The following is a 104931-nucleotide window of genomic DNA, read 5'->3' on the forward strand; positions in this document are numbered from 1 at the left end:
TCCTTTAACATAAAAGGTTTGATATCGATCGCTAAAAGCTAATGACCAATCAAGATTATTGTTGTATCCACACTTTGTTCAAAACACTGACATGGAACCAATTAGAGTTCTTCCATATTTACAATTTATCACAAACCTTTTTGTTATGGGGACTAGGAATGTATTTGAGCAAGAGACACAGTTATGCAAGAGATACAAAAAGGAAGGAACATATTCATACTTTAATTATTACCACCATTGCTCACTCCAGTATGGACCAATCCCACTCCAGAGCAATGTAACTTATGGCAGCCATAGCTGGGGGGGTTACCACTGGGCTATCTGCCAATCAGCAGTGAGCTAGGTGTGCGTGTATGTACATTTCTTTTGCTACGCATTCTGGAAGCCCCCCCCCCCCTCCCCCCGTCATGGCCGCCATAAAAAGACAAAACACTCAATCTGAATTTCTCTATACAGCCACAAACTACCCCTCCCCCATAAAAATGCACCTTATAGCTACATGCGGAAGAGCCTTGGTGTAGTACGTGGTTCTGACTCTCACCTCGTAAACAGAGGGTCGTGTGTCCGAATCCCACAGCGGTGTAGCATCCTTTGGCAATTAAAGGCATTAATCCACTCTTTGCCACTCTTGACCCAGGTACTAAATGGGTACCCGGTAGGATGCGAAAGATAATGTATGTTGATTTTGCCAGCGCCATAATGAGGCTGCGATGAATGCAAGGAATGCTCCCCAGCTAGTGGAAATTGTGCACTTTTTGTGCAGGATTGAAATGAATCCAATGACCGGGGTAATAATATGCTGTAAAGGGCTTTTAGCCACTCTGGGAAAAGTGCTATGTAAAAATTTGCTATTACATGCCCCCTACCCCCCACCCCTCCTCATATCAAATCATGCAAGGAGATGAGATGATAAATGCAGCACTTTTATAAAACATGAATGCAAGGAATGCTCCCCAGGGAGTGGAAATTGTGCACTTTTTGTGCAGGATTGAAATGAATCCAATGACCGGGGTAATAATATGCTGTAAAGGGCTTTTAGCCACTCTGGGAAAAGCGCTATGTAAAAATTTGCTATTACATGCCCCCTACCCCCCACCCCTCCTCATATCAAATCATGCAAGGAGATGAGATGATAAATGCAGCCCTTTTATAAAACACGATGGTATCCCCTGCACTACCTTTATCATGCAAGCCCTGCTGTGAAAGTAGATAAAGATAGAATGGTCTGATGTCTTTCGTCCTACTTTTTTTACTCATTGTTTTAAAAATCCATCTGGTAACACCTACTGAATTTTCCCGAGGCAAGATGGCTATGAAATATGCGAAACCCGCAAGCGATGATAATGAACACCGAGTGATAACTGGAAACATGAAAATCAATTCATTGCTAGTAGCTACCAGTATGAAGTTGACTTTTTTTAAATGTCGTTAATAATTTCATACAAAATATTTCGGAGGCAAACAGTGACAAACCTGAAAACAAAGAGACTGGGGGAGAGACACCAAGAGACACTTTAAGAGGGGGACTTGACAGCCACTCTTGGAAACGTAAAGCCTAGCACTGCACCATCAGCTTTGAAGACGTACGATGCCGAAAATCTTAATAAATCTCATCAAGAGGGGCAAATATTTTTGAAAAGCAAAAGTAGGTTCTTTGGGAATTCCCATCAGGGGCACTCTCGCGGCCCTGCCTGCCTCCCCCACCCCTTCTGGAACGCTAGTGGAGATAAGTGCTACAGTATATATCAAACTTGTTACAGAAACTAAAATCAAAAGGGACATAAAAAGAATCCAATTTTTTCCTAGAGTTTATCATGCCATTTTAATTCCCTCCAAAACAAAATTATGCAACCCATCTACCTGTTAATAGATGAATAGCATTGGGAGCAATATTATACACCAGCCATTCCACTGTGGTGTTACTTCAACAACTACGGGTGTTATTACAACACCATTGGTTGTTACTGTAAGACTCTTTGGTGTCAAGTTCAACCTCTAGGGTGTAATTTTAACACCTCAGTGTGTCGTCGTCGAGGGACACCAACTGTTATCACAACATCTTTAGATGTTACATTTACTCTTTGGTGTTGTGTTCAATCTCTAAGGTGTAATTTTTACACCTCAGTGTGTGGTTGTCTCGGGACACCAAAACCTTTACATGTTAATTTTACACTCTTTGGTGTTGTGTTCAATATCTAGGGTGTAATTTTTAACACCAAAGTGTAGGAAGAAATATATTCAACTTTCACAGAAACCTATCACCATCAGTCTTCCTAAAAGCATTCAAATCAATATTTGATTGAGATTTCTTCTTAACAATTTTAAATTTCTGGACATTTTTTTTAAATTATTAAACAATTCACAAATAACATTTAAAGGTATTATTTAACTTTGTGAGCAGCCGATTAAAAAAATTCTCAAACCAAGATGAAACATGTGTCAAAGCACATGTATTAGAACTAAAAAACCTTGAAAACAACCATTATTGAGAATGAAAAGCTAAAAATACAAGGCAAAACCAAATTTTGTAATAAGGCATCTTAAAGACACTAAAATAGAACACATAAGTGTACGGGATGAAATTAAGATGGTGTTTCCGGTCACTTTATATTTCACTTTTTGAAGCACTAAATAATGATTTCCGGACGCAATTGTTTTTCTGGGCTTCATTTTTGTAACACATCACACACACAGGTGACAAGTGTGACCTTCTAGCTCAGATTTTTTAAAAGTCAAATTAATGTTAGCCTATCACTTTAGAGAGGAGTTTCCTCATATAAAGGAGTTCTGACTTCTCTGAGTTTCATCCTTCCACTATCTTACCACTACCCCTTTAACTTACACTTTAACAAAAATCCTCTCCAAAAGTTCATACCAGGCAAGTGTCAAAGGCAGACAAGAGTCACAACTACTCTGCATCGAATTTCCTTCTCAGCGCTTAGAAATCGGCATGAAAGTGATCGCGTACGGGGAGTTTTGCCAAGGAAACCGATACCGAAATCAATCACGCTAATAAACGAATGGCCGGTAAATACCACAGCTATAAATAGGCCAAATTGGCAACTTCTGCCCAGATCGAAGATGGTAGACCACGGTGGGGGTTCCGATGCATTCGAGTTAGGATGAAAAGTACATTCTTTTTACATCTACTTTAGAAGCATCTCAATTTGGCCTTTTACTAATAGGGAGGGCCAGAGAGAAGAGAGAGGGGAGCAGAGTCCGAGGAGAGAGATATACGTTACATATAAAGACAAATATAATAGAGAGGGAGAGGAATACGTAGAGACATACACTGTAGACATAGACAGACATATAGGGACATAGAGAGAGACGTACATGTAGAAGGATAGAACGACAGACAAAGGGATATAGATAATAGGAGACAAAAAGACAAACGAGAGAGACAGAGAGAGAGACATACATGATGAAGGATAGAACAAAAGACAAAGGGATATAGAGAGACAAAAAGACAAATAAGAGAGACAAACATGTAGAAGAATAAAGGAGAGAGAGAGACATGAAGGGATATAGAGAGACAGACAAACAGAAGAGATAGAAAGAGACAGAGAAAAACAAAGACAGATAGAGAGAGACAGAAACAGAGTCACCAAGAGACGTATTTAGGGATAATAGAGAGGCAGGGATAGACAGAGAGAGAGGGAGAGAGACGGAAAGAAATACAGAGAGACATACACACAGGGAAATGGAAACACAGGGTCCAAAGAGTATTAAGTGAAACAGGCTAGAAATGATAAATGAAAGGGCATTTTGTCCGGTCCACTTTGATATCGGAATTGAGTACATCTTGGCATTTCTACTGCAAAGACAAACAAAGTTATACTGAAAGCATGCACTTGCCCTTTCTTGAGTGTACTTTCTACACATTCAATGTACAGGTACAGAAGCCAAAAGTAAAGGACATTTTTTTTTTCATTTGTTGATCCAGATGTTATCTATGCTAACCATTAAAATAAGTTTTATTGATTTTATGTAAATTTTTACCGATCCCATCATTTCTGATAATTCTGATTGATTTTTTTTTATTCCTGATTGATGCTTAAATGGTGTAAGCAAAGTAATACCACTCCACTATGGATGAAATCAACAAAGGTTCTAGTTTAAACCTTAGCTGTTTTTTTTCTTCAAATTTACATGTATGTGTGTGTCAGGGGGGGGGGAGGTAATCAGTTTTAAAAGGTGTTTCAATAATTTGCTGATTCTAGTGATTTTCTGTACATGGGTATTATGAAAACTATTTTCCACTGCATTTCCCTATATAATACTTCATGTAGAAATCCTTAAAAAAATAAAAAAATAAAATCATCATTGTAATCAAATGTTGATTGTAAATCACAATGGCCATTGTCTTTCCATTTCATGGCTAAACCGGCATTCTTGTTTTTCATGGATCCATATGAATCTCTGAATCAAACAAACAAACTAGCAAATAAACAAACAAACAGAATAAACAATTTATTAAACAAAGGTACAGAGCTACCTTTGTTTGAGTCTCACGCATATGCGTGAGACTCAAGCATTTTGGACTCTTGTTCATCCCCTCAAATCTCTGTCTCACGCAACTATCGCAGCCTATCCCCATATACATTGTACACAATGTCTGTGATCTCACTCTGATTCAGAGAAAATCTCACGCATAGCTGGTCTTTGAACTTGGCATCTCTGAAGGTATAAATTTCTGATCACAAGCTATTGTCTGCATCTGTGTATTTTAATGACTGCATCTAACATCCCTTTCTCACCCATTTGAATTGTCCTTAATTTCCTTCTCTAAAACCAACAAGGTGTTCCTAACATGTACTTCTTGATTTTGAGAAATATTTTTTTCCCGAAAATAATTGCAAACCAATTGCATGATTAAGTAATTAATTTTTCGTATTCATCAGTTCAAAAGATTTTAATGAGCAAAAACTTGATGATGATGTTGCTGATTATTTGTATTATTATTATTACTATTTTTATCACTAATATTATCATTAATATTATCATTAGTAGTAGTAGTAGTAGTAGTAGTAGTAGTAGAAGTAGTAGCAGTAGTAGTAGTAGTACTAGTAGTAGTTGTAGAAGCAGCAGTAGTAGTATTATCACTGTTATCATTATTGTTAATAAATAAAAACCACACAAATCATAAAGACTATACGTTACCTCATCATTTCTCATATCAACCAATTCATCGAAATTTATATTTCATTTCAATCAATAATTACGTGCTTCGGTTTTACTGAACACCATCCTAATCGAACAATAGGTACATGTATACACATGTAAATACAAAAAGTGGCCTTCCCAAAGTTCACACTTCAAAAATGATAACATATGGCAATGAGAAACTCAGCAAGGTAAATTGCTCATTATGACTAATATCACTGTAATATTATGCTAACTGCAAAATGGAATTAATCAAACATATCATTTTTTCAATCCACTTAAGATAAATTTCCCATACATGTAGTCAACAGTCCTATAATGAAACACCCAAATAAGAATCAACATTTGTTTTTAACAGATTGTTACTAAATGTATTACATGTGTGATTTATGTTTTAGCCCATTAGATAGGACCTTAAGCCATAAGTCGTCTGGTAGCCTACTAACAAGCATTCATGCTTTATTAGCAGTCTTGTAAAATAACCATGACGACCACAATTACTTTTAACAATAGAAACCAATTTTAAAACTGCAGAGAATCCAAAAATTAGTCCTTACAAAAAATGACTTGTTCTTAATTCATCAGTACTGACATTTCCATAATAACAAATATGATACCATCAACAACTTGTGTAACAATATATTATTAACAAGTGTTTGCCAATGAAATATTTCAAAACTTTATTAACATGTCAGTATAAAATTCCATCTGCCAAAACTAATTTTGGTGATCAATAATATCATCTAATACAGGACGGGGACTCAGATGATGGCTAAAGATAAATATTTCATTTTAATAACATCTTCATCGAACCCATGCAGCTTCAAATTTGTCGCGTAGCTTGCTAATCAGGCATAACTATAATGGGCCCTGCATACACAGAATATGTTGTTCTAATATTACGAAGATTGGTTTGGAGTTGTTTGTTCAATGTTTTACGCAGGGAAATAGAAAAGGGTGCAGGAATAATACATGACCTTTGGGGGGAAACATAAGAAGCGTAATCAGATTATTGTCGTAGCGGCTGAGATGCGATACTGTCAATGGGCATACATGAGGATTATTTTGATTGCAATATATCCGTAATTCAACATCCCATCTCTTTATCTTTCTCTTCCCATCTCCATCTTTTTTTTCTTACATTCTGTCTCTCCTTGTGTGTTTGGTCCTCCCAATTTCTCTTTCAAAGTCTTCTTGGTTTCCATGATCCTGAACTTTGTCTCTCTCTCTCTATCTATCTATCTTTCTCTCTTTCTCTATCTATCTATCTATCTATCTATCTAGCTTTCTATCTATCTATCTATCTATCTATCTCTCTCTATCCAGCTATTTATTCCAGCAACGCAACCCGTTTGTTCCTATTTTATTGCTTGCTCCCTTATCCTCCCACACCCGTCCAACCTTCGATGATTTCTCTTTGGTCTATCTCCAGCCATAATTCCTTTCAATCCTTCTTTCATTTCACCTTTCCTCTCAACAACCATATTTTAAACTTCTTATAACCAAATATCTTATCCATATTTCTCTTACCAAATTCTATCTCCAATTTACCTTCTTCTCTTCCTCTTGCAATGTCTGGTCGTTCCTTTTTTCTTTATTTCATTCCTCTTTCTCACATCATCTGTTTGAATAGAGTTCTTTCTTTCATCAACCTCTCTCTATTTTGTTCTCTTTTTGTTTCCTTCTTTCCCCTACCAACTCTCAATCCTGTCTCTCACCCCTCTCTCTCCCCCCACTCAATCTCTCCTTAAATATTTTTTTTACCAATGTCGGGTCATTCCTTTTTTTTTTAATTCCATACATCTTTCTCACATCATCTGTTTGAATAGAGTTCTTTCTTTCATCAGCCTCTATCTATTTTGTTCTCTTTTTGTTTCCTTCTTCCCCTAACCCCTCTCAATTCTCTATCTCACCCCCCCCCCCCCCCGCTCTCCTCTCAAGCTCTCTTTTAATTTTTTTTTACCAATGTCTGGTCATTCCTTTTTTAAAAATTCCATTCATCTTTCTCACATCATCTGTTTGAATAGAGTTCTTTCTTTAATCAACCTCTCTCTATTTTGTTTTTGTCTCTTCTCGTTTCCTTTTTCCCCTACCCCCTCTCAATCCTCTCCCCCCTCTCTCTCCCTTTCCCCTCTCAATCTCTCTTTAAACATCTTTTTACCCTCCCCTCAATTGAAATGTTTTCCACATCATCGTTTCCATGAGATCACTTTAGTATACATCCTTATCTCAATTAATTCAAATTACTTCCACAACTTGATGGAAAGGTCACAATTACACCGTTAATAAATAGGATACTGCACTAATAAACATAACATACCATCGCCCCTGCACACAAATGACGTCAAATCTTGGACAAAAGCATAAATGCATCGATAATCAATTCCGTAGATTTAATTCCATCATGGCACACATTTCTCGTTAAATCAAACGAATGAATTTCCTGAAATATCATAATACAATTCCAAAATAACATGCTTTTTGCTTTGCATCCATTGAGTACAATTTTCATGTAAACATATCTGCATTCTGACGTACAAGGTTCTTCAAAAGTCTACAAGAAAATTTCATGGATACGTGTTCAATATCTCATTCACTTTCAAAGTGATTGTTTTTTTTTAATTTTTATTTTTTTTGGGGGAGGTGTTTATTTTCAATCTTTGATTTCATGGTGTTGGATATTATTAACGAATATATTCAAATACATTTTTGGTTTGTTTAAAAAAAATACCATAATTACATTTTGTGGTTTCATTTTGATTTCACATTTTCACTCTTCCTACATGACCTATTAAGGGCCTCTAGATTAACATAAACAACTCTTCTGAGCATTTATCCGACACCTTTTCCATCAAAATTGCAGAATTCACTATCTAAAAAAAAAAATCAACCACCTATCAACCATTTAAAAGGTTTCATATTCCATAAACAACAACGAGGAAAAAGGATTTGTGCTCAAAATGCCCCCAAATACATATTTACATATCGTTTCAATCAGGGTTTGGAATCAGCGGCAAAAGGGCGTTTAATTCTAAGAGAAAGGTTAAGAATAATGCCCTTCTGGCGCCAAACTGATGGAAGCATTTGATGAGTTACTTGCCAACTTGGAGCACTTTGAATGATAAGAGCCGGAAGTCTTGACTCCGACAATGACGTTCAAACTTCAGGGCATATTTTTTTTGCTACAGTGTCAAGTTGAGAGTCATACAGAAGTATGTGTAATTCCCTATGGACATGTTGGCAATACAGGTGCATATATGTATGACCTATTCAATGTTAATTTGAAGAACGATGTTTCATGTCGGAGTATATCCAAGAGAATATTGAAGTATATGCAGGCTCTCCTGTTCTTTTTCAAATGTGACTTTCAAGTTCGGAATCAAACTTACGACTTGAATGATCGAATCCTTTACTTCTATTTTGTATTTCACAACTGGTTTTATCCATGTTGTAAAAAGTACATGTAATAAACTCTGGAGGGAAAAAAATTACACAGAATTACTTGAAATGCTCAAAACAACCCTGGGAAATCCCTGTTCACTGCAATGTAAGAGCTTACCCAATGTTCCAGAGAATAGGCCATGGGTTGTAAAAGAAGCCCCCGCAAATAAGATTTTTGTTTTGCCTGTAACTTTGTGTGAATGTTATACAAATTATTATATTATAAAAGAGCGTGGAGCGATGTTGGAGTAGGAAAAAAGAATATACAATGATAGATAAAATATCTTACAGCACAAAACAGGGGTATATGAAAATAGATTTACTTTGTTCCTGTACATGTAGTACAGTATATTTGTGGAGCGTTGTGGCCCAGTGGATTAGTCTTCGAATCCCAGCCATGGCGTCATTTCCTTCGGCAAGAAATTTATCCACATTGTGCTGCATTCAACCCAGGTGAGGTAAGTGGGTACCCGGTAGGATTAATTCCTTGAATGCTTGAGCGCCTAGGCAGCCCAGCTAAAGCCAAGGTAATAATAGCAGGGCCCGCTGGGAGAACAGTTTTCGAAACTGAAGTGGCTACCCTGGGTAAATATACCACTATTATTATTATTATACATACCTGTACTATGTACATGTATTTATTCATGCAGGTTCTTACATTTAATCAACCAATCCAATATTGCTTATTAAGCAATATTGGATTGGTTGATTAAATGTAAGAACCTGCATGAAGCCAGAGTTTGTTTCCGAACCTGAACCCAGTTAAACTCTTTCATAGATGATCTTTGGGTGAACACTATCTATACAGGAATGCAGGTTTCACTATCTCTTTGTTCTTTGTAGAACACCATTGAAACGTAGTTTACAACCTTGTGTGAACGACCTACGCAGGTTTCACATCCCATTCCTTGATGAAGAACATCTTTAAAAAACATGATATACAAGCTTGTGTGAACGCTCTGCTTATCTATGCAGGTTTCACCATCTCATTCTCAGCGTGGGTTCAGGTTCGGAAACAAACTCTGGCGAGGATTGTGTATCACAAATCCCATTTGATCCTGGCCTGCGCCGAGATTTGCATACAGTGGGTGACTGTGAAGAGAACAGCACCTCGGGCGGATAAAGTTTCAATTTATACAGTGCAACATTTCACATACGCAAAATGTCAAGGATCAGTTCCCAAAATGGTTGGTTCGTACAGGATAATGTGGCCGATTCTGAGGGTTTGGAAAGGGTGCTGTCGGAGAGAGATGTTGGAAATGGAATATTTGGAAGCCCACAGGAGCAGAGAGGAGGAAAACGGGGAGCCTGGCAGTAGAATTTAAAACTTCCTTGTCTATAAAAAGAAACAATTGAATTAATGGCTTTTTTTGTCCAGATATTAACATGTAGTTCATCTTCATACAGTGATCATACGCAGAGGGCATTTTGTTTTTTTTGCTTCACCAATTGGGAACCCCTACCTATGAAGCAAAAAAAAAAAATTGTCAGGAAAAAACGGTGACTAAGGGGGTGTTGCCAGAAAATATTTGCAATCAATTGCAAATATTCTGTTGCAATTTTACAACTGATAGATCAACGTTTGCTGTAGCAAATCAGATTAACCTTCTTGTTTCAAGGAGCAAATTAGTGCAATCAATCACTAATTTGCAATTAATTGCAAGCCATAAGAATAGGGACCAAAAATAAAGTTTGCAATTGATCGCAAGTTTCTTGCAACACCCCAAAAGTCCCCTCCACACCTTTGAAAAATCCTGCGTATGCACCTAAATGTGGTCCTCTTGATTTCTCGTCTGTAAGCCATAGACTACCATCTTTACCTTTTAGTTGTTGATTATTTCAGTCTGGTGCCCACTTTCACTCAGTAAAGGTGCTCCACTCACCTGTATGTAAGTATCGTATCGGTAGGAGGCCCTCAAGAGGTTATACATACACTGCATTACATCGCAGCTTCACCATGTGCTCATGTACATAGGGCGGTGGTTAGACTTAACACATAAAGAAGGAACATTATTTCTCAAACACACCTTCATAAGAGTAATACAGAGTGATAAGAAAACATCACTGTACCAAATGCTCATGTACATAGGAATATCAAAAGACAACTTATCTAATATAAGAAAGGAACACTATTTCTAAAACACACCTTCATAAGAGTAATGCAGAGTGATAAGAAAACATCACTGTACCAAATGCTCATGTACATAGGAATATCAAAAGACAACTTATCTAATATAAGAAAGGAACACTATTTCTAAAACACACCTTCATAAGAGTAATGTACAGTGATAAGAGAACCCCACTGCAACACATGCTCATATACATAGGGATATCAAAAGACAACACATAAGAAATAAACACTATTGCTCACACACACACCTACATGTACATAAGAGTAATGTACAGAGCTAACATTTAAAGACTATAACATATGAGTAATCTGCAAACTTGTGCGCACACACACACACACACACACAATTCCAGTGTATAAGACATGAACTATTGATACACACACCCAAAACACATGGCAAAATCAAAGGAAATATAACTTGTAATAGCTTGTACTCAAATCATACACAGCCACATTAGAATGGCAATATATTAATACCACACATACATGTACACCCTTAACAAGAAATATTAAATGTTAAATCAGGATAAATAAGGAAAATACACTGTATATGTGATTAAGATTATGTTTTTTCCTGTGATATGAAAGAATAATCAAGTTTGTGTTCACATGTCCCTGTGCAACATTGTCAAAATTATAGTCTATTTGCATTTCACGCTATCAGCGTTAGATGTGAACACACCACCAAAGGCTATAGTGTAAATCCTCTGTGGAAAAAATCCAATGTGAAACAATATATCCACACTGCATTCACACATCAAATCACCAGTAGGCCTATTTACATGCAATGCCACGATCTCACAAACAAAAATCCTCATAAAACACTCCCCCGTGGAAATAATACTAACTCAAATGTCCTTCTTGCTGGCAATAAACACGGATCATCCATGAGCACAAATACACTGCCTTCCTACAAAAGGGGCCTTATTGCTATTTTCATCCAGTAAGGACCTTCTTCCGATAAGCACACAGAATAAAGAATTACCTTATTCATGAATTAAGCTTATTTGTTATTACATATTCCCAAGGGAACAACAAATCATTGTTTGCCGAGGACATGTGTTCAACTAATTAACTTCACACCTTGTTTGTATACTTGTAATACATGGACATGCTAATAAAAACTCTCAATTTACCCAGACATTGTCAGCTCACAATCAATATCTTAATTACTCTCACTTCCAATTACATAACATTCCATTAGGTGCGGGAAAGACTCTTTCGCGTGCGGGGATAATTGGAGGTTATTCATTATAGAAGAAATAAAAATTGAAGTTCATCCAATCAGAAATGTCTGATTTTTATAAAGAGTATTATGTGCATTGGACATACATAAACAAATCTTATATGAAAATTAAATGAAATTCTAAGAAAATGAAATTTAAGCATACAATATTTTACAGTAAAGAGAAACTGACACATGTGAGCATTTTTGTGTTTGATTGTGTAGATAAACTTAACTTTGCCTTACAAATAATCTAAGAATCAACTTAAAAAAGTATCTTAATTCTTCCACAGAAGAATATATTGCTATTTGAAATAAAATTTCTGTCCATCAAAGAAAATGAAATGAAGTTCTACCATCAATTCAATCAATCATCAATGCTGGATTTAATGTGTTTTTTGTACTTATTTTGAATACTTACTGTATATTTTTCTGCTATGTACACACTGGACATGTACTTTCATGTAGTATTCATTTCTGTTGTAAAAAGTAAGACTGATGTATTTTCGCACTGAAATGTATTTATGAGTTTAATGAAAGTATTAATTATACATGTAGATATAAGAAATATCATTATTGAAATTTAAAGCAAATAAATAAATTACTGAATATTTAGTGTATACAGGTTTTGTATAAAGGTACATATATGTAGAAATATGAGATTTGAAAACCAAACAATTTGTAAAATAGGCTTAAAACAGACAGCTTTTCAACATGCATTAATCGGAGTAAAATTGGATGAATGACAAGAATGTTAGAGCGAAACAATAATAATAGAACCAAAAGAGAAAGTGGATGTTTAACAGTGAGCTGTGATTGGCAAATAAGTAATTGCTAGTGATGTAAGAGAATAGCCCCCCCCCCAAAAAAAAGAAGAAAAATATTGCTTCTCTTCTTGCCGAAGATATTGCTTTTCCTCTGAACAAATATCAAATTTTCCTTTCCTCATCTGCGTAGTTTGGACTCCTATAGCCTTATGGTGGCCATATGGTGGCTTTATGCCAGGAAAAAAAATACTGAATATCGAATAACAAGATAATGTAAAGTCCTCAGTAATGGTTTAGAAAATATATGTTTGATCTACCTATCTGGCTGAAATTATAAACTGGGAAGCCTTCGGTAGAAAGGAAATAAAGTCAACTCTTTCATGGTTGCAACAAGGTATTATTCCCTTTACTTGAACAAATTACTGATGCATTTGTTTGCACAGTAATATCAGATTTGCCTGCAAGGTATATTTGATATTACTGGTGTAATTGCAAATGTTGATTTTCATTGCATGAAATTCGATGAGAAATTGAGGTATTTTCCCCCAGTTTTACTGCAATAGATCAGACTGTTCAATACCAACAGATGCTCTGGATATGTCCATTTGTTTGTACATGTATTTCTTTGTTTGTAATTCTTTCTTTGTGAAAGACCCCAATTTTCCCTTTTCTAAAATGCCATTTCTGTGTTCTTCAGCATTTTAAACCTCATATTCCATGTTTTGCAGTGACAAAACATATGATAAAGCAAATGCAAATAGTGCAAATCTTAGAATAAAAATAGGTTACGTTATAATACATGCTAAACACAAAGAATGGGTATGATGGGCACAGATTTTGTGCTTAAATGTTCATGCATATTTTTGCCTTTAATATTGAGTATTGCATTGATTTTCACTGTATTTTTGCACATTTAACTTGCATAGTTTGCATAAATTAGTGATGTGTTGCGATGTGTTGTTTTTGCCAATAAATACCACTTTACTACTACTACTAACTGCATTTTTTGCCTGAAAATTGTGTTTTCTGTGAAATCCTGTGTTCTTCTTTAATCATGTGAGGGTTTTTTTTCCAGTTTTCCATATCACAAAAAACTTGGGAATCTGGTCCAGGGAAAAAAAATTACATGGGGGTTTTGGGCAATTTCCCCCCTAAATTAATGCTAAAAAAAGCCCTGGGTAATCTATCTTCATTGCATTGTTACAGCTTATTTAATGTTAAAGATTTAGGCAGTAAGATGTGAAAAGCGTATACATTCGTAATTCAGAAGCTTCGTTATTCCGAAGGTTTGGATATTCTGAAGGTTCGTTAATCCGAAAACGAAATGAGGTTTCTTGTTCATTTCGTTTTCGGACAAACGAACCTTCGGAATTACAAACCTCATTTCGTTTTCTGATAAACGAACCTTCGGAATTACAACTCTCATTTCCTTTCCGGATTAACAAACCTTAAGAATTACACCACAAATGTTCGGATTAACGAACCCTTTTTCGTTTTCGGATTAACGAACATCGAGGTATAGGCAATTTACGTGTTTCGGAATTACGAACCTTCGGAATAAAGAACCTTCGGAATTACGAAGTGTAACAGTTAAAAGTAACCCCCCCAAAAAAAAATATTTTTTTTTGCCTGGTCAAGTCTGTTCTATCACCCATACATGTACATTAGTTGTTATACAAGTATATATAATTCTAAGGGTGTCTATCTCTGTTGTGTCTATGTACTGCATTTGTCTGATTGTGTTTGTCTTTCATTATGATGGTGTCAAATTTCATCTACCCGATTGGAATGAGCTTTTACTTCTAAGCCTCTATCATTTCCAAAGCCTCTTTTCTTTTTAATCCCTTCTCAGCCGCGACCGAAATGAAATTAATAACCGGTTTGAGGTGTAATTAACTTGGGCGTTGGGGACTTCTAATGCCCCAGTGGCGTCCTAAGATCAGTGTTTGGTTCTTTATGACGTCTTTGTGTGGACTGGGAAATAGTGATGTGAAAAGGCCACTATATAAAAAGGGAAGAGGGAGAGACAGGTATAAAGAGAGAGACAGAGAGACAGACAGACAGACACGAGAAGATGGAGCACTTGAGAGGAAAGAAAGAGAAAAGAACTAATATGCAGATGGAAGGAGTGAGTCTGGACGAATATCACCACAATGTTCATTTCCTTTTATATGCCAATTGCTGCACCTGAAAATGTGTAAATAATGCTGAATGATTTTATTCAAACCTTGATAACATCTGACAGCCAAAATACTGGCTCAAGAAAGACAGTTTCTTCAATAAATTTGGAGCATGTACATGTAAAGACACAATGCTGCTTTTATGTGCTCAAAGCTATGGTATTTCACTTTGAACAGTGAGCTAAATGCTGGTGATAGTGAATAAAACAGATTTGGATATCATCATCATCATAGAGCATCCCTCAAATTGGGCATAAATTAAGTTTCCCGTCACCATCTCTACGAGAGTCGTCAATATTTGGTGAACGAAAAATATTCATCCCCTTTTTTGTAACTAAGGCCTCTCATGACTCACGCGATTGCCTCATACATTCATGCAATTTTTAATCAAGCTGGATTCTTGCATGAACGCAGGGCCATCGTATTATACAGTAGTGTAAAAGAGCAAATTACCATTCCATTTCAATGTATAGAAGGTTATCATTTGAAATAATTTCTTAACATATTATTCTTTCATTTTAGTCAAGCAATACAACTGTACATGTTTTTCCAAGGGGAAAATGCAAGATGCATTACAAAATAATACATAGGTAAAGAAGCTTTATGATGATATATGTATGCATGTTTATGAATTCAATATTTGGTAAATCTTTAGCAATGTATCAACTCATGTAACATTTTACTGGAGTGATACATTTAGCATTGCATCAACTCATGTAATATTTTTCATGAGTGATACATTGCTAAAGAAGTAAATATAATTGTCTATTATCTTTACATGCAGACATTCACTTTATACATGTATCTTCCCTTCATTTAACTTTTTTCATCATATGTGTGTATATATATATATATATATATATATATATGTATATATATATATGTATATATATCTCTCTCTTCCTTATCCCTCTATCTCTTGTGTTCTCTCTATCTCTTTCTCTATATCTCCCTCTTTCTCTGTTTCTTCCTGTCTACACTCCTTGCAGATATACAAACTAAAAATTATACCAATGGTAATCACAGCACAGCACCAATAGAGATCAATAAAGAATGGAGCAGAATTATTTTTGTTAAAGGGTAAAAAAGGCAATGAAGAAAAAAAAACATGGCGAGCAGATAAACAAATCATGACCAGCAGCTCCTAACAGGTGGCATGATAAGTATGAAAAGAATGGGTTTGGAGCCATTCCTGCATTTGAACATCAACAGTAGATATAAACATACAATTTTTTTGTTATCTACAAGTAAACTTTCCCTTCAAATAAGGCAAATTCATGTAGCTATGCATATATATCCCCATTCAAAATGGAGACATTCCTATCTGCATCAAAAGTAGATATGAATATACTGATTTCTTGTTTTTTCTAAACTATCCCCCCAAATAAAGCATACACCCTTTCTGAATGGAGACATTCCAAAAGCATCAAAAGATGATATGAATATACTGATTTCTTGTCAATCTAAACTGTCCCCCCACATAACGCAGATTTATGTACATGTACATGTAGCTAAGCGCAAGCCCTTGCAGACATTATGAAGATAATCACCGATTGTGATGAATAGCACTATCAATCACCAGAGGTTATAGGTCACACAACTGAATGCTATTTCTAATATACCTTTGCTGCCATGGACTGCCATCTACCACTTCATACTAGAACTACAAACTAGTACAAGTAACCAACCAAAATGTCACCCTCCCCAAAAAACATACTACCTAAAATGTATTTCCAATGGGGAATTTCTAATAATTTGATGTGATGTATAAGAGTGCACATAATAATAAATATTACACACTAACTCAAGGTTATAAACAAGTGATTCATCAAATTTGATCATCAAGTTTGCTCATCAATTTAACGGGAAATGAAAAAAAATACAAATGACTATGACACTGAGTAAGCAATGCAATGCCCAAGAGCGAATCCATTATGAATTACACTGAAATGCAAAACGGCTATGAGGAATGATGGAGAGTCGTGGTGAAATGATGACACATTGTGACTCGAGAACTGGTCTACTGAATGTGTTCGTCGAAGGAGAAGGTGATGAGGGGGACGATGGGGGAAGAGAGGGTGTTTGGAGATGGAGGCCGCGTTGGGATGGACGTCGTTCATTCTTGTTTCCGGGAGATGGCAAGTGAATGCTTGAGGAGTGATGTGATGTGACGGGGTGGCTGGGATGTTGTGTGTCGTTTGCGATGATGAAGGTGGAGCGATTTGAAGGGTCGGTTCAGCTTTGATCAAGGAGTGAGGATGGGGATGGTGATGATGACAGTGGTGGTGGTGTTTGAGATGATGATAGTGATGATGGTGATGGTGGTGATGATGATGGTGGTGGTGGTGGTTGTGATGATGATGAAGGTGATGATAGTGATTTTGATGGTATTGATGATGTAACTGATGATGGTGATGATCGTTAAGATGATTTTGGTAATGGTGATGACGGTGATGATGAAGATGGTGATGATGATGATGATGGTGATTGTAATCGTGATGGTGATGATCGTGAAGATGACGATTATGGTGATAGTGAAGATAATGGTGATGATGATAATGATGGTGATGATGATGGTGACGATGATAATGATGGTGATGATGATGGTGAAGATGATGACGATGATGGTGATGATAAAGATGACTGTTTTGTGATGATGATGACAATGATGATGATGATGGTGATGATGATGACAATCAATGTTTTGTGATGATGGTGATGATGATGATGGTGGTGATGACGACGACTGTTTTGTGATGATGGTGATGATGATTCTTATGGAGGTGGTGATAATGTGATTAAATTATGATGATGGTGGTGGTGGTGATAATGACAATGGGGACAAAAATGAAGATGAAGAATATAGTGATGATGATAGTGACAACATTTGGTGATGATGGTGGTGATGGTAATCGTGCTGCTGCTGCTGATGATAAAAATGATGATGATGTTGGTAGTGATGACAATAATTGTGTTGGTGGTTCTGCTGAATATGGTGATGGTGGTGTTAAGATGGTGATGGCCCGGGATGGATGGGGAGTCATATGAAAAACTTAATATTGATATCATCATCAACAACCTTGTATGTCTAGAACATAAAGGGTAGAAAAGAATGTTTCCCTCTTTCAGTGCACTATAGATACCACTCTCCCATCAAGCATAAAACTACTTTTTTTTGTCTAAACCTCATTTTATCAAATCCAAACATTAACACGAAATTTGAAAAGGTTGTTTCTAGTTTTATTTCTTAAAATGTTATCGTACTGGCTTCAATTCAGATTGGAGACAAACGTAGCAGCATGACTCATGTGCCATTTGATCTTTAGTTGCGAGGCGGCCGAGTCTACCTCCACCTGCAAAATAAGTTGCTACGGTAACTGGTGTTGCATCTGTATGGACTGTTTAGCGAGAGTGAGAGCATACATAATGGGCAATTGCTGCTCAGAAAATGTCACAAGTGTACTGTGCACATACATGTAGACATGCAACTCTCTCTCTCTCTCTCTGTGACTAATTGTCTGTCTGTCTCTTTCCAAATACGACTGCCTCTGATGATCTCATCCAATTCTAAGTTCCACGATATAAATGTTATAAATTTATGTTAAACTACTCTTCTATAGTATGCTGGGCTTTATAACATTTCTTCCATATTCTTGGCAATCAATATAATTTATAATTCCTTAAAATTCATATTTTTTGTATTTTCATATTCTACCCATTTCACGAATCAATGATTTTTTTGGACAACTTTTGCAGCATGATGAGAATAATTTTTAATTGATGAATGAGATGACAACTGGCACTATAGAAGTGTGGTCTAAGACTAAGTTAATCCATGTTTAAATAAACCATGTGTATCAGAACATCACCTATGGTGTTTGATATAATTTTGAAGAAAAGTATCCTTCATGAAACCTGCTGTATTTTCATTAAAAACAAAACTACCAAATTCTGCAAAAAAGGAACAATTGGCATCTCTATGGAGTGTAAACAAAGAGAAAAGCCTACATTAATAGCCTCAGGCGATTACATATGAGGTTTAATATCTTGCATGAATGTTGCATGGCACGTGTACATCACAATTTCCTCATATTCAGTGCACATGGCAGGCCATTCTGCCTAACTACTGCTAACGCACAGTCATCCGTGATAAACTGCTTTAAGGCCAACGGGTCGCATAACATAGGACGTCTCGGGCGACGGGAAACGCAGTACGACGGGAGCGTCGCCATCTTCCATCAAACGGCATGAATTTATCATGAGTTTGACGTTAGTCTTCACGAGCAGGAAGTGTGAAGTTGTTTGTTTGTTTGCGCAAGACTGATGCAGGCCATATTTAGAAAATCATCTCTTTGAGTCTGGTTCTCTGAGACTAAGCCCTGTCCGCCTCCATCGCTGTACGCATATCACAAAAGCCCGAAGGGAACTCACTTTATTGCGCATGAAAGATTGGTTGAGCGTCTATGGTTCTCTATTGGAGACCTGTCACGAAGGCTCAAGTATTTCCTTATCACCTCCCAGTGTCTCTCTTTGCTTCTTAAAGGACAAGTCCACCCCAACAAAAACTTGATTTGAATAAAAAGACTAAAATGCAACAAGCATAACACTGAAAATTTCATCAAAATCGGATGTAAAGTAAGAAAGTTATGGCATTTTAAAGTTTCGCTTCATTTCACAAAACAGTTATATGCACATCTCAGTCGGTATGCAAATGAGGAACTGATGACATCACTCACTCACTATTTCTTTTGTATTTTATTATATGAAATCTGAAATATTTTTATTTCCTCATCATTGTCATGTGAAATGAAGTTTTATTCCTCCCTGAATACGTGGAATTCCATTATTTTAACATTTTGTGCTTCAGGCAAGGAGGTCCTCATCGTCAAATTCGTAAAAATTGAAATATTGTATAATTCAAACAATAAAAAACAAAAGAAATAGTGAGTGAGTGACATCATCGACTCTCTCATTTGGATGTAACTGGCTCGTTCATATAACTATTTTGTTAAAAATAAGCGAAACTTTGAAATGTCATAACTTTCTTATTTTACATCCGATTTTGATGAAATTTTCAGCATTGTGCTTGTCTGATTTTTCTCTATTGATTCAAATCAACATTTTTCTGAGGTGGACTTGACCTTTAACAATCTTTCTCAGCTCAATCCTATATTTTCACCACCCCCCTTCTCTCTCCCTTTCCATATATTTTCATTTTCCTTGCAATCAATTTCCTATCACTTTCTTACCTTAGGAAAGCTCCCCATAACCACCCCCAAACTTGCCAAACTTCTATCTTATTATCATGTTTGATCTTTATACATGTATTTCTTTCTCTAAATTTCTCACTCTCCTATGAATGTGCCACCCAGATGTTCATAATCATCTCATCATGTCTACATCTTTTAGGGAAAAAGGATGAGATGACAAGATCTCGGATCTTGTCATGTCTACATCCCGTGGGAGAGATGATCAGATGACAAGATCTCATGTCTTGTCATGTCTACATCCCGTGTGACAGATGATCAGATGACAAGATCTTGGATCTCGTCATGTCGACATCTTATTTATACATGACATGATCACATGGCAAGAACTCAAATCTTGTCATGTGTACATCCAGTTGGAGAGATGATCAGATGGCAAGATCTCTTATCCAAGATCTTGGCATCTGATCATCACTTCTAAAAGATGTAGACATGACGAGATCAAATTTCTTGCCATCTGACCATCCCTTCTATAAGATCTTGCTTTCTGGTCATCTCTCACATGGGATGTAGGCTGCGTTTATGCGACCTCGACCCAGAATCATGATTTGAATCACCATTTGAATCATGATTCAAAACAGCAGCATGAATCACGATCCGACAGAATCAGCGTTTATACGACCATCTTTCTAATGCTGTTTCTCCCTGAATTCGGGCCGATCCAGTGCGCATCACAGTGCGCAGTTTGACCCAGGAAGTATAGGTCAACATTTTCGCACGTGTTTCTAACTTCACGTCGGCTGCTAGATTTTTGCTGCCGCCGGAGCTAACACGCGATCGTTTGTGCAAGTGCAACGCTTACTCGGCTTCCGAAAAAAAGTAAATCTTTTACTTCCAGAATTCCGTGTATTGTACCTCGTATTGTTTTTGATCGGGAACCAGAAGGGGTCATCATCCTCCCTCCCACCTCCCGATCGATTTTTCTTGTCTATGATGGTCCTGTACTGGGCACAGGACCATACCATCTGTTAATTTTGTCCCGACAGGCGGTGCCACATCTTCGTACAAATCCCTCCCTCGCAAGCGCCGCTGAAAGGGATCGTCTTATTTCTGTGAATCCCGGTAAGGGATGCTTGTGCTTCAGGCTGAGCCCAAAGCACAAGCAGAGCCCTGAGTTCATCGTCAGTCCAATTTGTGCCTTTGGAACTTGAAGAAATGATGGATGAAAACAATGAAATATACAAATAACGCTACAGTACAACCCCGGGGGTACAATACACAGAATGATAATTCCTAAATGCTGGCAATACACGAAAATTAACCTGCACGAAACACAGCGCGCGCCTTTGAGTCGAACCCGGAAGAAGCACGACACAATGACGTCATAGAATCATGATTCAAATCACGATATCGTTTATACGACCTTTTTCGTTCGTGATTCTACAGAAACGTCTTTCCAAACGCCCCTTTTTTTCGTGTTTCATGTTTGTGATTCTAATCATGATTATATTCAATTTCGACTAAACGCAATCGTGATTCTGCAGAATCGTGATTTGAATCATGATTCTAATCATGATTCTAGGGTAAAAAAGTGTCGAATAAACGCACCCGTAGACATGACGAGATCCAAGATCTTTTCATCTCATCATCTCTTCTTGGGATCAAATTCATCTCTCTTTTTGTATTTCTCTCTTCTCTCTCACCCGCTCTCTTTCCATCATTCCTTCCTTCCTACATTTTGATCTTTCTGTCCTTCTTTCCTTCCTTCCTTCTTTCTTTCTTTGTTTCTTTCTCTCTTCCTTCCTTCCTTTCTCTCTCTCTCTCTTACTCTCTCCATATCAACTACCTTGCGGCGGCACACCTCTCACAGTCAATCCCTCCCACCTTGCAGGCCCCTTCTCTAAAGAACTCCAGCTCCAGACTGCATATAAAACAAACACGTAATTGCCCGGTAGCCATCCTTCTGTAAGAATTTCTAATCTGGGGATTTACACTTGGTGAATTATTGCAATAGTTCACTATCTCCCCATTCAATTCAAAGAAACTTAGCCTGAAACACAGCAGAAGAAATGTCAATTTTTTTTCTTCATCCAATCGAAATGGTGTGTAAAACCCCTTTCATAAACCCAATTATGCGGCTAATAGCAGCATAATTTGGTTGTGAAATCGGAGGAGGACCAGAGGTATCCGCATTATTTTGATGCTGCAATTATCCGCATAATAGCGGCATCGAGACCAGATTTTGACTTCATGAACGCATTTTGAAAGTAATGTGGATAATTGTCATGGTGCGGTCACAAGGTCACTCTTTTCCAACGCAACCCTATCGGAGGGGCGTGTGCAGTTGCCATGACGACATATCCGCTTTTTCAGGACGGGCACTCGTAAAAATAGTGCGGATTATTTTTGGAGTTTGTGAACGCAATTTTTATTGAATTATCCGCATTACTCTTAGGAGGGTAATTCAAGGATGGGTTTATGAAAAGTGTATTAGTTTACCAACAGCTTTCGGAAACAACCCTGCATTAATCAATTAGCTCTAGTTCCAACAAGCAATATGTACTGCAAAATAGTAATCGACTTAAAATTCATTCCCCCAGATTTACCCAAGATATGTACCACTACTTTCATTATAGTCTATTAAAACTATAAATAGTGAATAATACCAATATAGTTTTGTAAAACTCCCCTAGTTCAGGGAACAAATACAATAAAATAAATAAAATAAATAATAAAAAGCAAATAAATAAACATATATTTCAAATTATGCTGCTGATCAAAGTACAGATAGTAATAAATGAATTCACAATATTCACAGATATTAATATATATGACTAATATGAGGAATTACCCCTCACTATACTTGAGGTTGAGTATGCACAGTAAAAACAGTAAAATTATTATTACCGTTTACTGGTAATACTAAGTTTTCAAAACCTTTAACAACCCTTTAACAACCATGCATGAACAAAGTTGAATTTTAGTTGAATTTTATTATCTGCCATAAATCAAGCACATACTGTACTTAGCACTACTTTTAACTTCACATAGGAAAAAGCATTGTTTAAATCTTAAACAGCATTTTTACTGCACATCCACAATGTATGAAAGTACATAAAATGTAATTAAGGCAATTTAGCAAAAAATATTAAATTGAATAGAAATAAATGATACAATGTTCATGTATGTGTTTAATCAGACATGCCACTAAGGGTTAAATTGTTTTCTGTTGTTCAAAGTTCCTTCTGATTGAGGTCTTTTGAGGAATCCATGAGTGTTTTATGGTCCGCTACCTTGCTCTTTCTGTCTGCTTTCACCGCATCTTTTATTCTATTATGTTCAATTCAAATTCTATAATTATTTTCTCCCTCCACAAAGACAAATTTTCATAATTGGATGAAGGAAATGGAGTGCCTATTATCCGCTAATTACTTATCCCGAGAAAGAAATTGCTTGTGGTCATTTCTATAATTGAGGTGATGCGTCGGAACCATTTCATCATATGATGGAAGAATGCATACATGCCTTGACTACATGAAATTACAGAAAGTCTTTACTAGTGCAATTACTTTGTGTCTGACCACGAATTTCATCTCATCTGTTTATTTTATTCATAGGATTTAAAAAAAAATTTTATTGAAAAACATTAAAGGTCAAGTCCACGACATCCAAAAGTTGAGTTGAATGAATGGAGAAATGAAAATTTCACCCAAATCGGATGTGAGATACGAAACTGAGAGTTGTGTCACATTCAAGTTTTGCTGACTTTCATCAAAACAGTGATAGGCTCCTCCTACCTGAACGTGATATGCAAATGAGGAAGCCTATTCTATGAAGTAACATGCTCACTATATCTTTCTTGTTTCATAATTTGATGTATCAAATATTTCCATACTTCCATTATTGCACCGATAATATACATGTAAAACTTGGTTTGATTCCACATAGAACCAGATATCAATATTGATTTAAACTGAAAAGCTTCTTTATCTATAATTTACTTCACATGGGTCGAGAGCAGATTCAGCAGAACATTGTGGATGAATTTCTTGCTGAAAGAAATTATGAACAAGAGGACTTGAAATAGTGATACAAATAGAATCTAAAACCAAATGATAACAGAGGAAAACTCTGAGAAGTAAACAAACTGTCCAAGGCTTAGGACAAGTAAAAGGAGTTACATTAACTTTCATTTTATTCATTTTTGTTATTCTTTGCCTACAGTATATTCTTTTCCTTTAATGTAAGTGAGCCTGTAACCCAATCCTGCCAATCTTGCTTTATTCAATTAGTCAAACTTTGCATTATTTTGATTGATGTGATGGAGAAATTCGCCCAAGGTCCTCTTATAAAACCCAAAAGTCAACAAACTATTTGTATACATGACTTCACAGTCTGCTGGTTCCATTCGTCAAGACGATAACTTGCCAACTGGTCTAAACCCAGTTCGTCTATATTCACCAATCGGTCTAATTGCAAATGAGTCCATTTACTACATTTTTTCTACTTTCCAGTTTTAGACATTAGGCAGAGCTGTCAACCTTAACGAGATCATTTCCGTTTTTTGAACGTTGAAAATCGGTATTTTGGTGAGGAAATGAGTATTTCAAAGAAATACCGTCTAGGACAATGTTCAAATAAAACTGAAACTTTAGAAATTAGTATTTTGCATGAAACCATCTGTATTTTTCTTATTTCAGTACTAATGAACTGAAAATCAGTACTTCTTTACAGATCTTGGCCTGTAACACAAAGCTTAGCAATTATCGTAGAACATGTTTCTAAGATTGATTGCATTGACTACAATGTACAATCAATTGTAAAAATAAAGCATACGATTAATCACTATTAAGCTTTGTGTTATGGGACCCTTTTTAGGCCTTTATCTACATCTACATGTTTTGTCCATTTAATATCAATGGCTGTATCAAAGAGAAATTCCAGTAGTTGCAGTAAACACTGATTTCATGAGAAAGTTTGTAAAACAAGGCTTAATTGTCAGTATATCATCGAGGATCTAGATCTGGTACAGTTACATTAACTGAACTTTGTGAAATCTTGAAATCTACGCTGAAAAATGTTCACACCGAAGATCTCCAACACAGATAAGTGCACGTGGGACAGTGTATAATTATTGCTCTGAATGTCGGGCCCGACACTTGACCTGAATCCTGTGCTTACGTGTATTTGCTGATTTCTCAGCAATTACACAATTTCTTCCAGAATCCTTTGGCACATGCGTTTTATTTATACAAACAGACACTTTGGTGGTCATTTCATTGGATTCTGTACGAACTCATTTTGATATCGTTACCAAAACTAGCATTTACCTTTAACTGTTCATGAACTAAGTTTTCATTTGACGAGGTAAAAAATGATAATAATAATAAGTAGAAAATATGAGACCAACTGGGCCTAAGAATACATGCAAATGACAATTGGACTAAAAGTGGGCATTTGACCAAGTTTATTGACCAAACAACAATTAGCCCAATTTGATAGCAGACTCTTTCACTTAAGTTGTTATTGACTATCTGTTAGAGTCTAGACTTCTTGAATATATAGCCAAGCTGCACACCATTCGTGTACACACAAAATGTACAGGAATAGCTCAAATCTCAATAACTGTCGTATTTATGTGAACAGACATTTTGGTACACATGAGTACATTTCAAACTGCCCCAAGGGAGTGATCATCAAAGGAAAAACAAATAATCCTTTTTGCTTGTCATTGTGCAACCGGTAACGTGACAATCATACTGTCTGGGGTTGTTAAAAATCTCTTTTACATTTCGCAATTTCATCTGACGAAATGAAATGTAACTGCTTGTGGCCATTTCATCATCACATACATGTAGGAATACTGAATATACGGTGTGTTGGCTCAGTTGGTAGAGCGTCCGTCTCACAACCAGGAGGTCAGGACTCGGGAGTTCAAACCCCGGCCGCGTCAGACCAAAAGACGTTAATAGATGGGAGTTGTTGCTACCCTGTTTGGCGTTCAACATTTAAGGGATGGAGCCTCGTCGATCTGGCGCTGCACAGTGGCTGCCGGGCCCACGATCAATTGGGCAAAATGAATTTTGGACTATTTGTATTTCTTCGGACAATGAATAAATTTAGAATCGATGAAGAAACACAAGAAGTTAAGTCTTTCTTAAGCCATTTTGTACACAAAGAAATGTGCTTTCCTGGTCCTGAAAATAATAAACAATAGAGTCTCAAAAGTGGCACCATGATCACGGTTTATTATTTTAGTATCATATGGTTCAAGTCACCGCAATTTACATTATCTTACAATTTTTTTTACACTGTCCTACATTGTGCTCGTACATGTACCATGAGCCACAATTTCATGCCTCAAAGTCTACACCTGTACACTGATGACTGATGAAAAGTCTCAAGAATTTTCATTGTATTTCTAGCAGGAAATCACAAAATCAAGAAGTACTTTAAAAGCCTCTAAAATAGGCTCAAACGTATGCACAAGTTTGATTTAAACCACTGTCATCTCTACAACCATTGATTCTTCAATTACAACATATGATGTAATTGCTTGCAACGGGTGCTTGGGTACCAAATGATGCAGGGGTATATGGGGGAACAATCTCTCAAAAGTTTTTCTTTCTTTCTTGTTTCCAAAGAACCATCTTTATTCTGCTTCATTGGTTCTTGATGGTCTGATAATGAGAGGCCATTTTAAAGGCTAATATAAATGATTGATGGGAGAATTAAGCCAGACTTTAACAGACTGTACATATGTACATGTACTATGTAGACACACAGGCCCGTCTCGATTTGTGGTTTTAACTACATGGATAGCCAGTTGTAAGTTAAGTCGATATTCCATTCTAACTCTTTAAAAACCCATCTCTCAAACTATTGAAAAATTAAAATTTGACAAATTTATAGTTAGTTTCATATTAAAAAAGGGAATATTATAACAAAATGAAAGATTATTTCATAATTGAGTGAAAGAACCATAAAGTTACTATATCCAAGTACTTTCATTTTCATGCAAGGTAATTTGCATTTTAATCCCAACATTAAATTTCCCCTTGACAACTCTTTAAAAAATTGAGAGTAGAAATTCATTTATGCCATCACTTTCATGTATTAAGAATTAAATTACTGTTTATGTGTAATTAGTATATTATCCATCAAGCCCATGAAACAAACCTGAATTGGATGGATGTCACGGAGCCCTGGGCAAATATGATTGCTTCTCCTCCTCATTTGCATATATGATTAATTGAAGAATAGATCGATAGTATGCATACGACCGCCACCTGCTCCTTTCATATACAAGCCTGGTGTGTACATGTATATGAGTGCAGTGCAAATACAAAATATATATCTGCATCAGACTTGGAGATACCATATTGCACTTTTCACATAATACACACAAACAGGAATGCACATGTATGATTTTTCACATTGTATATTAAAACCTCTATGGAAAAGTTTTACAGACTTGACAGAGAGCAGTGTAACATATAGGGCCTTACATTGATGGCTGTTCTGTATGTGGATATATAGAGCTCTCTTTACATGAAGCAAAGGGGCTCATTTTCATGTATGAAAAATGATATAAAGTAAAGTGATACATATTTTTCTCACCAATAACTTTTGATAAACCTTTACTGAAAATAGAATCCCCAAATACATAGGAAGTGCAGCAAAACAAAAGCCTGGAAAATTATTCATCATCTACAAATTATATCCAGACTGACTCCCTGGCCCAACATAAATAGAATTATCATTTTTCATTTAATAGTACCAACAACCTTTTTAAAAATGATATATGTAGAACTAAAAAGCATCTTTCATCATCTGAACCTTTCTAGAAGTAGGGACAATCAAGGAAAAATAAGAAAGATACAAAAAGGGGGAAAGGGGAACCTTCCCCAATTCTGCAGCCAAGGCCCTCTGGAAACAAGCACTCAGGATAATGTGAATATTATGCATGTTCAGAGTGTGTCTGTCAAGATCTGTGGCTATAACCGTGGACCTACTAGTAATCTTACGCCAAGATGCAGCACAGCGGAAAAAAATAAATTGGCTTAAAAGCAAAATGCAACATGGAAAAGACATATCATGAATAAAAAGGCCATTATCGCACACTTTGAGGGATGATGAAATTGCTCAGTGAGTTGAGGTTGATGCAAGTAAAAGTCTAGTAAACCCTCCCTACCCCTCCCCCCCCATTGTTATTTTTTAAAGGGGAATGAAACCTTTGGAACAAATAGGCTTGTGTAGAATAAGAAAAATCAAAGAATAAGAATAAAGAAAGTTTGAGAAAAATCAGACAATAAATGTGAAAGTTATGATTATTTAAATATTGCAATCACTAATGCTATGGAGATCCTCCCATTGGCAATGCGACAAGGATGTGTGATGTCACTGATGAACAACTTTCCTTTTGGAGGACTATAAAATACCCTCAAAATGTCTCTTTGCTTTTTCTTACAATGATACAAACTCTTTATCCATGATGTATTCTAAAAAAATATGTATTACATGCCCTCATGTAGAAAGAACACATGATCTCTGGATAGATGTGATAAAAGAGGCAATTCAAGTGAAATATATACTAAAGTAATGGGGAGAGTTGTTCATCAGTGACATCACACATCCTTGTCACATTGCCAATGGGAGGATCTCCATAGCATTAGTGATTGCAATATTTAAATACTCATAACTTTCTCATTTATTGTCCGATTTTTCTCAAACTTTTGTTGATCTGTTTCTTTGATTTTTCTGTTTACACACAAGCTATCTTGTTCCAATGGTTTCATTCTCCTTTAAGGACAAAAGCTGAAAAGTAAAAAAAAAAAGCAAACTAGAAACAGAAATGAACCATTTCAAAGTTTTTTTTTTATACTTGGGCCATTACTGAGCATTTGGTCCATATTTTCTTCTTTTTTTTTTTTTGGGGGGGGGGTGCATGATCTATTTAAGGACCACATTTTATCACAATAGTTCATTAATCTGGCATTAATCACACCTTTTCCCTTACTGTACACATACCTGTACAAGTACCATCGAATGCCACATCTCATATTTGTGTTGGTACAAATTCTTTATTAAGTAAAAGATTGCAAATCGAAAAAAAAATATTACTTCTAAGCATCAAATACAAACTTCAGAATTTTTTTTGTGTACTTCCCTTTTTAGTTTTATTTTACCTGGCATGTTTTTAATATGATTACTTCTTTTTCTCCTATTACCATTTCAATTTTTCCTCAAGTTATTCATCTATCATATTTCATTGCAATTTCTTCCTGGTTTTATCTTTCAGATAACCATTTTTGTGTCTGAATCAGAGTCTGACTGCATAAAAAAAAAACTTCAAAATATGGAATAGATATCCCGAAGGTTTCTGCTTATTATCGGTACAAACCGACTTATGTAACTACTTGTTCTCTCACATTTCATGCGCTTTTATTCAATTAACACAATGGCTGAGTTCATACCCGAGTATGAGTCATGCAAACCAACTTAATATCATCAGTCATGCAAACATGTTAAATCCCCGCTTTCAAAGTCCGTTAAAAAGTGAAAGTACACCCGAGGCGTGCCCAGGAAGCCTGTGAAAGGCTTGGCGAGACTAAAAGGGAAAGGGATTTTATACCACAGCGCCATATTGGAGATTGATGATTATTGTTGGGAGCCATTCTCCGTACAGGTGGGATGGAATGAGTAAAAGTGGTGCTTACAGCCATGGACTTTCAAATTAAATAGTCCCAGGAAAAGTGATGACTTTGATGTGCAGTTAGTTGAGAATGTCTTATATTTTCGGAAAATTGTCTGGGACTCTTTTATTTGAAAGCTTGTGGTAACGAGCAATGCTCAGAATGATCCTCTCTCAGCAAAACTATCATGTTAAGTACATGTACACATTGAGGACCATATCAGTGCAAATCATGTTATTTCAAATGCTGAATTTTTCCTTTGGTTTTGCATGTAATTTGATTTTCTAGAGATAGATTTTGTTGTATTACAATATACAAAAATTATGAAACATAATATTCTTACTTTTTTCAAATTTTTTTTTGTTTGGGGGGGCTCTAACATTTCAAGAAGCACTTTCAGTGAGAAGTCAATCGGCCCCATTTGAGACAGAAATGTTTTCAAATCTGGAATATCTCATTAACCTTTCAGAAATGGCAACCGCGGAGACCATTTGAGAATTATCCCAGACAATTTGTCAGACAAATCTCGCAAAGGCCTCACATGAAAGGCTTCCCTGGCAACAAACGACTTAGCTTAAATCACATTTAATCCCATCCCACAATATAGAAGAAAGAGACTTGAAGCAAAATTTTCTTTAATGATAGAAATGTAACCATGGCAACAAAGTATACATTATAATGTAAAACAATGCATAAACCTTTGAAAAAATGATTTCAGTATAAAACACTTCTGTTTGTCAAAATGTGTGCAAAGTTGAATAATTATCATCTACATGTATGTAGATATCATCCAAAATATATGAATTTCTTTGCTTTTTTTACTTGGAAAAGTTTTCTGTCTGTCAGAGGCCCTTTTGTCCATACCAATTTACATCAAACTATTTATAAAAAAAGCAATGATGATCATCTTTTCTTGTATTTTTTGTAAGAATACAAATGAGTCAAGGAGCTTTTGTACTAAAAAGAAGATTTAAAATGATGACCACTAAAAGCCTTGGGAGTTGAGCTTTTTCGGTTGAATGTCTCTCACGTCAGTTGGTCTAGATTTAACAATTTAATACATTTTAATCTTTGGAATCAAGGGGAGAATACAAAAGAAAATGCAGAAAAGATTAAATGCTACTGTTGTGGTCAGCATGTTTAGCCTTCAGGATAAGAGGACTTCAGAATACAAATCAGGTTTTATAGAAGGTGGAATTGGGTTCTTAACAAAAGTACTAATTTTCAATTATCCTCAAGTAATCACTTGAAACGTTTTCAGTAGGGTTAATGACCAAACCTGAAATGTAAATGTATGCCAATTACATTTGTATTATTCATCGTGATGTTTGCTTTCTTTATTCTTGCAATATTTAAAGAGAATAACTGTTTACATAATTTGCTTTTCATAGGAACGCTTGCAAAGTGATCTTCCAAACTGGTTTCCTGAACCGATTTCCAGTAAACTAGTTTTAGAAAGTATTTATGAGAACGGTGTCCATCTTGTCAGTGTGCAGGTTACCACATTCAGGATATTGGTGCATGCGTGCAAGCATAGGCGGCGGAAGCGGGGGATGGGGGGAACGGGTCCAAAAAAAAATTGGAGGTGGGGGGGACGGTCCCCCCCTAAATTTTTAGTTGATAACCTTTTTTTTTGGCTTGTCAAATTGTTTCCTGTGTCCCCTCCTAAATTCTGGTGGACCCTCCTTAAAATATCTACTGTCCCCCCCTCCATCACAAAATTTCAGGTAGACCCCTCCTAATTTTTTTGGCTTCCGCCGCCAATGCGTGCAAGCATCGGATCTCTCGTCAAGTGCCATTTTCCACTTAATTGGAAGATGTCCTATGAAATGGAATGCATCCGACCAGAGAATGTGTGGATATTGGAGATTTTAAAACGGCAGACGGAAGGAAGGATGGAAGGAGAGAGGCGATGAAGGGACGGGTGGAATAAAGGAAGTGGGAGGGGATATTTAGGAAGAGTGAGAGAAGAGGAAGGGCCCGGAGAGAGAGACAGGAGATTCCTTTACCGTGCACCTGATCACAACAATCCTGATATCTCCTGATTGGGAATTTTGCCCAGACCACGGCCCAGTTTTACAAAGAGTCATGATTGATCAAATCAATCACAAATAAGAAAAGCAAGCAATGCCTACATCAGTTTCAAAGTGTTTTCTAAGGATAGACTTGCAATTATTTGATTTCTGAAGTCATATGCGAGCAGCATTCCTACATAGCGAATGGTACAAAATCAATGTAATGTCATTTTCTCAGAAAATTGATTTTACTATCCTTTTTGTATATCAATAGACAAATCATTTTATACCCGATCATGAAAAGTAAACAAAAATAAGTCATCAGAAACCATTCAAAAAATGAAATTCATGCATTTTATATTGCATAAACATATGGGGCAGCTACTCATTTATGACGTCACAAATCCTTAACTTAAAATTCTAATAATTTTCTTAATCTTTTACAGATTTTGCTCAAACCTTCACCAATATTTTTTACTATTTTTTCTGCTATTTTAACAAAAAAACTTTTCTTCAGGGTGAACTTCCCCTTTAAAAATGTGGATAAATTCAAACATAACAGTCCTGAGAATGACACGGGCAAATCTATCATTAACTTTCCCGAAATCATAAAGAAATGAATGTCTTCCTGTATAACGGATTCCATGCACATGTATGTTGAGAGGTAACATGGACCCAAACAAACGGATAATATCATCATTTTTGCAAGTCTGGAGGAAATTAATTATCCTAACGATCCAGAGTTTGATGTCATCTATACATCATCTTCAATTACTCTGAACAGCTGCTATTATGAGAAAAATGTATTTTTATCAGAACTTATTAATAATGAGGATTATCATAGAATGTACAATGTACACACCCATATTAATTTCCTATTAGAATAAAAATTTTCCACAAACTATTTTCTACAATTTTCTTCCTTTAGACATACATGTATTGTTAAAGACTTTCCAATTCATGCATTTTTTTCAACATTTGTTTATTTTATAGTATCATAATTATTTCATAACTTACTTATTGATCCATTTATTCCTTCATTCATTCATTTATTCATTAAATTCATTTCTCATTCACTCATTCATTGATATATTATGAATTTATTTGTTCTTTGGTGTGTCTATTCAATTAATAAAAAAAATTCTCGATTTATCTGAATTACTTCATTTATTCACCATTACTTTCTCTACAATTTTCTTCAAAAGAGATTTATCTTGTTTGTTTTTAAATCACCCATATGACAAAGCTTCACTTACACTCTGGTTAACCTACAAAATTAGATATATATTTTCATTGAAACAGGATAAAGTTTTAGAAATATCTAGTCCTTTCTTTTGAGTAGTTGAGTTAATAAACTTCATGTGCATGTATGCCGTGCATGTACCTAAGTAAAAACATCTTAATTTATTCATAATTCAAAAGTTCTATAATTTTTTTCATTATAATCGTTAGCATTTGACCTAAATATACCTGTAGGCCTTGCACATTCAAACTACTCCCCTTCCCCATGTTTGTGTACATTTTAATTGAATTTGTTTTGTTGTGTCGTCGATATCTTGCGTGATATGGAGTGCTGATAAATAGTGGTCATACCCTGAAGGAATATGGGATGGTGAATAGATTCCATTCAAAGAAGAATTAAGGCATTCCTACGCTCGCTCCAAACATCAATCAAAAACTCAAATTTCGTGGATCGGTTCGATACTGCCTGGTCCAATATTGGCTGTGACATTGGCGCTGGTCTACATCATCCAGACCTTGTTGGCTCTCCACATGCTTAATACATGTATCTCACATGTTTTTGTCTATGAATGTTTCATTAATTCCCTAATTCTATGATCTATAAATTGTAGAAAAGAATGATTGCCATAATTTTCTTTTAATTCAGAGGCAGTTTTGGGAGCATAACTTTCGTTCACACTGAAATTCACATGCACAGGCATTGCACTTCATACATGTACATGTACGTCAATGGCAATATGGCATATTTCTAAGTTGTAACTGAATAAAAAATCTGTCAATACAGTAAAGTATAATGAACTAGTATTGAAATACATGTACTGTACTGTAATAATAATAATAATAGCTGCATATTTACCCAGGGTAACCACTTCAGTTCCGAAAACTGTTCTCCCAGCGGGACCTGCTATCATTACACCGGCTTTAGCACGACTACTTTGATCAGCGCTCGAGCATTCAAGGAATTTCTTCCTAGCGGGTACCCATTCACCTCACCTGGGTCGAGTGCAGCACAATGTGGATAAATTTCTTGCTGAAGGAAATTACGCCATGGCTGGGATTCGAACCCACAACCCTCTGTTTCAAAGTCCGAAGACTAATCCACTGGGCCACAACGCTCCACTAATATGCATCCCTTTAGCATTATGATTACGACATCGGTGCCATATTGCAAAACATGAAACTGCAGGTCCCATCCTAAATCTATTGAAAAAAACAAAAACATTGCCATCTACAATTTACAAGATTTTTTAAAAAAGGTTTGATCATTTAAGACTAGACCTAAAAACCTGGGATGTAATAACACCGCGCAACAGCCTTACCGTGTAAATGAACTTGTATCGCTAAAGTTCAGGGTGGCATACTACAATAGAGAACACACAAAGGATTCTATCAAACCAAGGGGTAATAATATTGTCCGAAAGGTCCGTAAACACCTGCCCCATTACAAGAAAGTGCACAATATGCGCCAAAACAGGGGTAATTCTCGGCAGCTTTTTATCGTGGGTGTCGAACGTGACAGCCCAATAGAGATCACAGCCTCCGGAAGAGATCTGTGGGAGAAAAGGAATTCCATCTTCGTTTTCGCATTGCAACGAAACAGAGTTAATACTGCATTGTAGTTCTGTTTACATCAAGTTAAACATTGAAACACCTAGTCCAGATGAATGTTTTATTTAAACTGTAAAGCCGTTCATACATTCAATGTTATGTTCTTTATGAGCAAGTTTTTTTATGTAAAAAATTCCTATAAAAACTGTAAAATTCATTAATTTAATATCCATGATCTTTTAGATTTTTTTTAGATTTTGTGTTACTTGGTAGTAGGGTCCATGGTCTAAATAATTTTTAATGCTTTGAAGATTGAACTCAACTTGTAACGAGGAAGACTGGGCAAGCATTACTTGGTAGTAAACTCAAATATACACACACAGCTCTTGGAAATTATGGACCCACATGGAACTGTAATACCTTGGTCACATTTGCTCTACGGCGGCCGTACAGCAAGTCGAAAACAGTCGTTTTATTCATTTTGATTCAAACCACCTATGCAGCTGGTACAAAAAATGTAAAAACGGCTGTTTTCGCAGTAGAACAAATGTGACCAAGGTATAACTCTTGCGTGATACAATGCACTAAACCAATAGCCCCCTTCCCTCCCTCACCGCCCCAATATTTCCCCAAAGTTCTCTCAAATGATTTAGTATTTCATAGCTAAAATTAAATATAAATTTCTTCATGAATTTGGACCAAATATTTGCCTAATCTGAATGGACTTTAAGAAGGAAAGAACCGGTGCAATTGGTTCTATTTGGAAGGTCGCACAATGTACATTGCAGAGTTCACTTTGCGGTGGTACATCAATGCTTGTTTACTACATTGCTGGAGCGACTGGGGGCTATTCTTTGAGAAAGACAGGAGTTTGGGGGTACAATACAAACCCATCCCATTTAGCTAGGATTTAAGTAGGTAAATTGGTTTTAGAAAAAGGTGGACTGGGTTATTTTTCCCACAGCCTTGATGTCTGTGTAGTAGTATAGAAGCAATCTTGACTCTTTACAAAAGTTCGTCTGAAGGTTCAACCATGGACCTATTCAACAAAGATTGCAAGCATATTCTTGCAAATCGGCTATTACAAACAAATACTTATTATCAGCATTTATGATGATTGCTATCGAAGAAAACATTCTTCAAATTGAACCGTTGGAAATAAAAATCATTTTAATGTAGAATGCCTCGTTGAATGTGTATTTTTCCCGATTTTTTTAAATTTGTCATTTCTTCTTTTTTTTGGGGGGGAGGGCTACTTTTCATGACAGATTGCCTGAATCTGTGCCATTGGTTTAAGCTTTAACATTGCAGTGAATAATGAATATCGGGGATCTTTTTTTTAGGGCTCATTTGAGCAATTCAGTGGCAAAAATCGCCTTGAGACCTTGTGATTTTTTCCCCTGATTGTTGTTCACTATGTCATCGATTTTGGGCAATGCCTCACAAAGACACAAGCAGTTTGATTTTTCAAGAGGTCAAGCAATATTACGATTTTTGTTCATATTTTATATGGTATAATAAATTGAAATTGGAAAATTGGATCAGTTTGTTTGGAAATAACATGGGCAAAAAATGATAGAATAGATGAGATGGTAGCCCCAAATCATTCAAGTATTGGGACAAAATATATAGGTGGTTTCAAACCGCCTCGATCATAAGAATCCCCATTGAATTACGAGAACTTTTTTAGGCTAAAAAATACCCATTAATCATTCTTGCATTCACACTGCCCTGAAACATACCTTTCAGTTCCTGAAGTTATGAGCATGCGCAGTAGGGTCTGATATGCAAGTGAGGTGCGAGATTCAAAATCACTGGCTTAGCAGCCACCCAACACGCTGGGCCAAAAGTTCATGTAAAGTGCTTTCACATTGCAAAAATCCCTGCGAAAGTTCTTGTAATGTCACCAAGTACCTACTATTTAGCGGGTATTTTCTTTCGGGGAAATTACACGTAGTTTGCTTTCACATCACCAAAATACCTGGAACTGCCGAACTTCGAGGCGGTCTGAAACCACCTATACTGAACACTACATCTCACCTGGGTTGAGTGCAGTATGATTTGGATTAATCATAGTATATTACCCAAATATGCTTCAAAATGAAAGTGACTAAGTCATTGATTAGATAACGGCTTAACTGCCAGCAATGTTTATTACAAGTTAATGATATGAGAGGATTTCCCCCGCTGACAAACAAGCATTGTTTGTCTGTTTCTGAGAGCATGAAGTCCCTTGCCAATCAATCTTTTTGTCCTTTGAAAGAAAAAAAAAAGAAAAGCTGTGATCTTCGGCCGGATTTAGTCTACACCACAAATATAATCTAAATGTATAACTGCCAATAGAGATAAAATGCACATTTGGATGATTTGTAAGCAGTGAACATGGATACTGTACATAACTTATTGACTAATCCGCTGACTGCTGGTACACTTATAAATTACACACTGCAAAAAGCAAAAAAAAAAAAAATTAAACTTTAAGCAACTCTGTACCATCCCATCACTCTAACATTCACTGTTTACAAAAAGAAGTTATTTCTAAAAGTTTACACACTTCTTTTAAAACTTGAAATAATAGCTGTTAGAGAAAGACAGGCTGAAACAGCTTTGCTTAAAATGTTTATAAACAGTGTTTCAACAGTGCATGGATCCAGACTAGCTCTGCTAAGTAACCAGTCAAACTCTGCATTCAATTTGAATTCTATTTCTAGATAGATATTTTCAATCTCAAAGGATTTTAATTTTTAATTAAACATCCTTACAGTCATACAGATTCAGTCTACATGTAAATCAAGAGCTCACATGTGCACTTTCACAGCCGATCTGCATAAATTTCAAATCCATGTACATGTATATTTAATGAATAAATTCATTTATTTATTTATTCATTTTATGTTGCCTTGTACATCAAGGACAGATATCCTGGTGTTAATGTTGTTACTATTTTCCTTTTTTATCAATAAAAGGTGATTCATATAAAAGGCAAACTATAAAATATGATTTAATCAAGAATCATTTCGGCCATCAGAACTTTAATGGTATGTGTAGGCCTACTAACAAGGCCAACTCATACAGGTCTATCATAATGTAGGCTATGTTGGAATGCTTATTTCACTTCTCCCAGACATCATTAGTATGTGAGGTACATGATTTATTTATAAACATACAACACTCACTGCTTTACAAGTTTAAAAGTAAATGCTGCATTGTATAAATTTACTCAATGATCACACAAGTGACACAATTCAAAGTCTACCCTATTGCAAACAAACACTTAATAGTTTGAGAGGTTCAACATTAAACTATCAACTTGACTGTGTAAATAAACAGAAATCAACTTAAGGCATGACAGAATGTGTTTCTTTGAGCAAGCACTATGAATTTATGATGATGTGAGATATTAAATGAACATACATGTATGGTGGTGACAATTTAGGCCCTATACCAAAAAGCTGAAGTGGATGGGCTCAATGTTAGCTTATGTATGTAAGGCTACAAAACTTGATATAGTGACTAGTGAAATAAAGGCCTGAAAAATATGAAAAACGATCATTCTCTACATGTAACTAAGAACTAAGGAGTCACCTGAATACAGGCAACAGCCCACTGAATTTAATCCTTTATTCCAAAATGGGGGGAAAATTCAGGATTGCAATATGAATAACTAAAATAAATCTTCCTTATTCCATGGTGCTGTCTCATCACACGCTTCTATACAATCTTCTACACACGATCACCCATCAATCTTCCACAGTGAAACGCCAAAAAATTTCACACTGCCAGGTTATAAGCCTAACGCAAACATACGCAGCTGCAGCAATTATACAAACAAATCCATCTTCTAAAAGGGAATCACACAATTGCCACACCAGCACACAATGTGCATCTTCTTCATGTTTATCTTTATTGTGTCAATGCTAAGATGTCAAGTGATACTGCTAGAAGTGCCCGTTTTGTTACAGATTTTGTTTTAGCGGAGAGTTACTTCAGGGTGTTGTAAGGTTTATTTGCTCTTACATGTAGGCCTAAGGAAAGCTTACAAAATCATGTACAGGTCTACCCTCATCAGAATTTTTTCTTTTATAAGGGATGGTCCAAGCTGAAAGTATTTCAATATAGCTTGATAAATGGAGTAGAATTCACTGAGCAAAATGCCGAAAATTTCATCAAAATTCGGATAACAAATAACAATGTTATTGAATTTTAAGGTTTAGCAATATTTTGTGAAAATAGTCATCATGAATAATAGGTGGGCCAATGATGTCACATCTTCAGTTTGTTCTTTTGTATTTTATTATATGAAATTAGGTTTATTCAATTTTAGTTTCCTCCAAGAACTACAAAAATTGGATTGACCACTGATTTTTAGTGAAAAAGATATTTATTGCTGCAACTTAATTCATTATAAGGGAGACATATTATTCACACAAGTATGAAATAATGAAAAAAAATAATGAAATTTTCTGCATTTTGCTCAGTGAATATAAAGATATAAATATTTTATAAAATAAATTAAGAACTAAGAAGTTTACCAACCGATTGTCCTATGCTTGAATAGGCAACCATGAATCTACTAGATACAACTAGCCAACCAATCATTACACATTAATGGATACCAAAGACACAAAAGCTCTGTCTGGGGATCATCCAAGGATTAAGGATTAACTGGATAGGAGGGAGACAAGACCCCAAAGAAGTTCAAAGAAGAGAGGGTCTTTATTGTTTTGGAAGATTGATCATCTTAAGATCCTTTATCCTAATCAGGTTCTAAAGACCTATTCAGATTGACTTTTAAAGCTAGTATTGACCCCCCCCTCCCACCCCTCCCTCCATGTCCTCCCATGTAGACGAGTATCAAATCAGTGTGGATTGTTTACAGGGCAGCTTGGTTTATTTGCCCTGGTAGACCATATTTATCATGATTTACAGGTACATGTATATTCTATGTTGTTCTATTTTGTTCTGTGGTAAATGGGTGCCCTTGGTATGGGTTGAGGAGTTTAATTACTACATGTACATGTATCTTCAATGTGCTAGATAATGAAAAGTGTGAACATTCAAAAGAGCACTAAGTCTAAAGCACAAAGTACAAATTATACATTCAATTCAATTCAATTCAAGGTTTATTAAAAACATGAGTTGCAGCCAAATGGCTGAATTGGTCATGTATACAAAGTAAAAACAAAAGACTCATTACCATTTATGGTAGCGATTGTAAGGCCTACTGTTTACAAAATGCTTCTTTTTATCATTCACACATTGCATTCTCCGCAAGTCAACTTTTCTCCTTGGTTTCAATTCGATCAATTGCTTACCTTTGAATTCATAAAATCAATTGGAAAATAAAGTCTACATCTAACTCAAATGTCACCCTCATATCAATTATATTTCAATTTCATGTTTTGAGAATCATGTATCTCAATCTAATCTCCCTCTCAAGAATGATATATATGAAGGGTTTGTATCATCAAATTAGAATGGACTGTGGCATGTCTATCCCACCAAACTCTTCCCTTCATTTAAGAAATAAAAAAAAACACCCCACCTCTATTTTCCCCAAGCATTTAATAATCAATAGTGCCATTCCAATGACCCTAAAATTGAATATAATTCCTGCGACAAAATGTTGTCCCTGATTATCGATCTTGCTTTTTTCACCGCAAGACCCATGTTTATGGTCTAAGAAAGGGGCCGAGACAATCGCAATCAATCAAGATTTTTGTAAATGCCCTGGCAGTCGAAGCGTTTAAAGTTTTATTGATTAGTTAGATTATCACCGGGTTGTGGTGAGGATGACAGGCGCGGGGTGAGAGACGGAGAGTCTAGAAGTATCATGGGTCCAACAGAAAAATTATTTTGTAATGTATGTATTTTGGCGAGGGGGGGGAGGGCTAATTGCTCTGACTACCTGAATCTGCAATATTCAATAAGCTTTAATATTGCAGCGAATGGGGGTTAGCAGGGGCTCTATTTTTCATTTTCCACAGCTCTTTTGAGCATTTCGGGGACCAAATCGTCGGAACCCTATTTATTTTCAAAACATAGTATCAAGATTCGTGTTTAAACCTGGGTTTCACTGTAGACGAGCATTAAATAAATTCACTGCACAATGATGCAGTCTCCAAATTTTATATCACTATCAGCATGGGGAATTACTAAGGATTATCCAACCAGTCGAACCCGATGGACCCTAACGGTGTATTCATATTTTTCATAAGTGTACTGGGATTAGCCCGGTACCATCGCACAGCAGTGTACAATAGGGCATGCAGAGCACCTGCACAGATGTATACAGTCTGATCAATTACTCTAATCACTCAACTTGCCGTCGATGATTTATGTGAGTGAGATCTATAGGCGAACACAGACGAATGGGGGCTAGGGCCGATTTTGCCCCCAATATATACTCAAAAGAGCCATAGAAACTGAAAACACAAGCCCTGGGAAGTCGCCATTTGCTCAAGTTATATAGGCCTCCATCTAATATTGCACATTCAGGTGGTAGGTTATTTGTGAAAAGCAGCCCCCCCCCAAAAAAAAAAAAAAATATTGTTAGTCTGATCATTTATAATTGGTTTATACTTTCTGATCCAAAACATTTTGTGACCCATGGCCACAGGAATGTTTTCTTGAATTTCTCCACCCCTCCCCCCTTCTCTTCCGTAAAATGTATCCAACTTGACCCCATCCCTGTTCTTCTTCTCCTCTTGCCCCCTCTCCTTTTCTCTCTTAATTTTTGTCACTCTCTGAAAGTTGATCTTTATTGTTAATATCCCATAAACCACTTTCACTCTCTCCACAAGGGATCATAAATTAACCAGTCCACAACAGATCTGACCCTTTTAATATCTTGGTATCACTACATATCCGGGGGGGGGGGCACTTACATTGACGAGTGGATACCATGCGCGACCAAAAAACACGTAAAAAGGATGTCTTTTTCAAGATAGGGCATGTTACGTACGTAAATTGATAAGGTGTCAAAAACACAAAAATAATGAAAAAGGGGTATCTATTTCGCTAGGAAAGCTAGGGTCAAATTTGTTAGGATGATAAAACAAAATTAAAATGTTTTATAAAGGATGTCCTTTTTGCCCCAACACTACGTAATTTGAGTCTGATTTTCGCGAGGTGTGGAAGGTGGGGCCGTACTAAAACCAAATGAAGTGTAAAGGTAAAACTGACGACCGCTGGACGGACCCGTGACACAGCAATAAAATATTGCTGTACTTGTTTAGGGGTTCATATCAGGGAATACTTATCAAGAGTATCGTTTTGTTTCCAATACTTGTTAAGGGTAGGGTTTCACACACAAATACTTGTTAAGCCTTAAGGGGTGCATTTTCAGAATATGGAAAATACCTGTTTAGGGTGCTTTTCAAGACACCACGGTCGCGCATGGTATCCACTCGTGAATGGAAGTGCCCCCCCCCCCCGGCTACACTTCTAAAATATGAATTCATTTCCTCACATATTTGAGTTTGACCAGTTTGAATAGTACGACAATACGCCAGATGGTGGCCTGTACTTATAGAGAAGAAGAAGACCAAGTCTTTAAATTTACTTTTTTTTATTGAAGTATAAAATCATGATTGATAAATATCATGTATATTTTATCATTTAATATGTTCAGCTTTCTTGTGTTTGAACACAATTCAATTCAATTTGAATTTGATCAACATGGATGGAGATTGGATTCTTGCAGTCATTTGCAGACATGCCTACTGGTATTGCATATTTGAAGAGTCAGAATAAAGACAATTAAATTATGCCACACAATTCGCATCTCATTATCATTATCATCTCAAATGATGATGCACACCGAATCATGTACACAGGCTCCGGCGAAGGAACATACACACCACCCCACATGTATATTGCACGCATATAATCATCCACTACCAGAATGCGTCTGGCCGCCGCATCCTTTCTTAGATCGAAGGAGGCAGTCCGATACGACCCGCAGCATCTCACGAATTTTTTATCCAAATCGAAGAAATCGAATGAAAATCTCACTGAACCTACCTCCACATAACCAGCCGATGCCACAGAAAGTATTGCGAGTAGTAAAACCAAGTAGAAAGCGACATTCGACGCCATTTTGATGAAATTTTCCATCGAAATTCCAACGCCCTCCTCACAGGTTTCTACGTTGATTCCAATTTATTTATTCCAAGTCCGTTCAGCGCGTGTGTACGTGTTGTACTAGCTTCACCGACTGTATGGGGCGAAGTCCTCGCAAGCGATTCTCAAATACGGCCAGCGAGTGTGTATTCTTGTGTGCATAATATACGTTCCCCCTCTTCTTCCCTCTCTCTGCTCCGTTCCCTTGTGGATGCACAGATAAATGCGATCCGCGATGGTTTATGACGTCAAATCTTTAATTACAACACGCCGTTATGAATGGTCAGCTTTTTCAGACAGGTGACAATTTGGTCCTCTCTTATCAAGGAGCTTCTTGCTCTTTTGAATGCGCTTTGGTGGAAGAAGAGCGGCTTTTTAAAATGATCTCCCAAGCCCGCTACCTGAATTACGCGAATGTATTACATTTCATAAAAATACGCGGTTGAGTTGATATTTAGGGGAAGTCCGTTTTTTTTCCTCGCTTTGTTTGTAAACAAACCACAAACTTGGGCCCCGAAAAGTCTCAAATCTCCTGATTATCATATCGCTCCTGAATTTCAGGTCGCCGATATTTTCAATACTTTCCTTTTTCAACAAAAACTTGCAATCCCTTTTACTTTTATTTTTTCCAAATATTTTGTTAAAGGCTTGGCATTTAAGAAAAAAAAATGAATATGTATGCCTATTTCTGGCCATTTTCAATGTAGAGTAGGCCCATTGCGGGGTAGATAACTACCCCCAAGAAAAGAGAAAAGTTATGTATTTAATAAATTATTAAAATGTGAATATTCAAACATGTCAACCAATTAATATTTCGTTAATCAGTATTTATTGCCTTTTACCTTACCGCTCTCTGTTTAGTTTTAAGCACGTCAGAGTGCAATCAAGTCAATTTTTCATATTATTATGAACAAATATTGATTCAACTAAAACTTCCTACATTAGCATATCGCTCACGGTGCGCAAGGAGATATGATCGAAACATACAAGTTATTTTACAGGAATGACCAAGAGGTAGTGCCAGATTTGGGTCAGGTGCATATATATGGGCCTAAAAGAGGTCATGATAAAAAAATTGTACATTCCGAGGTCAGTAACCGAGAAACGACAGAAATTTGTTTACATATAGAATGAGGAAACCTCATGGAATAGTCGTAGTAATGAACTAGTAAATGCACCCATTGTCCACAGCTTCGAAAATCGATTGGATAAGTATTGGAGATGTGAACCTGTGAATTAGCTCAAGTTTGATGCTAACCCACCAGGACATGATCTGGCCAACCTAAAAAGGAGACAGAATTTTGAGCTGAATATAGTCATAGACTGCGTTTAGAAGCATCCATAATAAAGGATGGATGGATGTGGTGATTTTTTACGTGATTGCTAAGAAAGCATGAATGCTTGTAAGCAAGCAACCAGAGGACCGACGGCTTAAAGTCCCCTCCGAAGGACCTGGTACTGAGGATTAATGCCTTACCAAAGGGCACTAGCGCACCTAGTGGGAATCGAACCCGGGTCACCAGAATACGAATCCCCCGCTCTACCGACTGAGCTATCGCGCCTCCATAGGGATGGATAATAAAAAAACCAGTGTATTATTATCTTGCTAATTAATAGGAATTATATTTCATTTTGTGTGCTGGTTTTTCGTTCGCATTAATATTCTTCGTTTTACTTGGTTTCCTACCGGTTTCCTATAGGGCCTATACTGTTATTTGCCCACCCCCTCTCTCCCTCCTTCAACCTCCCTCCCACCTTTCTCTCTCAAGTCAGACGGCAGGCCATTCTGTTTTTTGTGTATGCCTAAAGTGAAACCATTTTGGGATGAATTAATTTCTGGTGTTAATAATAAAAAAAAGAAATCATCAATATTGCACCTTTCAATTAAAAAAAATAGTTTGGTATACATATGATTGTGATGATTTCTCCTGTTAAAATATTTTATATAATTCATGTCTGTTAATTTCAAAATAAACCATTGAGTGTCGATGGTTTCAAGGCGGCTTTGTTAAAGTGTAACATGGACTTAGAATATTATCTTGCCATGGAAAAAGACAAACTCGCTCTCTATTTCCAAAAGGGAAATCTGATTTGATGAGTATCTAATTTTAATAATGTCTTCACTCCCGGTTTCTTTATGTATATATATATTTCTAAATCTTATTTTCCCTTTTTCATGATTTTGGAATTTTTTATCTGTAATTATTTTGTAAATGTTGACGCTGAATTATATAAATAAATATTGAAAGATAAAAAAAAAGTCGTTTTATGACCACCGTGTAGACAGATGACTGCTCCACTGTCACAGAGCTATTTCCCTGACACGGGCTTGAATGCATATTTTCATAATTCATTTTCAAAAGAATACAACAAACAAAATACAAGCAAGGATTGAATTTTATTTATTTTTCATCTTTTTCATGTATCTGCGTTTTCAATTTCATTATGATGCGAGAAACAATGATGGTCCACCCACTGATCTGTAGATTTCATATACATGGACATCTCCGCACATTCTGAGGACTTATTGCAGTCATTTTCGTATAGCGCCCTCTCTGGGAATCTACTGCACAACTTCCTCGAATCAAAGCGTTCGCTACTTTCGATTGATTGCTTTCGTTATGATTTTCCTACTGATTTTGATTTTCATTGTATTGTGTTATGATATGATGTAGCTTACTTCTGTTTCCTCTCGTGACCAGCTATTAACTTCAGTTCAATATTTACAAAGACAGATCAATTTACCAATTGACTTACAACATAAATTTAAATCAATTTTGTAGGCCTACAATACCGGAATAACAGAAAAAAGGGAAAGGAAAGGGGACTTAATAAAAATATTAAAGACCACCTTGTAAAAAATATTTCATAAATGAAAAAAATAAATTAATATATAAACTGAAATGAATACATATATAAAATTATTCATCTCCTTTCGAACTTCCTTTCAGCTACGCCCCTGCTAGTCACACGAACGGAGCCAACTCCTAACCGAGTAATGGTATGTCATAGGTAATAACATAACAGCTTTGATCGTTCCGATTTCGATTTTGCCGGTGTGACTGTTGCATAGCTTCGTCCGAAAGAAGCAATGAATCGCTTTGTTTTGTTGTGTCATATTGTATTTTCTTTTAATTTTTAAGGCATTTTTAGAATTATATTTATATTTTTCCTGCATATTTTTTAAAAATTAAGTCTCTTTTCCTTTTTCCTCGCTTTTTTTTCCATTTCCCCTGGTCTGCAGGCAAAGACCCTGATTGAAATTTTGATCAAAAGAGGGTCTTCACACAAGACTAGGATATAAAAATAAATCTTGCAGTGTCAATTCCTGAGCGAAAGGGCATTATGTACACAAGCCGTTGTAGGCTGTGCGTTCAGACAACTCAATTCGAGTGAAGGGTTTGCACAGCGGAATAATTCGTTTTGTTCAGGTTAGTTTTATTGGTTTTAAAAATTGTTTTTAATTTTCTACAGTAACCAATTTACATATTTTGTCTTTCATTTATTCGCATTTCTTGTCAATTTCTTATCTACCCAGTTTGATTCTTCTTTCCATTTGTTTTCACTTTATTTTTGTGCACTGTTACGGACCCCCTTCTTTGCTTACTTTAATGTGTTATTGTATTAGGCATTTTAACTCTCTGACAGCGAAAGAAGTTATTGATCAATACCATACTAACGAAAAGAGTTTATACAGAACTTTACCTGAAAATATCGTGTCTTTCAGAAACCAAGGCACATGGATAATTCGCGACTCCCTCAATCGGAAAGGTAGACACATAAAATAAAAGCAGTCATTTCCCTCACCAGAAACCTACCAAACCAGAAAGCAATTAAACGCCAGAAATATGTAATGAGCAGTAAACTAAGGCTATATATTCAAGAGGCCTGGGACCCAGTCATTAAAAGTAAGTACCAACTATGATTATACATATTATGATGGATAAAGGGGCGGATGGGGGGGGGGGGAACCATGTAATCCTCCCCTCTTGTGCCCCCACTAATGGATTCACCTACCGTAGCCAATATTGTGACCTTGTCAAGAAGAAATACATTTCTTTGGAAGATTTGAGTGTTAGACATTGTGTTCATTTCGGGAAGATGCGATCCACACTGTTAAATGTCCAGATTATAACCATATAAAGGGAATATGTCACTACAGTGTTTGCGTTCACAGGATGGTCACACTTTGCGTGGAGTCTATGGAGATGTGGACACCATCATGGTGTTAAGTGTTCACATCGTGTGGATTCTGTGAAGATGTATTTCACACTGTGGACACCTGTACAATGTCAGTGTTCAGAGTGTGTTCACATAGTGTGATCTTAGTGTTAGTATTAAAGTGTTTTCACACATAGTGTGGACTCCATGAAGATGTGATCCACACTGTGGACACTTCTATACACAGTGTTAGTGTTAAAAGTGTGTTCACAGTCATACACGGTGTGGACTCGGTGAAAATGTGATTCACACTGTGATCACCTGTACAATGTCAGTGTTCAGAGTGTGTTCACATAGTGGGATCTTCGTGTAAAGTGTGTTCACACATAGTGTAGACTTTGTGAAGGTGTAATCCACACTGTGGTCTCTTCTATACTCAGTGTTAGTGTTAAAAGTGTGTTCACAGTCACACATAGTGTGGACTCGGTGAAAATGTGATTCACACTGTGGTCAACTGTACAATGTCAGTGTTCAGAGTGTGTTCACATAGTGGGATCTTCGTGTAAAGTGTGTTCACACATAGTGTGGACTTTGTGAAGATGTAATCCACACTGTGGACACTTCTATACTCAGTGTTAGTGTTAAAAGTGTGTTCAAAGTCTCAAACTGTGGTCACCTGTACAATGTCAGTGCTCAGAATGTGTTCACATAGTAGGATCTTAGTGTTAGTATTAAAGTGTTTTCACACATATTGAGGACTCTGTGAAGATGAAATCCACACTGTGGACACTTCTATACTCAGTGTTAGTGTTAAAAGTGTGTTCACAGTCACACATAGTGAGGACTCGGTGAAAATGTGATTCACACTGTGATCACCTGTACAATGTCAGTGTTCAGAGTGTGTTCACATAGTGGGATCTTCGTGTAAAGTGTGTTCACACATAGTGTAGACTTTGTGAAGGTGTAATCCACACTGTTGTCTTCTATACTCAGTGTTAGTGTTAAAAGTGTGCTCACAGTCACACACAGTGTGGACTCCGTGAAAATGTTATTCACACTGTGGACACCTCAACGGTGTTAGGATGTTCACATATACTGTTATACTGTGTTAGGATGTTCACAGTGTGTTCATATACTGTGGACTCTTTGAAGATGTAATTTACACTGTGGACACCTCTACAGTTTTAGAATTCACAGTGCGTTCACTTATAGTAAACTCACTAAACAATGGTTAATTTCAGCACATATTAAAGCCTGTGTATAGCTTTGGTAAAGGGTCAATAATGTGATTGATAATCGAATATCATCTAATATGACAGTCTTACTGAAGCGTAGAGACCGTTAGATATTTTTCCAACTGCACTTCTCTGAGAAAATTTCAAATATTCAAATCTTGGATATATAGCACCCTCTCTCGACGATGCTTGTTTTAAATTTAAAAAATGGCATTCAAGCACTTATCTTATGAATTTAGTGATTAGATATCCAAAAGTTACAGACAAAGAACATATCTTGAAAGTTTCAGCCCATTCCATGATTTGGAATAGGATTTAATTGAAAGACAAAAACACACAGATATTTTAATTTGATCGGGTGACCCGATCAAGTTAAATTTCCATGTAAAATCGCAAAATTTATCCTGTAAAACACATTTTCATTTCATATCCTCCACATCATAACGGTTATAGGGCATATTCATTCATATTAGCTAGCAATGAATTGGAATAGTGATAGGTGCATTTTGGTGGATTTACCAAAACTATACACAAGCTTTAAGAGCGTGAAGACTATTTCACATTGTGAGTACACATTGTTCCACACTGTGAATACATTGTGTTATTTCCAATTGGGCTCATCTCTTTGAATTGACGTGCGATTTTCGGGTTGATTGATATATATATATATATATATATGATCATTTACTTCCAGAAGCATATTGAGTAATCATATTATTTCATTCAAAACCTGGAGAACGGGGAAGAATCTGTAAGCTTTTAATATCGCTCTTTTAATTTTTCCCTTTTTTTTCAAATATACATTTAACTCGATTTTTGTTCAGTTCGTCATCTTGATGAACGTGTGTGTGAGGGTGTGTGTGTGTGAGGGTAAGTGTTTTTTTTTTTTTTTTTTTGGGGGGGGGATATTCCAGTTTAACTGTCAACCCATGCCACCTAAAACGGAAACTGAAAGATCGCCCTCTGGAGTTAATGCCATGTTCTATTTTCCAGTCGACTTTAAAATGCAGATATTTCAAGCTCGCTCACCATAGGCTAATCGTGTTGATGTGATGATCTCAGGCTATGAGCTGGTTTATAAAGCATGACAAGGTCTTTCAAGGTCTAGATATTTTGAGGTCATACCATTTCAAGCTTTCCAAGTGAGAAGGCCATATCATTAATTTCAGCACGCGCTTCGCGCTCACGTAATTGATCTAGTCCTTAGGCTAAGTACCATGTTATTTGTGAAAATAATGCTAATATGTACTTGAAACTTCATATGGACTACTCCCCCTTCAAACTAAAGTTTTTATAAATCCAAAATGTGTTGAAATATTGATCTATACAATTCGGGTTCCGTAAATATAGCATTACAAGGGAATGGTATGTTAAACAATGATACAATTATGTAAATAAATAATTTACATCAATAAAAATTTTCAATAAAATGGTGTGCGTATTTTTTAATGTTCACGCTCTTGCATCAAAATTTAACACCGCATTTTCCAAATATGCCCTCCTGGAAGTCTGTTTTACGTAAGCCACCGTGGGCCCATTTCATTAGATAACATTGGCATGATATTGTAAACATTCAGTTTAAATTTCAAAATAAAAATTGTAGCCCGAAAGGGGAATATTGACCTTTTAAGCATTGGCTGAAGGGAGACAAACTAAACAAATAAATAAAATTTTACTAACATATTTTGGTTGACTGTGATCAAATCCAATTGCGAACTTTCTCATTAATCGATTGATTCAAAATCGCACAAAATTTAAATCGTTACACGACCTAAGTTGGTTAGAGTTCACCCAACTGCTGTGTTTTCCTGAGTGAATTCGTGGCTAGTAAACTAAACAAACTTGTACACATTTTTTTAGACAGCACTGTCGTTGTATAAAGTAGATCACTACCAACATACACGTGTATAAAAAAATGACTTAACTAAGCAAACACATAATAATATACACATTTTTAGAATGCACTGTCAGATAACGTAGATCACTGGCAACATTATGTGTATTAAAACAACAACAACAACAACAAAAAACACGTAAAAATTGTTGTTTATATAGTCATGGTCCATCTATTTACTTGTATCTTTAGAGCCTTAGACTAATCAGATTTTAAGTGAATTTTATCAAAGCTAAGGAGAATTTTAGTTCATATTCTTTTTACAATCCTTTCTAATCTAAACATACACATTCTGATAATGGTACTAGTACACTGTTAAAAAGACAAACAATAATGATAAGAGGTGATTACATTACCCGTTACAACGATATGAAATTATATCGACGATGATATGAACTTATATTTCCGAACCATTTCATAGAACAAAGAATGCACAGGTCCAGGCTCTCAACGCCAGTACCGACGCGTCACGACTGTGCATACTCCGGTATTCACAATGTAGACTTTAATGTGGTCAGATAGGGCCTTGACACTCAAGTGTGCTGCACATGCATCGTTTGTAGAATTATAATTCTACACCCTCAAAAGGGCTGCAAAATATCCACTCTATGTATATTCATTTTAATCCTATTTATCACCCAATTATGCTAAGCCATCAACATCAACTACAGAATATTTTCATAATCTTCATCAATGGCCACCGTTGGTCGATTCCGGGATTCTGAACCTTCTTCATCTGAACCGTTTGCCTTCGCTGGAAAGTTGAGTCCAGTATAAAGAGAAATACCACCACGAGTTCCATCAAGAGATTCGTAATTAGAACCAACACCCTGCCTTGTTGGATCTTCCTCACCAACAACTGTCGGATGATTCCTAGATCCCGAACCGTCTTCTTCTGAACCGGCTACCTTCGCTGGAAAGTTGAGTCCAGTATAAAGAGAAATACCACCACGAGGTCCATCAAGAGATTCGTAATTAGAACCAACACCCTGCCCTGTCGGATCTTCCTCATCAGTACCTTTTGACGTTCCACCTTTATGACCTTGAACTTGCATTCTGTTCCGGTTTTGCTTCAGTCGTAGGCAGAGAACAATGATGGCGACCACGGAGAGGAACAGAAAGATCTCCGACGCGGCAACAACCCCAATCAGTATGAACACAGGAGCCATATTGAGTACACCTGCGGTTGAGTTCAGAACTAGGTGAATATCATAAGTGAAAAACGAAATGAATTTGAAAAAGAAAATTAATTTGAGTTGGAGAATATTATTCAACCAAATAAAATTTGTTCTGCCTTTTACTGTATCTTGGGAAAATTGGCAAGCATAATGAGAGCTTTACTAGATACCGCAACATAGTTCAATGAAATTTAATTTGAATGACTGGAACGCTCATATAAATTTTTTTTTAAAACTTTCATTAAATTTGTATAACTTTGAACGAAGGGGACACTGGGAAATAATTATGAAGTAAATATCAGGACACCGGGTTGCAATTAGACTAGAACATTTGGTTTTGAATTTTTTTTTAATCAATCATGAAAAAAAACGTACTCAGAATAAAATTGGAGAGAAGAAATATTTTGTTGAACTTTCTATAACTGTGAAAGGTATGTCACCATAGTTGAAACGTACTTTTTGTCATAAAGGAGGTGACTAAGGGCCTTTTCACACGTGAATCTTGAATCATCATTGTGATGATGATTGCGATTGTAATCGAGACTGTGATTAGTGTTCGTGATTCTAATCATGTTCTAGTTTGGTTTCACACGTGCTAAATATTCGTAATTAGCCGTATTTTTCACTGGAATCATCATTTAAATTACGATTTTTTTACCGCATGAAAGGGCGGTAAAGCACGAATCTAGTCCAACTTAAAAGAATCATAAAACGATTTGTGCTCCGATAGCCCCCAACAAATCCATTGTAAGGAAGGAGGGTAATTAAGAGTAATTTTTAATTGTCTATTACAGTAGTCTTATATCAGTCTTGACTGTTTTACTATTTGCACATTTCATAGAAATAGTAACATTTTAATTTTTGTTAAAGCAGAACAATGCGTTTAAAAATCTTACTTGTACCCTTTTCTTATCGAAAAGGTTGAGTTTGTGATATTGAGCACTTGAATGGAGTATCGACATACATGCATTTATTTTTCATTTTCATAAACTTAAAAGACAAGTCGACCCCAACAAAAAAGTTGATTCAAATAACAAGTGGAATGCCTCTGGCCGTCTCACCTGCATCACGCGGTTCAATATAGCAGCAGTGCTGACTTTGAATACTACTCTAGTTACTCGCACAAGATGTTCAGTGATACATGGTTACTCTTATGTCCAAGTTTAATGAACTAGACCACTTTTTATGAACTAGACCAATAAACTTACAGAGATATGATGGTTATTCAACAAAAAACCCCAACATGGCCAAAGTTCATTGACCTTACATGACCTTTGACCTTGATCATGTGACCTGAAACTCGCACAGGATGTTCAGTGATACTTGATTACTCTTATGTACAAGTTTCATGAATCAGATCCATAAACATTCAAAGTTATGATGGTAATTCAACAGATACACCTAATTCGGCCAAAGTTCATTGACCTTTGACCTTGGTCATGTGACCTGAAATGAGCACAGGATGTTCAGTGATACTTGATTACTCTAATGTCCAAGTTCAATGAACTAGACCAATAAACTTCAAAGTTATGATGGTATTTCAACAGATACCCCCGATTCGGCCAAAGTTCATTGACCCTAAATGACCTTTGACCTTAATCATGAGACCTGAAACTTGCACAAAATGTTCAGTGATGCTTGATTACTATTATGTCCAAGTTTCATGAATCAGATCCATAAACTTTCAAAGTTATGATGGGAATTCAACAGATATCCCCAATTCGGCCAAAGTTCATTGACCCTAAATGACCTTTGACCTTGGTCATGTGACGTGAAACTCATGCAGGATGTTTAGTGATACTTGATTAACCTTATGTCCAAGTTTCATGAACTAGGTCCATATATTTTCTAAGTTATGATGACATTTCAAAAACTTAACCTCAGGTTAAGATTTCGATGTTGATTCCTCCAACATGGTCTAAGTTCATTGACCCTAAATGACCTTTGACCTTGGTCATGTGACATGAAACTCTAATAGGATGTTCAGTAATACTTGATTGACCTTATGGCCAAGTTTTATTAACTAGGTCCATATACTTTCTAAGTTATGACGTCATTTCAAAAACTTAACCTCAGGTTAAGATTTGATGTTGACGCCGCCGCCGCCGCCGTCGCCGTCGGAAAAGCGGCGCCTATAGTCTCACTTTGCTTCGCAGGTGAGACAAAAACAGAAAAATCCATTTCATATTTTATATATGAAATATGAAACATTCTCATTTTCTCCTCATTGCCAAGTGAAACAGTGATTAATTCCTCCCTGAACTTGTGGAATTAGAATGTATAATTCAAACAATAAAAAACAAAATAAATAGTGAGTGAGGGACATCATCGACTGTCTCATTTCCATGTCACTAAATTGTGCCTATGACCGTTTTGTGAAAAATAAGCAAACTTTAAATGTCATAACTTTCTTATTTTACATCCGATTTTGATGAAATTTTTTAGCATTATGCTAGTTTGATTTTTCTTGACTTATTCAAATCAACGTTTTTCTGGGGTGGACTTGACCTTTAAAGGATGCAATATTGCTACTATGCTGTCATTGCTCAAAAAGAGAATAACAGTTACCTCTGACAAAGAGGAAACAAAACTCAAGGGGTGATAAATCGTGAATCCGATGTTGTAATGGGAGAAAAAATTGGGACACAGTGTGTCCACAGTGTGGAGCACAAAGTGATATCTCATTCGCCTCGTTCAGTTTGAGCATTCATAAATTACATCCGCACGGCAGAACACACTGTGATTACTCACACTTTAGAGGTGTCCACAGTGTAAATCACATCTTATAAAGACTTAACACTATGGGTACACACACTTTAAACACAGAGCACTGAACAGTTGTGTACAGTGTGAAACACATCTTCACAGAGTCCACATTATGTGTGAACAAATCGTGAACACTAACACGGTAGAGGTGTCCACAGTGTGAATAACAGCTTCAAAGAGTCAACACTATGTGTACACATTGTAAGCACTAACAATGTAGAGTTGTGTACAGTGTGAAACACATCTTCACAGAGTCCACACTATGTGTGAACAAATTGTGAACACTAACACTGTAGAGGTGTCCACAGTGTGAATATCAGCTTCAAAGAGTCAACACTATGTGTACACATTGTAAGCACTAACAATGTAGAGTTGTGTACAGTGTGAAACACATCTTCACAGAGTCCACACTATGTGTGAACAAACTTTGAACACGAACACTATAGATGCGTCCGCAGTGTGAATATCACCTTCACAGAGTCCACACTAAGAATACGAACTGCAAACACTAACACTGTAGAGGTTTCCACATTGTGAATATCATCTTCACAGAGTCCACACTATTTGTACATACTGTAAACACTAAAGAACTGTGTACAGTGAAACACATCTACACATAGTCCACACGATGTGTGTGCAAAGTGCAAACACTAACACTGTAGAGGTGTCCACAGTGTGAATATCAGTTTCAAGAGTCAACACTATGTGTACACACTGTAAGCACTAACAATGTAGAGTTGTGTATAATGTGAAACACATCTTCACAGACTCCACACTATGTGTAAAAAAACTGTGAACACTAACACCCTAGAGGTGTCCACAATGTAAATCACATCTTTACAGAGTCCGCACTAAGAGTAGTGTGAAAAGCATCTTCACAGAATCCACACTATGTGTGAAAAAACTGTGAACACTAACACTGTAGAGGTGTCCACAATGTAAATCACATCTTCACAGAGTTTAATATATGTGTACACACAGGCCCGTATTGTGAAGTCTCGTTTAACTTAGACAACGGTCTAACTCTGTGCTGAAATTATGCGGAACCAAAAAATAAAAAATTCTGTTTCCAAAGTGTGAATATTCTTATGCTTTCATAATGAAGAAAAATACTTTAAAATACTTAATTTACCATTCTCAGACAATTATGAACGATTTGGGTGTCAAATGAGTCAATAATTTGGATGTTTAAGTTAGAGATTTGTGCCCCACTTGGCTCTCCGTAGTTAAACAACAACTTTAAACCAGGGTATAATTTAAACCCGAGTTCAGAATACGGGCCACAGTGATAAGTCACTCTGGAGAGTTGTGCACAGTTTCAATATCATCTTCACAGAGTCCACACTAAGTGGACACTCACACTGTAGATGTGTCCACAGAGTGAATCACATCTTCAGAGTAAACACTATTTTTTTACACCCTGTAAACACTAACACTATAGATGCGTCCGCAGTGTGAATATCACCGTCACAGAGTCCACACTATGTGTGTACACTGTGAACCCTAACACGTAAAAGGTGTCCACAGTGTGAATCACATCTTCTGAGTCCACACTATGTGTGAACACACTGTAAACACTAGCACTATAGATGCGTCCACAGTGTGAATATCACCTTCACAGAGTCCACACTATGTGTACACACTGCGAACACTAACACTTTAAAGGGGTCCACACTATGTGTACACACTGCGAACATTAACACTTTAGAGGTGTCCACATTGTAAATCACATCTCCAGAGTCCACACTATGTGTATACACACTGTAAACACTAACACTATAGATGCGTCTGCAGTGTGAATATCACCTTCACAGAGTCCACACTATGTGTATACATTGTGAACACTAACACTTAAGAAGTGTCCACAGTGTAAATCACATCTTCAGAGTCCACACTACGTGTGAACACACTGTAAACACTAACACTATAGAGGTGTCCACAGTGTGAAACGCATCTTCACAAAGTTCACACTATGTACTGTAAACACACTGCAGATGTGTCCACAGTCAGAATCACATCGTCAGAGTCCACATTATCTGAACACTTTGAACACTCCATTCTCGAGGTGTCCATATTGCTACATCATCTTCTGACTGCCACATTTGAGCATGCGTGAACCGCGTCATCACATTGTCAGTCCACAGTGTGAACACACTGTGTTCTTTCGAGTAACCGAGATAAACAAGAGTGTTCGGGAGGGGGGAAAGGGGTGTGAGAACAGAGTCAGTGAATTGAATAGCTTATTTTAGAGAGAGATGCAGAAAGCGTTAATAAATGAATTGAAAGGAAAGTTCTCCCTGACAAAATGTCGATTGTAAGAATAAAAAAACACTATATAAAAAAGATTGGCGAATAAAGGTTAAAAAAATCATCACGAACCACTGAAAATTGAATTTTATGCATTTTATATTACAAAGCATATGGGAAACTACTCGTATATGACGTCAAAAATAAAAAAAATTATAATAACTTAATTTATCTTCGATGGATTTTACTCAAAACCTTAACCAGTGTATTATCTTTCCTGCTATTTTTACATCAAACTTTTCATCAGGATAAAATTCCCCTTTGCTATAAACCTAATCCCTCAGAGCAAACACTCACAGTACAACAGCTTTCTTGTGTAAGGGAAGCAACCAACTATCTGCATCACAAATGAAATAATATTTTCATTTTAAACACCCTTTCCTGTTTGGCTCACTTTCCATCTATATAAAACATATTTTTTGCTATCCTTCCTGTAAGCCTATATATTTATGCTTAAGCACTGGCTATCCTCTTTTGTTTCCATGTTCCAAACATTCCCCTGATTATTGTTAATGTTTCTTCATCTTGGCCGACACATGTGAACGATTTTGTCTTTAAAACGATGTTTTATCTGTCAAATATAAAGTATAATTTAAAGTTGTGTCATTTCTTTTGTTAGACTGCACGCTACTGAAAATTGAGAAAGTTGTGAGATTATGCTATGACCAGCCGCGCCCCGAAGTATTTTGAAGGGAGTGGGGGTGAGCAATGTTTCATGAAGATGACGTAAGTTCTCAAAGTAAAAAAGGCGTAGGCCTTTTATGCATATATAGGAAAATCACTTTAAATTTCATTCTCTTATTTCTGATTTTTAAAAAATACTTTTCCTGGGTTCCGTAACACAAAGATCAGCGATCAATCGCTAAATGAACTGACCAATCAATATCAATTTTACACACGCATGACGCGTAAAATACTGACCAGGGACCAATCAGTGCGGTTCTTTCATATTTGCAATTCATCGCAAACCTGTGTGTTACGGATCCCTGTTCTTTATTCTTCAATTTACATCGCGCTTGAAGGGGGGGGGGAGTGGCGCCATAGTTCCCCCTATCGCTCTTTGGTGTTCCTTTTGCTTATGCCAAGATAAATAGTCGTTGACACTGTCATGAAACTAGGAATCATTAATCAAATACTAAATAAACTGATAATAATCATGAATATATTCTAAAGATTTAAGCGTGAGGCGAAACTGAGTCTTTATGATATCGTCTTTGAAGCTGCTACAGTATTTATGATTAAATAAGCATGTAACCGCCACCCTTCTCCCAAGAGAGCATGAAACTAGTTCTGCTAAATAGACCATTTCCAAAAGTACAAATAATTAATGATCCCTACAAATAATTCACAATACTTAACATTTTCTTTAAAATCAAATTATATGAAACCATTTTTTTTGTGCTGTTGTACTGATTATTCCAATACAGTTGTATAAGTGTTATTTCCTTACAACATTATTCATCAAAAGTGGCACGGAGTTAATTGATTGTGAACAAAGCATCGTAATTTTTTTAATCACGTATATAGGAGACAGTATAATTTATTTAGTTTTTATAGGCAATTAAGCTATATATTAAGAATATATGGTATAGGCACAGGACCTAAACAATTGTAGACTGACTTGTAAATTCTACGGGCGGCTGGATGCAGGCATGGATAAGCCGATTGAATCATGGTGGGGGAAAAGAGAGTCATGCAATCTGTTCGCCTACTATTTGACTTAAAATAGAAAATGACGATAACAACGATGAATTTACATGCATGAATGACATTAACGGCGTTGGTGATGATGATGATGATGATAGCAATGGTGTGACAACGGTGGTGTTTAACGAAATGGACATGGTAAAAACAATGATGTTAATGATATGACGATGATTAAGCTTCTGCAACTGCAGCAGATATTATTGAAATAACATAAATGTTGTTAATAATGATGATGATGTTTCTAATGATACGAGGGTGGTGATGGAAATGATGACGATAATGGCGAGAGTGGTGCTGTTGTTGATGATGACATTGACGACAACGAAAATAAGACTAAATGATAAGCAGATCGAAAAAATACAGATAATTATGTATACTCGAATTCACTGCTCAATCACCTGTTGGCAATATACCTTCATTCGTATTCTCTGTAACAATGTATTTGTATTATAGCATATACATTATAAGTAACTACATTCTTTATTTTCTTGGTAACCAATTAATTCATATGCCAAAATGAAAAAAAAAAACAGTATAACATTAGACTGAAGTTAGATAGTCAGTTTGATAGATAGATATATAGATAGAAAGAAAGAAAGATAGATAAATTTTATTTTCCCATGGTTAAAAACCAAAACAGGTCCAGAGGTCCAGATTCCGATTTGTATCGGGGGCACGACAAGAATAGATACAGTATACAAAGTAAAAGCTGCACATCTGAACATGTTCCATTCTGAGAATTCTTCAGGCTACCTTACCTGTACACATGGGCGGAAATCCCAGGGGGGACGTGTCCCCCTACTCAAAATAGTAGGGGGAAACAATATCAAATGTCCTCCCTACAACTCAGACTGGGAATAAAACATGTGTTTTGGGACGAGATGACTTTTTTTTTGCTTGTCAAATATATTTTCGTCGAAATGACCTTGTCCCCCCCTACCTTTTTGGAGAGATTCCCGCCCCTGCCTGTACATGCATATTATGTTCATGTCACAGGGTATTGTACAGGCAATAAGACATTGCAAGATTTGAGCAAGCTCCTTGCGTTGAGTGAGTATACTTACTAATTGGACGTGATGACACACTGCACAATCCTCGACCACTGCTAACTAACCCAAAGTCTGATACATTTTCTATGGACGTATTTGTGTACCGAAAATTGATCCCAAGTTCCAGGCAATTGCTCAAAGAGCAGTTGTCCCTTTGGTCCTGTGTCTTGACGACAGAAAAGCAGAGATCACTGGGGATAGGATCGTTGAGTTGTAGCATACGTGATATCTTCAACTTCGAATTTTCTTGAGAAAATGTCATGATGACGCCTGTAAGGAAGATTCAACGAATAAATGCGATAGGATCTTATCTAATCGATTTGTTTAAAAGGATAAATGATATAGTATCCATTAAAGCAGAAACGAACTAGCATCGTCTTAAAAGCGCAATCTCAAGTCCTCAACTACTCAAATCTGGCCAGGTTCCTAACCCACAATGCAATATTCCTAGCAGTGTAGTCTTGTAATACAGTCCCATTTGAATTATAACATTCTAATTCATTACTCAATACATCACTTTATACGGAATTCTTATGTTCTCGAGTAATTTCCGCTTAAAACATTTTTAATTAAATTATAACATTCTAATTCATTACTCAATACATCACTTTATACGGAATTCTTATGTTCTCGAGTAATTTCCGCTTAAAACATTTTTAATTAAATTATAACATTCTAATTCATTACTCAATACATCACTTTATACGGAATTCTTATTCAAATCAAATTATATAAAATTCTAATCTATTACTCAATACATTTATACGGAAGTAATTGTGTTATCAAGTACTTTCCGCATAAAACATTTTAATATCATAATTATAGATTTTTTTGGTCATATTATGACTAAAAATATAGGCAAATTTTCATCTCTATATAAGTCTTAAAAGAAGCTATCTCAAAAAGGTATATTTCAAGAACAGCAATTTATAACACACAATCAATGAGAGACCACACACAATGTTGCTCACTTCGCCCCCCTCCTTTAAAAGGAAATGAAGGAAAACGATGCTGTTCTGTGCCCCCCAAAAAAACCTCAATGAATGTTTGGAGACGAAGTACATAGTGACGAGAGGTTTCATACAAAATAACCGAAACATTCGAAATGATCAAGATGATATGGCCTACATACCCTAAATGAATGAATAATAATAAATGATAAAATAAAAATAAGTAATAAATAAACAAGGAAGTAAATAAATTAGTAAACAAATAAATAAATAGATGAAGGAGAAACGAAATAGAACTTATTTTGTACGTGATGACATTTAGGAGAGAAAAAAGGCACAGACAGTTACAGAAAGAGTAAGGGGGAGAGAGGGGGGGGGGGAAGACAGACAGGTAGAACGAGAGAGATAAAGGTGAGAGGGAGGGGAGGGGAGAGAGAGGGGTGGGGAGAAAAAAAGGGGCGGGTTAAGTGGGTGGGAGTTATTGAAGCATCCCTCCCATCATCATTCTCATTTCCCCCAGGGTTATTATAGAAGACAAGAAAACCGGACTACACACCCATTCAACGCACATGATTCACGAGATTATATTAATTGCTCTTAAATGTCAAAAAGGGTGATGGATATACATGTATGTATTTACACACACAAAACAGATGTAGAGAGACACGAACTGCTTTCGAGAAAACCACAATTTGCAATGCACGTATTATATCTTGCGAACACTTTAACTTTATGTTTATCATAATTGCTAATGAATACTGACGTAATCTGTAGGTTTCCTTCACGAGGAAATCCCTTGACCAGGACCCCGCCTTACAAATAGTTGCGATTGATCCAATCAACCATAACTATATGGACAGCCAACCACGCCAAAGTCCAAAATGCATGTTTGTTCAATTTTTTATCTAGATATTTTCGTTCACAAGGAAATCCCTTGACCAGGACCCCGCCTTACAAATAGTTGCGATTGATCCAATCAACCATAACTATATGGACAGCCAACCACGCCAAATTCTAATATGCATGTTTGTTCAAATTTTTATCTAGATATTTTCGTTCACAAGGAAATCCCTTGACCAGGACCCCGCCTTACAAATAGTTGCGATTGATCCAATCAACCATAACTATATGGACAGCCAACTACGCCAAAGTCTAAAATGCATGTTTGTTCAAATTTTTATCTAGATATGATGCATAATCATCGTTGTCTTGACCATCCGGTGTGCCCTTCTTTGTTTCTCGTTGTTTGCAGTGGACATTGTGCAAATTTCCTGTAGGGAAAATTATGACATTGATGGATTTCCGTATATAGGCCTATAGTTGATCGAGGTCGATAGGATCAATCGCAACTAATTGTATTAAAGACCAGGCCCTGAACTACAAATTATCAGAAGTGTTATTGAGATTCAAGGCAATTAAAATATGGAAACTTGGATAGTGAACCATGGTCGTGAACGGACGTGTCTGATTTGAGCTCCGTGATCCAAGGACTTTGTGTGTTTGAACGGCCGATATTCTTACTTTCTCCTCATTGGGTTATATCTTCTCACTCTCATATTGGATATTATTCTACATTCCATCTTTATCATCGTTGATGATAATTTTCTCCTTTTGGACTATTTGTAAATTGTACTGAGAGTACATAGCCATGACAAAGAGTAAACGGAACGCCGCTGATGACCTTGCTAAGGATATAAGGGAGGAAGTTCAGAGAGTACTTCAGTGAGGCCAACAGTGAACTCCTCGACCCCCTTGTAAGTAAGATCAAGGCTACTATTATTGATGAATTGACTACATTGATTACCCAAAAGGTTGGTGACAACCTGAGGGAAAATTTGAATTTTGAAATGGCGTCGAGGGATGACAAGATCAACAGTCTAGAAAAGGAGATAGAAATGATCAAGGAGCAACAGGATGACGCCGAGCAGTACTCGAGAAGGAACTGTCTTGTGTTTCATGGTTTGAAGGAGAGTGAGGATGAAAACACAAATGAGATTGTGAAAAAAGTATGCGAGGAGAAACTGAAAATAAACATTCAAGATGGCGACTTTGATAGGTCCCACCGATTGGGCGCCAAAAGGGAGAGGTCACGTGGGATCATCGCGCGCTTCACTAGCTACGACGTTCGTAACCGAATCTACCAAGCTAGGAGGATCTTGAGAGGTCTCGAAGGAGACCCCATCTTCATACAGGAGAGCCTGACTAAGTCGAGATCTACTCTGTTTTGGGAAATCAAGTCCAAATACAAAAATAAATATAAAAGTATATGGACTCAAGATGGCCGCATTCGCGTCATAACAAACGATGGTCATCGACACACGCTGACAAAGGAAGCCCACGTTCGAAGATTATAATCTACTGCAGCATCTACAATAGTGGAAGCATCTGCAATTGTATAGTACCTCTTCAGGGATTAGGATCCAGTGAACTATATATTGTTCTCTTTATAAGTATTCGCGGTCAAACTACATTATTTTATAGAAGTCCTGGCCTGATCTCGGAATTACCTTGTTTTTCATTGAACTTTTCTTTTTAACTATTAAGCTTGTCCGACGTACAATGCAGCATTATCCTTTCACACCCAGGATTAGGTGATTGCACGTAAACAAACAATGACTGATTTCAGCTACTAATCTGATCTTGTCTACAGAACACTGACTGTAACGTATTTAGTATACCTTTTGAGTTTGCCTATAATGAAGTGATGAAGTGGCGTTGTTCTCTGAACTGTTGAGGACCATTTTGTAATATTCTAAGCGTAGCCGTTTTTTTACCACACAGACCTTTGGGTCACTGTTTCGGTTAATTCTTTGGTACTTTGGAACATATTTTTTATGTATATTGCAATTATTTATTAATTCATTTACTTTTTCTAATATCATAGTTGTATCATATATATATCTTTTTTTGTTACTGTTATTGCATATACTTGTTGGGGTAATGGTACAATTTCCTTGTGTTCTTTGTAACAAAAACGTAAATTCAAATCATAAAGCACTTAAATGCACTACGTGTTGTAAATGGGTACATATATCTTGCGCACGGATTCCAGTGAAGGTGTATAATGATACTTCAATGGTCTTTTTCAACTGGGAGTGTACAAAATGTATTTTCAAGCATCTTCCATGTTTTATAGGAGAAAGCGTTGAAGTATATACTGAAACTGATAATAATACACATCTTCGTGAAAAGAAAGATAACATCTGTTTGAAATATGATCAGCTGTCTGATAAAGGAATTAAGTTTGTTCATTTGAATGTAGCCAGCCTTCTGAAAAATTACGATGAAATTAAACATATTTTGAATGTAAATGACATACACGTTTTTGCTTTAAACGAAACTAGATTGGATTGCTCCATTTTAGATAGTGAAGTTGAAATACCTCATTACTCTATCATTCGTGCGGACCGTGATAGGAATGGAGGCGGGATGGCAGTTTATATGCACGAATCTTTGCATGTTGAGTTGATTAATCATAATTCTCTTTCTGGGTTAGAGGCAATATGTTTACGGATCCACTTAAGAAACACTAAACCGTTATTATTCTTTAATTGGTACAGGCCACCTAATAGTAGAATTGAGGTATTTCATCAATATGAACAATTTTTAGAATTTGCTTGTAGTTTTGATTGTGACATTATTGTTATGGGTGATATTAACTGTGATATTACGAAAAAAACATTTTATGGAAACACCAAGATCTTTGACCAAATTAATACTGTATATTCGCTAAAATTTATAAATGACTCTTCATGTACCAGAGTGACAGATTCATCTTCTACGCTTGTTGACCACATGTTAACTAATAACATGGATAAAGTGAAAGCTCACGGTGTGTTATGTAATGGGATGAGTGATCATTACATCAGTTATTTTATATGGAAATCCAAACAAAAGTTCACATCTTGTGACACTTATATAAGGTATAGAAAATCCAAAAATGTTGATTTAGAGTCTTTTAGAAATGACCTTCGTAATCAAAATTGGAGGATTATAAAAGATTTTGATGATATCAATGACGCTGTCAATAAGTGGGAAATAATGCTATTAGAAGTTGTTAATAAACATATGCCCTTAAAATCTAAGCGCATTCGTAAAAAATCTTCTCCTTGGATGAATAATGAGATCTTGTCTTTAATGAAAGAAAGAGATAAAGCTAAAAGAAAGGCCAAATCTAAAAACGATAATGATTTATGGAAATTGTATAAAACTCTGAAAAATAAGGTCACTTTTGTCATCCGGAAATCTAAACGTAGATATTATTGTGACAAATTATCAAATGTGACAAATAGAAATGACTCTTGGAAAATGTTAAAATCTGTTATGGGCAAAAACAACTCATCTAATAGCACTTTTCCAAAAGTAATGTCAGAGGAAGTGGCTAATGGTTTTAACAATCACTTTGCTAATGTGGCGTTAGAAATTGCTGGTGAGTCAACTGTACACCACGATCATGTAGCGTCCACTCTCCATGAAAACTTTCGATTATCGCCTGTCTCTGAAAGCGATGTCTTGAAAGAGGTTCATAATTTGAAGAATACAAAGTCTGTTGGTCTAGATGGTATTTCAGTATATATAATCAAAGAATCAATTTCAGTTTTGGTTGAACCTGTTACTTTCTTGATAAATAAATCTTTATATGATGGTGTTGTACCTGAGAAATGGAAAGTAGCCAAAATTGTTCCTATTCACAAGAAAGGTGATAAGTTTGAATTTAACAACTATAGACCGATATCGATTCTACCCTGTGTGTCTAAATTAATGGAAAAAATTGTGCAGAAGCAATTGCTTCGTTATATTCAAAGTCATTCTTTACTTTCTGCCTTTCAATCTGGATTCCGTCCGAAACACTCAACCATTACTGCTCTCGCTAAGGTAACGGATGACTGGTTTCATTGTATGGACAATGGGCAGTATACAGGGGCTATTTTTATAGACCTTCAAAAGGCTTTTGACCTGGTCGATCATGCAATTCTCTTATCCAAACTTAAAAATATTGGTATATCTGGAACTGAATTCCATTGGTTCAAAAGTTATTTGACTAATAGAAGAATTCGTACATCCATTAATGGAATTTTATCAGAAGAAAGGGTCATTTTTAAGGGAGTACCCCAGGGATCTCTCCTTGGACCCTTACTGTTCATTTTATTTATCGACGATATAATTTCTGTATTTTTAAAGAGTCCACCGTACACCTTTATGCTGACGACACAGTCATACATTTCTCACATAAAGATGTTAGAGTTATTGAACGCGTCCTTAATAAGGAACTTGAAAGTTTATCTGCATGGATGAAGATGAATAATTTGAAAATAAACTATGATAAAACTGTAAGCATGTTGATTGGAACGCCTAAAATGCTTAAAAGGTCACAACATTTACAACTAAAAATTGACTGTCATTTACTGACTCAAGTGAAAAATTTTAAGTATCTAGGTGTCTTTGTGGATGAAAACATGAAGTGGGACGATCACGTAAATTATTTATGTAAAAAACTGGGGAGAATGATTAGTTATATTGCACGGCTAAAGCATTTTGTAAATTTGTCAGAATTAAAGTTAATATATAACTCAATAATTTTACCTCATTTTGATTATGGTGACATTATCTATCAATCTGCTAACAAATCTCTTCTTGACCAACTTCAAAAAATTCAAAATAGAGCTGGAAGAATAATTTTGAAAATTGACCCCTATTCTCACACTTCAACCTCTCAAATTCATTCTATTCTGGGTTGGGACACTATTCAAAAGAGACAGTATACTCACTTGATATTATTCATGTATAAGATTAGTAACAACATGTCAACTGAATATATGAAAAGAATGTTTCGTACAAAAGCTACTCCTTACCCTCTTAGAAATGAAAATAACATATGTTTACCCAGACCTAGAACCAATAGTTGTAAAAGATCTTTCTCTTACCGAGCTGCCTCTGAATTCAACAGAATCCCTTTGTACGTGCGTAATGTCACCACTTTTAATTCTTTTAAAAATACATTTTTGAAATATATCTGTGCTAAATGAAACTAAATCACTGATTTGTACCGGGGGGGGGGGGGGGGGTAAGTGTAGGTTATATGTTTTTTTCCTTTTTTTAATGAGTTCACTTTTATGTCTGAAGGTCAACTTCCTTTTCATTATGGTAATCATAATATTGCAAGTAAACTGGCTCCATGGAAGACCAGCAGCAATGCATTATTGCAGCTGAAAATGGATTACCAGCCGTATAATTAACTTTATTGCCTTACCTTTTATTCTTGTATTTTAACATTGACCTCATCATCTCATGTTATATGTATATGTACTTTGTATTTGCTATTTTATATACGGAAATAAAACAAACAAACAAACAAGGTCAAGTCATTAGTAAAGTCAGGATAGTGCGAGAAGTGAAAATATCGTTAGCATCGTTAGTGGCTGAAAAACAAGGAAATAACTTACCATAATATTCCGGCACGGGTGCTAAAAGTGTGGAAGAAAAAATAGACTGATCATTCAAAGATCAATGGATCTTGATGAGTAACTCATAGTATATCATCAAAATTTGCCTTTTAAAGAAACCTTTGATTTGACGTAAATGACAATAAAATGAATTGAATTCTGTGAAAAACACCCACCAGTTTTAACATCGTGCTATATATATATATATATATATATATATATATATATATAATTTGTGTGGGATAAATAAATATATAATATTATATAGCATTTATGAGGCGCCGATTTATCTAGTTGCCTATTCAATGGCGCACTACTGTGCTTTCCACTAAAAACGAAACCGAGATTTATCGATGATTTATCATAACTTAATCACAAATACAATAGACAAATGACCTACCATTATAAAGCTCAGAATCTCCTCTTTCATCTGAAATTACTTAGATTATTTCTAATTATCTCTCAGATGAAAAAGGAGATACTAAGCTTTACATAGGTAGGTCATATGTCTATTATATTTATGATCAAATTATGATAAATCGTCGCTTAAGCTCGGTTTCGTTTTTTTGGGACGCGCTGTATATTAAATAGATAGATAAATAGATAGAAATGTAGGTAGAGGGACTTCATTCCTTTGAGTTGATTTTATTTTCTTATATAAAAATAATACACAGAAAATTACAACATAATAATAAATGATTAAATAATATTGGATGGATCGCCCTACTCAGCTGAGCCATTACAGCACAACTGTTCTGCCGACGGATCCAGACAGAGAAACAAACAAAAGGGATGAATGTGTTTGTGTGTCAGGGGGTACGTGTGGAAGTGATTGAGAGAGAGTGAGAGAGACCGAGAGAGTGATATCTAGATGATACATCTAGATGGTGATGGGAGACTCGAAAAGGAGAAAAATAGATGAGGAATAATTGAAGAAAGGAAATCTGCTAAGTGAGAGGATACAGCAAGTATGATCTTACTTTTTCATGCAATAAGGGTGAATGTCGTGGCGTGGGGTATCGACGCCAGTGTTATACGAGTTACATTATTATTCATGTGGAATTTTTATCTTGTGAAAATACTTTCGTAATGCAATGCAGAGTTTAGTTATCAAACTACGTAGCATGGAGATATGTACACTTATGTTTTTAATTTTTTTAAATACGAGTAAACCATTTATTAAATCGAGTAATTACTTACGGGCAGTGGAAGCTAGCTTAGACGCCACCACTCCTACACCTGTCAATTTCAGAGTCAGATTATACCACTGGAACGGTTCCAAGCCTGTTAGGTCATAGCTGGTCCCGTTTACTCTAATCGGCTCATTGCAGAACCGACAGTTCAAAGGATCCGTTGTCTTCAAGATATCAGAGGACGCATAGCTGCAGTTGCAGTATTCAAGAGTAACGTTGTCAACGTCCCAAGAAAGGGTGAGACTGGACGACGTCACGTTTTCAACCCTGATTTCGTCAGATGGACTGAGGTCGCCTGAAGAATATACAAGAAAAAAAATAATGACATTAACTGGATTTTTAATGGATCAATGTGATATCCAAGAATTAGAAATATATGCTACACACAATACACACTATCAAACCACTACTAATGAGCCTACACTAGTTACCGGTACGGCAGAGAATATATAGCATTCAAAATCTTACTAATTCGAAGCACTTCCTGGTCAAACTCTACATCACAGAATTGTCAAGTTACAGTAATCATGATCGCAATTTGCGCATTTCAATAGATTCTCTCTTTTTACAGATCCCATTCTTCGGAACAACAAAAAATAATGCTCGGTGATCGAGCATTTGCTTGTGTTAGCCCGCAAACTATGGAATAGTTTACCCCTGGAAGTCAATAAAGCGCCATCAGTAAACAGCTTCATATCAAAATTCAAAACACATCTTTCTTTTTTAATACAAGTATTCTAAGAGTCTTATATATAAAGCGCAGTTACAATAAATACTTTAGGGATTAGTTTCTGCGTTCTATAAATCAATACACCACCATCACCATCATCATCATCATTATTATTATTAGGATGGTTATTAGTATTATGTTAACAGCCACTCCAAAAACGAACAATAAGTCGCTAGGGAACATCCTCTGTAAATATACAAAATTGGTTTATCTGAAAGAGTTATAATTCTTCTAACATACTTTTTAATTTTCAAAATCTGAATGTCACAAGTTGAATAAAAAAAATTTACAAGATTTATTTGACGGCATTTCTCACGGACTGCTTGAAAAAGTTTCACTGAGATTGCACAGTGTGAACATTTTATGCTTGAGACACTGAGCCCCAAAGTTCAAAGTTTGTTTTCTCTTTATATTTTGAAACCGTCGCTAATTTTTTTTCTGCATTCATACAAGTATTTGTGAGGGCTGTTGTTGGTCACCTTTTACAAGTTTTCTATCAATTTAAAGCCTATCGTGTATTTTTCAAGCTCACTGAAAATCTCAAACTTAATTTGGGCGACTTATTTTAGGGTTTTAAAGTCGCTGGTCCCATATTATACTCAAATGAAGAAAAAAAATCATTTAATTGAATTTTCGAAATTTTTACTCAAAACAGTCACACCAGCGAAACATCGCCAATGTCTGGCTATGCTAGGAAAGATAACGTAATAAGTTTTACCGGTCGGGAGTCAGCTTTCACCAGTATAGATAGATAAGATAGATGAAATTTATTTTCACATGGTAAATACCCTAACAGATACATAGTTACATTGCATTGGGGCCGTGCCATAAATGAAATATACAAAGTAAAAAGCACCCAATCTAAATTCATGAATAACATATAAAATATAATAATCACAATTCCTACAAGGTAATGAATACAAATGGGTGAATTTATACAAAAATAATTACACATTATAAGTTAAAAATCATACAAAAGTATGAAGCCATAATACAAATAATACAACATCATTTTATGGGAAGATATTGCTCAAATGCATAATTATAAATTGAATCATTTGAATAACTGAAAAAAATCCCTCTATAACGACACTGCACAGGAACACACTCACCCATAAACACATACCCATATACATCCTCACATACCCTCCTCAACACCCGCCATCATTAAGTCAGACCCCCTATCAGGGGCGGATCGAGGATTTTCCGGGAGGGGGCACATAATTTTGTCAACATTATATTTGATAAGCGAAAAAAAGGGTTTACACATTTAAACAAAGGTAATCTCGTCCACATCAAATTTGACAAGCAAAAAAAAAAAAGGAAAAGAAAGATGAAAAAGCGGCCCTCACTTGTGTATGGACGATATATTCCCATTAAAGTACATGATGTGACTTTCAGGGGGGGGGGGGGGGCTCTCGAGCAAGAACGGCATGTGCACATTAAAGTTTTAATTACGGCTCTTAAGGGGGGGGGGGGGCGGGCCGGATAAGCCCCATCCTGGATTCGCCACCGCCCCCTATGCAATACCGCACACAGGCATGTTAGATAGAAAATACAATGCAGAAAAGAAAATGCAAACTAAGGCGAAAGACTCCCCCTCACAAACCCGCCCCTTTTTCCCTTATATTAGCTAAAGCCCTTCTGAAACAATATGTATATTGTTGCAGTTAATTTGGGAGTGAGAGCCAGCATGAAGCCCCCCCCACCTCCGCCGAACATAAAAGATATCAGATTCGTTTTTTGCTTGTGGAATATTTAGAGTTACTGTGACTGGAACAGTAGCAAAATTGATCACTTACCTTCGATATTCAATGTTACAGAAACATTTCGGGATTTCCAAACATTTGGCACAGAAGGAGACAATCTACATGTCAGGTTCTCTCCATGATTGTTCGTCGTTGGCGTGAATAAAAGAGAACTGGTTGCGTTGAAGAGACTTGATATGTTATCAGGGTTGGAGTGAATAGACGCGTTCATTGTGATGTTCTCTTCACCAGGTTCAATGAACCATTCAATGATAGGTGCAGGGTAGACGTGGTAGACTGTGCAGTTCAGCTGGCTAGTCTTCCCAACAGTCAAAGTATCAGGGGTTGAGATCATTGGTAGTCCTTCTGGACCTATAATGCAAACAATATTATACAAAGGTAAGTAGGAAATAAGTATTTGAAACAAAAGTATAGCACATGACGCAAAATATAGCATCAAACAAGTTTTTATTTGATTTTTTTTACATTTTGACTCATGCCATTCTACTTTTCTATATTGCAAGGGCGAAGATAGTTTCTTAATTTTACAACTACACCCCCACTATTTGTGGTCTTTTATGAAAAAAAATACATGACCATTCAAAGTCGTATATAATGACGCATGTATCCTTGAATTTCGTAATTTCATATCGATTTACTTTAAAAGAACCTGGGTATATAGGAAACAATATACCGGTCGACTAGTTTCCAACTCGAATCTCATCTAGCGCTGGCAACTACATTGAATGTTTCAATGTGTGTGTGTGTATGTATATGTGAAGAAAAATTGTAAACTCAATCGTGTCCCCCGCCTTTGAGGAGAGATTTCCGCCCATGACTATAAAACTAATAAGTTTGATAACTTAAGTTCCTTTTTGAGTGTATTACCTAAGTTCTTATTCTTTTATTTTGGTTTTGGAAACTTTTAACATTGCTTGACTTATTCAAGTTTCATTTTCAAATTAATTTTTTTTACTTTAACCAATTAACTTAATTTACACCTTAAAGGGTTGATCGACACATTATCAAATTCTAATTTTCTTCTTAAAATATGTCAAATATACATGATTTCGGATAACGAACTCTTATAAAAGGACAACAAACACGTGATGATAAAAAATGATTACATTATTTGGAATTAAGATAAGCTACTTGCCATGTACGCAAAATGTTACGTTTGTCTGATTTCCAGTGGAGGTCTTAGTTTCACAAACGAGGGCTACCCAGTTCTTGTAACCACGATAACTAAAAGAAGATCGCGACGGTTGTTTGGTGGAGGGGCAAATGATACCTCTCGGGTGCTCTTGGAGGACAACCGTTGCATTCTCTCCATCCACATCGCAGTATCTTGGATCCTCATCGGCATCAACTAAATGTATATAAGATGGTACATAAACTTCAAACTGATAGGCCCTTTATGAAGCAAAAACTGTGGTTTTCATTGATGTAGATATTGAATATAATACCAAGTGAAAACGTAGCAACCAAATGTCACACTAAAAATAAAATGTTAAATCAATAATCGAAAGGTTCGAGGAGCACCGAGACTACCTTTTCTAGATGTCGACCTAACACTTATTAAAAAGTTGCTGGATTCAGCTTTATGCAAGGGTGGCTATAGCATTTTGAAAGGTTGTCACTTCCAAACCTTCAATTGTTGAATTAACATTCTATTTTTTAGTAGCGGTGTGCTACACAGGAGTCAAATAAGGGTGATGTTTCAAATTCCTAGGACACCAGCTTATTTGATGCAGTGTCATCTCATTTTGATGCCATTTTTATTGAAATCGGCAAAATATGAGAAGGTGCCGCAAAAATATCTAAACTGTGTGGGCGTGGACCTAAATATAGGCCAAATATGGGCGTTTCTGAGTGCATTTTAGTAATCACTTGAGTGCTCAGTACCCGTTTTTGGTGATTTTTGTGTTGATATAGGTAATCCAATGAAACTATTAAAATCAATGGAATAGTTGATCTTAAGGGGAAATCTTTACATTTCTTATCAATCCAAGTCATTTATTTGGCGTATGCCATGAGTACAGACGACTTAAAATTCATTTGCACTTTTTTGTATTTTGCTCGATAGCAATTGAAATATAACTTGTAATACAACACTACAAAGCTACAATTCTTCTGATATTTTAAAATATATATATTAAAATGTTGATTTGAATCTAAAGAGAAAAATCTATAAGAAAGTTATGACATTGTAAAGTTTCTCTTATTTTTCACAAAATAGTCACATGCAAACGAGAGAACCAACTCGACTGAACCATATAATGTTAAACAATGGAAATTCCACATGTTCAGTGAGAAATAAAACTTTGTTTCACATGACAATAGGGAGAAAATTAAAATATTTCATATTTCTTATAATAAAATACAAAAGAAATGTGAGTGATGTCATCAGTTCCCTTATTTGCATACCGACCGGGATGTGCACAAGTATTACTAGTATGTGAAATTAAGCAAAACTTTAAAATGTCATAACTTTCTAATTATACATCCGATTTTGATGAAATTTTCAGTATTATGCTCGTTGGATTTTTCTCTTTTTAATTCAAATCAAATTCTTGATGGAGTGGACTTGTCCTTTAAGACACGTTTACTTCAAATGATTAATTTGTTTATTAAGAACACCATGAACTCCTTTTGGTAAAGAATAAGTCCTATAGTTTGAACAAGAATAATGTGACAGATTACTAACCTGTTCTCATTATGACCAAAATCACAACAAACTCGATGATGAATGGGATCACAGAGGCCATTATGATGATCTAATTGTTTCAAATCACAAGCAGAAAATGATTGAAATTAGTTTGCTTTGTCGGGCGTGATGGTCCAAACGCCGTATCAAAGTCGATCCCTTAAATTGACCGTGGTGTACGTAATCAAGTCAATCAACCCATCACGACAGTCTAGCAGCCTCGACCAACACCAAAGTCAATGGGTAAATACATCGATGAGACTGAATGAACTGATCGAATGACAAAATGCAATATTTTTTGCCAAAAGATATATCATGAAACATCGCAGTTATTATTTTACGACTGTGATAGTTGCGCTATATTGGCTGACAGGTACTTTCGGTTCGTTTGACTTATGAAGTTAGGCCACGCCCACAAAAATATTTGAGTGTTTATTTCTGAAAGGCGCTGACTTCCCATCTATTACTTCCGACCTAAAAGAATTATTGCAGTGATTTTATTTTATTTTTTTTTTACATTTTCAGCAGAAGTCTTACAATGAGTGATGTACATGTATAAAACGCATTGTTATTTCATGAAAGCTCTCAGAAAAAAAGTTTTGAGTTTAATTTGGGAATTTAAGCTCCAAGCCTTTTAGCGTACAGTAAATCTTAAGTCATACCCACCAGCATTGATATATTAGAAAAAAAGGGATATATCTTAAAATTCGATTGAATAAAATTATGACTATTCAATTTTTACTGAAAAAAAAAACAAATGCGGGAATTGTGTACATATCTGTTCATTCTTGATAAAATGTTGCACGAATCCAGAAAAATACATATTTTTACCTCATGTAGGCATAAACTGCGTGGTCAAAATGCTGCATCCTGCATGTGTAAGGCCAGGGTTAATTCGAAATCTCCCGAATAGATTCGGACCGATTCTGCCAAAATATGGCCCGACTCGGATGGATTCGGAACCTATTCGTCTCTGATTCGGGGGGCTCCCCGAATAGAGACGAATGGGTCTGGATTATAGGTCCCGATTCTGCGTGGAATCGCCCAGAATTGACCTCAAAATCGAACAGCTACCCAATGAATATTTCTTTTTTTTTAAATCGCCACATTCAGTATATCACTCGGAAAAATCAATTTATACATGTTTCTATGAGACGGATTTGTTCATCACGAAGCATTTGAAAATGTGATTTAAAAAAAAAATCATATCACATACATATACGACTGCTTTCACCAGGCGCGTACGCAGGATTTTTGAAAGGGGGGGGGGGGGGGGGGGTTTCGAGCTGATTTTTTTTTAAATCTCCCGCCCAGTCTCTAAAAAGTGATGAGCGGGGGGGGGGGGGGGGTGATGATTTATTTTTTTTTCAGCGCTGCAAATAAGACAATTGGGACCTTTCGCAATCATCACGGACGCTAGTATTAGGGTCCCCTAACACAAAAGTTAACGCTTAATCATACACTTGATTTTTAAGATTGATTGTGCATTACAGTCAATAGAATCAAACGTAGAAAACTGCTCTACGATCAATGCTAAGCTTTGTGTAACAGGGGGGTTACAGGCCCTACAAATCTGCTTTTCGTGTGCAAAATCCCTTTCCGCGACACCCGTACCGCATACATGCATGTATATTACGACTGATGGCTGGAGATATTCAAAATGCAGAACCTAAAATAGATTTATGACATGGAGAAGAAAGTGGTTTTTCAAACAAATCGAGAACATAGAGTGAGGAAAAACTTACTGAATGAAGGCTTAAATATAGATCATTACAGTCCATCGAATCGATATTACATTTAATGTGGATTATTGGTGGATCACTGGCAATTGATTTCATGGATAAGATCAACCTCTCCAGCCGAACATTTCGCATGCGTTGATATGTACACATCATATGCGATACCTTTGAACTCGTTTCCTTTTGTTTCTTTTGTTTCTTTGTTTCTTTTGTTTACTCCTTATACACAAACGATATGCCTCTCGCACACGATGTGAGGGGCATTAATGTTTTACATTCCCAGAAATGGGGATTAGATTCAAATTCCGGGGGGACCACTTCCATTGATGAGTGGATACCAGGCACGACCATGGGGTTTCGAAAAGTACCCTAAACATGCTAAACAAGGGAAGCAATTCTTTTCCAGATTATGAAAATGCATCTCTTAACAAGTATTTGGCTTGTGAAACCCTACAAGTATTGAATATATATCCCTTATTTCAGCATTTTAAACATCGTTTTGACACCCTTATAACGTTACATAGGCCTATATACGTAACGTACCTGCCCACTCTGTCCCCTTTTACGGGTGGTCGCTACTGGTATCCACTAATCAATGGAAGTGGGCCCCCCGGGCGGCCTCTCGAGCTCTAGGAGGAGTCAAATGTGGCTTTGGAAAGTCGTCCTCAATCGGATAAATCGCTGTTACCATAGTAGCAACCAGAATTTTGCACACGAAACGCATATTGAATGTTTCCGTCGCAGATGCGAAACGAAAAAAAATCTCATGTCACACAATTTGCATTGCAGGACTGAGTTTTACGACCATGATGACGGGCCCAAAAAGTCCCTTCCAAAGTCAACGACCGTTGTAAATAGCGTCCGCGTCCTCAAACGAAAGGTCGGGAATAACATTTAAGTGGGGATGGGGTATGTAACAGTGCGGTCATGACCCGCGAGCGAGCAGAAATGTTCTCGTTTTTGCGTTGAAAACATAACCTTTTTGTCAATAGTTTGTTGGTATCATGAGTCGATGCTACATGTCCTTCGGATCGTAGCACTCATGATATGGCCTTGATCAGAACACTAGAAACTTGAGAAATGTCATGAATAATTACGAGCGAGCGGAGCGAGCGAGCCGAAATGTTTGCGTTTTTCCGTCAAAACATACAATTCTTCTCAATAGCTTGTTGGTAATGATTACATATTAGTTGATACATGTCCTTCTGCTCGTAAGTCTCATGATATGGCCTTGATCAAGAGACTAGAAACTTAAGAAATTTCATAAATGATTACGAGCGAGCGGAGTGAGCGAGCCGAAATTTTCGCGTTTTCCCGTCAAAACATACATTTCTTGTCAATAGTTTGTTAGTAAATCAAGTATTAGTCGATGCTACATGTCCTTCTATTCGTAACACTCATAATACGGCCTTGAACAGGAGACTAGATACTTACGGAATTTCATAAATTAGTACGAGCGAGCGGAGCGAGCTAACCGACATTTTAGCGTTTTCCGTCATTTTGGTTTTCATATTGGTAAAACATATTTTGTAAGAAAACGTATGTCTTTGTCTTGGTTCACTTGTATTCATAAGTATACATCATGATAATCATGTATGGCCTTGTTAATGTCGGCGACATGCAGAAATAAAAGATATAATAAAATGGAGCGAGCGAAGCGAGCGGAAATTTTTTCTGTGTTTTTCGTCGGAAACATGAGATTCTGTTCATTATTGCTGTCATATACATTATTGGGTAGGGGAACTGTCCGTAACCAGACCAAGGAGTTATCAGGCGCTTGCCCGATAACTCCTTGACCAGACCGACCTCTGGGGAGACAAGCAAAAAAAAAAAAAAAAAAAAAAAAAAAAAAAAAAAGAGGGGGGTGTGAACCCCCTAACCCCCCCTTGCGTACGCGCCTGGCTTTCACATGACTTCACAAAATCAAGATTAAAAAAGATCATAAAACTCCCTTTATTTCATGGATTTTTTTCTTCAAATCTTCAGCAATATTTCTCCAATTTTGATATTAAAAAAAAAAGAAGAAAAATAATCAACATCAAGGTGCACCTCTCCTTTAAACTCAAAGTCTGAACGGGTCGTGTGGTCCAGTGGTAAGAGCATTGGACTCATAATCGCAAGGTTGTGAGTTTTAACCCTCACTCTGCCATTGTCTCCACTTTGATAAAAATGCCCGAGAGTAATATCTGCCGTCTGTAAGGTCAGCCATTATGACTAATTAACCTAGACGCAAAAATGTTTCCTTGGTATATATACCAGCTTGGCGTTTACCAGCAAAAATGCTGTCCTGCCGAGTTCCTACGGGAGTTACCATAAACAGAAACAATTAAGCTTGAAGATAAATTGAGATATATACAAGATAGACGATGCACATATTTCAGCAGATGTGTAATAATTAACTTAATTTTATCAGCCTGCTTTTAACAAAAATATGGTGCAATATCGTTGATCATCATCTCATTTTCATCAAAAGCGGAATTACTGCCTTTTTTTAAATATCTTAAGATATTCATTTTATGTAATGAAATTATGATTTTTTTTCTTGACTCAAGAAAAACAATTACATAATATGTATCACAAAACGTAAAAAAATCATTAATACAATATCATTTTATTCACAATGCAAAATATAGATATTCATAAATATTTTGAATACAAAACATGCACATATTATTAATGAGCAAGGCCCTTTTTTTTTTGGGGGGGGGAATAATTTACAAGTATCAAAAAATAAATCGCAGCAAGGACTATATTTTTTTTGCTCACATATTTGTTGCACCCACAAAATCAATATTTTGCTTACAGTGCAAAAAATATACTATTTCATAAATATATTGAAACACAGACACATCTAGGCCCTGTTACATAAACATACAATCAATTCTACAATTTAGTGTAACTGTCAGTCTATAACAAACCATGTACACAAAGTATATTCAATTGTAAATATTAATTGTATCTCCTTATGTTAAACACCCCATAAGACATGAATATTCTTTAATATATATGGAATGATTCAATCTTAGAATATAATTTTTTTTATGAACTATATTATATTTGAAATGAAGTTGCTTGTATCACACAAAATAGAATAATGAAAAAACAAAACAAGAGTTAAAAAGCCAACACCCACAATAATATGAAATTAACAAAAACAATCGATATAACGATATTCTATATTGCTAATGCAGAGTTGAAGAATATGACAATATGAATCTGTCAAACAGTTTTGGTTTTTATAGGTGCATACATTCAATACACACATAGCCATTGAGATTATAAAGGCCTCTTCATGAATATATCAGCCATGTCCTTAAAACACTAAGAACATTTCCAAAGTAGCTTTCTCTACATCCTCCATCTTCTTAAGACAAAAATATGCGGATTTGTGATGAGAAGTCGCTCGAAGATTCCCGCGGGAAAGACAGATCTCGGACTACGGTCACGGTGCCCACACAAAATAAACATAACAACAAACATCGTATATCAAAGCTTTTGGTGCACAATATCAAGTAAATAATTACATGCATGTTACAAAATATATCACAAACACTTTGTCTTACAAAATCTGCTTCTAAGTTTGAGACAATACAATATGCAGAGGTCTACTGGCATTGAATTGCATTATATGCTCGAATTTAATATCTTACAACTTAAGCTAACCTTTGTGATTCTTTGAGGGTGTATCTCAGCGAGGAACATTTGCTTGCAACTGTAGAGATATTTTAAATCACAAATTTTTCGATGAATTTTGGAAATGCTCACAAATACTTTGCTGCGACATCAAAAGCTATTTGAAAACTGTTTTGAAATGGACAATAATGTATACTCGAACGTCACACACAATTTTTTCTCTGTGGTTTGATTTCTATATATAGGAGCCGTGTGCTCGCAAGCATTGGCAAATCAAGAAAGAACTTCAGTGATATCATATCACAGTCACTTGCGAAGGCCTATGGCTGTTTCGCAAACATTAGCAAAGTGTCTGAAAAACAAAAAGATTTGCAAAGAAATTTTTTTTTCTCAAAATTTCAGTGTGACAGCAAAAACTTTTGGCCACAAAATAAAACTGAAAACAGAAAAAAACATTGCAAAATCAGTTTATCGGCAGTTGGTGAGATACCCCCTGTAAAATAACAGCAAGACACAAGGTAAATTGAAGACTATATTTCTTTGGATCGTTTTCTTTATCAAGGTGCATGCATATTCATATTCACAAATATTTTGTTTTTTTCAAGGCAACTCAGTGCAATCATTCATAGCAAAAAGTACTGACTTCAAATACTCCTGGAAATTTGCATATTTGGTGACACAACACAATACATATTTCTCTTAAAATACATTACAATACATAATACATATTATGATGAAAATAGAAAATCAAAGCCATATTCAGCACAAATCTTGAAAAGAGTTGCAACTGATCCGATCGACCACAACTATCAAAAAGCCAGCAAAGTCAACATATAAAATGCATTTTTATTCACAATGTTTTCTGAATGTTATGTAGTGTATTCACGCATTCATCGTTGTCTTGACAATGTAGTATGCTTCTGTTTGTTTACAAAGGACAATGTGTGAACATCCTATAGGTACAAATTATGACAATGATGGATGTCCATAAAGATGACGTTGATTAGATCAATCACAATTCTTTGTAAGACGGGACCCAGAAGTAGACTCCTACTACATGTATACAGTGACAAAATACAGGGTTCCCACAGAAATTTGAAAACAGAATTCCATGACTTATCCATGACTAAATTGCTGCTTTCCATGACTTTGTGTGACGTCCCAGGAGTTATGTAGAATTTGGGATGCCACATAACTGGGAAAAATGGAAATCATGAACACCAATTATAATAGCAGAGTATGATCACAGAGTATGAGAGTTGCGAGACACGACAAACTGGAAAGCTGCCATAGCCAAGAGGTAAATACAATTCCATGACTTTTTCATGACTTTTAACAAATTTTTTCAGTTTCCTGACTTTCCATGACCACAAAGTTTTCCAGGATTTTCCATGACTTTTGGAAACCTGCAATACTATCTACCACGATATAGCAATTCACACCTGGAAGCTTCCAACAATAAGAAATTCAATATTATTTTTGGTGAAGGGGAGTTTGGTGCCCATATATCGCAACTCTTTTCAACCTAGTGAGCACAAAGCTATGTGCATCCAGGCCCTCTTTCATAAAACTTGTCATCAATAAATAAATGCTTGAAATCTACGACAAAGTAGCATGTGGCCAATGAATTTTCAGGATTTCAGTAGCTCATATCTTATTATTATCAAATTGCAACTTGACATATAAAGGTTTAATGAAAAATGACCCTTTATTTTTTGTGGTCAAACATGTCTAAATAAATACTTATGCATATATTGAACAAATAAACACATACATGTAAAGAAAAGGGAGGAAATCTTTTCCCTGGCCGAACTTGACATTCTTTTTCAGCACTCTTACAAAGGAACATTTAGATTTTTAAAGTTTACATGTAAATGCTCTCAGTAAAATGAACTCTAGTATCATTAACCTTTTTGTTTAATATTGACACGTCTATCCTTAACATTCATGCTTCTATTCACACTTCTATCCTTAACATTCATGCTTCTATTCACACTTCTATCCTTAACATTCATGCTTCTATTCACACTTCTATCCTTAACATTCATGCTTCTATTCACACTTCTATCCCTAACAGTCATGCTTCTATTCACACTTCTATCCTTAACATTCATGCTTCTATTCACACTTCTATCCTTAACATTCATGCTTCTATTCACACTTCTATCCCTAACATTCATGCTTCTATTCACACTTCTATCCTTAACATTCATGTTTCTATTCACACTTATATCCTTAACATTCATGCTTCTATTCACACTTCTATCCCTAATATTCATGCTTATATTCACACTCCTATCCTTAACATTCATGCTTCTATTCACACTTATATCCCTAACATTCATGTATTTTATTCACACTTCTATCTTTAACATTCATGCTTCTATTGACATTTATATCTTCTATCATCGGTGCTTTGTGTCAGCCATATCAGACATATTCACATGCAAAAGCTGTTGATCTACATTCTCCCAAATTATAAAAAAAAAATATAGTGATACTGTTTCATCAAAATATATTTCAAGGGAGAAAACTTAATATTCCAAACACAGCTGAATAACTACCACTTCTTTGCTTTTATCCTTACTCTATATGAAATATGAACTATCAATCAAAAGCTATTGACATGCTATTTGCATCTCTTATGTGTCTCTTTGAACCTGTGTGCAAATATGACAGCTGTTTTAAAGTTACTTCACACCCACTGGTGAATTAAAAACCATTGAATTTAATTTTCATTCAATTTTTCATCCACTGTGTATGTTTATTTTATTTCTCTGTTTTTTTTATCTTCTGTTCTATTTTATATCTTTTTTATTGCACTTCTTACTAATTCATTTATTACTCTATTCTACCCTTTCTGTTAAAAAAAATATACTGTAGAGTATTTCTAAATCGCCAAATCCACAAGGACTATGTGCTCAAGGCACTTTTTCTCATCCTCTCTCTCTCTCTTCTATCAGTCTCTCTTTCATTCCCTATCGCTACTTCTCTCTCCATACCTATCTCTACCCCACACTTTCTTTCTCTCACTATCTATACCATTGATTGTCATTATCTAAAGAGTACTCCTTTCAATCTATTTGAGTTGGTCTAACTGCTAGTCTAATTGCTAATATAGGTTAACAAGCTAGCTATCTGTTACCTACGAGTTGCTACTATGTTCCATCAAAGTATTTCTACTCCATCAAAAGGGTGTTTCACAAAGAAATAAGACTTAGGGGTGTTCCAAGAAAATATCTGTAATCAATTGAACATTTCAGTTGCAAATTTACAAGTGACAGTATAATTTTAAATAAAAGAAATCAATTAATTCTTAATGATACAAGTAGACCAGCCATCAAAAGTCGATATGCAATTAATTGCAAGATTTATGATTGATTTGGGGTAGTAAAATCGTCTTGCAATCAATTGCAAGTTTCTTGCAACATCCCATATGTCTGACTAAAGTTAAGTGCCCATTTGCACTTAATATTCAACGTGAGTTAATGATGAAGAGGTACGGCGCACTCCTGCCCAGGGGAGCGTTTCATGAAAGCACTTGTCGGACATTTTATCCGACAAGTCCCATTTTATCCGACAGTTACCATAGGAACAGTGCCTCTCAGCTAATCAAAATCATGGAAAGATGTCAGATCTGACAACTTGTTGGATGAAAATATTGATGAAACGCTCCCCAGGATATGACCAATGCAGTTATGCTTCCATATCACTCACAACTGCAAATTTAAGTGCGATATTAAGTCAGACTAAACTCTTTGTGAAACACCACCTACCCCCCCTGTAGTATCTCATTCTTGCTTCAAACCATATTTGGAGCGAACAGTGCTATAGTTCTTGCTCATCCTCAATCAGATAATTTGGTTGATTCTTGTTCTTGAAATTCGAGATGCTCTCCCTCTTCTCCTCCATCCGAGCAGCCTTCTTTTTTCGGGTAGCTACCCGGTATGCGTTCCATACTCTCAATGTGCCGTCCCAGGATCCTGATATGTACTGCAAAAAAAAAGAAGGAAAATATGAATATAATAAAAAGTGTTATTTTTAGTATTATTTGTTTGGCATCACTTGTGCCATCGAGCTGAATCACTCATGTTATCTTTTCCCGATATAACTGATTAGGGGGAATGCAGGTGGACCACTACAGCGGGGTTTCCCCCTACTCTATACGAATAGTGCAGTAGGTTCTTAACGTGCAAAGGTCTTCTCTACACGGGGCCTCCATTTTAACACTCCTATCCAGAGGACGGAGTGGAACAAGGGGAGGGACACGTTTACACACAATGCAGGCTTCAGTCATCCGCTTGGGGTGGATTCGAACCCATGACCTTTGTTGACAGGCAGATGCTTTACCGACTGAGCCAACTCCCGCCCATTTTTTGTTCAATGGGAATAAATGGGAATGATTATAAAATGAATTTTTAATGATTTAATTGGGTACATTATCTTTGCTGAGAACAAAATCAAATCATGGAACCCAGAATTACACAGAGATTTGGTCTCTGAATTCTAAATTTGACTAGGATTAAATCTAGACTACTCTTCTACGGAGCGCCAATTGTCAACTTATTCACCAATTAAAACAAAATATAATTCTTATCCCGCTGCAAAAAGTTATCACACAATAATTGCGTCGTGATATGGGAAGCATTCAAAAATACACACACACACACACAAAAGAATTTTAATGAATTAATTGGTCTATGCTGATAAGATTGACAAGGTATCATGAAACCCAAGCATTCCATAGAATTGTGGTTTAAAATTCTAGTTCAGACTCGGGTTAAACCTAGATTTAATAATAAAATACCACCCAGTGAGTCCTATGCCTGAGAAAAGTCAGGCTAGAGTATTAGGAAAAAAAAACATATTAATACCTTAACACAATCAATACAGTATTCAATGGCCTAAAACTAGGCTTACCTGGCTTCTTTCTGGAACATGGATGATGGAACGAATAGAATCTGTGTGTCCAAAGTTGGTCTGGAGAAGCTTGTTCTTGCTTGGGTTATAAACCCTATCAAAGGAAGAGAAAGAGAGAGATAGAGGGAGATAGAATGGTAGAGTTATGTTACTTCTAAATTCAAGCAATATCTTATCTAAGCTAATGCCCAGGTAATGATAGTTGCGCTTTTGATTCTGTAGAAAATGCAATAAATCCAGCTATTGCGGAAAAGCCATCATTGAAGGCAATCTCTCATCTTATCTTAACTCTATAATGATAGAAGACAGAAATAAAAAGTGGATTCATTATCAATTATAAATCATATTAATATGCAACATTTACACATGTACCGTATATCATCAATTTCTAAGCGCAGCATAGCATTAACAGCTTCTAGAACGGCTACCCTGATCACGGGCTTGAGCATATGACTAACACTTCCAACTGTGTCCCAATTTACAACACACGGGTGGAGAGTGGCAAATGTACATGTAGATAAATAAAGGTTCAAACTTGCTAGGAGATGTGATGAACTGTACATTCAAATTTGTCATTATTAGAAATTCTTTCTGCCCTGATATCTATAGTAACCTACTTTCAGGGCCCTGGCTTACAAAGAGTTGCGATTGATCCGATCAACCACAACTATGGAAAGCCAGCCACATCAACATCTAGAATGTATGTTTGTTCAAAATATTTTTGTAGGTATGATGTATATTGATGCATTCATTGCTTTCTTCACTAATCAGTATGCTTCTTCCCATTACGAAAATATATGTGCAAATTCCTTGTAGAAAAAATTATGACATTGATGAACTTCCGTATAGTTGAGGTCGATCGGATCAAGCATAACTCTTTGTAAGACGGAGTCCAGAACTTTATAATTGAGTATCTAAATATAAAAATGGCCCAATTCCAATTTCAGGTGAAATTGAGTTAAATATGGGAAATTGTTCCTTATCCAATGACTCATCTTGTGTATAAAGAATGTATCTAAAATCATCTCAGAAATGGCTTAAATAAAGGAGAAAATCTGGTACGAGTGTAAGAAAAGTCATAGCCAGGACTTGGGCTTTTCTTACATTCTTATCATAGCACCCGATCTCATTACTTTGACTACTTACTACAGAAATCTACAATGTATGTGAATGTAAGAATGACTCCATATGATTCTAGAAACGACCCAAATCCACCAGACAAACGGCTCTGCCCACAAGTAATGTGAATATTAATGCTCATAAAAAGTGTACACTTAAATTTTTTTTATGATGTTCTCTGATGTCTTTTGGCCAAATATACTTTTAATTATCCAAATGTAAAAAAAATATGTTTTTTTAAAACGATTTTCTCGAAATGACCTCCTATGGACTTGGGCCTTTTTACATTCATATACTCAATCATTACCTATTGTCTGCTATGTCATGCAAGCCAAGAAATGCTGGAAACTTACTTGATGACGTTGTGAACTCCTGCCACGACGCACTTTGAAACATTATCGAGGCAGATAGAGGAGACTGGTCCGTGGGTATTAATAACCTGCTCACACGTCATTCCATCAGCACTCTGAAACAAAACAAAATAAAACAAAATTATTAAATAGGAAATGTGCTCGGATTTTGTTTGCCTGCTTTTGAGAAATTGACCTGGTTCCCAACTATATTATACTCTCAGTACAAGTACATGCATCAGACAATGACTTCATGAAAAAGTCTGTAAAATCAAGGGTGATTGTCACAATATCATCATAGATCAAGATTTGGTGCAGTTACATAAACTGAGCTTCGTGAACTCTAGCAAAAAACACACGCATAATGAAGATCACCAACACAGATAAAAATATAAGTGACAGTGTATTAAAACTGCTTAACCCCTGCCCCTACACCTAGCTGGAATAGCATGCTCATGTTCCTCATTTCTCAGCAATTTCACAGAACCATTTGGCATTAAGTTTATATTCATATGCACAAACACCAAGGTCATTTTATTGGATATTTGTTCCAATTATTTACAGATCTCACCAAAACAGGCAATTATGTTTGAGCATATCTGAGAAAAATATTCATATATCCAAGAAAACATTTTTCATCCATTTGGCCTTGATAACTAGGAAATCCCTTATAAATCCCAATCATTTAAAATTATGTAGTTCAGGGCCCCGTCTTACAAAGAGTTGCGATTGATCCGACCAACCACAACTATGGAAAGCCAGCAACGTCATCATATTAAATGCATGTTCGTTCAAAATATTTTCAAGGTATGCTACATGTATATACTCATAACATTTGTTTATTTGACAATCCAGAGTGCCCCTCTTTGTTAACAAAAGGGCATTTTGCAAATTTCATGGAGAAAATATTATGACAATGATGAATTTCCGTAATTATAGTTGAAGTCGATTGGATGTTTGTAAGACGGGGCCTCGGGGCCCGTACCACAAAGCTTGGTAATGATCGTAGAACAATTTTGTTCCATTGATTCCATTGACTACGATGTACAAGTAATCGTGAAAATCAAACGTACGATCAATTGCTAACCTTTGTGTTCCAAACCAAGAAGTCAATCTGGGCCCCGTCTTCAAAGAGGTGCGACTGATCCAATCGATCGCAACTATGGACGGCCAGCAACGTCAACATCTACTCTGAATGGTTGTTCAAAATATTTTTTAGATATAATGTATATTCATTCATTCATTCATCGTCTTGAAAAGTCAGTGTGCTTCTCTTTGTTAACAAAGAACATTGTGCACATTTCCCGAAGGAAAAATCATGATGATGGTGGCTGTCCATATAGTTGAGATTGACTGAATCAATCACAACTCTTTGTGAGGTGGGGCCCTGGATCCCAGTGCATAAAAGGTACCATTTTGCTAACTTTGCCATCCAATGGCAACTACCACGGTAACGATAATCCAATCAAAATCAAGGATTCCATGCAAGTTACCATAATGTTAACTTTCATGCAAAGAGTTCAAATCAACCTCAAGTATATACATGCATCAATGTAAAAAATATTTTCTTCAGGAAATTTGCACAATGTTCTTTGTAAACACAGAGAAGCACACTGAATTGTCAAGACAACTATGAATGTATGAATATACGTCCTATCTACAAAATATTTCGAACAAACATGCATTTTAGATGTTGACCTTGTTGGCTTTCCATAGCTGAGGTTGATGGGATCAATCGTAACTCTTTGTAAGACAGGACCTAGGAGTCCATCTGTTAACATACCCATAGTCGAATAGTCCCATCTTCTGATGAAGTGATCCAGTTCGCTGTGAAGTCACTCCATTTGACCTGTGTGACCTCTCCCTCATGACCTTGAAGTGTGTTTCTCAAGGTCATCTCAGTCCCAACCTCGCTGAAGTGCCGGATGTACACCATCTTGTCTCCGGAAGCGCAGGCAAACTCGTTCCTAGCATACAAAGGTTAATGGAAGTGGTGGTTTTATATTCTTCTTCTCCTTTTTATTCATGCCCATTCTCCTTTCATTCCTTTTCAGCATTTTTTCCTTCTCTTGTCAATACAATATCATCTGAATGACTAAAACAAGACTTAACGATGACATCTTGGTCACTACCCTCTTCTAATATCTTGTCTTCTTTGTCTCCTCCTCCCAATTCTTTTTCTTCTTCTCCTTCTTATTCCTCTTTCTCTTCTTCTTCTTCTCTTTCATCTGCTTTCCAACCTACCCTCCTCCATCTTTTCTACCTTCTTCTCTTTCCAATCTTCTTTCTTCCTCTTCTTCCCACTTCTTTTTCTCTATCTACCCCTTTCTCCCCTTCTAAAATGTGCATTTGCAATGAAAACAAACCGGAAGAAAGAAAAGAGAAAAAAAAAGGTTTTCAGATACTAATAAATTGAGAGAGAATTAGCTCTTCATGTAAGAAATTGAAATAACTATCAGATGATAGTCATATGTTTAAAAAAACCTACAATGACTGTAAATTGAGAGAGAATTAGCTTTTTGTGTAAGAAAAAAAATGAATATCACTTGATGATAGTCATACGTTTATACAAACCTACAATGACTGTAAATTGAAAGAGAATTAGCTCTTTGTGTAAGAAATTGAAATGACTATCACATGATGATAGTCATATGTTTATACAAACCTGCAATGACTGTAATCCATGTCAATGACGATACCATCGCAAGCAAGCTCCTCAATGTCCATTCCATCTTCAGAGACATTCCTAAATCTATCAACCAATCTAGGAAATAGAAAACAAAATGATGTATTGTTTTACCGATCAATACCATAACTGAGAAATGTCTTACACAACCCCAACCAGAAAAAATAATAGTCTTAACATACAAATGATACCCAGGCACTAGTGTATTGGTAGGTTTTGTGAACATAAGTTAACTATGGAACTGTGTAAGATTTATATCCACAGTAACTGCATCCTTACAAGTCCTACCGACGCATTAAAAAACCTGTGTTTCTTGACCATAGTATTAGACGAGCCTAATAAAAACTTGTACGGTGGGAATCAGCTAAAAAGATGTTATTAGAGGGGTCTACAAAGTATGAATCCCCAAAAATGTGAGTTGCCACAGACTATACATGTATATCTCGAAATTACCATCTATTTTCATGCGCAGTGACATCACAATGACCCACAATGTATTTGCTCAATTGCATGTTTACAATGGCTATTGTCAGAAAATATGTGATATCAAACGTCTTCCTGGTAAAATCAAATGCATAATGATGATTTATCAGATTGCAGGGAACAATAATACAAGATGATCAGATATAGGAATGCCTACCAATGGAACTTGTACATTATAAAGGGCAAACGAACCAGTAGGGTTAATATCCTCACCTCAAGGCCTCAACTACCCATATCTGGCCAAGTTCATTTCCCATAATTCACCATCTGAGCAGTGTAGTCTCATTATACAGACCCACTTGAATGACAACATAATAATTTACTACCTAATACATTCAGACCACAATAGTAATGTAAACATGTAGCGAAGCAGGTTGCCATGCATGAAAGTCCTTATGAAATTGTCCCCTAATATTCTTTCAAACAAGGAATAATTTCCAGAAAATGATGATCGGAAACCTACCTTCCACTCTCCAAGTCCCAGATGCATATTCTCCGATCCCAACCAGAGCTTACCTGATGCAAAAAGAATTTGAAAGAAAATCTCTTCATGAAAAAAAAAGATGAAAATCCATATTTCATTGTTCGATATAGACACGAAATGAAATACTTCCCCAATTGATCGTGGGCCCGGCAGCCGCTGTGCAGCGCCAGATCGTAGAGGCTCTATCCCTTTGATCGTTGAACGTCAAAGCAGCAACTCCTATCTTTTAATGTTTTTTTTTGTCTGACGCGGCCGGGGTTTGAACTCCCGACCTCCTGGTTGTGAGACGGACGCTCTACCAACTGAACCAATACACCAGTGTCACTGATGGGAGCGGTTAAAACCTTGCAAGTGTTCACTTTTCAGTATCAGAGTCATGACATGGAAACCAGGAGCAGAGCCAATGGGCAAGACAGGCCCATGGGGGCATTGCAAGAAACTTCTGATCAATCGCAAGTCTGTTTTTGGTCCCTAAATCAATCATATATCATGCGATTAATTGTAAATTTGTGAATGTGATTCTTGAAGCAAGGAGTGTAATCTGCTTTCCTGTAGTTAAAAGTTATCAATCAATTGTAAAATTTCAACAGAATATTTGCAATTGATTGAAAATATAATCTTGCAACACCCCCTTTAAGATGACATCTTTTGTTTCTCAATCAAATGAGTAGGGTAATACATAGCAACAGGAACGAGACCGCCTTATTTGATAGTCATATGTCAACTTTTTTGTTATCCCCTTCAACTACTTGAAATGATTTTATGGGGAAGGGGGATTAACCCCTGCCACCATTCCCACTCCCCACTGGTAGTCATCATTCACAATATGATAACAAATTAATATTCAGTTTCATATAGCAACATTTGGAACCTATTAACATACAAATTATCACAAAAATCCATTTCCTCACACAGGGTTCCCAGCTTTTCAAGAAAACAAAATTCCTGATTTTTTTCTGATGAAGTTTAAAAATTCCCTAATAATTATTCAAACCCATTCCCAGTTTCGCATGTTTTCTAAGTTGTTACAGTGAATTACATGTACATGTATTTTCAGTATAAAAAACAATAATGTAAAACTAATTAGTACCACCAAAACCAGTCATTCAATGGATGTTGTTTTAGTATGCAACAAAATATACAGAGTCTGACTGACTACCGTGCTTTCGGGCTGATAAAAAATCCCTGATTTTTCCCTCAATTGAGGCATTTTCCCCTTATTTGAGGAATTTTCTTTATATCTAATTCCCCGATTTTTCCATGACTGGAAAAAAAGCAAAATAATTTTCCATGATGGGAATCCTGTCACATGCTTAAGTTACAATCTAACTGACATCATCCAAAATAAGCACCCACTTTTCATTTTCCTGCAATCATGATTTAAGCCAGAAGGACATACTCAGCAACACCGCTTTTCTAATAAATTTACACTTTCTAGAGGTTGAAGGTAAATTGTTCTCGAGATTCATAAAGGGAAAAAAAGAAGTATGCTGAAGGCAATATCCTCTTCATGATCAACTGCATTGCCCTTCTGAAAATGATAAGAGCATAAACTAAATTTGGCTGAAGTGTAATCTTACCAAGTATGTAGTGCCATAGCCATGTTGTCTGCCTACAAGAAACATGCTTGTTACACAGCTACTGTGGCCAGACAGGACGTTCTTACACACGAAGCCGGCTACACGGTTTGTCACTGAATCCGTCTAAAGTAAATGAATAAGAAAGAAAGATTGAATATGGCAAGGATTTCATGATATTACTCATTTTCAACTTTCCTACTCAATGTGTGTAGATAGAATTCTACTGCATTGCATGTTTTGGTACTTGATACATAATGTATCTTGTTGACGCAGACCTGCCAACCTCTGGGAATGAATAATTGTATTCTGTGATAAAAAAGACTGTATCCCCCCCCAAAAAATGAATTTCATAATAAAATGAGTGGTGCGCGCTCATCGCCGCACTCAAGCTGCGTGCCAGCTTAAATACGCACTGCTCTTGCAGATGGAAAAAACAACAACAACATTGAAACATGTGTATATCTCACCCTGGTTTTAACAAAATGATTAAAAAAGAAGTTACCTGAAATTACATTGATCCAATAAACATATTTGTGACAGTGTAATGAAATAGAGACTTGCAAAACGTAATATGCCAAAAACTTACTGGTTGGCAGCTCTGTCAAGCCTGTCAGCCCCCCCCCCCTCTTCCCAAAGATTTATCCTATAGCACAAATTTGTGAGTTTGTTGCAACACATCCACATAACCCTTACCTCTGCATTTTCCAATGATATTGTCTCCTCAAATTCTGATGAGTTGTCTGATCCCGATTCCGTTGAGTTGTTTGCGAGGAGGATGCGGTATTTCTTGAGAAGATCATCGTTGCTTGAGGGTTTCATGTTTCGGAGTGCGTTGACAGCCGCATCGTCGAAACCCCAGATGTCTAAAGAGTATAGAAATTGAAATGAAAAATTTCAAACGAACAAATCTATAGAATTAACCTTTTTGAAATGATTTGTTCTCTAGTTCATACCAATTAGGTCATGAAGTGAAATAAGAATGGAGCAAAATAAGGATCAGTTACCCATAACACCAAGCTAAGCAATGATCATATAACAGTTTTCTATGATTGATTACATTGGCTACAATGTCGATTCAATCATAAAAATCAAGCGTACTATTAATTGCTAACCTGTTTTATGAGACCCTGATGTACATTTTAAAAAGAATTGCTCTATGATGAATATGATTAAGAGGTAGAAATTAATGTGATAATGACGGATGCTGCCACACTTCTACAAGTTCATGAAATAGACATGGCTCTGAGCTTTAGTGCCTGACATTCCTTATACGGTAGTTTGGGTTTTTTATACTAAAATTTTCAGACCTTTTCCTCTCTTTTGTTTTGTTTAGCCCGTTTACACTAAAATTCACCTAAGTTTAATGAAAATAAGTTAATACCCTTTACCTCTTAGAAGAAAAGTCAGAAACAAAGATTGATGAGATACTTACAGATGTTACCATCTTCAGAGCCAAGTAGCAGTAAGTCCAGTGATTCCACAAAGAGTGCTTTTAGTAATGCTGAGTTGCTGTGTTTGTACGTTGACGTGGAACCTTGGCTGGGCTTGCTGTACGAGTAGCTGCTTGGAGTCGGGTTGTGAAGGCTGCGCACAAACGCGCTCACAAGAGGGCGACGTTCCTCTCGCTTCTGGTTCTTCAACTGGGCAAGTTTGGTTTTGGCTTCGGTGAGCAGGAATGTCTCTTGGCTGTGGGTCAATAATGGGACATTGAGTTATCCAAATGATTAAAAATGAAGTCACATTGGGGCAGTCTTGCAGTCTTTTCCTGCTTAATTCTTGAACTCGGGTTTAAGGTTGTGGTTTAAGTATGAAAAGCCAATTCTTATATAAATCACTAACAGTAGAGATATCATATTTCAGCTCATTTGGCTCTCAAATCATTCATTATTGTCTAGGAAGTATAAATAGATGATTGTCTTCACCATTGTTGAATCAAAAAAGAGAACAGTATTCATAAGAAACATACAACTTAATAAAAAATTTTGACGCTTTTGGCTTCCCATAATTTTAGCACAGAGTTACATTTAGACCATGGTCTCAGTTACATCTGTCTTCAGAATACGGGCCAAAGACTTGTAATAATTGACTGTAAATCCTAACTTTTCACTTCATAAGGTGGGCTTTACTTCATACCTGTCTCAGTTTTCAAAGATATCATTCTGATTTATATATGTTCAAGGATCTTTTTGGAGGAGCAGTCAAAATAAAAAAGAGCTGATGAAGCAAGAAAACAATGAAGAGAAAGAAACATACACAGATAGAAAGTCGAACGCAAAGCCAAGAAACTAGAAAATACTGGGAATGTTACATATCCTGGTTCATTTAAAGTGAGGGGGCAGCATGTAGACCTTAATGCATATGACATCACAATCTCATAGCGCCCTCATAAAGAGGATATAGGCATAAGCGTAAACGGAGTTGTCAGAAATGCGCCAGCATCTCTGACACTGATCACCAACGCATGCAAGGCCATGCTTTCAGCCTGTATGATTACAGAGCAATTAGGCTGATTAGGCAAGAAAGAAGAGAGATAGAAAAAACAATTCCAATTGACTAACCTGTACATGAAGTGATTAGTTTGCAATCTTTCCCAATTATTGGCTTGACCATCACTCCCGCCATCAAAGAATAGAATCGGGTCCTTCTTGGCTAATAAAAGCAGAAAATGAAAAATGATGAAACATTGATACTCTACAGAATTTTCATTGAACTATTGCTGCTTTGTAGGTAGGCATCACTCTCCTTTCTTCACGTTGGGTTTATGTTTGATACTGACCTAAATAAAGCATGTTAAGGTGACCGCACACCTTACGATTGGTCTGTGACTCAATTTTGAAATAAAATATGGTAGAATTTGATGCTTATATCAAATATCTTACTGTGTAATGTTCTAAATCATCGTATGAATACCTATGTTTAAATCTGTGACTATGCTATCATCCTTCTTAGAATAAAAGCAAATTCAACCATTAGTCGTAATGATGTCACAGCAGTCCTAAGATTGGCTACGATTTGACACTAATTTGGCCTTTGCTCCAAAATAAAAGCTTACAATCTTACAAACGGTTATATCAGTAGTCTTTCAATAAATTTTAACCTCAAATAAAATATATTCCATTCACATTTTCAGAAAATGAGCAAAATGTGATTTGTTCAAAAATCGGATCACGAAACAGTCGTAAGGTGTGTGGTGGCCTTAAGATACACAGAAGACACTTAAATTGTAAAATATTAAAGGGAAAATATGATTGTCTAAATATATAGTAGTAGTGTGGCAGACTTTAATGCAGATCTGAGACAGCATGTATTCTTTTGAGAGACGTAATGCTCCCTGAAGAAAAGTATTGAACCATGAAACAGGGGTACTACATGGAGCATTTAAATTTAAAAATAGTTGAGTCTTGTGATTTTTTCAGAGGAATAACAATTGACAGCAAACTGAAATCTGAGATGAAAGTTATAATGTATCATATATGGTTATACATTAAACAGAAAAAAAGGTATTTTACCACCTAAATGAAAGGTGGGTTCAAACTTGAAACTAATCCAGTTGAATTGCACTGTAACTTCCTGTTGGTAAGACACTAGACACCATGTTTACATTTGAGAGTTATAAAGCACCTTATGTGGTTTAACATGCATACTGCAATCAGAAGCAATCAATATTTGGGTGTGTTCAGACTTGAAACTAATCAAGATGAATAGCACTGTAACTTACTGTAGGTGAGACACTCAACAGCGTGTTTACATTTGAGAGTTGTAATGCACCTTATGTGGTTTAACATGCATACTGCAATCAGAAGCAATCAATATTTGGGTGTGTTCAGACTTGAAACTAATCAAGATGAATAGCACTGTAACTTACTGTAGGTGAGACACTCAACAGCGTGTTTACATTTGAGAGTTGTAATGCATCCTTGAGGATTGTATTTCCACATTAAGATGTGTCTTCTACTGCTACTTGCTACAACGTGACAAGAAAAGAAGTAAACAAAGGAAACGTACAGAAATTGAAATGTAAACAATGCATTTATGATAACAGAATTAAAAGTGACCAGCACTTCATGAGCAGTTCTATCTTATCTAATAGGTGAAAAAGGGGTTTAAAAGTGCTTAGTCAAAGGAATACTCTAACTTCGTACAAAATTTGATTTCTATATAATTCCAAGCAACATTTTCCAAACTTTCTGAGGTATTTTGGTACATATATCAATTTTTATCTTGATATCTTATATCCAAACACATGTACTCCTGTAAATCACTCAATTTCATCTTCGTGCCCTTGGTTCAACCACCCCAAGGTCTAATCAATTGCTTGGGCTAATTGTCATTTAGTCTAATCCAAAGTTCACCTCATATCCCAAATAGTTCAATAAATTTTGACTAAGTGGTAAAATACCGAGTGGTCTAAGGACGAAATGGGCATAGCCTAAGCGGCAAATCAGACCAAATTCTTGGCAGAAGAACTAATTGTTGAAAAATATGGGATTAGGCCAGCTGGGTGTAGACCTGGGTACCATCTTATAAAGAGTTGCAATTGATCAGATCAACCTCAACTTTATGGAAATCCATCAACTTCATAATATTTTCTATGAAAATTTGCATAGTATCCTTTGTAAACGAAGAGAAGTACACTGAATTTGCAAGAAAACAGTAAATGTATGAACATACATCATAGTTAGAAATTATTTAGAACAAACGTAATAGAAATTGCCATTGTTGGCTTTCCATATATAAGATGGGCCCTGGTGATAGAGTACCTCCCTCCTTAAGTAGTACAGCAGGAAAGTAGTTGTGGAGCGTCGTGGCCCAGTGGATTAGTCTTCAGACTTTGAATCAGAGCGTCGTGGGTTCAAATCCCAGCCAGGCCAAGTTTCCTTCAGCAAGAAATGAATCCACATTGTGCTGCACTCAACCCTGTTGAGGTGAATGGGTACCTGGCAGGAATTCATTCCTTGAAATGCAGAGCGCGTAAAAGCTGCTTGAGCTACAGCCAGGGTAATAATCTCCAAGTCCTTTGGAATTGCATAGAGATGTTATTCATAATGTGTTATGCGCGATAGAAGAACTAGCTACAATTATTACTATTACACTGTCTGAATCCAAACACTTACCGATTGCTTGACTGAGTTCAGGGAAATACTTCATATGCTGAAGATGGTACTTCTCGTTCTCCTCGTCTTGGAAGGTGCCAATAAAATCAGAAACCTGGTTAAGAAAATACCAGAAAAATATTTATCAATGTGGCACTGTGGCCCAGTGGATTTAGTGTCTAAACTTTGAAACAGAGGATTGTGGGTTCGTGTAGATTTTGAAATCTGAAAAAATATGAAAGTGATTTCATTTAAGGGGTTAATATATCATAGCACACATCATTCATTTCATACACACTTCTATGAGAAAATCATGTTTATTCATCATTATCCCTTAAAAATCAAATATGATGTCACATATAAAAAAATTCAAAATTCATAACCCTTATTCTTTGAAGGATTTTTATTAAAATTTTGCCAATACTATTATCTAATTATTCTGCTCTTGAAGTTGCAAATTATCGTCTGAGTGAACTTCCACTTTAAAACAAAATGATTGTTGTTCACAAATTAAGTACATGTAGTTGGAAGTCCTGCAAATGTACTCACATTTTCTCCTGACTTGGGATCATAGAGGGCTGCTACAGGTGAAGTTCCAGAGGATATCCACAAGGTCTTGTTCTTTGGTACGTAGCAAAGGTCGGTGATGGTTCCTAGGAAGCCATCCAGTCGGTGGGTCAGCTTGCCATCCTGCGACCAGATCTTGACCACCTTGTCGAAAGATCCAGTCACAAGCCTTCATGAAAAAAATATGATCATATGTCAGTAATGATTTCTTGGAAAAGCATTGGAAATAACTTGTATTTTGAACTACGTCTCAGGGGCAATCTTATTTGGCAAGAAGTTGATTCACAATTTTTTTGGTACTTGATCCAGGTGAGGTGAATGGGTACGTGGTAAGACCGATTCCTTGAATGCACTGAGCAATGTGTATGAAGTTGTAGCTCTAGCTAAAGCTGGATAGCGGTAATAATAGTAGCACATACTTTGTATCCTCAGGCAAAAGAGCGCTTAATAAAGCCAGCTATTGTTATAATTATCATTATTATATAATTATCATTATTGTCATCATTATAATTATTTTTATTATTATCATCATTATTTTTATCATTATCATCATAATTATTATCACCATTGTAATAACCATATTGTTATCATCATTATTACAAATTTTATCTTCTGACTCACCATGTATTGTTTTCTGAATCCCTTATAAGCACCAGGCACGATATACCTGCATCATGGGCCTTGGGATTGCTGTAACAAAATAAACAGAAGAGAAATGTAGTCACATCAGAAGGTTCAGGGTTCAAAATGGCTGGGACTACACCACATGCTCAACTGTAATGCTAATGTCACACTCATGAAACGAACTCCAAACCTATCAATGGTATGTCTTTGGTAATAATTTTGCTTGATTAACTGTAAAATGAACCTCTTAATAAGCACTACAATCTTAAAAGCTCACTTCCTACAAACCATGTAATACAGTTACATGAGAGAACGAGTTGACGTGCACAGGTTTTGCTGAACAGACAGCAATTTTATCTAAAAGCAAAATTGTGCTTAGAACAGTTACCAGTTTTGATTGCTACTGGCTAAAATCAATAGAAAAATGTGATTACACACATTTTTGTTAATGAGGATTTATTCATAACTACATGTATTAATGAAAAAAATAATAAATTCCATGTATCACAATACACATTCGTAAAAATTCAACAAAAGAGAACTAGCATAACAAAGTTACATTTATATATGCTAAATCTTAAACATTATAAAGAGAATAAGTGTTTCATTTTTAAATTTTGTTTTACATCAAGGGCCCGTTGCGTAAAACTTTTGCCATTAAAAAAAAAACTCTGGCAAATGAACAAAAACTCTGCCTTATGCCTTTTAAAATTGCACATTAAAAAGCTCTGGCAAAAAAATTTACCAGAGTTTTTTATGGCAAAAATTTTATGCAACAGGACCTAGATATACTTTGAAGTCTCTGGACTGCAAAAATAATATCCGTGTAATAATTACAGAATAATGAAGACTTCTACATCTAAACAGAGAGAAAGAGAGAGAGAGTGAGAGAGGGTGGGGGGATATGGAACAGAAATTATCAGATGATAAATTGTGGAACTGTGTACTCACCAGAAAACAGGATTGAGTCCTCTGTTGCCGGGATATGAAGAGGAGTCATAGATTATCAACTTCTGGTCGAAACTGTGAAATCAGTCAGAAAAAAAAAACAATAATAAAAACAATGTCAGAAAGTGGTGTATGGGCCCATTATCCCAACTGCACAGGTTTAAGTTAAATTGATCCTGAACAATAAGGACATCTAAAGACCTCATTTTCATGATTTCATTACATAATGTCATTTGGTAATGAATCTTGTCTTCCCTGAGTGATTTGCATCTGAATGGTGCAAACCATAAGGTCATTTCCATTGACATTATGCAACATCAGCAGGTAATAAATTTTGTCTTCCCTGGGTAATTCGTATCTGAATCATGGTGTAAACTTTTTCTTTTTTAACGAAAAGAGATGATCATGTGTCTTCAAAAAAAGTACTCTTAGACCAAATTGATAAAAGACCAAGTGAGTTTTCACCCATTTAGCATTAGAAAATCTGAGAAGTTGATCAACTGCTTCTAAACCGATTGGATCGAAACTGCCGAAAGCTACTTACCCAGCTGAGTAAACCCTTGACTCCAGGCAGACGATGCACTTGACAATGTCTGTGTGCTCCTTGGAGTTGTAGGAATATTTGAGATCTATTAGATGACCACTCTCTCTGTCTGTGGCAGTGGAAAGAGAGATAAAAAGCATGAGACTTAAGGTTTTTTTTCCCCTTCTTTTTACAGCAAGGGGAGAGAGGTGATAAGGGATGCGAGGAAAAGAAAATGGGTAGAAATGGAACACCAGGGACACATTGCATAAAAATGTTTACCTGAGAAAACTCAGGTTATTTTTACCAGAGTTTTTGCTATGTGTTAAAGTCGATGGCAGAAATCAGACTAACCTTAGTTTTCAGTTTTCACCAGAGTTTTCTCAGGTAAAAAGTCTTATTCAACAGGCCCCAGGGACCTGTTGCATAGAAATGTTGCCAAAAAAAACTCTGGCAAATAACCAAAATTATGCCAAACTCTGGTAAAAAAATTGTCAGAGTTTTTTATGGCATAAGTTTTATGCAACGGGCCCCAAAATAGAAATAAATTGAAAAGAAAAGGGTGAAAGAGAAGAAAGAAAACAACAGGGAAAGATGGAGAAGGAAAACTGAGAAAGAGAGGGATAAAAAGAAAAAGGAAATAGGCATGTAAAGACAAAGAGAGAAGAAGGAAATGAGACATGTACATGTATAGTAGTATACCCAAGGTTTAAAAATAATAACTTTTAGAAACAATACAAAAATATTTTAAATATAAAAAATGAAATATCAACATTAAGGAAATAATAATATAAGAAATAACAGCAGTAAAAGAAAAGTTGTATCCTGACAAACATAGTCTTTCTGTAAAAAAAGTAAATATACTCTCAAAAGAACATACATTCTAATAAATATATATCTGTTGTGTAAATTCGAGCTGGTGATCGAATAAATATGCAGTTTCTTATGAGTAATTCTGTACATATGAACATATCTTTAATCTTTCCTTGTCTGCATTTATTTTTTCATGCGGACTATTGATATTCTTAATACTTATGTCTTGCTTTTTTTATTTTTGTTACAAAGGTGATTTGCGCTCAGCATTGCTCTTTATACAGATCATCTGTTTCCAATACTGTATACCTGAAATTCTAAGCACGTTGTTCATGAGTTTATTCTTATTGATTTGTTTTAACTTCATATAAATGAATGTATCTGTTTGTCCCTTTCAGTGGAAAGAAAGTAGACTTGAACTGGAAACCTCTTGCAAATTATCTGAATTAACACAAATGTAAATGTGATTTTTTTCTTGAGAGAATAACGGGAGTTTATAAAAGCAAAAAAATTATGAATACGAGACTTACTTTCATCTAAGCTGAAGACCCTGATACAAGCATTAAAGCCACAGACGAGCTGATGCCTCCTAACATTTAAAGCCATAGTGTATACAGGCGAACCAAACTGTTCAATGAAGGAGGGAAAGTAATGTCAAAGTCAGCGTAAACTACATAATTAAGTATGGTGATATTACGACAAACCAAACATCAAAAATGAGTTTTGTCATTTGAGTCATTTATCAACCTATCAGCTTCAAACAATGTTGACAATTAAAAAGCAATTTCTATCTTACTTTAATAAAAAAATAATGAATATCAATGCATCTGAAGATTAAAAAATTTAAAAAGTTGGAGCTATAGAGAGTTTACACATAGGATTTGTCATTTTTAAAATGTTAATAGTTTCAGGAAAACAACTTACTGAGATGTGATCGTGTACTGCAGCTGCCGTTGACCAAGCGATGATTGTCCCATCGTTAGACGATGAAAACATTACCTTGGCTTCTGGCCTGTATGAAATCAAATTAAGAGAATGAAGTCAAGATTGTGGGTAGGAAATGGGATCAGTTGGAAACCAATCAGTTTCTTGTTGCATAGAAATTACCATTATAGTAAATATGCCATCCAATGGTATCCTTCATCGAAATCCATGATTTTGATTGGCTGTTGAGCCTTGTTACCATGGTAGCTAACATTGGATGACACAGTTACTATTATGGTAAACTTTTATGCAACAGGACCCTTTATCTTAAATGTACATGCATTGTGTTAAAAAATGTAAGCTATCGAGTTATCATTATTTCTGATAAAATTATACAATAATGATAGAATGATGCTATGTACTATTCTTGGCAAATAAAATAGAGATGAATATTGTATACAGAAGACATAAAGACAATACAGTGTGAACAGATTCTAAGCTAAAAATAGTTTTCAAAACTATTGGCCCCATATTCTAAAGAACAACATTAATTTAAATCTTAGGCCATGCATGGTCTAAAATCTGTGCTAACAATATAGGAAGCTAAAAAAAGGTTTTTTCAATGTTAACACTGTCGCTTGAATGTTGAAGAAAACTACGGTATTTTATTCATTACCATATTCCAAGACAGTTATGGATGATCTGAGCAACAATGTGCTGACAGATTACCATCCAATGTTAGAGATTTTTGTTATTATTGGCTATCCACGAATTAACCACAACTTTCAGATTTCAAATTAAACCAGAGTTAGGAATACTGGATTTAAAGTTTTGTTTTTAACATGGTGTTTGTGTTTTAGAGCCTGTGGAATTAAATAAAAGTGATAATATACAATTTATTCAATTAAAAAGGCTTGTTCTTTCTAAGACAAACAACAGTTTCCATAATTAATGTAATTATAATGCCAATCACTATTTTCTGAACCCCCTCCAAAACCATTTTGCAGTGAATTTGCAGTCACCTCAATTCCATTTGATTACTTTCCTCTCTATGTGAACTCATTATGTGGTATACTTATAATTAAACCTACATGTATGTTTAACCCTAGTTGAATCTAGAATTTCAAAACCATACTTCTATGGAATACTGGCTTCATATTAATTTTGTCTTACACATTCATGGCAATTTTAATGTACCACCTAGTCTAATTCATTAAAATTCACTATATATTTATATTTTCGTATTTTTCCACTTCACTGCTCAATTCACTCTTTGACAGCTTTTTGCAGCAGTATAAGAATCATTCTTATTCTTGAATAGGGTGACAACTGGCACTCTATAAGTGCGGTCTAAGTTAACCCAGGTTTAAATAAACAATGGCAATTAGAATACCACGTACCCAATGACTTTTAATTTTCTTTTTGTGTTTTTAATGAATGGAATACATCTTGAAACCAAAGTACCGCATTGGCACTAGTATTCAACCCGGCATAATTCAAAGATTTTGAGAAATTCCCCGAAATATTTAGACATAGGGAATTTATCTTAATTTCATACCTTTGTTATTTCCAGGGTAATCTGTTATCGGTATTTTCTTTATCAATCTGTCGACTGTATCGATGAGGATGGAATTATGCGGCGATGACCTTTTGCAATGAATTGCAATAGTGTTCAACCTATGGTTTAGATTGCTCAACTAGATCTATGTAAGTCTCTGGCTTTGACTTCTTCCCTGTTTGGTCTCATCTCAAATGGTCTAGTCCATAGTCGGATGGTACAAGGGCAGATTGAGAGACAGGGCCATCTTTCATCGCTCCGTTAAATACTACATGCAGTGTTGGTAGGTGGAATACTAGTGCAAACTGCCATCGCCACATAATTCCACCGCACGCGTGTTGATAAAAACAATACTGGCAACAACCCTGAATTTCCTCTTGGAAATGAGAGAGGTCTGAAATTATTAAAGGTAGATTCCCTATTTCTATATATTTGAGGAAGTTCTCCAAAACAGGTTGAATACTAGTGCATGTACGGTACTCCATGTTGCATACCAGTAGAGGAAGTCAGTGACCCAGCCTTGATGTTCATGAGTGGTGACAGAGAGCTTGTAGCCTTCCACCTCCCACATCTTAATGAAGCCATCTGTATAAAAAAAACAACAAAAGAATATAATTATGAACAACACTGGACCTAAAGAGAACCTTGTGGAACTACAGCTGCTTGACCAAGGTGCTAAAAGTGCAAGTATTTTGCTACCCTCTCACAGCTGTGTGCAAGATTCAGAACTTACATACATGTACACGACAACAAGTATATTTAGTCTACTGACAACATTTCTAACAAGTGTCGCTAGGGCGAGCACATAATACGCCGCCTGTAACACGGAAAATGGAGTTATTGGTTAAGCGATAAAAGTGAAAAGTGGCAACATGACTAGGTGCTTTGACCTTTTGACCTTAAAATCAATAGGCTTCCTGGGATCCATGCTAGTAGGCCTATCATACACACCAAATTATATGAGCCTGGGATTAGGTAAACTAAAGTTATCATGATGTGTTTACAAGGATTTCAGAAGGGTTAAGATGTAAACACATCACTCTGACCTTGACCTTTCGACTTCAAAATCAATATGCTTCCTGGGATCCATGCTACATGTAGCATTACACACACCAAATTATTTGAGCCTAGATGTAGCTTAAAGGGATGGTCCAGGCTTAAAATATGTAGAGTAAAATTCACAGAGCAAAATGCTGAAAATTCCATCAAAATTGCATAACAAATAACGAAGTTATTGAAATCTAAAATTTATCAATATTTAGTGAAAACAGTTATATGCACATCATCATGAATATTCATTTGGTGGGCTGATGATGTCTTATCCCCACTTTCTTTTTTCTTAGGTTATTACAGGAAATCATAATAAATTGTGATATTTTTCATACATGTGTAAATGATGTGTCTCCATTATGATGAAATAAATTGCAATAAAAAACTAACGCACTTAATCAGTTGTCAATCCAATTGTTTTGATTCTTGGTAAATTTTTTTTTAATAAACCTAATTTCATAATACGTGAAATTTGACGTGTACAATGTTACGGACGCAGAACAGTGGGAAACAAGATGGCGGCGTGAACATCGAGCAAGTCTCCCCCGTCTTTTCATATTTTTTCTCGTTTTTAAATGAATTCTTGTTTAAAAATGAAATCGTCAGCGTAGAAATGTCGGAATGAAGTAGATCCTCTAGCTCTTTTTCTTTTAAAAGTAGAAATCTTGGGAGTCGGGGGCAAACAAAAGTTGAACTTTCAGTCTGACTTTTTGGCGGTACACGCAGATGAATCATGAATGGGATGGAATCCCTGGCTTCGTGGAGAGTAAGCATACATTAGTAAATGAGTTTTACTCTCGGACTCCTGGCTAGTCAACAATGGGAGAAGTCACCAGCGCTCACTTGTTCAGTGCTACCACCCTGCCTGTGGGGAATCTACAGGTAGGACTATGGTATGCCAATGGTGTCCAGAGCACACACTTTAAGAAGCCATTAAAATATCACTTTTGTGACCAAAATTACTAATTTCCATACAGTTGCAATTTATTTTTCATTAGTAACTTGGGATTAATTTTTGTAATCACCAGAGCGCTCAAAAACTTGAATTTTGGGAATATTTTTGTGTACGCCCTCTACTGGTGGAAAGTAATATGGCAAGAAAATTTTCTATTTTTGATCTCTATTTTTAATTAAGAAAAAAATGATTTAAAGTATCAAATTTAAATAAGAGCCAAGTTGTATGAATAATAGGTGTAGGCTAATGGAAACTGTCAGTGTAAAAACATCAAGCATTTGCCCTAAACAAAAAGAGAAAATTAGCCAAACATTGCCACCTTTATTTTGCCACACATGGAGATATAACTGAGAACAAGATTATATCATAACCTTGTTCATTGAATGAGTGCCAGCGCTGACAAAATAAACCAGGATAGGATAGGAAACAGGATTGGGCAGGAATACATTACCACCCTCATTCTAATTCTATGAACAAGGTCAAGGCTATATTAATGGATTATGCCTGAACTTGGCTTGAATGTGAATGAGTATGATATTTGTAAAAAAGCTAACTTTACTGCTGGGAAATTTGCTCGAAGTCGGCCGGTACGAAACTGCATTAGCGCCGAGCTTTCTTTTGTGTTAGCAAATCCACGGGTATCGGCTAACACAAAAAACAGCTAGTGGGACCACTGACGTACCTTCAAATCCTGCAACTATTTCACGCCTAAGCGGGTGGTATCCCAGAGCAGTCACTGATCTGTGGTGTGTCTCTTTCAAGACACTCTGTTTTTCCATAGCCATATTATCGGCTGATTATGGTTTCATCCATGGTCAAGACTAAAGAAATAACTTTTAACTAGGCTAGTACTAGTTCTACTTCGAAATTCAAATTACTTCTCAACTTGAAATCCAATCGATCTTTAGTGTTTCTAAGCAACATGTCAGTAATTGGTCGCAGGTGGCGACATACCAGTGATTTTTTTTAATCTACCAAAATTACCAAGATGTTTTGGAGTCCATGAAATTTCCTCCGAATTTCCAATTACTCCCATGGAAAATCTGCATAAAATCTTATCTACAAAACTTAACAAACCATAATCCTTATCTTTGCATTATTTTTAACCAAAAGCTCGATTAAAATCTATCCGGCCCTGTTGTACTGGCCCCCTTTCTACAATCATAGTAAATATTTTTTTATGGGAATATGTCGTTAATAATTAAGTGAAAACCCTTATGGGGGGGGGGGAGGGCTCGATATTTTTTTCCTGGAACGACCAGAGCAAATGTCGCACGGGGGTGGGGGGGGGCAGTTACATGTATTGCTGTATACATGTGTGACTAAATTGTTTCCAAACACCCCTAAACGAGTTTCTTTTTCTCTGTGTGCAAAATAACACCCTTAATTTTTTTTCGTGGGCTTTATTTACACAAATTGGCCCCAAAACAAATTGTCGCCAGAATATGACCTCGAGGAAAAAGCTTGGGCAAAAAACATATCTAAACACGAAGTTTGGCTAGTTAAAATAAAATCTTTGGAGAATATACGTTTAACCCCGCGATTGACAATTGACCAGTCTTTCAAACCACCCTTTTTTCCAAATTTTATATACAACAGCCGTCCCCCGTACAATATCACGAAATCGCTGCTCTCTCATTTGATTTACCAATATATTGTGAACTAGGACTACTTCATAAAACTAAAAACTTGTCAAACTAATATCCAAATAATTATTTTTTCTCAGACACTCGAATCAATTTTAATCACTGATTACTTTGTTTGTTAATTTCTTATCAGAAAAAAAAATGTAGCGGGCCTATATTATATTGGAGATGACTCGGCTGACTCACAATCGATTAAGTTTAATCCATCCACGAGTTAGTATTTTGTGGTAGGTTCCGTCATGGTATCATGGTAGCGTTGTGGCCCATGAGTGGATCAGTCTTCGGACTTTGAAACAGAGGGTCGTGGGTTCGAATCCCAGCCATGGCGTAATTTTCTTCAGCAAGAAACTGATCCACAGTGTGCTGCACTCAACCCAGGTGAAGTATGGGTACCGGTAGGAAGTAATTCCTTAAAAAGCTGTGTGTA

The 104931-nt window shown here is 36.1% G+C and overlaps 2 protein-coding genes across 2 annotated transcripts; both read right to left on the reverse strand.

Annotated features, from left to right (window-relative positions):
* Window positions 1-50069: 50069 nt before the first annotated feature.
* LOC121419538 lies at window positions 50070-80493 on the reverse strand. Its single transcript, XM_041613993.1, has 7 exons — window positions 80091-80493; window positions 71394-71471; window positions 70157-70474; window positions 67632-67919; window positions 66432-66452; window positions 59054-59308; window positions 50070-51229 (listed from the first exon to the last, which is right to left on the reverse strand). The coding sequence occupies exons 1-7, from the start codon at window positions 80491-80493 to the stop codon at window positions 50697-50699; spliced, it is 1896 nt and encodes a 631-aa protein (XP_041469927.1). The 3' UTR covers window positions 50070-50696.
* A 1293-nt stretch (window positions 80494-81786) lies between these two features.
* Window positions 81787-103710, reverse strand: LOC121420115 (uncharacterized WD repeat-containing protein alr3466-like). Its single transcript, XM_041614649.1, has 20 exons — window positions 103541-103710; window positions 101348-101438; window positions 99296-99383; window positions 98902-98998; window positions 97580-97688; window positions 97039-97110; window positions 96085-96153; window positions 95446-95632; window positions 94918-95011; window positions 93669-93767; window positions 92362-92452; window positions 91236-91489; window positions 90497-90666; window positions 89804-89926; window positions 88203-88255; window positions 87236-87334; window positions 86354-86537; window positions 84574-84686; window positions 83102-83195; window positions 81787-82174 (listed from the first exon to the last, which is right to left on the reverse strand). The coding sequence occupies exons 1-20, from the start codon at window positions 103641-103643 to the stop codon at window positions 82010-82012; spliced, it is 2355 nt and encodes a 784-aa protein (XP_041470583.1). The 5' UTR covers window positions 103644-103710; the 3' UTR covers window positions 81787-82009.
* Between the last annotated feature and the right edge of the window lie 1221 nt (window positions 103711-104931).

This window comes from Lytechinus variegatus, chromosome 8 (genome assembly GCF_018143015.1).
Source record: "Lytechinus variegatus isolate NC3 chromosome 8, Lvar_3.0, whole genome shotgun sequence".
Classification (NCBI taxonomy): domain Eukaryota; kingdom Metazoa; phylum Echinodermata; class Echinoidea; order Temnopleuroida; family Toxopneustidae; genus Lytechinus; species Lytechinus variegatus.

Bases quoted from the DNA above. Each gene is read 5' to 3' on its own strand.
- LOC121419538 (XM_041613993.1), bottom strand. From the start codon at position 80,493: ATGAATGTTAAGGATAGGAGTGTGAATATAAGCATGAATATTAGGGAT. The intron at 70,475-71,393 runs GTATCATTTGCC...TTTGCATTATAG, and splicing joins CCTCCAAGAGCACCCGAGAG to GTCCAGAAGGACTACCAATG. The intron at 51,230-59,053 runs GTAAGTATACTC...ATATTCACCTAG, and splicing joins TGTGTCATCACGTCCAATTA to TTCTGAACTCAACCGCAGGT.
- LOC121420115 (XM_041614649.1), bottom strand. From the start codon at position 103,643: ATGGCTATGGAAAAACAGAGTGTCTTGAAAGAGACACACCACAGATCA. The intron at 93,768-94,917 runs GTAAGTGTTTGG...GTCACGTTGTAG, and splicing joins TGAACTCAGTCAAGCAATCG to CAAGTAGCAGTAGAAGACAC. The intron at 89,927-90,496 runs GTAAGGGTTATG...CATTTACTTTAG, and splicing joins TATCATTGGAAAATGCAGAG to ACGGATTCAGTGACAAACCG.